General features: G+C 44.2%; 1 protein-coding gene across 2 annotated transcripts; it reads right to left on the reverse strand.

The window, feature by feature from the left end:
- Nucleotides 1–25,257: 25,257 nt before the first annotated feature.
- LOC147634162 (uncharacterized) lies at nucleotides 25,258–96,153 on the reverse strand. Of its 2 annotated transcripts, none has more exons than XM_086805308.1 (6): nucleotides 95,783–96,153; nucleotides 60,237–60,289; nucleotides 60,046–60,110; nucleotides 59,848–59,929; nucleotides 25,777–26,079; nucleotides 25,258–25,601 (listed from the first exon to the last, which is right to left on the reverse strand). In XM_086805308.1, the coding sequence occupies exons 1-6, from the start codon at nucleotides 96,127–96,129 to the stop codon at nucleotides 25,447–25,449; spliced, it is 1,005 nt and encodes a 334-aa protein (XP_086661434.1). In that variant the 5' UTR covers nucleotides 96,130–96,153; the 3' UTR covers nucleotides 25,258–25,446. The 2 variants fall into 2 exon arrangements, with proteins under 2 accessions (XP_086661434.1, XP_086661435.1); XM_086805309.1 differs by having other exon boundaries at nucleotides 59,848–59,926; nucleotides 95,783–96,151.
- Nucleotides 96,154–144,179: the final 48,026 nt, after the last annotated feature.

Here is a 144,179-nt window from a genome sequence, read left to right on the forward strand (position 1 = left end):
AATGGAGAAAATGCTATGAACACCACTACCTTGACATAGACTTTACACATACAAGCTCAATCTTGCCATAGCTCATTCACTCATCATCCCACTCATTCATACATTCAATACAAAAAGAAAGCTAAGCTAATGCACACACAAGCTCACTCATAAGCACACAAGCTCAAAGCACACTTCATTCTCAAGCACTTACTTCCCTAGCATGCACACAAACCTTGAAGCTTAATGGAACTTGAAATAAACATGCATTCTCATTCACTACTCAAGCAATGTCTTGGCCATGGATAAGCTACAAGTTATGGAGAAGCTTAAGCTTGAATCCACTACCACACAAAACCTAATAGAGAATCCATAAGCATCAACAAAGAAGCATGCACACTAGAGAATAGAGATGAGAAGAGAGAAAAACATCATCTCATTACATTGAATTAGAAGAGCATTGCTCATACAACAGTGTAGATGGGGAGAGAGAAGAGCTTGCACCTCTATGAACAAGAGGGAAAGCTAGTCTCAAGAGAGCTCAAGCATGAGTTTAGCCCAATGTGTATGTGAGCTCTCAAATGAGCCACTATTTATACTAAAACTCCTAAAACTCCCAAAACTTCCCATGTGGGATTATTCTCAAGCCCACTCCCACACTCACCTACAACTTGGAACTCTTGTCACCTACAACTTGGAACTCTCTACAAGAGCCCTAAATAAGAATGTCAAGTCTCTTGTTTTCCTGCTTCCATCTTTGTGTTGCATCCTTGCCTTGATCACCACTCGTCATGCAACATTCCCCCCTTCCTATTTTACGCATGTCCTCGAGCGCGTAGATGATGCCAAGGAAGAGTAGAGCGCTGGTTGGTGAAGAATTGTTTGCACTTGATTGTATGACTGTCAGTTGCGGTACTGAAGCGGAAGATGTAGTTTGGTGCTTGTATCTGTTTTATTCCAACAAAACAAACTAAAGAGAAAGAAAATTAAAAAGACAAAAAATAAAAAAACATTGGTTGCTAAACACCGGATTACGTGTTAGGATATTTATTTTGGTTTCATGTCTTCTGTAAGGAAACACCTGACTAATCGTGTCCACTCAACCATCTACTTTTCCCAGTGACAAACCAGTAAACTATAAGGTTTTTCCTAAGTTACTAATCACAATATTTCCACTTGTGCAAGCTATGACATGATTCATTGATTAATTCTTGTGTGAAGAGGTTCCTTTACCCCGTAATGAATACATTCTTTTCAAACAAGACTTGAAAACACATATAAAGAAAGTTTCTTCACTAAAACCATTCATGATTATTACATCATCAATCCCTCGGCGAGCATAGAGTTACATACAATCTAGAGTTGTAGCCTTCATGGGGCAAAAAGTTACTTCGCCTAGCAAAGGAAAGCATCCCCTCACTCACCTTCAATTACAAAATGATCTTTCTAACTTGGGCTTATATAATTGCTATAGAAGGAACCCTATCCTTACCTTGGGGTGGGTTAACCCAACATAGGTAGTTACCCCAACTCTATTATAATTTTGAGAGTTGGTTACCATGAGTAGAGAGTACCCAGGTACCCAAATCGATCATATTAGAACGGTTACCCCAAGAGAACTTATCTCTTGGTTTGTTGAAAAGAGTTAAAACAAGTTACCAACATCATCATAGTTTTCCATTTCCATTCCCATTCCCATTCCCATTCAGTAGTCCATGTAACAAAAATAAATATACACACACAAGAAAATTGAATTTACATTTCTCTATTTACTAGAATTAAATTTGTGTGACTAGATGCATTAGATAGTCCTTCCTAACCAAAGCTCATCAATAATTGATTTAAGTTTGAGAACATATGCGATGAGGAGGAGGCCCAACAATCACAGCACGAGGAAGATAGTAGGTCTGCTACTTCCTTGAGATTGACTTGTCAGCTCTAGGGTTGGCATTTCTATAACATCCTCGCATTATGTGTGACTCCCCCTTGGTGAGACTACGTCCACCTCAAGATATATCTATCGATTGAGGATAGATTTGGAATTTAGATAAGGCTGCAAATCGTTATGTGGAAACGATCCCTTGTTAGCAACCATAAGATGACTAGTCTCCCATGTGAATCCTCTCTTAGTGATGGAGGACCCGAGAATGGAATCTACATTAGGAAGGGGGGCATGTTAACCCTCATTGGACACCTCTCTAGCACCGATGCCATCCATTGGCAAACCATCACTTCATTTGGCCATTGACATTAAAAATGCTAACATTGTATATTTTATGTGTGCGATCGCCGCTTGTAAGGTATACCATGAGATTAATCATGGAGATTGCATTCTTAGATTAAGTGTTTGCACAAGCCTAGGTAGCCTTAGATAGCCATGGACCTTTTTTTAAGTTTGGCCACCCAAGGTGTGAAGGTAGCTCTAATTGAAGTAGGTAAAAAAGCCACACAAGAGAGTAAGAGAGTAGAGAAGAAGAGCACTCTATTAGTTGCATAAGAGAATGAATAGTGAGAATACAAAATGACCCTTATCTTGGCCCCCAACTCGAGCATTGTCATACCCGTCAGCTTTGATAAGCTTAAAGACATCATTACCTCATCACCAATCTTGAAACTTCCTGATTTCACCAGGGAATTTGAGGTGGTTACTAATGTTAGTATTCTAGAACTTGGTGGTGTCTTAGCCTAAGAAGGAAGACTAATGGTTTATACTTATCGTAAGCTGGAGCAATATGAGGCCAACTATACTACCCAATAGACACATAGGCATCATTCTTTCATAAACCTGCACATTGAGACTTATCATCAACATTCATCTAGATACATCTTTGGATGGGGACATGGTAGGTGGAAAGCTTGGCTCATGGTACAACCTATCACCTGGACCTTCCTCAGAGCAAGAACTTTTCGTGGCCTCGTCTTTGACCACACCACCCAACGATCCACATTTCCTCTAATCCCAAATACTTGACAACACCAACTCCATCAAGCCATAGAGGTCACCTGGCTCCATTTTAGATGTGGGCACATCCATGCCCAAAGTTTTCTACTATATCTAAAACAATATAATAATCTCAACTCCCCAAGAAAAAAGATACCAACTAGATGTCGAAGAAAGTAGCAAAGATAGTAAAAGAAAGTAGTTGAATTAGAGAACTTAATCTTGGATAAGTGCACACAAATGGACACACCTTCCACCTGTTTGCCATGCACATCATCTGCATATTAGAGAAGTGCACACACATGGACACACCTTCCGTCCATTTCCCATGCACGTCATTTGCATATTATTTCACTATGAACATTACAAATTTTTCACTTCTCACATCTTACAATTAAAAAACACATGAACTTACAAAACTAACCTCGTTAATACCAACCCTCCATATACATCACTGGATCATCACTGGCCCATCATATGACCCATCACCTACTAGAGAATCCTTGACCTTGTGGGTACCTCCAAACATCTTCAATGTATGTACCCCCTTCTTTGACTCCAATTCACCCACTAACACAACCTCACCCTAGCCAATGTTTTAACCATGAAGAAGCCTCATCTCTTAGTATCATGCTGTGAGATTAGAACATACTCTCATGTCATGCCATGAAGATTCAAAACACAATTTCCCCATTCCAATCATGATTCCATGGTGGTCCTAATGCTTATTCCCCAATCATAGGGTACGGACTGCTTCAAACAACTACCTCCATGACACTCCCATAGGAGGCATAGCATGAATAACCTCTACATCACCTATAACTTTCCATGCTGCCTCAAAATAATGTTGCCTCTACCATTAGGGCTACCTAAAGCTTCCCACCACTTTCCCTTGGATGTAGATCGGTCTTAAGCAATATAAAATCATTCCTTTGCAATAGTTTACTTATGAGCTCTCCTCTTTCGTCTTCTTGGTTTCTTGTAATGCTAATGAATCTAGCTTACTTGATGGATGCATGCTAGATAGGTTTGGTTGTAAATTATCTTCTTGGATTAACTTCCTCTTCATTTCTCTCCTTTTGTGAGAGAGAATCATCATGAATGACCATCTCTTGCTACCTCCATCTAGACATAGAGAGATCTCCCTTCAACCTTTTGGACTTGGTAGACAATCTGTAAGATATGGGTGTAGAAGTCATCCACACCACCCAAACTAAGAGATAGGGGGGCGCATAATCTAAAGCATCAACGCTAGCTAAGGGGATGCCCAACACTAGCTAGGGGACGCATAATCTAAAGCATCAACGCGGCGGCTAAGGGGATGCCCAACCAACACTAGCTACAATCCTAGTCAAGGATATAAGCATGAACGAGTTGGCAAAAAAATCTGCTTGACTGTTTAGGCCTGCTGTGTGGTAGGGCTAGCCCCAAAAGGGGTCCACCCACATTTATTTCCATGGAGGAGAGATATAGTTTGGTGTGATATTTATTGCTAAAACCATACAAGCATGGACAACCTATTTCTAAGGCCTAGACAACGTCATAGAAACCATGATACAATCCATTGTTGGGTATCGGAGAAACTCGACACCATAACCTCTGTACTCAGTACCACAAAAAGCAGCTACTAGCTCTACTGTCGATACCAAATGCTTCTTAACATCGTACAAAAATATGTTTAAATTAATTTGTGTAGGATTTAGCTTAATAGAATGTGCAAGTGAGCAGAAGATTAATATATGTGCAAATGTGCACAGAGTTATTTTATGTAACAAGGCCCATTAGCAATTATATTTGGGCAAAGGTTTTATATGTACAAACCTTAGGGATTTTGATATGATTAAAAATATATAAAGAAATACCCCAAAAGTGAAAAAAGCAAGCCTAATTTGTTCGCTCATCTATTCTTAGCCACCCAATGGAAGATGCGACACGGCTATCAAACGACGTATATAAGAAATCAGAAGAGAAACCCACCAACGCGTAGCGTGAATTTTGAAGAGTAAAAATACAATTTCAATCTCCGTTGCCTACCATTGTCGAAGGGGAGTATAGAAAATTTTGAAGGAATATATATATATATATATATATATATATATATATATATATATATATATATATATATATAGATAAAGCTTGATTATTAAGATTTAATATTTAAAAACTTTGATTATTAAGCTTCAATTAAAGCTTAGATTTGGGCTTCCACCAATTGGAATTAGCGCGCAGCGTTGTGAGAAGACAAAAGAAAGGAGAAAAATTTCAGGTCGCCCTTCACTTGTCACCATCGCCGAATCTCCTGAGATTGGTCGAATAGAGGAGAAGAGGAAAATTTTCTTTTGTGAAAGGAATATATATATATATATTTAAGGATTTAATCCTTTAAATTTACTCAGCACTTTGACCTTCTTTAAGAATGTACATCCATGCTTTGATACCACTGTCACGTGACTCTTTTGTACTTCTTGAAGAATTAATTAAAAATCTCACAAATTACATCATAATTGAAACAAAGACTTGAATTGAAATTGAAAAATAAATAACTTAACATAACACAAGGCAAAAGAATTAGAATAACATCACCCATCGAAAGTAAATGATAGAGAATACCACACAGAAGACCAGATTGGGTGCAATCTACCCCCTCAAGTGTGTAGCTCCACTTCCACGACTTGAGTATTTAGAGAATTTTATTTATAAAAATAGCCTAAGGAGCTGAAGCTAATTAAAGCTAAGCTTTATTTTTAGCTTTACTAAACCTTTGTACCAGATTAATTTAAAATATATATTTTTCTTTTTCCTCTCTCTTCTACGCATAGAGCAGATTCAAAAAAAATTCTTAGCCTTGTTTAGAGGCTTAACCATTAAGCTTTAAAGCCTTGATTAAAGGCTTAATAATCAAGCCTTATATATATATATATATATATATATATATATATATATATATCCATTTTCAATTGTAAATCAATAACCGTCGGTGCATGAGATGCAGTTGAAATTAAAGAGGTTAATAATTAAATATACCTGAGAACTCTATATCCTTTATATATTAGTTGCTTATAACCTTTAGTAGAATTACCTTGAGACCCAAAATTAAATCTTTTAATAGCTTTAATCATCCTTCTAAAAAGCTTAGAGAAAACATAAATATAAACCTAGGATATTACAAAGTTTAAAGTTTCGTAACACCAAAGATATTCATCGACCAAGAGGAAATTAGAAGAAAAGTCTTGTTAAGTGACCATTGTAGAGTTAGACAAGTAATTTAGTAAAGCCTACATTAAACTATCTATCTTATTTCTCTCACGAAGAGAAACATTTATACACCTACCCTTAAAATCCCTCAACTCACCTCATCCCTAATTTAATTATACTGACTGTTCATATAGTATATTTCAAATTTTCGATACCTTCAACAGCAAAGCATAGCCTATAAATAGGGATAGATTAAAAGCATGCTTTTTGTTTAAATCTTCTTTTTGATTAAATATTATGTGGTACTTAAAAGCCGCTTATCTAAAATTTGCTTACAAGTTTCCTTGTCTTGTAAAGTCCGACAACTTTGGTTTGAAATTAACATCAGTAAAATGGCTGGACAACCCTCGATTCGACCACTTTTATGGGTCCTCAGAGAGACTATGGGACCACATATTTACCTTCTAGTTAAGAAACTCATCGACCCCATGAACCTCCCCCCCATGGCCCTTCTACGAAGGATGAACTTCTATAATACTATGGGAACGAGGAATTGGTGGGACTCCACAACAAAAGTCGTGGGCTTCGACATCACGATTGTCATCCATAATACATCCCCTCACGCTTTACACAAGCTATATATTTTATACTTCTTCGAAATGATTTCTAAAATTCGTATCCACGTACTCAGTTATTTGGTAACATTCTCCAGAATAGCTATCTATCACTAATCTTATGAATACCTTTCCCCGACATCTCTAGACTTTTTGAGCATGACTCATGGCATCTTTAGTCCTAGACTAAAGATGTATTTAAATTTATTTTTTTGTTTTGAATTATAAAATTTTAGTAATTGTGTTACTTCTTTTCATTTCTTTAGATTATAATTGCGATACTTCTTTTCATTTCTTTAGATTGTTATTAGTTTTCATTGTATTTAAAATTATAATAGTATATAACCTCAAGACTTCCTCATCACTAAAACCAAAATTAATTGTACAACATAGCACCAACTACATTCAACAAATCCTCATGTCAAATTTTTTTATGATTATAGCGTTATGACTCGGTCATTACCTCATGATCCTCTTACGCCATCAAAACTCATGCGACTCATGACACAATGTACACGCTTAGCATATATATATGAACGAAACCATGCTATTTTTCAACTACTACGGATATTCAACAACCATCAACAAGATGAATGGTCAAGATCTGGACACATGATCACAAGAGACGCTTTGTTTTCATACCTATTGAAAACCCCACAATTTTTACTCCAAACATATGTTTTTGTCACCTTTTGGACGGATGGACATCGTACGTGGATATACTATAGAAGATAATTCATCGATAACGGATGAAGAGTTTATGAATTGATTACGTTACCTTAAAGCTAGATTACTCCCTGAAAAGATACTAATACCTGACCATACTCGCATCATTAGAAGAATGTAAATTTTATTCAAATTTCTTATATTCATTTCTCTTGTTATATTAAAACTTTCTATTTGGGAAGTGGTATTTCATTACCTTTAGACCCGTAACAAATTGATTCTCCATTTTTCATAATTTTTAATATTCGTAGCAAATTAAACTATCACATTTGCTTACGATATTTGTGTCCTTTTAATAATGCATCCTCTATAACTTAGTAAATAATTTTTTCAATGTTTCTATGTAAATTTTATCTTCAAACAGTGATTCGAACACCTTCCAAGTAAGTTTCTCATTTCTATCTTTGAAATAGTCATGCTTAAAATAATTAAATATAATCCTAATTACGTTTGAAAGAGTAATTATATTTCAATCTGTTCGCATTGTTTCTTATTTTTCTCATCGTAGAGCATCATTGCAATTAGATATATATATAAAAGGTACGACTCTCTTGCGCTTCAGTTTCATGTTTATTATTTAAGTTTATTTCAACTACAAATGTAAATTAATCTTTCATAATTTAAACTTGTTCACTTAATCAAAATGTATAAAATCATTACTTGTCATTCGTATTTTATCAAATTCATTCATTCTACATTTATAATCTCACATCTCCTCAAACAACCTTTCTAACTCAAGGTTAATATTTTTCTATCCTTATAACCATAACCAATTTAACTTTCATTCTTATAATATTAGGTTTCTCATGAGATTTTGTTTAATAACTTTATATATCTTATCCATAGAAGCAATAATGACTCACATCTCTTTCGAATATTAATATTATTTTTGATAGATTATTTCAATCACACAACGATGGAGGTATGTATATGTATATGTATGTATGTATGTATATATATATATATACATTTTTATTTATACAACTTTTCATAACTATTTTTACAACCTAAGAACCTAATTAATAAATTATAGATTCAACATTAAGATTAGTTCAAGTTCAGTAACCTAAATAAAAATTTTAAATAGAGAAAAATTGTGTCGAGATTTAAGTTTCAGAGAGAACTCTCCACTTCGCCCCGCAAACTTCTATTCTAAAAGAAGTGATATATGGAATTAATCTGGTGGTATGGGACATCAGATTGATTTCATATATTTACTCTAGACACATTTATGTCTTCTGTCTTTTACCATTCTATGTGCATGTGAAATGTGGTATGGGACACTTAGACTCATCTTACATACATTCATTTGATTGGACTATTTTTATGAATAAAATTCTCTAAATACTCAAGTCAAGGAGGTGGAGCTACACACTTGAGGGGGGAGATTGCACCCAATCTGGTCTTCTATGTGGTATTCTCTATCCTTTACTTTTGATGGCGATGTTATTCTAATTCTTTTGCCTTGAGTTATGTTAAGTTTTATTTTTCACTTTCCATTCAAGTCTTTGTTTCAATTATGATGTAATTTGTGATATTTTTAATTAATTCTTCAAGAAGTACAAAAGAGTCCCGTGACACTAGTGCCCATTTATCATGACCCTATATACCAAGAGGTATGTACATACCACCATAAATGCCATATTCACCCCAACCGATTCCTCCTAGAATTGCATTGGTACAATAATAAATCGATGGCTTTGTCGTCACACTCTTAAGAGTCCAGAACAAGAGACCTAGAAGTCATGATCATAACAATTTATATGGATATCTAGAGAAATCCCCATCCATTGACTATACCTCGTTGTTTGAAGCCATGGTACAATAAAGAGAGAGACTTCAATAACATGTCAGATAGACCACCTCTCTAATGTTTTCTTTGCAAGGACTCGCACCGTGTTGGTGAGTGTCATCATAGAGTCGTCGCACCAAGTGCCCCCACTCCATTTCCAAATTTAGTGACAAGCCCTAATGTCATTACATACGGAGGCACATGTTACAAGTCTGGATTCGAGAACATGCTTTCAAGGATTATCTCAACAAAGTGAAAATCACTAAGAGCATCAGCCACTTCTACGAGCCTTAACTTGTTTAGTGTACAAGAACGACTTATTCATATAGTCCCCATTAATAACATCACAAGACTCCAAACTAAGTCAAGGTAAGTAGCCAAAGTAATATCCAAGGCAATTTGCAAGATAAGGATATAGAAGTCATCCACCCAACCCAAGAGGATAGGGAAGGCATCATCCAAAGCCTTAAACGGCTCAGAGTGCTGCCCAACCAACACCAGCTAGAGTCCTAGTCAAAAAGATAAGCATGGACGAGTTGGCCAAAACTCTACTCAACTGTTTAGGCTACTAACATGGCAAGGCAAGCCCCAAGGGCAACCCCAAGGCCATCCCTAGGTCCACCCACATCTATTTCCATGGAGAGATATGGTTTGGTACAAGGAGAGAGTGTAAGTTGTAGAGGCCTACTCAACAACAATATTGTGCTCATTGCCACCACCATGGGAACCACGATATAACCCATTGTTGGTATTGGGGAAACCTGACACCATAACCTATACTCATGTCACCAAAATGCAACCACTAGCCCTATCGCCCTTGCCAAATTCTTTTTAACCAGCGCATAATCCAGTGCTCCTTTATCAAAACCCTACATAGAGCGATAGTTACCACCCCAACCTGTTCCTCTTAGAATCACAGTCGTACAACACTACTCGTGACTTTGTACAGGACTCTTAGTGTCCAAAACAAGAGAGCTTTAAGTCATATGAGTAATACGATTTATATAGATATCCAGAATAAACCCCATCCATTGACTATTCCTCCTTATTTGAAACCATGATGCAACAAAGAGAGATATATTTCAATAACATGTCGGACAAACCACCTCTCCAATGTTTTCATTTTCATTGCAAGAGCTTGCCCTGTGTTTTTGGGCATCCTCATAGAGCCGTCGCATCACCTCTATCCCTGAAACAAGTGCCAAATCCTAATGCCATTCCATATGGAGGCACACCTTACAAGTGTGGATTCAAACATGCTTTCAAGGATTCTATCAACAGAGTGATAATCATCATAGTGGCAAGAGTATCATCCACTTCACCGAGTCTTAGCTTGTTAAGCATATAAGTAGAACTTATTCGTATACACCCCCTTAATGTCATCACAAGGCTCCAAACCAAGTCAAGGAAGCAATAGCTAAAGAAACATCCAAGGCAAAGAAGCCAAAAGCTCAAGCTTCAAATTCGAAGCCACCAAGGAAAGACCCTGAGAGGCACAGGCCTCAAAGGAGAAAGTACCCCCTCACATGGCTAAAGGACCGAAACCAAAGGTAAAAAAGAAGCAAACCTCAAAGAGCGCGCGAAACACAACACATGAACATTTGTCAAAGACAATGATGTCATGACCATTTAAAGTGGTTCGGACGATATCTTCAAAGCTTCCTTCCCTCGAGAAGACAACGGATAGTCTCTTGCTCAAACCAGCTCTACCATGACCATTGAAAGTGGTTCGGACGATATCTTTAAAGCTTCCTTCCTCGGGAAGACAACAGACAGTCTCTTGCTCAAACGAACTCTACCCAAGGAGAAGAAACCCATTAACTATGCAAACCTTCTAAAGAAATTCAAACAATAACCAAACCCCATTAGACGCACCGCCTCCTAAGGAAAGATCAATGCACATCCCTACACATTAACAAGGGTAAATCGAGAAGGGACTATGGTGAATTCAGAAGCCCAGAAGTCCAAGCCCACCTAGAGTGTGTACAAGAAAAGTGAACGTGAATATCACATGAGGGACACAACCTTCGTATCCTCAAAAGAAAAAATTTCATGCTGATAAGTTCTCTTTTAGAAAGAAATTCTCAACTTTGGAGAGACTTATCCGACTAGATGTCTAGTAACTTAAGAGCCAACATTCCTGAACATAAGATAAAAGGACAGTCAAAAGTTCCCATGAACAAGCTGGGACACTACTTTGAAAGCAACGATAAGAAAAGACACGTTGGTCTCTACAATCTTGGATGCTGGTGCTGGTGTTAGCACAATCACCAAGCACTACTAAGAGACCTAGGGAAGCCCACCATTCGTAGGCATAAGCCTCGTGTGGTGAAGCTTGCCCATGGGAACACAACTAAACCGTTCGGCATCCTTCAAGATGCAAACATTAAGACCTTCAGGCTAATCTTCCACCACACATTCATGGTGATCAATTTTTAGAGAAGGTCATACACCATGATCCTCGAAAGGCCTTACATGAGAGATGCAAGGTTGGTTCATGATCGGGAAACCAATCACATTTATATATGTAAAAGGATAACGATCCTTGAAAATAGAGAAGACTCATCTCATGGGTTGAGACATTCTCGCCTATGAGCCTGAGACAACCAATCGGACCATGTTAATTAATATCTATAGAGCTTATAATAAGACGTTGGATGGTGAAGATGAGGACTAAGAATATAATCCCGTCTCAGAGCTTATCGACTCTGAGGATTGGATTCACATTTTGGCGACCATGGACAAGGTTTGCACGATTGTGTGGTGCTGAAATCAAATCCTTGTTCGTACTTGATGCATTTAAAACGAAACTAGTGGTGGAAGTCGCTCGATTTGAGTAACCTAGCTGCATGGCCCTCCATGGTTGACACGGAGGCTAGCCATATCCTAACCTCATTAGGCCACCCACCCCTCACACTAACCACAACGACCATTACCACGATAAAACAACTCCTAATCAACGACCGTCAGTTATTTTGAAGCTGAATTTCATATTGGAACTAAACCTACCTCTTCCAAGCTTTATGTGACCTCCGCATGTACAATGAAAACGAGCATCATCCTCCTCAGGGCATGGATTGCAAGCACCACCACTAATTGTGTAGTCAATTGTTTGGCGAAAAATAACCACAACACTCAAGCTTCCCCATGGAATGGTTGGCGTACCCTTAGTGGGTGAGGACACCTTGCACCATCTAGTCTATCATGGGAGATGCATCTCATATGGTGATACTTGGCTCTAGCAATGTAGTCCTACATTGTTTCACTTTCCTCTTGCTTGAGGTTATAGATAAGTGCAATGGTACTCCATCTTGCTCCACTCGATGAGAATCCCATAATAAATGTGCAGCTAACCTTTTCATGTGGGTTTAAAGAACTAAACCACTGGCCCATTTTACCTCAAGGCAAAGTCCGAATGAACATATCTTTGTGGGATCATCAATCCTTCCCATGACCTTACAAAATTCGATCGAACTTCTCTAGACATTAAATGGGATCTCCAATTTTATCGAATTTAGTCATCATCCTTAAGATGTGAATTGACTTTGTTTTGCCCAACTCTAAGCCTCTTTGTGATAACCCGTCATACCATTTCAAACGCCATCCAAAGCATGTCTTTTGTATATTCACATAACGATGGAACATAAGAGAGTGGTTGTACATTTCAAGGATAGGGGTTTCTTGTCCCATGGGTTTGGGTTAAGTGGTTTCCAATGGCACTTATCCTCCGTCGGCCTAGCTTTGAGGCAACAGGTTCGCTACACAGCTAGAGACACATTATGTGAACCTTGTGGATCCCTTTGGTTCGAGGTAGTCCCAGATTGGCTCTTTACCTTTCCTCGTGTTTCTTATTCCTCGTCCAAAGGAAAAGACCAAGAACTTGGTTGCATAGTGAAGACACTTCTACAATGAGCTCTTGTAAAAAATGGAACTATTGCTTGCATTGTGTGTGCTTATTGTTGTGAGTTTTGAGGAACAAATGTCCCTAATAAAGGCATTGCCGTCAACTGTGACTATTAGGCTGCTTATTGTTGGTCGTGGTCAACATGGTCAACATGTCTCCTTTGTTCTACCAATCTCAAACTTGGAGGACTAAAGCAGCTCTAGTTTCCAAGTGTTCCATTGCTCCTGCACTCACATTTGTGTTCATTTGACTCATTTTTTCCCAGATCTCTTTGCTAGAGGTGGATCCAAATGAGTTTTGGCTTCTTAACATGCAAGTGCTATATTGAGTGACGAATGTTATTGGGACCAAAGACTAGGTGCATTTGAGGAAGTGTCGTTTGATACACTATAGTCGACGGTATTATTAGTTCAACAATTACTTGCAAATTCGATTTACTTCAAGGATTTTACTCTAGCTAAACGTTCTATAATACAAAGTGTGAAACTTACTTCAAACATGTCTGCTCTCCTTAAGGTACCAAATTTAAAAAAAAAAGAGATTTTTTATACATAAAAATAGCTTTTTCAATTTTTGGTTTTTTGGTTTTTTTAAACCCTTTGTATGACAAGAAAATCCTTAAAGAACATGAGTAGGTGTGTTCTTATAAGTCTTTTAAGCACTAATACTGGATTTGTACAATATTAGATATACCTATCTCTAAACTCACGCTTACACGCTCACATGTTCAAGCTCATGTCTCCAAGTTCACGCCTCCAATACACTCGCATATCCAAATTCACATCTTTTTTCGCGAGACTGAACTCACATTCTCTAACCCAAGAGCTGGTTTGGCCTACTTCTTAAAAGTCTTTAATATTTTTTGTTGATAAGGGATATTTCAAGATTCTAATCCTAGCTAATGATGATTATGTAAGTAATTAAGTATTTTTTTAAATTATTTTTTGTTAAATTTGCATGCTTCCAAGCTACTAATTCAAATAATGCATGGAAATTTTATGAAATACATTAATACAATTAGCTATTTCACTCTAATCCACACCTAATAGAGCTTCATGCTTATGTTTTCAAAGTGAATGCCACTCCTAATCACAATTGCTAATCTGTTTCTTGGCTCCATGCAATAAGATCAAAGCCTTGTGAACTTCAAAATCATGCAAATCACCAAGAAACCTTCCAAGACATAAAAATAAAAAGCCCTAATATGTTCAAATCAAAATTCAATAGCATACAAGCAAGCAAGAGTAGAGAAGAAGAGGAGCTCACAAGTATTCAATTAGAAGCAAATGAATGTGTATTGCTTATTGTCAAAAATGACTTATATGCAGGTGACTAGTTTTCACACTAGACCGACCAAACTTCAAAATAGTTCTACCTCTAGTACTATTCTTAACACTAGTTCTGTAATTGGACACTAAAGTGTCCTGAGGACACTAAAGTGTCCTGAAAAGTTAGCATTTTTCTTGAATTTTTGTGGACAATCTATTAAGAGTTTTGAAATGCTTAACATCCACAGATGTTCCTCAAGATCCAAAAAATCCTTGAGATTTTTTAAATTGCACTTTTCTTAGCTTTTGCAAGACAACATTTTAATTTTCTTAGACACATGTTGATAAAACGCATGATTTTTGCTGTTTTCAAAATAGTAGTAATTTGGACATAACTTTTAGAAGGGATATAGTTTGATCATGAAACTTAGCTTGATGGAAAGCCCATGATATAAACTAAATCCTAGAATCATTAAACGACAATTATTGGATAAATTTTTGACTCGCTAAGACGTTTTTTATACAGGTGGAGCATGAATTTTTCTCCTTCCATATACAAGCTAATAATGTAAAACTTGAGGTGCACCCATGTTATATAAGGTAAATACTACTTTGTTTTGAATTTTCCAAAACTTTAGAGCCACTTTTTGGGCCTCTTCTCATACATGGCCTTTTGCGCAACCTGTTTTTAATACATAAAATGTCTAATTATGAGCCTAATTTTGATTTTCATCAAAAGAAAAAGCTGTGTAAGTGCATTATTTGTTGTAACTATAGGTGTAGACTACTTGTGCAAGCATAGTTATGATTAGTTTTCGATAAAAGATGATCAAATTTTACATTTTTATTTTTCACAGTTTTTTTAAAACTAGGCGATAAGAACCTACTTAAGTGGAGGCTAAGTTAGTGTCATATACATCAAATTATGGCTTATTTATCTCATCTCAAGCATGAAAACCAATAATCAACATTCTCATTGATAAGGCTACATTATTTTTTAGTGGCGTGATTGAGTTTTGATAATACGCGTTACTTTTGCTGATTTTATGTAACTTTTTTGAAAAAAATTCTAGGAAAGGAAAATGATTTTTTTGGTGAACTTCTACCTCCTTGGCCTGATGTATGCTATCAAAATATCTTGGGAAAAATGCTACTGATATCATTGGAATTTTTTTTTAGAGAATGATGCTTGCATATTTGAAAAAATCCTTAAAAAATGTTCATTTTCAAGACATATGCTACTTTGTTGCTTATGTACTTCCAAATAAAAAGGCATTTTTTATGTTTAGTAGCATTTTTTACATAAGCATAGGGTTATGTTCTACATGCCCAATGAAGCATTTTGGTTTTTAAAGCCTACATTAGGAGTTTGATTTTTTTTCGCAAACCCCAAAAAAGGACACTCAAGTGTCCTGTTTTGGTACCAAACTAGTGTTAAGCAAGTATGTACACGAAATCCTAAGAGTTGATCTATTTGACATTAAGCAGAAGGTCCGCTTTACATATTTCAACGCAATCTTACAAAAGATAAGTACTCGTTCGAGCAGGTAAGATGACAAAGCACCTTACCATAGGTCAGGCAGGTGGAACCATGTTAACCAATGGACTCTCATTTGCCATTAAAGCAAGAGCCTACTGTACTTCATCTCATGGCTATGTCTAACAGACTATGTCTTTCATTCATGGATAAAGTGGATGGAGCCTTCTCCTCCACCTCTCATGGAATTATTCCATGAACACACATCACGACTAACCCGATCTTGCTTGCCTCACAGTCATAAAGTCTATAACCCATGTGAAGGACAACATACATACTTACACCAACTAGCAACATGTTCTTCAACTTGGACTCACAATATGCTCAAACAATAACTTAATGGTGTACTCATGCACATATGTTGGACCTTGGCAAGATAAAATGTTATCTTTTCGAGATAGCATAGAAGGATCACATCCACAAGAATTAAGACACCCCCTCCCCCCTCCCTCTAATATATATATCACACTCTAATCTAGAGGGACAGAGACCATGTGTGCCCTCAAGTCTAGGACCATTGTGGCATCTTTTCTAAGGCCTTAACTAACCTAAATCCTAACGAGGATGAGACTGCTAGGAGCCCGATGATGGCACCCCATCAACCTTGTAGATAAACCGTACAAAACCTTGAGAAAAACTATCAACCGTACCTCTTAAATATCATCCATGGCACTTCGACTTGGCACACGAGTATCATGGAAAACATGTCCACCTTGGTAAAAGATGTAGCAAAACATACAATACATGGTAAGATTTCTCCTCGCCAACTACATTCTCCTCACCACAATATAGCACATCACATTTCGCTCGTCCTTCTCGAGCTCCTATATCAATCAAATCCATATGCTAATTTGGATCATCTTGCCCTCAACATCATCAACCCAAAGATTTAAAGCAAATTGTCACTCTACAAATCAATCATCCACGGCCTCAAGCCTAAAGAAGGAAGGTTACTCTAACACCCTCAATGTAGATTTTTTTTTTCCATGAAAAGATCCTTTCATTAGTTATAAAAAGAAAAAAGCCCAATGGGCTACAAACCCTCTCCTGCTCATAAGAAGGCAGAGCAGAGATCCAATCAATGCAGCTAGGGAGACTCTCCCTAGGTGCAGAAAAGTACAAATAACTGAGAGGCTATATCATACAATAGGAGGGGGGAAATCCAAACAGGTGGCCTTTAGTGCCAGCGGGGTACCCGCGTGTAGAGTATAGAAAGGGCCGCTGCGCCAAGTGGTGTGGAAGGTCTGGCATCGCAAGATCGCTCGATCCGAGTCGCCCCGGATGCAGTCATACTAGCCTCGCAGGGTGTGAATCAACTCCTGTCAGATAGCCCGAACAGTCTCTGTTGGTGGCTCCAGTCTCCCCTCAAAGGCCCTGAAACAACAGGCTCTCTAGGTGAACCATATGGTGAGGCTGCTGAGGAGCTCCCATTGTAAATCCCTCTCCTGTGTCCAGCCAGCTGTCGAGAAATCTGGTGAAGCAACAAGGCAAGGCTGGCCCCCAATGAATCTGATGGCTTGGCTGGCTTGCTCCGTCTCGTATCCCAGAGCTAGCCCTGACGAAGTCGACCAAGCAGCGGCTCCCCACGTATACATTCCCTCTGGAGAGAGGGGGGCCAAAATGCGCAGAATCCTCAGCCAAATCTGCTACGCCTGTGGACAGTCCCATACGCAATGTCGCTGTGTCTCCAATGGGTGGCCGCATTGGACGCAGGCCGGCGAAAGGCCACTATAGACAAGCCAGGTGCCAACTGCAGAGCCCCTGTGGGCAACCAGCCACCACTGGAAAGCCGAGATCCTGTGTGCCTGTCTACTAGCCCAGAGCCTGGTCCAAAAATCCTCCAAGAACTCCTGTGAGAGTCCCTGTAGCCGCCAATGCTCCGATGCAGCTGGAGAGACCGTCCTCGCAGCAGTCAAAATATGCCTCCCCAACCGAACAGTGTACTGGAAAAAGGTAATCTATGTGGCCTCGGGGGACGCATAAGGATCGTGCCACTCGTACTCACCAAGGTCCCACTGGAGCCGGGCCAAGGGACGCACAGCATATGCCCATATGCACCAATCAGAGTCCACATCTGCAGGGTCTGGATCAATATGCCACTTTCGAGAAGCGGCGGCCACTACCCGTATCCTCTGAAAGATGCACTTTGCAACCAAAGGCGACTCCGCCTCCACTCTCTGAAGTCTGCCCTCATCCTATATCTCATAGTAGAGGCATCTACCATACTCAATGCAAGCTCTGACAGCAATCAGGATCTCCAACAGTGTAAAGGCTCCCATCCACCATGGGGCCGCTGGCTCAAAAGGCGTGAACCACTCCTCAGTGAGAGCCTCCTAAATGTCATCCCTCATAATCAGCCCCCCTCTGAAGTGACTCAGCCTCTCCGCCTGGATCTCCTCCGGGAGACTGCAAAAGGCCTGCCAATCTCCAAAACTGCGTGCTGGGCCTGCCGCCAATGGTCCCCAGGCTAGACGAGGCCGAGAACCCAGCATATGACCCTGCTCTGTGCGTACCGCGGGGCTCCAGATGAGCGGCTGTCTGGCCCGCTTCTCATCACAAGTGGGAGGTCTCTGAGAAAGCCCCGGTCTCAGCAACTCCCAAGCTCGCAGGATACTCAAGGCAAATCTGTCCTCCCATCCTCTATTGAGGCCTGTCCTCCTCATCTCTGTGAAGATCCACCGTATCTCTGGTGCCCAAGTGCCCCCTGCTAGGGGAGCTCTAGCCTGCAGCCGCTGAAAAAGAAGCTCCTTCCAAGGCTCAGCGCCTGGAAGCAGCCCCCGAACAATAAGCTTCCCCAACAAGGCTCTACTCTGATCAGCTGGATCTATAATGCCCAAGCCCCCCGGGCCAGCAGAAGAGTAACAACTGCCCAAGCAACCTTAGCCCGGGCCGGCTGACCATCCCACCTAGACCAAAGAAAGTTCCTGATCAGCCTCTGTACCTGGCTGATGCAAGAGCTCGAGAAAATCCAACAAGACGTGATATACCACATAGTCACTAAAAGCACCTGATTTGTCACCACCACCCTCCCAGCCAAGGAAAGTCGAGCTGTACTTCAATATAAAAGCTTCTTCCGAATGCTCAGAAGAAGCGGGGCGGTCTGCTGCTCAGGTGACAAATCAAGTCCAATCTGGCTTCCCAGATACCGCACTGTTGTGCCAGGAGGAATCCATCTAAAACCCGAGTCTGGGCTCCATGCCAGAGCGGGGGCACTATTGATCCAAAAAGCCACTATCTTGCGCCAATTGATCAATGCTCCCGAAGCCACACCAAAAACCTGTAGAGATTGCTCTGCCCTTTGTAGATTGGCCTCCTGGCCATGCAAAAACAATCCCGTGTCATCAGCAAACTCAGAATCAAGCAAGTCCTCACCCCGGACTAGAAGCTGGAGTCCTCTCAAACCAACCTCCTCTGCTGTCAGATACATGCTCATACCTCTGCAAAGAAAAGAAAAAGGAACGGAGCGAGAGGGCATCCCTCATGGACTGATCTTGTCAACTCAAAACTCGGCCCCCGTCCTCCTGCCATCAACACCTGCCTACGAGATGTGGAATATAGAGCCGCCACCCCTCAAATCCAATCTGGCTCAAAACCCAGGCGAAGCATAGTGCCCTCCCGAAAAACCCAGTCAACTCTATCGTATGCCTTCTCAAAATCGAGAAGCATGACGACCAAGTCCTCGCCGAGAAATCTAGCTCGGGCCGTTGCCTCCCAAAAGGTGAAAATGTTGTCAAGGATACTGGGCTCCTTGACAAATCCTGTCTGGGTAGCATGAATCAAATCCCCAAGGAAGGGCTGGATCCTCAAACTCAAGGCCTTGGCTAGGAACTTGTAGATAGTATTGAGGATCGTAATAGGCCTCCATTGCCGAATATCATCTGACACTCCCTCCCCCTTGGGGATAAGAAAGATCAAGCCCTCTGAAAAACTCTGTGGCATCACCCCAGTGTCCAAAACATGCTGAAAACCCCTGCGGAGGCCTGGCCCCAAAAGGTCCCAATAGCGCATAAAAAAGGCAGGCGTCAATCCATCCTCCCCAGGGCAACTATGACGCGGGAGGGCCCTCAAAGCCTCACCAAGCTCATCCTCTGAAAGGGGCTCACCCAAAGCTGTGCGCATACGATCTATGACCCTCCTCTGCACATGGGCCCACACAGTCTGCCTCCGTGGTTGGCTCCGCTGGAAGTAGGTCTCTATAGAACTCAGTGGCAATAGCTCTAATCTCCTCGGGCTCAGTGGCTAACGATCCGTCCTGCCTCCTGAGCTGGCGTACTCCTGCTCGAGCATGGCGGGGTCCGGTGATCTCAAAAAACCCCCCAGTCACTCTATGACCAAGCTGAGTCCACTGAGAGGCCTGGCGATGATAGTAAAACTCGTATCTCTGCTCCTCTGCCTCTCTAACCTCCTGGCGTGCCTGGCTCAGCTGACTCACATGTAGGCTGCTGTTCCTGAAGGCGCTGGAGTGAAGCAAGGCTACGTCTCAAGCGACGCTCCCGCTCTCGTGTCTCTCCCAGCCGTGTCAAGGCTGTAGCGTGCAAAAAAGAGCTGAGCTTGATGAGCCCCTGGGCACACTGGCCTGCTGCATCCAGGTCAGAGCTCTAGCTATCCTGCATATCCTCTCAATGTCCTCAAAAAGACTGGGGTCTGTAAGTATCCTCTTTGGGATCCTCAACTGCAAGGTGTTCTCCCGTGTCCTCTCCTCAAGAGTCAAAATAACTGGCGCATGGTCTGAGAAAGAGGTGCCAGCGAGAATGCCAACGGAGCCACCACGCTCCCCGAACCCGTCGCCCACATAGAAGCGATCAATCCGTGATAGATTAGTCCCTCCCTGCCGGCGATCCGACCGAGAAAAACTAAGACTGTCATGAGAACGGGAGAAAGCCTCATGCTGCCATGCATCAGTGATCCGCAGTGTCATACAAAATCGCTCCTAAGCTGCAAGCTCCGTGCCGTGCACTGTAACATGACTGCCTCCCACCCTATCGGCCGGGTCCTCTAGCATGTTGAAGTCTCCCCCAACACACCAATGTGCAGCCTCGGGCAATGCATTTGTAACAAGGGTACAAAACTCTGCTCTTGCACTAGCATGATTGGGCGCATAGACATTGAGCACACCAATGTGCTCATCGTGCATCCTCAGAATAACATACTGCGCTCTACCAGGCACAATGACCCCGCGATCCACAATGGCCTGCCGCCATGCATCCGCAATGACCATACATACTCCTCCCCTGCCCACCCAAGGGGCCAAAACTTGCAGACCAAAAAGTGTCCCATCTACCAGGCATCACCAAACCATATCTCCAAATCCTGCTCACTCAAATGGTGCTCTTGCATCATCAGAATATCAATATTGTCCCCAACCATGCATCTCTGAAGCTCTTGCCTCAAGCAACCACGATAACGTACATAGTGTGCACCGCCAAGGCCCTGTACATTCCATGAGATGATCCTCATGGATGACCTGCTGAGGTGGAGGCTATCTCAGCCATACGGCGGGCCTTCACAAGCGGCTTGGATGGAGAGTAATCCCCATCCGAGCGACTACGAATCTGCCCACCCGGTGTGCTACAAGAGTCTCGGACCAGGCGCCAGTGGCTGTGTCCCATAACGACTGCCTCCCGCTCGGAGAAAGAATCCTCATGTATGCATACATAGCCAGGGTCTCGCGCTAGGTCTGCCACTATGCGAACCACCAAGTGTCGATTCCCGGAGGCATCCGCACTCCCGGTATCAAAGAAATGTGCCGACTCCCAGAGTCGGCCTACCATGTCTGTAATCTCCAAGTCGCTCACATGGTGAGAAAACTCAACTGCCTGTGTCTGCAAAATACTAAGAGCAAGATCTAGAGTCCACTCTCAGTCGCGAGTGCCGCAAAGAGGGAAGGAGAAGGCCACCGCTGAATCAAGTGTCTCCTCCCCTCGGGCCGGAAGTATCACCACATGAACTCTGATATAGGTGCTGGCTCATGGGGGCCCTCCGCTCCAAATAGGCGTGTAAAGAGTAGTCGAAAGCCTCCGAGCGCTGTCTAGTGTCGAGCCTACTCAGCCGACTGCGGATAGAGGATATCCATGAAGCAGGAATCGGCATGTAGGTCTCCTCTGCGGTACACGAGAAAGGTCGGTGCTCAGTCCCCGCCGGACTACAGGTGAGCGCCAAGGCACTGCCAGTGCCTCCCGGGGAGCTGAGACGAGCGGAGGGGGAGGAGGGGGGGGAGAAGGGAGTGGGGAAGGAGACGCTGAAAATGCGGGAGCGGGAACCGGAGGAGGCAAGGGTGGAAGCGAGGCGGGAGGGGGGAGGGAGGAGGGAGGTGAAGGGGGGGCGCTGGCATCTCCTGATCCTCAGTCTGCGCTGGGGTCTCCTCCAGGAGGGGAGCAAAGTTGTTCCTCACTGGAACCCAATGATGCTGAGGCTGTGTCTGCTTCTGCGTCGGTCTCTGGGCATGCTGGTGTGGTTGTCTCCCTCTACGGCGCCCCTGTCCAGGCTGCCAATCAGACGTCTCTGTGGGCTGAGCAGGTGCCCTGGAGGCTGCCTGCCGAGCCGCATCTATGGACGGGCCATCGGAGGTCTGCTGCTGCGCTGAAGGTCGGGGTCTCCTGCAAGGGCAGGCCTTGGCCAGGTGGCCGACCTGCCTGCATATAAAACACTGGTTCGAGAGCCCCGAAAACTCCACTCTCTGATCGATCCATCCCCCCCCCCCCCCCTATCCTAGGTAACTGAATGACCTTCGGAAGGGAGGAGATGTCAGGGACCAAAACTCTGACTGAAGGAAGGCCAGCTACTCTAGCCACCACTAAAGCTGCTGTGGGGCCAGTCTCAAGCACCGAGCCCACCAATGATACTACCCTGGAAAGGAGCGGAAGGTACTCGCGGCGAAGTCCAGGAAAGCAAACTGTGACATGGAATAGGCGCTCTCCCTGCTCGGCCGCTGCTGGGTCGAAACCATGCTGCCAATGTCTGAAGAAGGCCCGAGCGCCCCTGATGTCAAGGGGACTCATGGCTAGGACCTGGGCCACGCTCTGGGCTGTCTCGAACTCAATCTGGTAGTGTCCGCGGCCCAGTAACAGAACGTCCAGGATCTTGTCCACATCTGCAAGAAGGCACGCCTGGAGAAGATCCCGGATCTCCCCTCTACTGATCTCCCCTCTGCTGGGGCGGGTGCCAACTATACGGCAGATGGTGGAATGTACCTGGAGGCGTTCCACCTCTGCGGCGAGGCTCGCTTCCTCTTCTGGCGAAAGAGAAAGCCTGATGGGGGTATCCTCAGGCGGGCGAGGGGGCTGCAGAAGAGTCCCTCTCAGGTGAGGCGGAAGGGGCCTCCATCAGAATCTGAAGCTGAGTCAATGGCGAAGTGGAGACGGAGGATCCTGCAAGAACCAAGCTGCACGAAAACGGGGGGAAGCGCAGAGCCCGGAGGGAAAGACCGAAAGCGAGGGGGGGAGGGGCAGATGACAGAGGAGAGAAAAAGGGGGGGGGGGGGGGGGGGGGGGGGGGGGGGGGAGGCGGGGGAAAGCGGGGAGGGAGCGGGGGCGGGCAGCGGGAAGGGCGCGATAGGGGGTGGGAAGGGCGCGAAAGGGGGGGCCAAAAAAGGGGGTGAGAAGGGCGCGAAAGGGGGGCGGAGGCAGGCGGGCAGGCGGGCGCGAAAAGGGGGCGGGAAGGGCGCGAAGGGAAGAGGGGGCAGGAGGGCAGGGGCAGGACGCGGGGGGGGGGGGGGGGGGGGGGGGGGGGGGGGGGGGGGCGAGCAGGTGGGGACGAAGGAGAGGGCGAGTAGATTGAACCCCCATTCTTCATAATCCAGAGAGGCATTGGAGAAGTTAACCACCCACAAATGTGGCAGTGGAGCCTAACTGCTTCCCAGGGATCAAGAGCAACAATGGTGGTGGGTGATTCACAACTTGGCTATGTAAAAAGGACTTGAAGAAGCCATGGAATGTCCCTACGAACTTATCAGCCAGGGGAGTCAAAGCTGAAGGTTCTTATCCAACCACATCGAGTCCACAATGAAATTTGAGCTTTGAAAGTCTGTGGACAATGTTGATAAGGACCATACAAGCAATGGCATGACAAAACATAGGGCGTGGATAAACTGTTTGGATTCTTTGAGCTTGAAACTTGGAAGAAATTACAGCTTCTGATGCAATTTGTGACCACTGCTCTTGATCCCAGGGAAGCAGTTAAGAGTCCACTGCCACCTTTGTGGGCGGCTAACTGTTCCCCATGAAGCACCCTCCCAGCCTCTGCTAACGACTCACCAAAACTAATCTTCTGTGAAGCTGGGGGACAGATTGCTTCCTAAGCTTGAGGCCACAACGGATCATCTCTACACCCCCAGTTCAAAGAGAGAACGTGATTGGGACTGCAGATGGACCACAACCCCTGGATTAGACCAGCTCACCTCAATTACCTTCCTTTGCCTACTCACAATTTCCAGACTGCAAATGGGCCACAACCCCTCGGTTAGACCCGCTCACGTCAATTACCCTTCTTTGCCTATACACAATTCTGGGGTCAAATCCAACTTTAACAGTGTGGCCACACCCCAATACACTCACTCTCTTTGGAAGATACAGAGTATGATAAGACATATCCTTATCAAAGTCTGCAAGCCCCTCTCAAGAAAAAAAATTGCCCCTACAAAGTCACCTTGGGTCAAGCTTATTGTGGCCTTGCAGCGAGTCCACATGGGTAGGCCAAGACACAGTAACGTAGGCCATGGGGAGACAGCATCATACTCCTGGATCTTCATGGAATAACTGAAAAACCATCAAAGTCTGTCATCACTGAGAGGGTGGCTTCATGATAGCTCTTGGGGCAGCTTTCCAAAGTTTGATGGTGTTATAGGATCCCATTTCAAATTCCCCTAACATGTAACCTCCCTCCCATTGTGGCCAGCCCCCAATGAGAAGGATGTCCAAAGAATCATGAGGAGTCAAACCAGCAAGCAGCTATAAGAACACACCAAACCATAATGTGCTCTGTAGTATAACTTCTCCCAGGACTCTTCCTTATCTCTTGTCAGAAATAATGGCCATCTAAGATTTTATTTTCACTGTAGTGCAGCATTGTTGGATATTCGAAAAGTCTAGTAGGTGGGAATGTCCTCTTAGGTGTGAACACCCTCTATATGTGTACCATGTGAACACTCCCTATGAGTCATAGGATAAGTGTGTCATGTGTCAATACTGTGTGTGTGTGTGTGTCTCTCTCTCTCTCTCCAGTATGTGGCATGTGTCCAGCTATGTGTCAACAGAAGGCTACTCCCTAGCCTACAAAAGCTTTGTACTTTGTGAAGGCTTCGATGCAATCAATTAACCATCATTGAGTCGTGCACTTATGCTCTCTCTCTAACTCTGTTTCTCTCTCCATATTTGCAATAACTCTGTAGCTCATGATCTCCATGTAGTTGACAAGTAACCCCTCGATTTACCAGGGGAAACCTCAAGAAAATCAACAAACCTAGCAGGTATGATGAGAACTTTTTTCTTTCCGTTCAAAATTTGGATGCATCCATGCGGCTCTTGTGCAGCTGAAAAGCAGGCACTACCCAAGCTCCACAGCTGCATTGCACACCTGCCCAATTGAAACTACCCAACCTTGCCCCACAAGTGGCACACGAGAGCTTCCCCATCACACCACCTTCTTGCACTGCAAAATACAACATAGTCAAAATGTCCAGTATTTAACAAGAAGATTATGATCATAGGCCAATCTAAATGTCTAAATACAATCTCACTGGGAAGTAATGTCTAAACACAATCTCACTGGGAAGTCGCATCCTATTTCTCACTACTTTCAAAAGCATTCACGATTTGTCACACACCTGTGGTCATCCACTGCAATGGCTCCACAAAAACAGAAGTACAATCCACGGTCCTTATTTCATCCCAAAGGCAGGCTTTATCTTTTTTGTTGGAAGATGTATTTCCATTTCCTTGATTGTGAGTTAAGACATTCTCCTGACATGCCACTATTCGCCTACATTTTTTGCAACGATAAAGTAGGACAGAGCTCAACTCTAGCTGTTTCTGAGCATCAAGATCTTGTGAGCTTGAAGAAGGTTTTAAGGCTGGGTCTACTGCAAAACATGAACTCTCAATTTTCTTTCCTTCACCATATGCTTCTCCTATATCAAACATAAGATGCTTAGAACATAACAGGTCAAAGACATCAGAGTTCACCCCCATAGTTCCCACTGCCCTCTCTCTCTCTCTCTCTCTCTCTCTCTTCTTTTCCAGACAGTGTATCAGATGTCACATGGTTGTAACTTTGATCTCATAGGTCACTCTAGCCTTTTGAAGACGTTAATATAACATTTCATTTCTCTCTCTCTCTCTCTCTCTCTCTCTCTCGCCATCTTGCTCTAGGATTTTCAGTACCACATGTGCATGGGAGGCCTGTGTAGTACATGGGTCTTCTTTTCATTTCATTTTCAGTACTTTTTGTTTCCATTTTCAAAGTTTACACATGGAACCTTTGTCACACATGTTGATCTCATAGACCCATTGCGTCTTTCATGGACATTAATAAATTCTTTCCTCTCTCTCTCTCTCTCTCTCTCTCTCTCTCTCTTCATTGACAGATCACACCCTGACACATCCAGTGCTTCTGCATCACAACACAGACTCCCAAACTATCTCCCAAAAGAGAACTCGCATCACAGCACAGCATACCATACAATTGACACACTTGTACCAACCCTCTCTACCTTCCAAGGGTATCTCTGTCATGGATTCCCTCTCCCCTGTCCAATCAGTAGCAAGGCTGTACCAAACATGTGTCCATTCCTGTATCTTATGCCTACATGTGACCTATCTCCTAAAGAACCATAAACATGTTTCCTCGAGAAACCTACAACCTGTTTCCACGTGAAACCCTTAGGCCTGTTTCCCTTTGAAACCTTTGTCCTATTTCCACACAGAACCATTCACAACACCATTCAACAACAGTGCCAACAACGGCATACATCTAGTTACATGTTCAGTCATGAAACATCTGGAAACATAGAGATGCCCATAACTGTAGGTCCGTCTGTTCCTTTCTAGCAGGAAGAAAACAATCTGCCCCATGAGCATGCAGCCATGCGAGCTTGCATCACTCCCATGCCAAGAAACACATTCAAGTGACCTGACTTGCAGCCGGAAATCCAAGCACATAGCTGAATTTGCTGCCAAACAAAAACAGCCCATAAACAGCCTCAAAACAGCCTCGGAATTGCTCATGTTCGTAGCCACATGCACTGCCACGAAACAGTCCATAAACCCTTTCCAAAACACTCCTGAACCAAAGCAAAGAGAAGCTGAAAGTTCCATCAGTTGAACGCCATCGACATGATGTCTATGTTCATGAGGAACCAGGCCCTAGCCGCCTGTATGTCCAAAGAAACCAGTCCCCCTGGCCACATGCAAAAACATGCCTCCTCCAAAAAGCACCAGTGATGCTGGGCATTTCATAGCAAGCAAGAGAGGGAAAGAGAAAGTACATCCTCCTGGCTGCCTCAGCCCCGACCAGGAAGAACACACACACACTTCTCTGCTTCAGCCCGACTCCTGCTGTTCAGCCAATAGAGAAGCGCATCCAGCCCTCTGCTTTCTGCAGTCCAGCTGTCCCACGTGTAAGTGCTGTCTAGCCATCAAGAGGCGCTTTGTTTTCTGCAGTCTAGCGCTCTGCTTTTTCACCAATCATAAGGCGCCTAACTGCCATGCCATCTGCTTGCCCTTCACCAAGTGAGAGAGAGAGAGAAAAAGCCCAAGCGCCTGTGTACCAATAGAGAGGCGCCTCCTTTCTACCCACCAGCCCCTCTTTTTTGAAAAAGCACACACGTGGCCCCAATAATAGCATATGGGCCACGTTTACTATCATAAAGGTATTATCAAGTTTTTAAAGGCTTTTAAAATCTTTTGTCTCCTCCCCCCACATGGGGTTGTCCACACATGGGTTTCCTTTTTAACTCCAAACTGATGCCATTCACACTATCCACCATGTCCCCGTGCACACCTGCATACTGTCCAGAGAAAAACACAGGGTCGTGACAGTCCCAATGACATAACTTATAAGAGACCACATTGAATTCATTTCAATAAAAACAAAATACGATGATATCACAAATTACGATTGATCATTGCCAATTGGGCCACTTCCCACTATGAAGAAAAAGCTTCATACTTCATTAATAGTGATCACTAAACAAAAATCAAAAGGATCACCACGTGGGTGATGACTCATGACTCAAAATCCAAGATCAAAATAAATAACATGTCCAAACTAAATAACATGTCCAAATAAAATGATGCTGGCAGCAGGTAGCTGCTACCTGCATCCTTATCCTCATCCTCATCCTCATCTGCATCCTCTAACTCTGCAGCCTCACTCTTATGGTCATTGCCAGTAGCTGAGTCCTCAAATGCCTCATCCTCTAGAGATCCGGGTGCACTACTAGTACTAGCCTCTCAACAAGATCGTGTAGTGCAAGCTGGAGCCTTGATCTCCTCATAGAGCATGGAAAAGATGTCTCTCTCCTCCTGAGGAATGTCGGGAATCTCCTTACACTTCATGATATCAATCTTATCTGGATTCACTTGGCGAGGCTCAATGGGATGACCCTTCTGCTCTAGCAATCGGAGATTGCAATGGCAAAAGACAAGCCTCTCCAATTGTGCTATGGAGAGTCTGTTTCTCTTTTTCGTGTGAAAAAGAGCCCATGTACTCCAGTTCCTCTCACAAGGCCCTGAACTGCAATCTTGGGAGAGAATTCTCAATGCAATCCGTCTGTACATTGTACAAAAAAGAATGTAAAGTTAGAGTCAAAGAGAGAGTAGCATTTGAATGTAGATTTTGAAAGAATAGGAGACAAAGATACAAGATTCAACCAAGTTGGGTGTACCAATACCGTATTTCTCCCACTAAGACACTGGCTCCAATTGTGTCTCCCTGAGCAATCTACCACTGCAATAAATAAGAAGCTCATCCTCAAGTTTCCTCATAAGCTGTATATCACCTCCCAATCCCACCAACTTGGTAATATACTCGGTTCATCTTGACTCTAGCTCCTCATTGAGGTATTGCTCCTCATTTCTCCAAAGGGGATGCAAAATATGAGCAACAACATGGATTGGTCTATGAAACCAATCCCAATGCCGATTCCAGATCTCCTTAATATCTTGAACTCTACATGTGACATACGTAAGAGATCAAGATTTAGGTAATAGGAAGCACCAAGAAAGCTACAAGTCTAGACTCTATACATTTATAAAATAACTTATAGGAAGACTCAAGATAAAGAGCTAAAGCCCAAGGGTGAGCACTTGTTAGGCGACAAGGTAGTGCAACCATTGAGAGCTTCACCAATTCTGTCCATGAACTCATAAAGCAGCCCAATGGTACTCCCCTCCATGTCTGTGATCCGAAGGACACTATACATGGGCTGAAGTGCCTTCACAAGCCCGTCTACATCCTGCCACCAAGTATCTCTCATGACCATACGAGAGAATGCTATAGACTTGGGCTCGTCCTTGTCCTCCCATGCTGGCCACTCACGACACACAACAGTGCACAATAAGCCATGTCGCACTCTCACTAGTCTCTCCACCACAATAAACATATATGCAAACTGAGTTTTGGACGGCTTTAGAAGCTCAAGATCACTATTGGCCCTCTACATGCTAAAAACCTTTGTCCTCTTTGTGACAAAGTTCACCATGCTAGCTGCAACTGAAAATACATGGCTCACCCAATCAAGCTTCCCCACATCCTCAATCATCAAGTCAAGGCTATGTGCTGCACAAGGTGTCCACACAATCTTGGTGAACTCCTCCTCTAACATCCTGCCCATGGATACACAATTGGACCCATTGTCCATGATCACCCACACAATGTTATCAAGGCTAATTTCATTGATTGCCTGGCACATGTGAGACATAATGAACTCCCCCGTAACCACTGTCCTTGCCACCGATGCATCTATGGCACGAATGAACATTGTGCCTTTGCAGGAGGACACAAGAATGTTGTACACATTTCTCTTCCGCACATCTGTCCATCCATCACAAAGTAAAGTACAACCATACTTTGCCCAAGTGGCCTTGAGAGGCTCCATCTCCATCTCCACAGCCAGTTGCTCCTTGCGAAGCTCAGTAGTGCGGAATGTTTCATAGGAGGGGCCATCCCACTCACACCCAATGCAGGAGATAGCTCTCATTGCGTTCTTCCATCGAGGAGTCCTGACAATGTGGAAGGACAATCCACATTGAATAAACAGCTTCATCAACTCCCTCATTGCCTCTTTCATGGCAGCCTTCTGCAACCCTGCCTGCACATGTCCTTTCCTGAACACTGGAAGACTGGTTCTTTTGGCTCAAGGTGCTGAGCTAAAACAACCTGCAACATCACCACTAGTATCTTCCTCTCCGATAGTGCAAGTCCTCTTGGAGACACTTTGACGTGCTTCAAGCTCTCCCAGATTAGGGATATCCTCAAGGGGGATACCTAGTTGCATGGCCTTCCAAGCCTTTAGGTTATCATAGATTTCTTGTGGCACATGCAAACATGGCCCAAAGCCAAAACCCTTTGTTTGTGACAAATGTGCCTTCAGCTTGGTGACACTGCCATGGTGCTGATCTGCCACCATATCTAGACTCGAAGGTGACATTGTTCCAAAGAGAATCACCTGTTCGAGGCATCCTACAAGGCGGGGATAAATATAGACTGTTGGCCCTGCAAGTGTGACAACACAAAGTAATCTCATTTTATGAATTTAACTGTCATCTTGGCAAAATTGTAAAAACACTCCAAATTCACCCTATATTGCCCAAGGCAGGTACAGGTAGCCTTATGCCTCAATAGAGCAAGGGAAGGAAGATACGCAATAAATATTGATGGAAGAGAAAAAAACATGCTGCTTTGTGAGTTGTGCAGAGAAAACAAACATAAAGCAAAACAAAACATTACCCCTTGAAAAGACCTCCATAGGGCCCAAGGACACCAAGGAGCACAAGGACTGACACGGGCGCTGATTTGTTGGCGTGCTGGTACACAAAACGGCGATCAACGTCTACGCGGCCGCCACTCGAAAACGCGCACGCAAAACAAGGCACGAAACGATGTGACAGGTTCTAGGGCATTATAATATTCGGGCCGTTAAAAAACGTGTTTCGTACAACATGAAACGTTTCGTACGTTTCGAACTGGTACGAAACGCGTTTCTATGCAACTGTGGGCATATGCCAAGCATATTCCACCCACATCGACAAGCTCTCTAACATCTCGGCAAATCTTACAAATCTGGGTGTCAAAACCAGAAGGTAGCGGATTCGAATGACTCCACAAGCTTTGAAGGCATTCAAGAACCTCAAGGTGGCCTTGTCAGAGGCTCCTTGTCTAGCATTGAGTCGTTCCAAGTAATCACCAATGCGAGTAACATCATAATTGGAGCTGTTTTACAATAGAATGACCATCCAGTAACTTACATGTCTCGTAAGCTGCTACCCACAGAAAAGAATTACTCGGTCTATGATCGTGAACTCCTCGCAATGATTTAAGCCCTGAATCATTGGAAGCATTTCCTTTATGGGCGAGACTTTGAGGTTCGCACTAACCATCAAGCATTGCGCTAGCTGACCATTAGACAATGCCAAGTGCACAGTGGAGTGACCGTCAGCACCATTGGAGCCAAATTTTCTAGCAATTTGGTGGCATCATCAAAGGAAAGGCCAATCCAGTGGCCATGCTTTGAGCACAAAGCGAACAATGACTATGATTCAGCCCACTAAACTAGACCTTGCTGGTACGAGACTAGATGATGTCAAGCACACATACACAAGCATTGGATGCCACAGGACCATGCCACTTTTCGATACAGGATGGTTGACTTTTTTACAAAAGCCGCCTTTGGGTCACCCATGACGTCCATGATGCCATCACCAGTGCCACAGGGCCATGAATTCGACTTTGGAGAAGATAGAAAGGCAATACTATTGGCCAAAGATGAGGCGAGACATGTTCACTCATGTGCAACACTGTGAGGTTTGTTAGAAAGTGAAAGCTCCTCAGGGAAAGAAGATAGGGTTGTTACAGACTTTACCCATTCCCAAAGGACATTTCAATGGATTTTGTGACAAACTTGCCTACCAATCCAGGTAAGCGTAACACGCAATGTTTGACTATTGTTGATAGATTTAGCAAATTTGTTATGCTTATTCCATGCAAGGCCAATGTGACCGCCGAGGACGTTGCCCACTTGTTCATTCGTCATTGGTGCCTAATTGGTAGGATTCCTAGGACCATAATGTCAGACCGTGATGCCAAGTTTACCAATCATTTCTGGAGGGTGTTCTTTGATAATTTTGGTACTAAATTGAACTTTTCCAGTGCGTTTCACCCACAGGAAGACCGCCAGACAGAAATTTGTTGGGTTTTACGCTGTGTATGCACCCAGAGGAGTTCTAGTGATCATCAGTAGATTACTGGGGCACTTTTTACTTCAGTTAGTGGAGGTTTTTTCCCCCAGTTTAGCCTAGTTTCACTTATATTCAGTTTATAGGTGTTTTGGTCCACCCGGCACATTTTATGGCCGGACATGTGAACACTTATCTTTAGGGTCACTATTATGTGGCTATTGTACTTCACTTTGATCATCAAGCACATACAGAAGTCGTGTTCTCTCTCTCTCTTGGTTTCCACGCCTGCTTGAAGCTTCTGTAAACCCTAACCCTAACACTTCATTGCCTTCATTTGTTGGGTTTTACACTGTGCATGCACCCAGAGGAGTGCTAGTGATCATCAGTAGATTACTGGGGCACTTTTTACTTCAGTTAGTGGAGGTATTTTCCCCCAGTTTAGCCTAGTTTCACTTATATTCAGTTTATAGGTGTTTTGGTCCACCCGGCACATTTTATGGCCGGACATGTGAACACTTATCTTTAGGGTCACTATTATGTGGCTATTGTACTTCACTTTGATCATCAAGCACATACAGAAGTCGTGTTCTCTCTCTCTCTTGGTTTCCACGCCTGCTTGAAGCTTCTGTAAACCCTAACCCTAACACTTCATTGCCTTCATTTGGTATCAGAGCATTGAAGGCTTGCCTTGCCCTGCCCGTACACAACCAAGTTTTTGTTGCTGCTGCCCGTACAGCACCCGTACATCACTGCCCGTACACCTGAGCGCCGCCTGCAGTATTCGTACAGCTGCTCGCCTGCAGCAACTTCCGTACCAGTTCGTCGCCGTCAACACCCGTACCTGTTCCGTACAGTCAGCACCGCCCTCCGCTTCTGTTCCTATCAGCGCACGTGTATCAGCTTCGAAAGACTGCGCCTGTCAGCGCCGCTGTACCTGCTACGTACGTCCGTGCCTGTAAGCGCCAACTGTCACCTGCGCAGAGAGCCGTGCAGCATTCAGTGCTGCGTACATTCTGCTGTACCAGTCGACTGTACTTTCTGTACATTCGACTGAAGTTTCAACACTGTACCTGCTTCGACTGTGCTTGCTGTGCCCAATACGACTTCCAGACCTGCAAATACCTGTTCGCATTGTTCAATACAGTGCTTCGTGAGAGTACATCCACTGTACTTCAACTGTACCTGCAGTCTGCTCAGTACAGTAAACTGTACCTGCAAAGTACAACAATCATTCGCATTGAAGTCAACTTGTACCTGCTAACATCACACTGTGGTAAGCATTGCAAGTTTTGAATATTGGGCATTTTTATTCTCTCTGTGAAATTCTACAGGCACAACAGGCAGATTTTCTAGCAAAGAACTATACAGGTTTTCTGCACAGTTTGGGTGCAGTAAATTTGGGCATTTTTGGGGCATTTTGGCATTGTGTACGCCATTTGCTGCTCTAGTCAGTCATTGGTGCATTGAGCTGCACATTCAGAGGATTGAGAGTGCAGGCATATTTGGGTGAACTGTATTCAGTGGAGTACAGTTATTTTCAGGCTTTCTGCTATTGGGTTTTTTTGATAAACAGGTACAACATTGTGCGTAAGCATAATGGCAAATCAAAAGCAAAGTGATGTATTCACATATTTGTCTAAGGAAGACAAATTGGATGGCACGAACTACTCCTTGTGGAGTTTTATGCTGAAAAATGTGCTTGTGGCAAAAGGTCTTTGGGATTTTGTTAGTGGTGATGAACCACGTCCAGGTCCATTGGCTCCAGAGACTCCTCCCCAAGGGGGTGCTCGTGGACGAGGACAACAGGTACAGGCTCCAGGACAGCCATTGCCTGTTCAAAGAACAAATGCTCAAAAGACATGGGATGCCAGGGATGCACAAGCTTTGTCACTCATTGCATTGTCAGTACAGAGGTCCATTATACCTCATATTCGTTCAGCTGGCTCTTCACAGAATGCATGGGTGACTTTGGAGCAAATGTATGCTGCTCGTAATGAGGCTAGGATCTCATTTTTGAAAAGAGAGCTGGAAAATCAGAAAATGAATGAAGGAGATGATATGTCTAGCCACTTAAACAAGCTGCAGGATTTCAGAGAGCAACTCATCAATGTGGATGAGATTATTCCCGAGTCCACCATCTTGCACTCTTTGCCAAGATCTTACTTGAATTTTCATACCTCTTTGAACCTCAGCATGAGGAATGCTGTTACACCCCTCAAGTATCAGGAACTTGTTGCTCTCTCACTACAAGAGGAGCAAATGAGGAAGAATATGAATATGAACACAAATGCTGAACAAGCATTTACTACAGGTCAAAAGGGGAAAGGAAAAACTCAGCCAAAGAGTTCAAATCAAAATTCAGGTGATGGTGGTTCTTCACAGGATACCAAGAAAGGTGATGGACAGCCCAAGAAGAAGGGCAAATGTCATTACTGTAAGAAGCCAGGTCACTACATCACTGAATGTAGGAAGAGGATTGCCAAAGAGAAGGCAAAGGAAGCTGGGATGTCTGTTAATGATGCTTCTAAAGCTCCTCCAGAGACTGCTTCTTTTGTTGAGGACAGGGATTACTGTTTTTATACATGCAGCTATGATGCCTCTTGGTCTTCACAGGCACTCAGTATGACAGAGCATGCATGTACTTGGTATTTTGATAGTGGTGCCTCAAAGCATATCACATCTCGCAGGGATTTGTTTAGTCATGTTGGCCCTGCCCGTGTTGGCAAAACTGTTCAGTGTGCCAACAATGCTTCATATCCAGTTCGAGGCATTGGGGAGATTCAGCTCACAGCCATTGATGGCTCCATTCTCCGCCTTACAGATGCCTTATATGTACCAGGGATAAAGAAGAATTTGTTGTCCATTTCTTCTTTAGCACATTGTGGTATGCAAGTCCACTTTGATGATGATAAATGCATGGTCAGAGACAAAGCTAATGCCTTGACCTTGATGCTTACTGGTACATTATGTCATGGACTTTATCAGTTGGATGCATTTCAGCCAGTGGATCAGTCTGCTTATCATGCATTCACTCTTACTCCAGCTATGGTTGATGCGGAGTTATGGCATGCTCGCATGGGGCATGTAAATTTTGGTAGTCTTATGCTTATGCAGCGACATAACATGTTTACAGATCTACCTCTCATGGAGAAGCCTCCAGATCACATTTGTGAAGGATGTATTTTGGGAAAAATGCACAGGTTTTCCTTTCCACGTGATCAGGCTCTAAGAGCAACTGCAAAGTTGCAACTTATACACAGTGATCTTTGTGGTCCCATGCAAACGAAGTCATTAGGTGGTTGCTTCTATTTTGCAACATTTATTGATGACTTCTCTCGTATATGCTGGGTCTATCCTTTGACACAGAAATCACAGGTATATGATGCATTTTTGGCCTTTGTAGCACTTGCTGAGACAGAGTCAGGATGCAAGGTCAAGACTCTCCGTTCTGACCGAGGGGGGGAATATATGTCACATATGCTGAATTCCTTTCTTGGGAGTAGAGGTATAAAACATCAGTATACTACTCCTTACACTCCACAGCAGAATGGGGTTGCAGAAAGGAAGAATCGGTCACTCATGGAGATGGCCAGATGTATGCTAAAGGCAAAAAGGCTACCACATATCTTTTGGGTGGAAGCAGTCATGTGTGCTTGTCATATTTTGAATCGATGTCCCACAAAGGCATTGGTTTCTATTACTCCTTTTGAGGCTTGGCATGGCCGTAAGCCTTCTGTATCGCATTTTCGTATCTTTGGGTGTCTTGCATATGCACACATACCCAAAGAGTTGAGGAGGAAGCTGGATGATAAAGCCACAAAATGCATTTTTGTTGGGTATAGCCGTGAGAGCAAGGGCTACAGGTTATATGACCCACTATCCAGGAAGATATTCACTAGTCGGGATGTGATTTTTGATGAAAAATCAGAAATATCCATGGCTGGTTATGAGGCAAATCAGGCTGAAAATGATGTGTTTGAAGGTCTACTACCTATGGAATTTCATTCCACAGTTGGTGATCCAACTAATGAGGGTACAGGACAGCCAGCAAATGATGTAGGTGGTGCAGAAATTCAGCAGCAAAATGAGCCAGAAGCTGAACCAAATATGAAGCAGCAGGCACCACAGGTCAGACACAAACCTAGATGGTATTTAAGGACATTACAGGACAGCCATTTAGAGGGTCCTCTTGCTGGTCGTACTCGTAGGGAGACAAGGACCAATGAGCATGCACACATCATGGATTTGAATCTGGTTATGGCAGCCAGTTTACAGGATGATGATGAGCCTGATTCATTTGTGGATGCACGAGATAATGTGCATTGGAACAAAGCCATGCAGGATGAGCTTGATTCTATTAAAAGGAATCAAACATGGGATTTGGTTGATCTGCCCAAAGGCAAGAAAGCAATTGGTACAAAATGGGTCTATAAGTTGAAAAGACATGCAGATGGATCCATTGACAGGTACAAAGCCCATCTAGTTGCAAAGGGCTATGCACAGAAGAAGGGCATTGATTATGAGGAGACATTTGCTCCTACATCCCGTATGTCGACACTTAGGTGTGTCATTGCATTGGCTGCACATCGTGGTTGGGTTGTTCACCAGTTGGACATAAAGACTGCATTCCTACATGGGGGACCTCGAGGAGGAAGTTTATGTATTTCAGCCCATGGGATTTGCAGAACATGGTCATGAGGGGAAAGTTTGCAGGCTGAAAAAGGCCTTGTATGGTTTGAAACAAGCTCCACGAGCTTGGTATGCAAAAATAGATGCTTTTCTACTCACTCAGGGATTTGTGAACAGTCCATCAGAAGCCACTCTGTATGTAAAGAAAGAAGAGACAGATCTGCTGGTCATTAGTCTTTATGTGGATGATCTCTTGCTCATGGGATCAAATGATGACAAAATTGCAGCTTTTAAGGAGATACTGCAACAGACATTTGACATGTCTGACTTGGGGCTTGTACTTTGGGCATACAGTTTGTGCAGGATAACAGAGGCATTGGGTTGTTGCAATCACGTTATGTTGCTAAACTTCTGGAGAAGTTTAAATTTCAGGATTGCAAGCCTATTAGTACTCCTATGGAGCCTGGGATGAAACTGTCACTACAAGATGACAGTGTCTCCTTTGATGCCACTACATATGCTCAGGCTGTTGGGTGCCTTATTTACTTGTGTAATACAAGGCCAGATATTCAGTATGCAGTCTCTCAGTTGAGCAAATTTATGCACAGCCCGCGGTTGTCACATTGGCAAGCTGTGAAGCGTGTATTCCGTTATTTGCAGGGTACCTTGTCTCTTGGATTGCTTTATCCTGAGGGGGGTGACATGCAGTTATACGCTTACAGTGATTTAGATTGGGCTGGTGATTTTGATACCAGACATTCCACTAGTGGAAATTGTTTCTTTCTTGGCTCTTCATGCATTTCTTGGCTAAGCAAGAAACAGACCACAGTGGCCACTTCGTCTTGTGAGGCAGAGTACAGAGCAGCCTACACTACTACTGTTGAGTGTGTTTGGCTGCGTCGTCTCATGACTGATATGGATATTTCAGTGGAGGAGCCTACACCTATCTATACTGATAGTCAGAGTGCCATTGCTGTGGCCAGGAATCCTATGTTTCATGCTCGCACGAAACACATTGAGATTCACTATCATTTTGTTCGGGAGAGACTCCAGGCACGAGATATCAGTCTGATCTACTGTCCTACAGATCAGAATGTGGCAGACATCTTCACCAAAGCATTACCACGTCCGAAATTTGAAGCATTCCGCAGTGCTTTGAATTTGTTTCCTTTTGGTGGATGATGTACAGTGATCACATATCACTCCAGGGGGGTTTGTTGGGTTTTACGTTGTGTATGCACCCAGAGGAGTGCTAGTGATCATCAGTAGATTACTGGGGCACTTTTACTTCAGTTAGTGGAGGTTTTTTCCCCCAGTTTAGCCTAGTTTCACTTATATTCAGTTTATAGGTGTTTTGGTCCACCCGGCACATTTTATGGCCGGACATGTGAACACTTATCTCTAGGGTCACTATTATGTGGCTATTGTACTTCACTTTGATCATCAAGCACATACAGAAGTCGTGTTCTCTCTCTCTCTTGGTTTCCACGCCTGCTTGAAGCTTCTGTAAACCCTAACCCTAACACTTCATTGCCTTCAAAATTTACAACCAATTGGCCTGGCCTTTGACATGCTGAAATGTTATGTCCATGATCAGCAACGTAAGTGGAAATCTTGAACGCTTATGATAGAGTGGATTGGGACTTCCTTGAGAGTACTCTTAGCCATATGGGTTCTCTAAGAGATGGATTAGGGGAGTTTCATGCATGTATCGTGATGCCTAGACTAGTGTGCTCGCTTGCGGTGATGGAGAAGAGCGGTTTTAGATCTCTCGCTCAATACGGCACGGATGCCCTTTAGCGGCCCCCATTATTATATATCCTAGTCGCACAGGCCATGAGCATCTTCCTCTGCTCCACTATCGGTATTTCTGGATTGAGGTTGCCTCTTCGTAGTCAGGAGGAGCTGGTTGACTCTGAGTTAGCTGATGACACAGCCATGTTCTTGGAAGCGCCACACATGTTTATGTTCCGTCCGCTAGCATTGAAAGAATTTTGTTTGGCAACAGGAGCCCTCATTAATTGGCACATATCTGTTGGTTTTTGGATTAGTGACTCGCCGAGAGTTGCTTGGGGTGTTTTACTTGGATCAACAAAGAATGCACTGCTACATACTTGGGATCCCCGTTGCCAGGTTGGGATTGATATTTCTCTTGCCCAGCTGTTTGCTCCGGTACTTATGAATATTCGAAAGAAGCTTCTTCATTGGAGCTCCACGAGATTGGATTTAGCCTCCAGAGCATTGGTGGCTAGTCACGTATTGCTTGCCTCAGCTTGGTTTATTGCCTCTTGTTGGTGCGTCTCTCGTGCGTGCATTGGTCATTTGTAGAGGTTGATCCGTAATTTTCTTTGGTTGGGTTTGGATGGCACCATGCCAAGGTAGCTACATTTATTCAGCCCAAACGAGAGGGGGAGCTGAATATTATTGATCCGGATGTTCAATGCAAGGCTGAGCTTGTGGTTGTTTCGAGGAAAGCCATTGCTGAAAATTTCAGCAAGATGTCAGACTCTGAAGATGACTATGTTTATGATGATGAGGAAGACAGGAGACCACTCCTGAGAGAAATGAATCTGCCCAGTTTAAAGCTCATTTGGCAGGGGCAGTGGATGTGTTTATGCAGCTCACACAAAGTGAGAAGTTTGCTGAATTTATGAGAGCCCCTTCTGAGCCTAAGAAGAAGAAGAAGAAAGAGCGTTCTAGGAACCCACCTAATAGTGGTGCCTTCCCACAGGATCCTGCTTTTGGACCGTTTCCTAACATGCAAAACACTTATCGTGCAAACCCACAGAGTTCCTTTTTCGAACAGCCACCTATTCCGCAGCAGTCTATGCATCGAGGCTAGTTTGGCGGTGGTTCCATGTTCCAATCTATGACTGGGGATTACCATCAACAAGGAGGCATGGGAATGCAAGGGAATATTGGAGCTAATTTTCAGCCTGGTATGCAGGGTAATATGTATGGTGGTATGCAGTCCGGAATGCAAGGGAATATGTATGGGGGCATGCAACCCGGAATGCAAGGAAACATGTATGGGGGCATGCAGCCCGGTATGCATAGTGGTTTTGGAAACATGGGGGGATCAGCAGGAATACATGGTATGCCAGGTGTGGGAACTCGCAATGTTGACCCTATGATGGGCATGAATGCAGGGGGTAGCAATCTTGTGAGGCCACTTCTTTACGATAATCTAACGCCTATGGGTAAGGCGAAGGATTATAAGAAAGGGGGAGCTGCAGTAAAATTTGACACATTCAGTGGGGCCAAAGACAAGCTCAAGGCACTTACCTTTTTATCAGATACGCATTAGGCCTAAGGATGTGCATAAGACAGCATTTCGGACCACTTTTGGGCTATATGAGTTCTTGGTCATGCCCTTTGGCTTGACAAATGCTCCTGCCACCTTTAACAAGATGATGGATAGGATTTTCCAGCCTCATAGAGCGTTTGTGGACACATTCTTTGATGATATGATTGTGCATTCACGCTCAGAGGAGGAGCATAAGAAGCATTTGGCCATTGTGTTTGAAGAACTCCAGAAGCATAGGTTGGTCATTACTGGCAAGAAGAGTGAGTTCTTCTTGGAAGAGATACACTTCTTGGGACATATCGTGCCTAAAGATGGAGTCCGTATGGATCCTTCGAAAGTGGAAGCAATTCTCAATTGGCCAGATTTGAGGACCGTGCATGATATACGCAACTTTTTGGGCTTGTGTTCCTATTATAGGCAGTGTTGGGTTTTATGCTGTGTATGCACCCAGAGGAGTGCTAGTGATCATCAGTAGATTACTGGGGCACTTTTTACTTCAGTTAGTGGAGGTTTTTTTTCTCCAGTTTAGCTTAGTTTCACTTATAAGCAGTTTATAGGTGTTTTGGTCCACCCGGCACATTATATGGCCGGACATGTGAACACATCTCTTTAGGTCACTTATTATGTGGCTATTGTACTTCACATTTTATCATCTGAATACACAGAAGTCGTGTTCTCTCTCTGTTGCTCTCCACGCCTGTTTGCAGCATCTCTAAACCCTAACCCTAATAGTGCATAGGCCTTCATTTGGTATCAAAGCCAAGTAGGCCTGCCTTTGCCCAGCCAGTACACAGTCGCCTTCAGTTTCTGTCCAACCCGTACATCAGTACTTGTCCGTACCAGTTCGCCGACAGCAGCCATCAGTACCGTACTACAGCTTCCGTACCTGTCAGCGCCGCCGTACTGCAGCTTCCGTACCTGTCAACGCCGCCGTACTCTGGTATTGTACTGTACCAGCCCGTACACCGTCTGGCCGACTGTACCTGTCATCAGCGCCGACTGTACCTCTCAGCGCCCTTCGTACTGTACCTGCCTGCCTGAATACAGTCGACTGCTCCAACTGTACCTGGTCGCCCTGTTCCGTATTGTGCTCAGTACAGTAAACGTACCTGCACAGTACCTGCCACACGAATATCTGCCTGTAGTCGCCTTCTGTTCTGTACAGTACAAGTCGACTGTACCTGCACAGTACAGTCAACTGTACTTGTTCTTTTGGACTGTACCTGCATATGTTCATTTGGTACCACAACCTACTCAGTCAACTTGTGGTAAGCATTACAAATTTTGCTTTTTGGGCAATTCTATTTTCTTTGTGAAAATCTACAGGCACTACAGGCAAACTTTCTAGCAAAGAAGTCTACATGCTTTTTGCACAGTTTTGGGTGCAGTAATTTAAGGCATTTTTGGGGCATTTTGGCATTGTGTACGCCATTTTTGCTGCTCTACTCGGTCATTGGTGCATTGAGCTGCACATTCAGAGGATTGAGAGTGCAGGCATATTTGGGTGAACTGTATTCAGTGGAGTACAGTTGTTTTCAGGGTTCTTGCTATTGGGTTTTTTGATACACAGGTACAACATTGTGCATAGGCATAATGGCAAATCAACAGCAGAGTGATGTATTCACGTATTTGTCTAAGGAAGACAAATTGGATGGCACGAACTACTCCTTGTGGAGTTTTATGCTGAAAAATGTGCTTGTGGCAAAAGGTCTTTGGGATTTTGTTAGTGGTGATGAACCACGTCCAGGTCCATTGGCTCCAGAGACTCCTCCCCAAGGGGGTGCTCGTGGACGAGGACAACAGGTACAGGCTCCAGGACAGCCATTGCCTGTTCAAAGAACAAATGCTCAAAAGACATGGGATGCCAGGGATGCACAAGCTTTGTCACTCATTGCATTGTCAGTACAGAGGTCCATTATACCTCATATTCGTTCAGCTGGCTCTTCACAGAATGCATGGGTGACTTTGGAGCAAATGTATGCTGCTCGTAATGAGGCTAGGATCTCATTTTTGAAAAGAGAGCTGGAAAATCAGAAAATGAATGAAGGAGATGATATGTCTAGCCACTTAAACAAGCTGCAGGATTTCAGAGAGCAACTCATCAATGTGGATGAGATTATTCCCGAGTCCACCATCTTGCACTCTTTGCCAAGATCTTACTTGAATTTTCATACCTCTTTGAACCTCAGCATGAGGAATGCTGTTACACCCCTCAAGTATCAGGAACTTGTTGCTCTCTCACTACAAGAGGAGCAAATGAGGAAGAATATGAATATGAACACAAATGCTGAACAAGCATTTACTACAGGTCAAAAGGGGAAAGGAAAAACTCAGCCAAAGAGTTCAAATCAAAATTCAGGTGATGGTGGTTCTTCACAGGATACCAAGAAAGGTGATGGACAGCCCAAGAAGAAGGGCAAATGTCATTACTGTAAGAAGCCAGGTCACTACATCACTGAATGTAGGAAGAGGATTGCCAAAGAGAAGGCAAAGGAAGCTGGGATGTCTGTTAATGATGCTTCTAAAGCTCCTCCAGAGACTGCTTCTTTTGTTGAGGACAGGGATTACTGTTTTTATACATGCAGCTATGATGCCTCTTGGTCTTCACAGGCACTCAGTATGACAGAGCATGCATGTACTTGGTATTTTGATAGTGGTGCCTCAAAGCATATCACATCTCGCAGGGATTTGTTTAGTCATGTTGGCCCTGCCCGTGTTGGCAAAACTGTTCAGTGTGCCAACAATGCTTCATATCCAGTTCGAGGCATTGGGGAGATTCAGCTCACAGCCATTGATGGCTCCATTCTCCGCCTTACAGATGCCTTATATGTACCAGGGATAAAGAAGAATTTGTTGTCCATTTCTTCTTTAGCACATTGTGGTATGCAAGTCCACTTTGATGATGATAAATGCATGGTCAGAGACAAAGCTAATGCCTTGACCTTGATGCTTACTGGTACATTATGTCATGGACTTTATCAGTTGGATGCATTCAGCCAGTGGATCAGTCTGCTTATAATGCATTCACTCTTACTCCAGCTATGGTTGATGCGGAGTTATGGCATGCTCGCATGGGGCATGTAAATTTTGGTAGTCTTATGCTTTTGCAGCGACATAACATGTTTACAGATCTACCTCTCATGGAGAAGCCTCCAGATCACATTTGTGAAGGATGTATTTTGGGAAAAATCATAGTGACATGGGACAGGGGGAACGGACCCTAGGGACGGGGAACGCGTGGGACGGAAGCAGGACATCCGCGAGACGGAGGGACGGGGACGGCTTCCTGACGACGGGACGGGGACGCCGGGAACGCGTTCCGGGAACGTTCCCTGTCCGTACGGGGACGGTCAAACTGACCGTTGGCGGCATTTTTTGACCGTTGGCGGGGTGCCAACGGCTATCTGTCCTGGCCGTTTGGTGATGCGCAACTCCTCCAAGGCTCCAAGGCTTCTTCCTTGAGTCTCTCTCTCCCACATGGCTCCCCTCTTCTTCTATATAAGAGACCTCTACCTCCTTGCTCTCCTCAAGCCATCTCCTCTCCAAGCTCTCCCTCTCCAAGACCCAAGGCTCAAGCTCTCCCTCTCCAAGCTCTCCTTCTCCAAGCTCACCCTCTCCAACCTCTCCAAGCTCACCCTCTCCAAGCTCTCCTTCTCCAACATCCAAGCTCTCCCTCTCCAAGCTCACCCTCTTCAAGCTCTCCTTCTCCAACATCCAAGCTCTCCCTCTCCAAGCTCACCCTCTCCATTGTCCAAGCTCTCCTTCTCCAACATCTCCATCCCGATTCTCCGTCTTGACTCTTTCTCAAGCTCTACCATCCATCTCAAGCTCTACTCTATCACTATGGCAACCTCTTCTCAAACCCCTTCCTCTCCTCAACCCGGGTCCGCCGCCGCCTCCACCACTTCAACACCCGCTCCATCACGAAGAAGGAGGCCCGCCGTACATCGATGGAGTTGGTGGGATGAGGTAGAGTGCTCGCAATACGGTCAAGGGGGTGGTTCAAGACCATGGGTATGTAAGCTTTGCAGCTACAAGCGAACCGGCGGTGCCCACAAAGTGCGTGCTCACTTCTTGCATGAGCCCGGCAACGAAGTGCAATTTTGCAAGGAGGTTTCAGCCGAGAAGAAGAAGGAGCTCTTTGAAAAGCTTGTGGTTTATGAGGCGGCCGAGTTGGCAAAACGCAATCCTCAAGTGGCCGTCGACCCCACATCCTTTGTGAGGACATCAACGCCGCATGTACCTCGTTCATCAAGAGAGGCATCCGCTTCCCGGGGACGCCAAAGTACTCTTGATGAGAATTGGAACCCTCAATTGAAAGAGGAGGTGGACATGGCGGTGGCACGATTCTTCTTTCATGACCACATAGCATTTCGGGCGGCACGGTAAGTCCTTGGCACTATGCTCATGTACTATTCAAATATCATGCTCTAAAGACTAAAACTTAAAAGACTAAATGATGGTAAAAATCTGAATTTTGTTTGTGTTTTGCATATGGTGTTTTGGATAGATCTCCATACTTTCGGGCCATGTGCAAATTGATAGCGGAGTACGGACCCTCTTTATGTTCCCCCCTCTTCGGAGACCATCCGCACCTCTCTCTCCTTGAGAAGGAGAAGGCAAGCGTGGAGGTGGCGACCAACCACATGAAAGAGCAATGGGCTGAAAATGGTGTTACCCTCGTTGTTGATGGGTGGAGTGACACTAGAAAGCGCTCCATCCATGGAGTTGTTGCCTACTCACGAGGGGAGACATACTTTGTCGACTCCCATGATGCTTCCGGGACGGGGAAGAGTGCCGAGATACTTGCTGCGGAGTGGGCAACAACACTAGAGACGGTGGGGGCGGAGAATGTCATTGCCATATGTGCGGATGGAGAACCGGCAAATAGGGCGGCGAGGACAATTCTCCAAGCAACTTATCCTCGCATCACCGTGTGCTTTTGCATGGCCCATTGCCTCAACAACCTTATCAAAGACATAGGGGCCTTGGATTGGGTTGCACCTGTCATTGAGGGTGCCAACAAAATAGTGACCTTTGTCCTCAACCATCAAAAGGTGCAGCACGAGTTTTCCAAGAAGTCAAGCCTCTCTCTTCTTAAGTATTCCGAGACGAGGTTTGCATTCAACTTTCTCATGCTAGGCCGCTTGTGTACATGTAGCGGGACATTGATCCTCAGTGATGAGCTTGCACGCACTTCAGAGGCTTCCACGACGGTCGACAAATTTTGCAGGGAAAGGGCGGACGATGTGGCATGGTGGGAGGAGGCCAAGGCGCTTGTGGAGATGGTGCAACCGATTATTGATCTCCTTAGGGTAGTGGATTCCACTCAACCCTGCATTGGCAAAGTGTACGAGGCAATGGATCGCATGACAGAGAAGCTAAAAGCAATGTTCAAAGTCAAGCCTCACTATAAACAGGTCAAATCCCTATGTTTGAAAAGGTGGCAAGCCTACCACTCTCCCCTCCATGCTACTACCTACATTGTTGATCCTGAGTTTCAAGGCAAAGGGCAACACAAGGACAAAGAGGTGAGCAAAGGCCTTCGACAAACCTTGGATCGCCTTTACACTAGTGAGGAGGATCGCCGCACAATCAAGGACCAATTGCAGATTTATAGAGAGAAGCGGGGGGCTTTTGGTTTGGCAGATGCACAGCGGACCGCTTCAAGGTAGGGTCCGCACTTTGGTGGGAGGATTATGGTGCGGAAACTCCAAAGTTGCAGGAATTTGCCGTGCGCGTACTCTCACAAGCTTGCAGTAGCAGTTGCCTAGAGCAACTCTGGTCAGTTTATAGCCACATTGCCTCTAAGAAGAGGAACCGCCTTGGTGTACAGCGTGCAAATGATTTGGTATTTGTCAGTGCCAACTCGCGAATGTTTTGCAAGGGCTTGACAAAGAAGGCAGATCCTTTCACCGAATGAGAGCAGGCACAGCAGGACCCACATCTCTCTGATCAGCAGAGGGCCGAGATTTTAGAGGAGCTTGAGGTTGTGCCCGAGGCATTGTCCCCCCCACCTCCCCCTCCCCTCCCACTTGAGGACCAGCCTATGGAGGACTTCACTGAGGAGGTCACGATTGATCTTCACCCTTTTCAGCCTCTTGCCTAGTCTCTTGAGTCTAGAGTCTCGAGTCTCGACTCTTGCCCCACTTTTTTGCTAGCAATCTTGTATCTTGGCACTTAGTCATTTTGCCTTGAGTGTACACCCTCCTTGGGCCTTTCATTATGCCATTTGGCATTTTTGTTTAGATTGTACACTCACTTTTGTTTATCACGCCATCGGCGCCCCATTATAGTTTTTTGCTAATACGACTATGCATTTCTCCTCATTTTGGTGCAATTCTGTGCTTTATGTCTTGGTTTCTAAGTGTAAATCAAGTGTGTTAAAAAAATTTGCAAAAAAACAATCGTTTTCAGATTGCCGTTTTTTCCACCGTCCCCGAGACGGCCTTTTGCCCCGTCCCCGTCCCCGTTCCCGTTCCCCGTCCCATGTTTCTATGGGAAAAATGCATAGGTTTTCCTTCCCACGTGATCAGGCTCTAAGAGCAACTGCAAAGTTGCAGCTTATACACAGTGATCTTTGTGGCCCATGCAGACGAAGTCATTAGGTGGTTGCTTCTATTTTGCAACATTTATTGATGACTTCTCTCGTATATGCTGGGTCTATCCTTTGACACAGAAATCACAGGTATATGATGCATTTTTGGCCTTTGTAGCACTTGCTGAGATAGAGTCAGGATGCAAGGTTAAGACTCTCCGTTCTGACCGAGGGGGGAAATATATGTCACACATGCTGAATTCCTTTCTTGGGAGTAGAGGTATAAAACATCAATATACTACTCCTTATACTCCACAGCAGAATGGGGTTGCAGAAAGGAAGAATCGGTCACTCATGGAGATGGCCAGATGTATGCTAAAGGCAAAAAGGCTACCACATATCTTTTGGGTGGAAGCTGTCATGTGTGCTTGTCATATTTTGAATCGATGTCCCACAAAGGCATTGGTTTCCATTACTCCTTTTGAGGCTTGGCATGGTCGTAAGCCTTCTCTATCACATTTTCGTATCTTTGGGTGGCTTGCATATGCACACATACCCAAAGAGTTGAGGAGGAAGTTGGATGATAAAGCCACAAAATGCATTTCTGTTGGGTATAGCCGTGAGAGCAAGGGCTACCGGTTATATGACCCACTATCCAGGAAGATATTCACTAGTCGGGATGTGATATTTGATGAAAAATCAGAAATATCCATGGCTGGTTATGATGCAAATCAGGCTGAAAGTGATGTGTTTGAAGGTCTACTACCTATGGAGTTTCATTCCACAATTGGTGATCCAACTCATGAGGGTACAGGACAGCCAGCAAATGATGAAGGTGGTGCAGAAATTCAGCAACAAATTGAGCCAGAAGCTGAACCAAATATGGGGCAGCAGGCACCACAGGTCAGACACATACCTAGATGGTATTTGAGGACATTACAGGACAGCCATTTAGAGGGTCCTCTTGCTGGTCGTCGGCCTCGTAGCAACCATGGCATACATGAGACTGCCACAAGCTGAAGCATACGGAATCTTGGCCATATCAGCCCTGTCTCTATCTGACTGTGGGCTGTCCATAGCACTGAGTTTCACATATGGAGGCAAAGGAGTACTAGTCTTCTTCCTCCCGTCCATATTGAACCTCTGCAAGACTTTGCCAATGTATTCCTTCTGAGACAAATACAACACATGCTGATTTCTGTCCCGAAGTATCCGCATACCCAAGATGTGATTTGCATCACCCAAATCCTTCATATCAAAGGTTTGATGCAGCCTCTGCTTCAAGGCATCCATCTCTTTACGAGATTTCCCGGCTATCAACATATCATCAACATACAAGATGAGGATCAATAGACTGCCATCCAAAGCTTTCTTGGTGTACAAGCAGTGATCTATGTCACTTCTCCTGAATTTCTGGGATTTCATGAATGTATCAAATTTATGATACCATTCCCTTGGTGCCTGTTTGAGCCCATAAAGACTCTTTTTCAGCTTACATACAAGCTTCTCCTTTCCACTTATTGCATAACCCTCTGGCTGTTGCATATATATCTCCTCATGGAGATCACCGTGAAGAAAAGCAGTCTTCACATCCATCTGAATCAAGTCCAGATCATCATGCGCAACCAAAGCCAACACAGCTCTAAGTGTGGTCATTTTGACCACTGGAGAGAAGATCTCATCAAAGTCCACACCATATTCCTGCTTGAAGCCCTTAGCCACTAACCTGGCTTTGTATCTTGGCTTTGCATCTGGTGCAACTTTGAGCCTATAAAACACTTGCATGGCAAAACTTTCTTGCCTGCAGGCAAATGCACCAACTTCCAAGTTCCATTTTTATGCAGAGAATCCATCTCTGACTTCATGGCACGCTCCCAAAGAGCCTTGTCTGCCCTCTGTAAAGCCTCTTTATAACATGAGGGCTCCCCACAGTCAGTAAGCATCAAGAAGTCAACCCCTGGAACAAACCTGTCAGGGGCTCTGGAGGGTCTTGTGGACCTCCGTACCCAATGACCATCATTTGCAGGTTGCTGTCCAGCCTGCATATCACCTATTGGTGGCTCCTGTTCCATGCCATAAGGCTGAAAAATCATGCCCGGTATCTCCTCTAACTGTGGTATATCCATAGGGATATCTTCTGCCATGTCTGGCTGTCCATTTGGACCATTTTCAGCACCATTTAAGGGCTGGTTTTCCTGCTGTAATGGCTGATTTACAGACCTTGGTTGTTGTCCATGATGTCCATCATCATCAAAGATGACTCTGCCAGGCTCCTGTTGCCTTGCAGGCTCTTTATACATGCATGTTTCATCAAAAATGACATCATTGCTGCGTATGATCTTTCTATTCATGGGATCCCAAAGTCTATACCCCATTTCACCTCTGTCACCATATCCTAGGAATATGCATTTGTGAGACTTAGGATCAAGTTTGGTGCGCATTTCCCTGCGTATGTGCACGTACGCAACGCAACCAAACACTCTCAAGTGCTTGTATGACGGAGGCTTCCCTGTCCATACTTCTTCTGGCACTTTCCCACCAAGCCTCGTGTTAGGTGACCTGTTTATAAGGTGAACGGCTGTCATAACAGCTTCAGCCCAAAAACCATGAGGTAATGCAGCATGTGACAACATAGAACGGACCTTCTCCTGTATGGTCCTGTTCATCCTCTCTGCTGTCCCGTTTTGTGGAGGATCATAAGGAGTAGAGAGCTCCCTCTTGATGCCTTTAGCATCACAAAAGTCCTGAAACTGTTTGGACATATACTCTCCACCATTGTCGGAACGCAAAGCCTTCAATGTTTTGCCAGTTTGATTCTCAACAAGAGCAACAAACTTCTCAAACACTGAGAATGTATCACTCTTCAAACGAAGAGGATAGACCCACACCTTGCGTGTGGCATCATCAATAAAAGACACAAAATATTTTGCCCCTCCCAAAGAAAGCTGAGGCATCTCACATACATCTGTATGCACAAGCTCTAACTGAGCATCTTTCTGTCCAAGAGCTTTCTTGTGGGGGCACTGTAGTTGCCTACCATATATACAATGCTCACAAAACTGAAAACTTGAAAACTTTAGAGAAGGCAAGTAACCCAAACGAGACAATTGCTCCATTCCCTTGACACTCATGTGTCCCAACCGGCTATGCCACAGAGATTTCCGGCAGCTCGGTTGCATTTACATTAGCATGGTGACAAACACCTGCATGCATGAAATAAAGAGTGTCCACCTTAGAGCCTCTGGCAACAACCAGTGAGCCCTTACTAATTTTCCACTTTCCACGACCAAATGTGGTAACATAATCAGCATCATCAAGCTGTCCAGTAGAAAGCAGGTTCTTCTTGATCTCAGGCACATGCCTGACATCATGGAGCAGAAGCTGTGAGCCATCTGAAAACACAAGCCTCACATCACCTCTGCCAAGAATCTTGCATGCATGGTTATCACCCAAATAAACCACTCCTTCATTGCCAGCAGTATACCTGACAAACAAGTCTCTGCAACCTGTGACATGAAAGGAGGCACCTGAATCAATGATCCATGAGTGCATACCATGACCACCTGTAAGAAGTGAATGGGCATCAAGTGAAGACGTAAATAGGACCTCATCCTCACTGCCACCTGCATGTGACACATTGATTTCTTCAATCTTGACTCCACTTTTGCCCTTTGGCTTCATCTTTCTCTTTGTCTTTGCCTTTTCCCTTTTCCTTTTGATCATTTTTCCATTTGTAGCATTGCTTTTTAATGTGTCCCTTCTTGCCACAATAATGGCATTCCAAATCCTTTTTCGAGCGAGACTTGCTCCTTCCCCTTTCTTGGCTTTTTCCCCTTTGCTGGGATCTCCCACGTGCATTCATTGCATTGGACTTTCCAACAGAGTTGTTTTTCCTGTTCATCTCTTCTTGAAGAAGAGCACCCTCAACATCTGCATATGACAGCATAGCATGCGAATTGCTAGTGGCTGTCCTGAATGTGTCCCAACTCTCTGGCAAAGTGCATAACAGAAAAGTGGCTTTGAACTCATCGTCCATTGCCAACTTTTGATTAATAGCCTGGCTGACAATACCATTAAACTCATTTAGATGGGCTGTCATAGACGCCCCTTCCTTCATCTGAAGACCTATGAGTTTCTTCAACCAATACACTTTGCTTGAGGCACTTTGCTGGGCATACAAGTCCTGCAATCTCTGCCACATTCCCCAAGCTGTCTTCTCTTCACGAATGCTGAAAAGTAATGAGTCTGACACAGACAACATGATAGTAGATCTTGCTAGCTCATCCATATCTTCCCACTCTTCAGCAGTAAGAGAAGCAGGCATTACACCCCTTTCTTTGATAGGCTTGTGCTGCTTTTTCTGGAGCAACACATTGTAGCACTGGGTTTGCCAAATATCATAATTATGCGAGCCTTCAAGCTTCTTGATGTGAAGCAATGAAGAGCTCTCACCTGTGGTTGCCATAGCAATATGCAACCTGTCAATGCCTGACTCCCTGCAAGTGTGCAAACACTGCACCAAAAGCACACAAAGTGCTCACAGTTGTTCTCCCAAGCTTTATCTCCCACTGCGGAAGCAAGAATGCAACTTTTCTCCCACTGTTTGTGATGAAATCACCAAAATCTGGTTGCTGCAGATTTAGGACAGCACCTTAAATGTGCTCTGTTGCCCTTCCAAAGTACTGTACAGCAGTACCAAGTGCTCTCTTGTGATGTACCAAACCTGTACCGGCAAGTACAGTAGCTGAAATTGAACCTTTTCTTCACTCAAATCAGTGTACAGCCATGCCAAAACTTGCACAAAGCTGTGCCAAATCTGTACCAGCAGGTACAATAGCAATAAATGCTTTCCTGGCTGTCCAAATGAGTGAAAATCAGACTTTTACAGTCCCGAACACTGCATACAACAGTTCCGAACAGAAATTGGGCAAAAGCCCCTTGACTGCAAGCTGTTCACTGAGGATTCAAGGCATAAATGTCTTGCCTGCTGCTTTGCCAAGCTTAACAAGCATAAAATCTTGAAAAGCCCCTTGATTTAAGATCAATTGCTGATCATACATGGTACATTGACGCACATGAAGGCATCCAAAGTCTTCGCGATGCTTCCCCCTGGCCACATATACATCCAACACATGAAAGCCCCTTGATTTACAGGCACATTGAGTGCTTGTAAGGCATCAACACATTATCCACAGCATCAAATGCAATTGCCTGCATGCAAATCAACCAAATCGGCACAAAAGCCCCTTGATTTGCACTGCAATTTGCTGCAATTTTGCCCAAATGTGCGATTTTTCACATCATACAGCATGTATGAGTGCTTAATTGCACAATTACATCAAAAGCCCCAAATTTCGACATCCAATTTCCTGCAAATTGATCCTGATTGTGACCAATTTCCTGCGAATTGATCCTGATTGTGACCAATGTCACCCAATTTTGCCAATTTTGCTCAAAATTTGAGCAATTGGGCACCTGTACCTGCTCAATTGATTACTGTACTTGCTCAATTGCAAATCCCAAAAAAAAATTGAAGCAGAATACATTGTAATTTTTTGATTTTTCTCTGATTTGCAGGCGGGTTTTATTGTTGCAGGAAAAAAAAAAAGGTTGAAGAATTTGGTGCTGCTATTGATGTTGATGCTGATGCTTCTGCAGCTGTAGCTGATGCACGGGCTTATGAATGCTCTCAGTGCCAGCTTCAAACCCAAGAGCTCTCATGGCAACTTGAAGCTCTTTAGCATCAATGGAACCAGATCCATCAGTGTCAAAGAGCTCGAAGGCTTCACGGATTTCCTGTTCCTGCTCGTCGGTGGGCTGCGACCTCGCTTTGTTCTTCTCTGCCCATGAGGGCGCCGCTGCACTCCGACCAAAACCTTCACCTAGCGCCTAGTGGTCAGTTGAACGATTAGCGACCTTGTTGACGTATTCGCCTAGCGCTTGTTGACGTATTCGCTGTCTCCGCCTACTGCTGACGCCCGCCTGTGGTGTGCTACGCTTCTTCGCTCGCCTGCGTTTCGGCTCGCTGCTCACGCTCGACGCCTCCAGCTACGCTGCCTTCGCTTATGTTTCGCCTAGCGCCAGCCGACGACTTCACTACGAATGAATGGTTTTACGCTTTATGTGGCCAGGCGCCTTGCTGCAAGCCTACGTAAGTTGCAGAGAGAGAAGAACTACGCTTTCCTACGTTCAACACAGACAGCTGTAGGCGCCTAGCTCCACCATCATGTTGGAAGTATACTGCACATGCACAGAGCTGCAGACTGGCTCTGATACCAGTTGTGTGGGAGAGACAGGAATTAGGGTTAGGTTAGAGTATTCATGTGGGAGACATACACAGAGAAACAACAAGGGAGAGAGAGAGAGAGTTGTGGGGATAAGTCAACTCATGAGGCATGAGTGTGTGACTCCCCTATCACACATGTATATTGCACTAGTACACATAGTGCACTTAGTACATTAAAAGTACTAAGTGTACTATGTACTATAACTTATGGGCTTGTACACACTATAAGGGTGGGCATAACGCCTTTACCCCAACATCGGGCACCACCTATACAAGTATAAAGAATGCTCACCAGGTTGTCAACCCTTCCATTATACTTCATCAGCATGCCACGAACCCTCACCAGGGTATCCACCCTTCCATGAAGCCCTTCCACATGTACTCAGTCATGCAAGGAACTCACACCAAGATATCAATCCTTCCATGGAGCCCTTCCACATGTAACCAATCATGCCAGGAGCTCACACCAAGATCTCAATCCTCCTTCCATGGAGTCCTTCCAGATGTAACCAATCATGCCAGGAGCTCACACCAAGATGTCAATCCTTCCATGGAGTCCTTCCACATGTAACCAATCATGCCAGGAGCTCAAACCAGGATCTCAATGCTTCCATGGAGTCCTTCCACATGTAACAAACCATGCCTGGAACACACACCAGGGTCTATACCTACCCTTCCATGGTGTTCCTCCACATGTGCATAGTCAGAGATATGACAACATCCATACCCAAATAATTCTTGAACTTGACAAGGTACTTTCTAGTAACCTTGACATGCTATCCCCTTCTTTCCTTATGAAAGACAATTTGCTCTTCCTCTAGCTCTTCAACTTCCAGTGGATCCTCGTTCACTGGTTGCAAAGACTCACATGAAAAGCATTGTGGATCCTCCAATGATCTTTTCCAATATTTTGAAAGATCCATAGTACCTGTTGGACAACTTAGGATAAACATTCTCTTTGCCCTTTTGCTTTCGAACACTTGCTTTCTCAAACTTTAACAATACCCAATCACCTTCCTTGTACTCCACCACCCTTCTATGCTTATCCGCAACCTTTTTTGCTTAGCCCTTGACCTCTCTATGGCTGTCCTATGCAAAAGCAGTATCCAGACGTCTGACATACTCATGTGCTCCAAAGATCTCATCCTTAGTCCTGGTAGGTACAACTTTGCCATAAACAACCTCAAATGGTGCTTTTCCTGTGGAACTATACACTGTATTGTTGTAGACAAACTCTACTAGTGGAAGATACTTCTCCCATTCCGTTTTCTGTTCTGCCACATAGCACTTTAACAAATCCAATATGGCTGAATTTGCTCCATCTGTCTGTGGATGATACAAGGAAGATTCGTCCCCATATTATCAAACACTGCCCTCCAAAACAAACTGGTGGTCCTAGGATCTCGATCACCAACAATAGACTTGGGCATTCCATGATGTTTGAACACCCTTGCCAGAAAAATCCTTGCCATGTGGTCTGCCTTGATGGTCTTCCTCACTCGAATGAAACGAAGCTCTAAACCTGGCCACAATGGTCCAAGTACTATCATTCCCAAACTTTGGCTTTGGCAAGTCAAAAATGAAGTCCATCGCTATACTTTTCCATGGCCTCTCGGGCATGGGTAGAGACATAAGCAGTCCTCGAGTCTTTTGACGATTATACTTGACCTTTTGACGAGTCAAGCATTCGGATACATACTTGACCTTTTGACAAGTCAAGCACTTGGATACATACTTGTCAATATCCTGCGTAGTAGAAGAAATAACTCTATGCCCAACATAAGGTGGTGCATGTGACTCCTCAATCACTTTTTGCCTCAAATTATTGATTACGCATAACCATGTATCCATCATCAAATATCCCTCTTTTAAGGAATAGTGATTAACTCTCTGGCCATTCTCCAGCTTCCGCATAATCCTATCAAAGTCGTCATCATGCACATAGTGATCTCTCATGGAATCCAACTCTCTATGATAGGCAATGGTCACTAAATGTACATGTGGTCTCCTAGATAGAGCATCTGCAATCTCTTTCCAGGTGTTATGGATAATCTAGAAATGAAACATGGACAAAAAGTTTGCCCACCTCATATACTTCTCGAAAAGCTTAGTTTGGGTCAGAAAATGTCTCAAACTTTGATGACCAGTCTTCACCGTGAAATCAGCTCCAAGCAAATAATGCTTCCATGAAGTAAGGGCATAAATCACAGCTAGAAGTTCTTTCTCATAAACCTGCAAGTCTTTCTCGGCATGTTGCAACCTTCGTCTCTCAAGGCATTCTCGCCTTCCGTAGACGTTGATATATCTTTTCTTTCTTCTTTTTTTCTTCTTGTTCAAAACTACCCCTATACAATCCCCACTTGCATCACATTCTACCACAAAAGGTTTCCCTAGGTTTGGAATGACCAATACTGGTCCAGTAGTAAGCTTCGTTTCTCCTTCAATAGGTTGAAGGCATGTCTCTCTGATGCTCACCCCATCTCAACACTACTTTCTTGATTAGATCATGCAATGGAGCGGCAATGGTGGCAAAGTTTCTAATGAACCTATGTAATAGAAGCATAACCCCAAGAAATTGCGCACCTCATGTACAGATTTCAATTTTGGCAACTCGCTCTTCTTTTCATTGATGAACAACTTGTGCTCCCGCAACTCTTGGAATACCTTAGCTAAATGCTTTTTGTGTTCCTCTTCGGTCTTGGAAAACACAATGATGTCATCAAAGAAAGTGCCTGCATACTTCCAATGGGGTCTAAAGATCCGATCCATCATGTGATTGAATGTAGTCGGAGATTTGTGAGTCCAAACGGCATCACCAAATACTCATACAATCCAAAAGTAGTACGGAAGGCAGTCTTGTGAATATCTTGTGGGGCTGGATCCGAATCTGATGTTAGCCACTCTTCAAGTCAATCCGACTAAAGAATGTCGTGCCTTAAACCCAAGGAGATGGAACCGGCCTTGCATGCAGGCAAGTTTTTCATGGTGATGCAGTGGCAGTAACGCCGATCATTGGTAAATTGAGGATTCATGTCCAAGGTTATGTGGACCACGAGGATTTCAATATTTCGCCTTAGAAGCACTTCGATGTCATCTTGGGGATGCCATAATTCCATAGGAAGAGTGCTATTATCCAAATTCCCGAGAGGACCATTTCTTTTAAGCATAAGAATAAGGATATCACTATTGCAGCAAAGAAGAAGGGAGATACCATCCCTATTGTATCCCATGTATCTATTTTCAAAGCAATAAAGTCTTCCATCTTTGCGTATATGATCTTTGTAAAGGATAAGAGTGAAGACTTAGTGAAATATCTGAACTCTCTGGAGAGGGAGAGGCTACAGCTTCTACAGGGATACAAGGATTGCTTCACGAATGTTATTCCAGGAGGATTGCCTCCTGAGCAACCATAGAGTTGATTCCGGGGAGTTCACCCCCGAATCGACCTCCTTACCGTGTGAGTGCGGTACAACAAGAAGAGAATATGACACAAGTACAGGACTTGCTATCAAGGGGGTTGATACGACCTAGTTCTTCACTCTTTTGTTCTCAATTGCTTCTAGTGCAAAAGAAGGATGGCTCATTCCACATGTACGAGGATTGTAGAGCCCTTACGACAATCTGGACATTGGGCCAACATGTGCCCCTCTTTGCCACATCTGAATTCCTTGCAGTAGACCTCATTTTGCTCATTGGTCAAGTTGTGCTTTCCTTTATAGGAGTTTAGAATACCCCTTGGCTTCATATGTTGAAACCTATTCCTAGAGTTCTCATGCTTCTCAAGTACCAAAGACTTTTGAGCTCCAATACTTGTCTTTTGCTTTGGTTCGTCTACCATGTACACCCTGGCAGCAACTGAAGCTGAATGCATCAAATCTTGGATGGTATCATTCGGGCATACATTCACAAAATCTCGAATGTTGTCATGCAAACCCGCCCAATACTTCTTAACTTACACCTCTCAAAAATCTCCTTAAAAGGATTAATCTTGAGATATGCATCCCAAGAGTTCTTATTGTATTAATCAACTCAGGGATCTCCAAGTGATGTAGCAAGATTCTCTCCTCATCCTACCAATCAAGTGTACACTACCAGTCTGCTCCTCTTTCTTCCACGAGGTGGAGAACTCAGTGATCTCTTTGATGAAGACTTTTGATTTTTAGCCACATCCTCCTTTGTTGGTGGCTCATCCCCTTTCTTCATTTACTTGAACTTCTTAGATAGTTGCTTAAACATTCTCATTAAGTCGAGATCTTGTAGAATAGTGTCCAAATTGGTCGTAGTTTCTTTGACCATGTGGGTTCTTGGGTCTTCTTGGGTTTGCTTTCCACTTTGGCTTGGTCCTCTTCTTGGTGGTGAGTGCTTCCAATTGCTTATCCCTTGCACAAGAGAGATATAACGTTTGCTCTAATGCCACTGTAACATGCCTTCGTAAGGGCTGTGGCACGGGTACCTAGCTTATCTTCAAGAAAACAACAGATTCATGCGTAAAACCTTGAGAAAATTTGAAAATCAAAAAAAGAGACAGAGTAAAGAGAGAAGACACCACACTAGGAGTCGGAATAGCCTTGAGCCGACCCCCCCTCCGAGTTATACTAGATAAAACCCCTTAGAGGAGCCTTGAGTACAAGTTCTTAGAGCTAGAGAGCTCTCTTGTCTTTTTACATGTCTCAACAATGAGAGAATAGCTGAATATATAGTTCTTGCCTAAAAGCACTTAAGAAAAGCTCTTTAAAACTCACTTATAGCCCAAAAAGCATCTTTTTAATAATAAAAGCTCTTCTCTTTTTAGTATTTAAAAAGCTTTGAATCTTTTGCTTTCCAAAATCTGGTCGCATCATTCCAAGCCTGTAAGGTTTCCCTATGCTCCTATCCCACCGCGTGGCAGTGCCACGTCAGCATTGCCACGAGGTTTTTTTTTTTTTTGCTGCGTTGAGTTTTTGCATGTTAGCAACCTGTATTTTGATGCTTCAGTAACATGTTGGCTGAGGGAGCGGATGCTGTCTTGGAAAAGACAATGGAATCTCCCTTGGGTCTCATAGTAGGGTGGGCATCTGAACAATAGTGCTCCTCGTTCCATCTCCCCAGTGGTACATACTATGCATATACGAGCATCTCGTGGGGTGTCCTCGGCTCTGCCAAACTCAATCATAAGACGATGAGAAGATACCCTCAACTCGCCAATCGCTATCCACATGGTCGTTGTGAGTTGTCCTCGCCTCTGCCAGACTCAATCATAAGACGATGAGAAAATACCCTCAACTCGCCAATCGGTATCTGCATGGTCATTGTGAGGTGTCCCAAGGCTGGGCTCTACTATCTCTGAGGAGTGAGTCTCTATGCCTACTCATCTCTATCAGGAAAAGTTCCAAGCATTGCTGGTCGGGGAAACCAATGGGCCAAATCCCTCTTGGAGGCATTGTAATCTCCCTTGGAGCTAATAGTATGCTGGGCATCCCCAAATGTAGTGCCCTTCCGTCTCAACCTCCATAGAGCAAAGTCTATATATCCTGTCCTCTCTGTCAATACCCTCTGCTCTCCTTGACTCCACTTTGAGGAAGTGAGATGAATCATGAGACCTGGATCTACCCAATCGCGATCTGCATGGCATGTGGCTTTATGGCAGTTGTTCGATCAAGCATCTTCATTTGGATCCGAGAGGGGGAGTGGATTGAAATTGATAATCCCATGACGAGTTTCCCCTTCTTTGTGTACAGTCATGAATGCTAGGGTCTCCTTGTTTGAATCTATTCTAAGGATTCCTACCCTCGGACCACACTGGGAAAGCTATGACATCACATCGGCTATCCAGAAGAAATTTTTGGCATACACTTTGATACTCTTATATGAGGACACAGATCTCCGTTTTCTTCTTGTTATTTTTTGCATGATGGGCTTCCGGTTGATCAATGGAGAGCAGTTCTTGGTGCAGACCCATCTTGCCCTAGATGCCCAGCTACTACTGAGACAGTTAAGCATTGCATTCAGAGCTGCAAGGCTCTCAATGATTTGGTGTTCGGTGGCCTTCTCATTAGCAGTTTCAAAAGCGGCAAGGTTTTATATCACATGGACGTCTATGCAGTTTCAAAAACGGCAAGGTTTTATATCACATGGGGCTCTATAGCTTAGTTAGCTCAATCTCATCCGCATTTTCTTTGTGAGGCAAGGTATTGTGAACTTTCCTTCATGGCTTAGAGGGGTGGTTCATAAACACATTCCTAACTCGCAGTTTGTAACACCTTGAGGTAGACTGGGCTCTTATTAGGAGATTATTGACAGTGTTAGAGCTTGGCAGATTTGAAGAGCTAGATTAGATGGATACATAGAGCCTATGGACAGCACTCTGACCTTTTACTCTCAGCTGATATACAACATTTGGGCAGATATTATACACACTCATGACCACTTAGGCTCGTGTCCAAGGAACCACACAAGCAAAGTGTAATGCATTTATGAGGGAATGGGATCATGGAATCTTCTTTTCCCATACTCCCTCGCGGCCTCCTTGGAACCATCAATTCCCGGATTTCTTGTGCATGCCTTACATTCTGGGATGGGTTTTTTTTCTTCCAGGCCTACAGTTGTGGATTTGTATTGATTTGTTCATACTTAATAGAAGTCTCTTTTTTTAAGAAACGAATTTGATCTCTTTGCAAGACTTCATGAAATGTACAGAAAAAATTGCTCATTAAAAGTGGTCCAGAAGAACGTTGTTAACTTTTTTCAAAGAAGGCACTCACCTAATTTTTCCACTTGAAATTTTTTGTAAATGAGGCTGCTGCGGTCAACCTTGAATCCCATGTGTTCAAACAGTTTTAGCTGCTAAAAGAACAAAAAGGACGTGAAACTCGCAGGTAAATTTAATATGCAGTCCATTTTTAGCTATGCATAAAGAAAGAACGGATGACATCCATGAATTTATTAAGGAAAAAGCACACCTGCCCTAGAAAGCCAATATTTGGGGAAGCACTTTTGCTCATACTCTGTAATGAGGACAATGCACCTAAAACCGGACATATAAATTAGCCTGCAAATAGACAAATCCTCATGCAATTACATATTCCACAATGCTTGTTTCCTTAGCTTTTGGGAGCTGTACATAGAAAAGGTGTGCTTCATAAATGCCAACCTTCAAGTGACAAATGTTCAGATTTCATCAAATAAGCAGTCACAGCAGCTGCACTGCATGAAAAAAATAGCTACATGCTCTTAGTTGAAAGCTTAAATCAATCTCTCTCTCTCTCTCTCTCTCTCTCTCTCTCTCTCCTAGTAGTAGAGCTCCATCCCCTCCCCCACTCATTGTACTTATTGCACACCCAGATTCAGCTTTTTAGTTCAGTACTTTTTCATTTTGTTGGGATGACAGAGGATACCCCATACAGGTACACCGATTTGTCTCATAGGCCGAGTTCGGTCTTTTGGAAGACGTTAATAAAATCTTTCTTTCTTTCTCATATCCATGAGGGATGTATTAGGGTGATATGAGAGCTCTCTGCTCATGTACCTAGATCAGATTTTAAAGTTCTAGATTTTTGTTATCTTTCTTTATTACTATTTTGTACCCAGGATGATGTACCTCATGGATATGATATAACCTTTTGGTCTCATAGGTCATTTTGGCCTTTTGAAGATGTTAATACAACTTTCTTTCTTTTCTCTCTCTCTCTCTCATAGGTCATTTTGGCCCCACAGCAGCCACCTATACCTCAGCCACAGGAGCCTCGACCTACCACAGCTAGCTTCTTTACCCACTCGATGGTACAGAAAGCTATCCGCCGCCTACAGCATGGACGGGCCGCCGACCATATGGGCCTGCAGGGTGAGCATCTCATATATGCAGTAGATTCTTTAGCTCCTTTTCTTGCACACCTGTTTAACAGGGCACTAGCAGAGGGTTTGCCTGCGGAGTGGACGATGCACACCATTGTGCCGATTCACAAAACAGGGGATATGCTCGATCCGAGCAACTACAGGACGGTTATGGTTGGCCACGTGCTGGCCAAACTCTATGGTGCAGTGCTGGAGCAAGAGCTTAGCTTATATGCTGAGCGAGCAGGTTTACGCTCATCAGGGCAGGCAGGCTTCAGGAGAGCTTTCTCTACCACTGACCATGTATTCACTTTGAGATGTATGATTGATCAGGCCAGAGTGAGGAAGAGAAAGCTCTATTGCTGCTTTGTGGATTTCCGCAAGGCATTTGACACAGTACCACGAGAGAGGCTCTTTCAGCGCCTGCAGTCTCTTGGCATACCAACAGATATGACATGGGGCATCTATGCATTATATGAGCAGGTTTTTGGGCGAGTCAGATGTCCAGGAGGTATGTCCGAGACTATTGCTAGCACCATTGGTGTGAAGCAAGGATGCCCACTTTCCCCCACGATATTTGGGTTATACATTGATGAGGTGCTGACTTCATTACACGGGGAGGCGGAGATGGAGTTGATTTAGCACAGGTACCTCAGTACATATTATGCTCTATGCTGATGATATTGTATTAGTGTCTGAGTCTCCAGGTGGTCTACAGCAGCATCTACATGCACTCGATGATTTCTGCACACAGAGGGGTCTTACTGTGAACCTTGGGAAAACCAAGGTTATGGTCTTTCATACATCGAGACAGGGCAAGAGTCAACTGACATTCACTCTCGCAGGATGCCAGGTGGAGGTGGTGACATCATACGTGTACCTAGGGGTTACCTTCTCTGCAGCAGCCACACGCTTCACCATGGGTTAGCTAGATTGACACGGGGATATGCAGCATTGGCTATGCTAGAGAGACAGTGCCACCAGGCGCATTTTCAGGAGCCCCAGACGAAGGAGTGGCTATTTGACACATTAGTCACACCGGCATTGATGTATGGAGCAGCGGTATGGGCGCCAGGCCTTGCTACCCATTGGTGGACACAGATAGAGAGACCACAGGCCCTCATGATGGCACGCATGATACGCAGCAAACCGTCGGTACCTCATGACATTATCCGCGCAGAGTTTGCTGCGCCTCCTATGATGGTAGAGGCCATATTTCAAACTATATGCCTGCTAGACAGATTCAGAGAGATGCCACAGGACAGATTGTCATACAGAGCTTTTGAGGCATCTAGACAGCTGGCTGAGGCAGGAGACAGAGGATCATGGTATGCACAGGTCACACATTGGTTCTCAATGCATGGCCTAGACATGGATCATCTACCACCATTCCAGTATGACAGGGATGCACCACATATCCGTCTCTCTCATAGTGAGAGGAACAGAGTATTGAGACAAGATCTATGGCAGCTCTATACACGAGAGACATGGATATCGCCTACACAGCCTCTTCCACCGAAGATGCTATACTACAGAGATCACTTCATGAGAGTATCACTGATGATGGATTTATAGAGAGGCCTAGATACATGGAGGGCTTTTTACCACACGGCTCCCGAGTGGCTATTGGTCAGCTCAGAGTTTCATCACACCAATTGGAGATTGAGACTGGCAGAGCAGCACGGATCCCCCGAGAGGAGAGGGTATGCAGATTGTGCAGAGAGGAGGTGGAGAGTGAGGAGCATTATGTATGCAGATGCAGAGCATATACAGCCATCAGAGAGAGATATCCCATTTTATTCAGAGAGCCACATTCCCGACGCCAGATCTTTGAGGCAGCAGACCAGCGCATACTGGGGAGATTCATTCTAGACATACAGCGCCACAGAGAGATATTATTACAGGCTCAGACAGCTCCAGAGGGGGGGCGACAAACACAGATTACATTTTTTCAGAGATCCATCCCCCTCCCAGCCCCTACACGGCAGGGTTGATACAATGCCACGTGATCGCCTACAGATCCTTGGGGTTATATCAAACATGATTTGGGGCATTATTGCTTTATATGAGTCAATGGTTGGGAGGGTGACATGCCCTGGAGGACTCTCAGAGGAGATATCTAGTACTACTGGGGTGAAACAGGGCTGCCTGCTATCCCCCACCGACTTCGGGCTATACATTGATGAGATCTCTGACTTTATTGACAGAGCCGGAGGTGGAGGAACATCCCTAGCAGGCATACTTGAATGCTGATGATATAGTGCTTATTGCAGACTCACATGAGGGACTACAGTTGGGAAGACCAAGGTCATGGTCTTCTATACTTCCCCTAGTGTGATGAAACATTCCGAGATCACCTACATGGGCAGCCAAGTGGAGGTAGCAAACTCATGTCTACTTGGGGGTCACTTTCACAAGCTCTAACAGAAACTTCTCCATGAGACAGGCATCACAAGACAGATTAACTAGGGGATAGGCTGTACTTGCCCTCCTAGAGAGACAGTGCCACCAGACACACTTCCAGGAGCCCAGGACGAAGGGCTGTCTTTTTGACACACTAGTGACTCCGGCGATGATGTATGCATCCCCATTCTGGGCACCAGGCTTATCAGCGGCAAATTGGCAGCGCATAAAGCGTCCACAGATCTTGATGCTATCCAAATTTATACGCATCAAACCATCTGTCCCTGACCATATCATTTGAGCAGAGTTTGCTACAGCACGTAGTGCGGAGGTAGATGCCTTATTCCAGACAGTATCCTCACCTACATACAGAGGATACAAGCCATGGATTCGTCACGATTACCATACCTGGCACTACAATCTTCTCTGCTGATAGTGGAGAGAGGGGTGCATCCTGTGTGAAAATGGCATTTTATCCAGCCCAAAAAGGGGGATTTTTACTGGATTTATTAGATTTTATTCATCTTTTTTGTACCTTACTGCTGGCCGATTGCCCTTTCACTGGTGGTATACTGTGCAGTGCTTCTCTTTTGCAGATTGTCTTGAGCAATGATGTATCTTTAGTGATTATCTGTATTGCAGCTAGTTCATTTTAGTGTTGACGAGCGTATTGTTCAAGGACGTTCACACCTAGTTGGTGTAGTTTCAGTGTCCACCCTGTCATCAAGTTTAGTAGCATAGCCTCTTCATTCAGCAGCTCGTACCACTTCATTGACCCTATCAGGTACCATATGTGCTGTTGCTGCTACTCCTGCCGGCACCTACACTCCATCTGCATCATCACTTCACCTTCCGCTGCCCACTACCACCTCACATGCCTCTGCATCCACTGACACGAGCCTTCGACACCGACCACCTCTCGGAGTGCCTTTGCCTCACATCGACGCGAGCCTTCGTCACCAACCGTGCCTCAGCTCCGACACCGTCTTTGCTTCTGCACTGGTCTTCTTCATAGAGTCTCCTCACATCAGAGGCCCTCTTGTACATATTTTCACTCACTATGATATATACACTCACTCACCCATTTCATGCTGTGATAAGCTGATTCTCCAAACTCTGATCTAGACCACACAGGGAATGGGACTTCTTACTCAGAGGAGAGCCCCGTTCAAGATCTTACTTTGATAGACGATCAACCCATGTACATCTACTCATCTTCACCACCTTTGCCATCACGATCTCCCTCTCTGACTTTATCAGACTTTGCTTCCAGAGGGGGATACATTCCTTCTACCAATGTGTCGGTGGGACCCTGGCATCCTTCATTTTTTCTCATCTTCTATCATGGTCCCCTTTTTGACCTGAGAGGGGGTGTGTGAAAATGGCATTTTATCCAGGCGTAAAAAGGAGATTTTTATTGGATTTATTAGATTTTATTCATCTTTTTTGTGTCTTGCTGCTGTGGCCAACTGCCCTTTCACTGGACCGACCAGCAGCCCCCCTTACTATATATAGCATAGCCTCTTCATTCAGCATCTCGTACCACTTCATTGACCCTATCAGGTACCATATGCGCTGGTGTTGCTGCTGCCGGCGCCTACATGCCATCCGCTTCAACATCACTACACCTTCCGCTGCCCACTACCACCTCATAGTGCCTCTACATCCACTGACGCGAGCCTTCGACACCGACCACCTCTTGGAGTGCCTTTGCCTCACATCGACACAAGCCTTCGTCACCAACCGTGCCTCAACTCCGACATCGTCTTTGCTTCTGCACTAGTCTTCATCATAGAGTCTCCTCACATCAGAGGGACCTCTTGTACATATTTTCACTCACCATCATATATACACACTCTCACCCATTTCATGCTATGTTATCTCTCGTACATCTGGTCCTTTCGTCCTTTTGCCCTTACACATCCGTCCTGGTATGCTTCTATCCTCACAAGGTTCACCACACACGAACTACACGAGCCAACTATCCCCATTTCAGTATGACCCAGACTCCCCCTACACCAGCCTCACACATGTGGACAGGAACCAGGTAATTTTATATGACTTGCTATAGTTACACATTCGAGATACATGGATTACCCCAGGGGAGCCCCTACTACCACCCAAGATGCAGTACTCCAATGACCATTTTCTAAGGCTTACAGAGGATGGATTCATACAGAGGCCAAGGCACCTAGATGCTTTCATGTCACATGCCATGAGGATAGCACTTGGTCAGCTCATGGTCTCACCCCATAGGTTCGAGATTGAGGTTGGTAGAGCAACAAGGATCCCTAGAGAGAGTATGCCTGTAACACGCGGAAGCTCTGGGAGTCTTCTTTCAGCCCTAAACACTCTTGAAAACCTTCTGATGCAAAAACGCACCATCTGATGCAAAAACGCAGGTAGAGAGAGAGTAGAGAGAGAGTAAGAAGTGCTGGAAATTCAGTATATACTATGGTACAAAAAGGTACATATCTTTACAGCCATGGGCTGCCTTCATAAAAAGGTTGTTAACCCTAAAACTGTCCCCTATGGGACCTCTAAGGATCCACTCCCCTAGTGGGAGAGAATGAATAAACCAAGGAGCAAGGATCCCTATTTATATGGGACTTTTGACACTTTATGCTGGCCGACTGCTGGTCGGCCAGTTCCATGTCCAAACAATCCCCTTTTTGCCCTGCCCGACTGCTGCTGGTCCTTGTCTTTGATGCGCATGCTGCCCACCCCTCTGCTGACGTAAGCCGACAGCTCCTCTGGCAGCCAGCATCCACTGCCCTGCAGCCGACAGCCATCTGATCATGCTTTGCTCCATGTCCACCTCAGATGAGTCACCTGAAGCTCCTACCTTCTGGTTCTACTGGTTCATAATCTTTATCTGCTTGCCCCTTCTGGATTTAGCCCTAGAAATGTCCATGGCATTGCTGATGCACATGACATCCCCCTCTGCTAAACTTGATGCCGGGAATCCAACCTGCTCTTGGATGACTGTCATCATCCCAATCCTGTCCTGAAGTCCCTCTGTCATCATCCATCCCTGGCAAACCTTTTTCTCTGAAAATCCGTTCTGTTCTCCAAACCACTCTGTCTCTGATGAAGATCTATGCATCTGGTCTTCCTCTAGTCCACAATCCATTCCTGCCCTGACTCTGAACACCGTCTTGGTCTTCGTTCCTGGAACTGAGTCTGGCACTCTCACATCACCCTTGGAGGATCAACCTCCCTTGGGACCGTTCCCTTAGAACCTATCTGGCTCACGGAACTGCCATCCCTATCTGGCACTGTGGAACACCACCAACAAACCTCCTGGGAGTTCTTCCCGATCTGTGTTCCCGCCTTGGGCTTCGAATCCGTGTACTTTCATGTACCTTGGACCTGTACACCATCATATGGGACTGAATCAGTGTTTAGCTTGGCTGAGCCTGATGCTCTGACACCAATGTAACACGCGGAAGCTCTGGGAGTCTTCTTTCAGCCCTAAACACTCTTGAAAACCTTCTGATGCAAAAACGCACCATCTGATGCAAAAACGCAAGTAGAGAGAGAGTAGAGAGAGAGAGTAAGAAGTGCTGGAAATTCAGTATATACTATGGTACAAAAAGGTACATATCTTTACAGCCATGGGCTGCCTTCATAAAAAGGTTGTTAACCCTAAAACTGTCCCCTATGGGACCTCTAAGGATCCACTCCCCTAGTAGGAGAGAATGAATAAACCAAGGAGCAAGGATCCCTATTTATATGGGACTTTTGACACTTTATGCTGGCCGACTGCTGGTCGGCCAGTTCCATGTCCAAACAATCCCCTTTTTGCCCTGCCCGACTGCTGCTGGTCCTTGTCTTTGATGCGCATGCTGCCCACCCCTCTGCTGACGTAAGCCGACAGCTCCTCTGGCAGCCAGCATCCACTGCCCTGCAGCCGACAGCCATCTGATCATGCTTTGCTCCATGTCCACCTCAGATGAGTCACCTGAAGCTCCTACCTTCTGGTTCTACTGGTTCATAATCTTTATCTGCTTGCCCCTTCTAGATTTAGCCCTAGAAATGTCCATGGCATTGCTGATGCACATGACAATGCCATAGAGAAGTAGAGTCTGAGGAATATTATATTTGTCAATGCCCAGTGTATTATGAGATCAGAGGGAGATCTAACTGCCTATTTAGAGAGGGGTCTAGGCCATTATCTCGGGTTATGGAGTATCCAAATCAACGTTGTCTCGGACTCTTCATGTTGGAGATCTAACGACATACAGAGTTACTATTCAGAGATCCTCGACCCCGACACCCATCACCAATTTTTTATGCCCCCAAGAGGATGCCTCGTGCCCAATGGAGTGACAAACAAGCCAAACGGAGTCAAATCTTCCCGCAGTTTGGAGGTGTGATTGAATACATCAGTGGCAAGAATAACCCCATTGCCAATGCTCTAAGTCACAAAGGTACCATTCAGCCTTTGCAAGAGTCCATTGTGCTTGAAATACAGGGAAAAGATTTAAGCAATATGAAGGCATAGTATGAAGATTCTTTGGAATTTGGGACTCAGTATAGATTGGCCCCTCAATCAGAACCGGGTCACTATACCATCCACGATGATTGGTTGTTTTACAAGAACCGGCTATGCATACTAAGCGGAAAGCGACAGGCACTTCTTCACGATGCCCATGACTCTCGTCAGAGGTCATCGCAGTATCAACAGTACATTGGAGAAGTTAGAGCATTCATTTTACTGGCCAAAGATGAGAAGGGATGTCTATCAACATGTCCAATCATGTCAGATTTGCCAAAAGGTGAAGGTTTCTCATACGAAGCACCCACGGTTGCTACAGCCTTTGCCGATTCTGACTTTTCCAGGTCACCAACATGGATTTTGTAGGACCCCTTCCAACAACATTTGGATCCGGGAACACAATGCATGACGATTGTTGACCGATTCAGTAAGTTTTGCATGTTCATTCTGTGCAAGCAAACGGCTACAGCAAAAGATAGCGCTTGCTTGTTTTTTCACCTCTAGTATCCCATATGTGGTTTGCCAAGGACAATTACATCCGACAAGGATCCAAAGTTTACTTCCAATTTCTGGAGAGCATTATTCAACAACTTTGGAACCAAGTTACAGTTGTCCAATGCATTCCATCCTCAAACAGATGGCCAAACAAATATATATAATCAGCTGCCATTTGATGTTCTCAAGTCATATTGCCATGATACAGTCAAAGTGGGAGCATTATCTTCCTTTGATACCGGCAACCCTGAATGATACTCACTCGTCCAATATTAGCCGTACTCCTTATGAGGCAACATTTGGCCGCCATTTCTTGTCACTTCTTATAAGGATGGTGTCGCCTTTCTTGGAGGCCAACAAGACCGCAAATATTTTCAAAAATCATTGAGTCAGTAAAGTAGTGCCTCGCCAAAGCTTAGGAAGCATACACTAGGCAAGCCAACAAGTCTAGAGGAGATATCAACTACAACGAACGAGATTGGGTGTATCTCAGGATCACGAAAGTAAAGATTGAAGCAAGTGGGCAAGCGTTGTCCCAAGCTTTCGTTTCAAAGCTTTGGCCCTTTTTCGATCATCGAAATGATCAGTGATGTCTCCATGAAGCTAGACAATTGGACTATGCATAATGTCTTCAATGTTTCTTGGTTGAAGCATTGTATCATCAAGGATTCCTGAAGATACAAGCTTCATCGCCATCACATGCCGAATTTCCAATGACATCCATGCAATGAAAACATTTTGCAAACATGTTTTGTCGAAGCTGGGGTTGCTTTTGTCACAAGGACCTCACTCCCCAATCCCCAATGTCTTGCCACAAGTAGCTATGCTCCACTGGCATCCATACACAAGCATGTGTGTACCAGGCCGAGTCATAGAAGACCTTAATGGTCATACATGCGAATGTAGAGTAGGTAAAGAGAACTTGAAGAAACTCTTACCACTGAATTTGCTGAATTCTGAGAGAAGAAATCAGCTTTTGATCAAATTGTTGGTGTAGAAATGCTCCAAAGCCCTATGGTGGACTAGCATTGCAAGTGGTCTTAGATGAGCAACGACCTAAGATGGTTGACGAAAGCTGAAGTCGTCAAGTCAAGCCCGAGCAGATTCTCCTCCGCAGATGGAAGCATGGTTCCGATCACAGACATTGACAGTTCTACACAAAATTAAAGGACCAAGGCACTCATGAAGCCGTATGGCTAGATGAAGAATTCTTCCAAGCACACCCGCAGATATTGTCGGGCTACTTGGAAGCCATGAAGCACAATGGAGAGAGATTACACAACACAATGATGAATGAATTATTATAATACTTCCACCATGTATATTGCTTTTATAGGCATCAAGCCTCATCTTTTGACCTAGACCTTAATAAGGGTGGTTCACACCCTAAGGGAGTGTTCACACCAATGGACATAGTACCCGCAGCTTGCTCAGAGACTCGTGAACATGGCTGAGAGGCTAATAAGCATGGCTCAAAGGCTCATGTATCATGGCTCAAAGGCGAAAGATTGGTCATGTCCTGCCTCAGGAGACAAAAGACAGCCTATATCAATCTACCAAGACAACCCCCCCCCCCCAACCAAAAAAAAAAAAAAAAAAACTCGCTCAAGGTAGGGTAAAAGGGAATGATGGAGCATTACAAAAAAGGAGCCCAAAAGATTCAGATTTTGAGGGACATCCCGAGGAGAGAACTCATGGCTAAAAAATATTCAGATTTTAGGGGACATCCCGGGCAAAGAACAATTGACTCAAATAAAAAAGGACTAGAAGCCGAGGAACTCTCCTCAATGCCAATGAAGATCCTTTTGCATCGTCGTTTCCAAGATTCCGACACTTATTGTCAAGTGTTGGAATCGTACTTGTAAAGAACAGATGCTTCGTGATGATGCTTGCAGTACCGATGGTTGTAATCTTTTTAGGCATGATAGATAGGGAAGAGAACCCGAGGGACCCAATGAGTTCCTCCATGAAACTTTATCTCAAAAGGATATTGATATGGACAATAAGTACCTTGCTGACATATGCAAGCTGTTGCGGAGGAGGTCGGGCGAAGAAGACCAAGAGAAAACCGTCGAGGCCGACGAATCATTGGTGAAGAGGGCTCTTGTAGCACGAAACTAGTTTGATCGTGTAACGCACAGCAAGACCACCTTTATACCTTCATTCTAGTGAGCATGAAGCAATCCACTTTAATCTTTATACACGAGGTAGAGATGAAAGGGGAGAAGAGATGAAGGGGGAGAGAGAGAAAGAAAGAAAGAAAGAAAGATTTTATTAACGTCTTCCAAAAGACCGAACTCGGCCTATGAGACAAATCGGAGTACCTGTATGGGGTATCCTCTGTCATCCCAACAAAATGAAAAAGCACTGAATTAAAAAAAAAGCTGAATCTGGGTGTGGAGGGGATGGAGCTCTACTACTAGGAGAATGCAAAGCTATATGCATGGAGTATACAATCATGATATGCAACCTAGCTAGCTCCATCCTGTACCATACTGGGGGTATAAAATGGTATACATCAGTGAAGGGGGTGTCCACAGCTCCCTGAAGAACATGCCTGGGTGTGCTCTGAAGCGAGCCTGTCGCTCCGCACCCTCTCTGTGAAACTGAGCTCTGATCTCTGTCATCTCTCTCTGGTATAGGCGTGGTGTTCGAAAGCCAGGTGTCCTCTGTCTCCTGCGGGCTCTAAGTGTCTCTGCTCTCTGGAGAGTAATTCCCTGCCGTGTAGGGGCTGGGAGGGGTATGGATCTCTGAAAAAATGTAGTAATCTGTGTCTGCCGCCCCCCCTCTGGAGCTGTCTGAGCCTGTAATAATGTCTCTCTGTGGCGCTGTATGTCTAGAATGTATCTCCCTAGTATGCGCTGGTCTGCTGCCTCAAAGATCTGGCGTAGGGAATGTGGCTCTCTGAATAAAATGGGATATCTCTCTCTGATGGCTGTATATGCTCTGCATCTGCATACATAATGCTCCTCACTCTCCACCTCCTCTCTGCACAATCTACATACCCTCTCCTCTCGGGGGATCCGTGCTGCTCTGCCAGTCTCAATCTCCAATCGGTGTGATGAAACTCTGAGCTGACCAATAGCCACTCGGGAGCCGTGTGGTAAAAAGCCCTCCATGTATCTAGGCCTCTCTATAAATCCATCATCAGTGATACTCATGAAGTGATCTCTGTAGTATAGCATCTTCGGTGGAAGAGGCTGTGTAGGTGATATCCATGTCTCTCGTGTATAGAGCTGCCATAGATCCTGTCTCAATACTCTGTTCCTCTCACTATGAGAGAGACGGATATGTGGTGCATCCCTGTCATACTGGAATGGTGGTAGATGATCCATGTCTAGGCCATGCTGTGAGAACCAATGTGTGACCTGTGCATACCATGATCCTCTGTCTCCTGCCTCAGCCAACTGTCTAGATGCCTGAAAAGCTCTGTATGATAATCTGTCCTGTGGCATCTCTCTGAATCTGTCTAGCAGGCATATAGTCTGAAATATGGCCTCTACCATCATAGGAGGCGCAGCAAACTCTGCTCGGATAATGTCATGAGGTACTGACGGTTTGCTGCGTATCATGCGTGCCATCATGAGGGCCTGTGGTCTCTCTATCTGTGTCCACCAATGGGTAGCAAGGCCTAGTGCCCATACTGCTGCTCCATACATCAATGCCGGTGTGACTAATGTGTCAAATAGCCACCCCTTCGTCCGGGGCTCCTGAAAATGCGCCTAGTGGCACTGTCTCTCTAGCATAGCCAATGCTGCATATCCCCGTGTCAATCTAGCTCTGGCTGCTGAACCCATGGTAAAGCGTGTGGCTGCTGCAGAGAAGGTAACCCCTAGGTACACGTATGATGTCACCACCTCCACCTGGCATCCGGCGAGAGTGAATGTCAGCTGACTCCTGCCCTGTCTCGATGTATGAAAGACCATAACCTTGGTTTTCCCAAGGTTCACAGTAAGACCCCTCTGTGTGCAGAAATCATGGAGTGCATGTAGATGCTGCTGTAGACCACCTGGGGACTCAGACACTAATACAATATCATCAGCATAGAGCATAATATGTACTGAGGTACCTGCTAAATCAACTCCATCTCCGCCTCCCCGTGTAATGAAGTCAGCTACCTAGAGCTTTCTCTTCCTCACTCTGGCCTGATCAATCATACATCTCAAAGTGAATACATGGTCAGTGGTAGAGAAAGCTCTCCTGAAGCCTGCCTGCCCTGATGAGCGTAAACCTGCTCGCTCAGCATATAAGCTAAGCTCCTGCTCCAGCACTGCACCATAGAGTTTGGCCAGCACGTGGCCAACCATAACCGTCCTGTAGTTGCTCGGATCGAGCATATCCCCTGTTTTGTGAATCGGCACAATGGTGTGCATCGTCCACTCCGCAGGCAAACCCTCTGCTAGTGCCCTGTTAAACAGGTGTGCAAGAAAAGGAGCTAAAGAATCTACTGCATATATGAGATGCTCACTCTGTAGGCCCATATGGTCGGCGGCCCGTCCATGCTGTAGGCGGCGGATAGCTTCCTGTACCATCGAGTGGGTAAAGAAGCTAGCTGTGGTAGGTCGAGGCTCCTGTGGCTGAGGTATAGGTGGCTGCTGTGGGGCATGGTATAGACCCTCTGCATATGTGTGCCATGTCTGTGGGTCTACAATAGGTGTCGGGGTCCGGGGCTCTCTGAAGTGCCGCCATGAGACAGGGCTATCTCTACTCATGAAGAAATGAAAGATCTCTAGCTCCTGTATCTCTGCGAAGGCCCGCCTTTTGCGGCGAGTAAGTCTCCTCATCTCTCTCCTCGACTCCTGCTCTGTGATGGCTCCCAAGGCTCTCTGTATGCGGAGTCGTGAGTATAGGGCTCTGCACTCGTCATCATACCATCTGTTCTGGGGCATAGTCCCAGGTCTCGCAGGCTCTCCTGAGTGTACACGATGTGGGAAGCTCTGTAATGCAGCCGTGTGTAAGAGTGATGCGAGCTGGGCTGTAATGGTATCCATAGATGCCAGGGGATCCATGAGTAGGAGCCCATCCTCTACTCTGCCAGTGTATATGTCTGCCATGTCATGTGTGAAGTAGATGGTAGTGTGTGGCGTCGGTATGTGGGGGGCTGGTGATACTGGTGATCCGGCTATTGAAAATGCCAAGTATGTATGATCTGCCCCAATAGGACGAGGTGGAATGGAGAATGAGGTGACAAGCTGTGATGCCTCCAAAGACCCCATAATGTAGTCTACCACCGTGCCTCCGGTCCGTGTATGACCCCCATGTGGGAAGCATGTCAGCCCTCCTGATCCCGGCCACTGTAGCATCCCGTTATAAATAACGAGACGATGCCTGGCTCCCAACTCTAGTAAGTGGTCCCCATAATGTCCTCTGTCTGGTCCAGTGTCCTCTGATGCCCGACTAGCCCCTATCTCCTCTGGATCCACAGGGTGGAGGATCTCCATGTCATCATAGTCATACACCTCACACTGTCTGCTCTGTGTGTGGGCATTGAAGTCACCCGTAAGAAATACTTCCCCTAGTGTAGAATAATGCATAATCTCCTCTGACAGACAAGTGTACGGCGAGGCTCCTATCTCCTCCTCCTGTGGCATGTCCTCTGTAATGACATAGGAGGATCCTGATGGAGAAAAGTAACATAGAGCTATGTATATAACCCTGTCCTGTGAGAGCTGTAAGCTGATCCACATGTATCTGGCCTCTGGATCCTGTGCTACCACTCTCAGTCTCCCCTGTAGCTCCCGTCTGAATAGGACTGCTACTCCCCCCGACCCTCTCGAGGTACCCTGGCGTGTGGTCCTCCTGTATGCTGACTCCCACTGGAATCCCTCTACTCGAGGTAGCCCTCTCTCTGGGCTCTGATGTGTCTCTGTCAGAAGTATGATGTCTCTCCCCACCATAACATGCTCCAGTCGTCCAGGCTGCACCCATAGTGAACCATTACAGTTCCATACTGCTATGTGTATCTCTGTCAGTGGCCTGGTTTGTGTCCCATAGGCCCCAAACCGCTAATCCATGGGCCGGCCATCAATGATGACCCGACCATCTCGATAGAAGGCCTTCTTGCCTTCTCTCCTCGCGTGTAAGACTCGTGGCATGCAAGTTCTCCTATGCTCAAGCTGCATCCTCGTGAGATCATCATCCAAGAAAATAGGAGCTCCCTCTAAACCCCGTAGTATGACCCTCTTCCTCATGAATGTGACCCTCTCCGTCTCTCCTGCAAACTGTAGGATGAGGGCTCGCTTGCGTGTTGAGTCTTTCCCGGCTCTCCATGCTTTGGTGAAGGGGAGAGGGTGCTCTTCCTTGTAGCCGAGCTTCATGCATAGAAGCTGTCCATCTTTCTCGGGAGTGGAGTCGGGTGTCTCGGCTATACCTGTGACTCGAATGTTGAGGCGGCGGGCATGCCTCATCTTCTCCTCCTCAATGGTGGTGTGAATGATTTGGTTTTCTTCCCTTTGAGTTTCCTCCCTCACTTCTTTACGGATGTTCTTCTTCACCACCTCGACCCATCCTGACTGCTTGGCTTCGAGCTTTCCCTCCATGTCCTTTGTGATCTCCTTGGAGATCTCTTCTTTGATGGCCGTGAGAGTGTTGTCATTGATCTCCCCTTCTTCCTTCTCAGCATTCTTGATGGCTACCATTTCCACTTTCAATGCACTCACCTCCTCCTTGAGTGCCGTGTTCTCTTGTTCGAGGTTCGTGACCCGTGCTTCGAGAGCTATGATGTGCTTGTGTAGTTTGTTTTCCACCTCATTGAGAGAGAGAGAGAGAGAGAGAGAGAGAGCAGAGAATAACACCGCATAGGATCCCCATATAACCACTAAAGGGGCCCCTCCCACAAGCAAGAGTAATTGCTTATTACTTTGGACAATTGTTATGATGCAGAGAACTTACTGAGTATGACTGACCGAGACTGCCAAATGCAAGGACGTTGTAGACCAGAGGTCTACTAAACCATCAAGCTGGTTGAAAGCAACTTTGAAGCCACTTCGGATAGCCTTATGCACACCCAGATCTGCTGAGGGAGATGCACTAATAAAGGTTGAATGCTGAAGCAAACTTTGGGGCTTGCTATGGACTGAAGCACTAGGTGCTTGGCTGAGATTTATGCATGCATAAGACCAAGGTCTTTAAGCACACATATTCTTCTCTGTATCTATCGTTGAAAGAATGATTTATGAGATAATTTATGCAATGGATTATGGGCTGCTTTTATCGTGTCTGCAGGCTGCTGGTCAGTGGCTGCAACTGCTGTAGGCCAATACTAAATGGCCACGACTAGATAAAAACAAGCATTAAATGCTTGCGATTTTCTCGTGTGTGTTGTGAGCGTTGCTGTGAGTGTTGCCTAGGGTGGCGAGGTAGCCAAATGAGATTGCCACCTTCATGGTACCTTGAGCTACTAATAACTGGCTTTCTACCCATCTTTTGACACCATGAAGATATCTTGACACTTATGTGATTTCTTTTGTGGAACTGAAGTCTTGTAATATGCGGAAGCTTCGGAGAAGGATCGGTACTTCAAAACTCAGAAATCAGCACTCTTTTCGCGACGGAATTAACGCACAAACTGAAAGACGATGTGCAGAAAATAGAGAGAGAAGGGGGAGATGGAGAGGACACAGTATTGGGTCCCAATTACCCTCTGTAGGGCCCCCACCACGGATGGTGTATTTGCTTTATTAGAATGATGTAAATCTGAAAACAAATACAAAGTACTTGACCTTTTCTTGGCTGGAAAACCTGCCCTTGACCTTCAGTCCTTCACCCCTTTGCTTTAGCAAGTTCTTGGCTGTCCTGGCCCTTGTTTGCTTGGAGCACTTGGTGAATTATGAGATGGATTCATGGATTGTGGACTGGGGTATTTATACTCTACATAGCATCCAGTCGGCCAGTTAATAAAAGCTCCACGACTGGGTATTTTCCAATAAAGTGTTTTCACACTATATTCCATGCTGTCCAGCCTGCGCATGCTTCTGGGGCAGCATCCTGGCTGCTGGGCACCATGCGCATGGGTGTGGGACTGCCCCCTACACCTGGCCGACTAGCTGGGTAGGGTATTAGACCCAGTCGGCTGCCTGTCCAGCAGCAGTACAGCTGGCCGACAGCCCCTCCAGCCCATGCCTTGGCTGGTGGGCAAAGCTTGGGCCCTCCTGGCCCCTTGGGGGTGGTTCTACACCTCCCCCATGCCCATACTAAGAGTGCAAGTGCAATTCTTCTCACTGGGGTAGCCCTATGGGCTGGCCCCATCTCTACATGCAAACCTACATGCCTACAGAGGCCTGGCATCCAGTTGCAAACCAGATACACAGAACATCTGACATCATTCCAGAGGGAGACTCACAGCGCGGACTGGCACTGCTTCATGTGCAGGACAGTGCACATCTGACCTTGGACGCATGTGCAGGACAATGCACACCTGACCTCGGACAACTGAGATGGATCCCTGGCTGACTCGTCCCGGACTGGGCTCACATGGGACCAGTTCACCATCCCAGGTCCTGCACCTTCTGTACAGAAATGTCTACGTGGCATCCAAGTGCGGGATGCACGTGACATCCCCTTCTGCTTAACTTGACGGAAGCTGCATAGCCTCCAAATAATCCGTCAATAATGCCGGATAGTCTTCGAAAAATTCTTTGTCGAGCCATACCGCTTCATGAGTTCCTCAGTCCTGAAACTTCGTGAGGAACTGTCGTAGTCTTCGGCCTGAGCCATGCTTGAAACGGTGCAGAAGGATCTGTTCTGGAACCATTACTTCTGCTTCATCAATGATGTCTGGTTCCGCTTCGTCTTTGACCTCTGAAGGGGGTGGACCTGCATATGGCTTTAACCAACTGACATGAAATACATCGTGCATAGTCCAACTCGGAGGTAGCTTTAACTGCATAGACACCTCATTAATCTTTTTCCGGATGGGAAATGGTCCGAAGCTCCTGAAAGACAACTTTGGGCATCGCTTGCCCACCTGCTTCAATCTTTGCTTCATAATCCGAAGATACACCCAATCTCCTTCCGAAAACTTCATGTCCCTTCGGTCTTTATTGGCCTGTCGAGTGTAGGCCTCTTGCGCTTTTGCCAATCTGTCTTTAACGGACTCTAGGATCTCCTGGTAAGACTCCGTCACTCTGTTCGCCTCCGGTACTGAAGACGAAGTCCTGGTTAACAACGACTGGAAAGGCCTTCCAAACGCTGCCTCATATGGAGTCCTGCCAATAGCTGAAGAAAAAGAGTCATTCAAAACAGCTTGAACTAAAGGCAAAAACGATTCCCACTTACCTTGCTGATCGTGGACATAACACTTAAGCACATCGGTTGTATATCTCTGTCTGGCCATCTGTCTGTGGGTGGAATGCACTGGAAAAATTCAACTTAGCACCAAAATTATCAAACAATGCCCTCCAAAAATGACTGGTAAACTTGGCATCTCGGTCTGACACTATGGTCCTAGGAATCCCACCAATCGGGTACCAATGCCGAATGAATAGCTGGGCAACATCCTCGGCGGTCACATCTGCAAGGAATAAGCATAACAAATTTGCTGAACCTATCAACAATCGTTAAACACTGCGTATTACGCTTACTCGGACTGGGAGGCAGATTTGTGACAAAGTCCATTGAAATGTCTTGGAAAGGACCCTCAGGAATTGGCAAAGGCTGTAACAACCCTATCTTCTTTCCACGAGGAGCTTTCACCTTTTGACAAATGTCACAGTGTTGTACATATGTAAACACATCACGCCTCATCTTTGGCCAATAGTATTGCGGTTGCCGTTCTAATTTCTCCAGAGTCGAATTCATGCCCCTATGACCACCTGTAATGGCGTCATGGGCATCATGGAGAAGAGCTGCCCGAAATGATTTCATGACACACAGTCGGCCTTTGTAGAAAAGCCAACCATCGCGTATCAGAAAATGGCATGGTCCTGTGGCATCCAATGCCTGTTCCCACTGCGTACCGAATTCCTCGGAATCCGCGTACGTGTGCTTCATGTCTTCTAGTCTTGTACCAACAAGGTCAAGTCTAGTGGTCTGAATCGCAGATACTTGTCCCTTCCTGCTCAAAGCATCAGCCACTGGATTGGCCTTTCCTGGAAGGTACTCAATCATGCCACCGAACTGCTGGAATATCTGACTCCAGCGGTGTTGTCGATCACTCCACTGTGCACTTGGCATCGTCTGAATCCAGCGCAATGCCTGATGGTCAGTGCGGACCTCGAAGTCACGGCCATACAGGAAATGTTTCCAATGTTTCAAGGCCTGAATAACTGCTAGGAGTTCACGATCATAGACTGAGTAGTTCTTTTCGGCGGGCAGTAACTTACGAGACATGTAAGCTACTGGATGACCATTCTGTTGCAATACACCTCCAATTGCGATGTTACTCGCATCGGTGATCACCTGAAATGGTTCGTCCCACAAGGCAAGGGCTAAACAAGGCGCTTCTGACAAAGCCACCTTGAGGTTCTGGAATGCCTCCAACGCTCGTGGAGTCATTCGAATCTTTTGCCTCCTTGTTTTCACTCCCTTTAGCAGATCGGTGAGGTCTGCCGAGAGATCAGAAAACTTGTCAATGTGGGTGGAATATGCCTGGCATATACCCACAAATGATCTAATGTCATAAGCAGTCTGAGGTACTTCCCAGTTAACAATCTCGACCACTTTAGCCGGATCAAGTCGAATGCCTTCGGCACTGATTATATATATCCCAAGTAATGTACCTGAAACAGATAAAATTCTGACTTCTTTTCATTGACATAGAGCTCGTTGCTTTCCAGCAACTTAAGGACTTTCTCCACATCAATGTCATGCTGCTCAACTGTAGCTGAAAATATGAGTATGTCATCCAGAAATATGAACACACACACTCCAATCAACTCCCGGAAAATACGCATCATCATGCGGTTAAATGTAGCTGGGGCGTTCGTCAATCCAAATGGCATAACCACAAATTCATAGTGGGCCCGTTCTGTACGGAAAGCTGTCTTGGGGATGTCGATTCGAGGCATCGGGAATTGCTCTTGATAGTTAGCTTGTTGAGTGCACGATAATCGACACACAACCGAGAAGACCCATCTTTCTTCTTGACAAATAAGATCGGTGCTGCAAATGGCGACACGCTGGGGCGGATGAAGCCGGCTTGCAACAATTTGATGGGAGAATTAGGGTTAGGTCATGTGGGAGACATACACAGAGAAGCAAGGGAGAGAGAGAGAGAGAGAGTTGTGGGGATAAGTCAACTCATGAGGCATGAGTGTGTGACTCCCCTATCACACATGTATATTGCACTAGTACACATAGTGCACTTAGTACATTAAAAGTACTAAGTGTACTATGTACTATAACTTATGGGCTTGTACACACTATAAGGGTGGGCATAACGCCTTTACCCCAACAACCTCCCACTTAAAGGCAAAGTGCCCTTAAGTAAAGGAAAAGAAAAATCAGCATGTACATGATAATATACAAGGCCATATCAAGGCTGAAACTGGCCTCATCCAATGCCCATCAAGTGTCTGCAATGAGCAAACCGCTCCGGAGGCAAACTCTTCGTCAGTAGATCAGCCGGGTTGTCATCCGTATGAATCTTAACAAGCTGAATTTGCTTGTTCTCTATCACCTCTCTGATGAAGTGATACTTCACATCCACATGCTTCGTCTTTGCATGAAAAACAGGGTTCTTTGCCAACTGAATGGCACTCTGACTGTCACAATGCAACAATGGAATATCCCCTGTATAGCCCAAATCAACCACTAACCGAGATAGCCATAATGCCTCCTTGCAAGCCTCTGTGGCTGCAATATACTCGGCCTCTGTAGTAGATAAGGCTGTGCACTTCTGCATCCTGGATATCCATGACACAGCACCTCCTGTGAATGTAAATACATAACCGGTAGTAGACTTCCGGTTATCTGGATGACCGGCATAATCCGAATCCGTGTAACCATGCACTAATGCATCCTGTTTGCCAAAGCAAATGCACATATCCTGTGTGCCCTTCAGGTATCTCATGACACCTTTCACTCCTTCCCAATGCTTCTTGCCAGGGTTGGCCATGTATCTAGAAACCACTCCCACTACAAATGCAATGTCCGGCCTAGTAGCAACCATGGCATACATGAGACTGCCACAAGCTGAAGCATACGGAATCTTGGCCATATCAGCCCTGTCTCTATCTGACTGTGGGCTGTCCATAGCACTGAGTTTCACATATGGAGGCAAAGGAGTACTAGTCTTCTTCCCCCCGTCCATATTGAACCTCTGCAAGACTTTGCCAATGTATTCCTTCTGAGACAAATACAACACATGCTGATTTCTGTCCCGAAGTATCCGCATACCCAAGATGTGATTTGCATCACCCAAATCCTTCATATCAAAGGTTTGATGCAACCTCTGCTTCAAGGCATCCATCTCTTTACGAGATTTCCCGGCAATCAACATATCATCAACATACAAGATGAGGATCAATAGACTGCCATCCAAAGCTTTCTTGGTGTACAAGCAGTGATCTATGTCACTTCTCCTGAATTTCTGGGATTTCATGAATGTATCAAATTTATGATACCATTCCCTTGGTGCCTGTTTGAGCCCATAAAGACTCTTTTTCAGCTTGCATACAAGCTTCTCCTTTCCACTTATTGCATAACCCTCTGGCTGTTGCATATATATCTCCTCATGGAGATCACCGTGAAGAAAAGCAGTCTTCACATCCATCTGAATCAAGTCCAGATCATCATGCGCAACCAAAGCCAACACAGCTCTAAGTGTGGTCATTTTGACCACTGGAGAGAAGATCTCATCAAAGTCCACACCATATTCCTGCTTGAAGCCCTTAGCCACTAACCTGGCTTTGTATCTTGGCTTTGCATCTGGTGTAACTTTGAGCCTGTATACCCACTTGCATGGCAAAACTTTCTTGCCTGCAGGCAAATGCACCAACTTCCAAGTTCCATTTTTATGCAGAGAATCCATCTCTGACTTCATGGCACGCTCCCAGAGAGCCTTGTCTGCCCTCTGTAAAGCCTCTTTATAACATGAGGGCTCCCCACAGTCAGTAAGCATCAAGTAGTCAACCCCTGGAACAAACCTGTCAGGGGCTCTGGAGGGTCTTGTGGACCTCCGTACCCAATGACCATCATTTGCAGGTTGCTGTCCAGCCTGCATATCACCTATTGGTGGCTCCTGTTCCATGCCATAAGGCTGAAAAATCATGCCCGGTATCTCCTCTAACTGTGGTATATCCATAGGGATATCTTCTGCCATGTCTGGCTGTCCATTTGGACCATTTTCAGCACCATTTAAGGGCTGGTTTTCCTGCTGTAATGGCTGATTTACAGCCCTTGGTTGTTGTCCATGATGTCCATCATCATCAAAGATGACTCTGCCAGGCTCCTGTTGCCTTGCAGGCTCTTTATACATGCATGTTTCATCAAAAATGACATCATTGCTGCGTATGATCTTTCTATTCATGGGATCCCAAAGTCTATACCCCATTTCACCTCTGTCACCATATCCTAGGAATATGCATTTGTGAGACTTAGGATCAAGTTTGGTGCGCATTTCCCTGCGTATGTGCACGTACGCAACGCAACCAAACACTCTCAAGTGCTTGTATGACGGAGGCTTCCCTGTCCATACTTCTTCTGGCACTTTCCCACCAAGCCTCGTGTTAGGTGACCTGTTTATAAGGTGAACGGCTGTCATAACAGCTTCAGCCCAAAAACCATGAGGTAATGCAGCATGTGGCAACATAGAACGGACCTTCTCCTGTATGGTCCTGTTCATCCTCTCTGCTGTCCCGTTTTGTGGAGGATCATAAGGAGTAGAGAGCTCCCTCTTGATGCCTTTAGCATCACAAAGTCCTGAAACTGTTTGGACATATACTCTCCACCATTGTCGGAACGCAAAGCCTTCAATGTTTTGCCAGTTTGATTCTCAACAAGAGCAACAAACTTCTCAAACACTGAGAATGTATCACTCTTCAAACGAAGAGGATAGACCCACACCTTGCGTGTGGCATCATCAATAAAAGACACAAAATATTTTGCCCCTCCCAAAGAAAGCTGAGGCATCTCACATACATCTGTATGCACAAGCTCTAACTGAGCATCTTTCTGTCCAAGAGCTTTCTTGTGGGGGCACTGTAGTTGCCTACCATATATACAATGCTCACAAAACTGAAAACTTGAAAACTTTAGAGAAGGCAAGTAACCCAAACGAGACAATTGCTCCATTCCCTTGACACTCATGTGTCCCAACCGGCTATGCCACAGAGATTTCCGGCAGCTCGGTTGCATTTACATTAGCATGGTGACAAACACCTGCATGCATGAAATAAAGAGTGTCCACCTTAGAGCCTCTGGCAACAACCAGTGAGCCCTTACTAATTTTCCACTTTCCACGACCAAATGTGGTAACATAATCAGCATCATCAAGCTGTCCAGTAGAAAGCAGGTTCTTCTTGATCTCAGGCACATGCCTGACATCATGGAGCAGAAGCTGTGAGCCATCTGAAAACACAAGCCTCACATCACCTCTGCCAAGAATCTTGCATGCATGGTTATCACCCAAATAAACCACTCCTTCATTGCCAGCAGTATACCTGACAAACAAGTCTCTGCAACCTGTGACATGAAAGGAGGCACCTGAATCAATGATCCATGAGTGCATACCATGACCACCTGTAAGAAGTGAATGGGCATCAAGTGAAGACGTAAATAGGACCTCATCCTCACTGCCACCTGCATGTGACACATTGATTTCTTCAATCTTGACTCCACTTTTGCCCTTTGGCTTCATCTTTCTCTTTGTCTTTGCCTTTTCCCTTTTCCTTTTGATCATTTTTCCATTTGTAGCATTGCTTTTTAATGTGTCCCTTCTTGCCACAATAATGGCATTCCAAATCCTTTTTCGAGCGAGACTTGCTCCTTCCCCTTTCTTGGCTTTTTCCCCTTTGCTGGGATCTCCCAAGTGCATTCATTGCATTGGACTTTCCAACAGAGTTGTTTTTCCTGTTCATCTCTTCTTGAAGAAGAGCACCCTCAACATCTGCATATGACAGCATAGCATGCGAATTGCTAGTGGCTGTCCTGAATGTGTCCCAACTCTCTGGCAAAGTGCATAACAGAAAAGTGGCTTTGAACTCATCGTCCATTGCCAACTTTTGATTAATAGCCTGGCTGACAATACCATTAAACTCATTTAGATGGGCTGTCATAGACGCCCCTTCCTTCATCTGAAGACCTATGAGTTTCTTCAACCAATACACTTTGCTTGAGGCACTTTGCTGGGCATACAAGTCCTGCAATCTCTGCCACATTCCCCAAGCTGTCTTCTCTTCACGAATGCTGAAAAGTAATGAGTCTGACACAGACAACATGATAGTAGATCTTGCCAGCTCATCCATATCTTCCCACTCTTCAGCAGTAAGAGAAGCAGGCATTACACCCCTTTCTTTGATAGGCTTGTGCTGCTTTTTCTGGAGCAACACATTGTAGCACTGGGTTTGCCAAATATCATAATTATGCGAGCCTTCAAGCTTCTTGATGTGAAGCAATGAAGAGCTCTCACCTGTGGTTGCCATAGCAATATGCAACCTGTCAATGCCTGACTCCCTGCAAGTGTGCAAACACTGCACCAAAAGCACACAAAGTGCTCACAAAGTGCTCACACTTTGGCCATGTATCTAGAAACCACTCCCACTGCAAATGCAATGTCCGGCCTAGTAGCAACCATGGCATACATGAGACTGCCACAAGCTGAAGCATACGGAATCTTGGCCATATCAGCCCTGTCTCTATCTGACTGTGGGCTGTCCATAGCACTGAGTTTCACATATGGAGGCAAAGGAGTACTAGTCTTCTTCCCCCCGTCCATATTGAACCTCTGCAAGACTTTGCCAGTGTATTCCTTCTGAGACAAATACAACACATGCTGATTTCTGTCCCGAAGTATGCGCATACCCGAAATGTGATTTGCATCACCCAAATCCTTCATATCAAAGGTCTCATGCAGCCTCTTCTTCAAGGCATCCATCTCCTTACGAGATTTCCCGGCAATCAACATATCATCAACATACAAGATGAGGATCAATAGACTGCCATCCAAAGCTTTCTTGGTGTACAAGCAATGATCTATGTCACTTCTCCTGAATTTCTGAGATTTCATGAATGTATCAAATTTATGATACCATTCCCTTGGTGCCTGTTTGAGCCCATAAAGACTCTTTTTCAGCTTGCATACAAGCTTCTCCTTTCCACTCACTACATAACCCTCTGGCTGCTGCATATATATCTCCTCATGGAGATCACCGTGAAGAAAAGCAGTCTTCACATCCATCTGAATCAAGTCCAGATCATCATGTGCAACCAAAGCTAACACAGCTCTAAGTGTGGTCATTTTGACCACTGGAGAGAAGATCTCATCAAAGTCCACACCATATTCCTGCTTGAAGCCTTTAGCCACTAACCTGGCTTTGTATCTTGGCTTTGCATTTGACGCAACTTTGAGCCTGTATACCCACTTGCATGGCAAAACCTTCTTGCCTGCAAGCAAAGGCACCAACTTCCAAGTTCCATTTTTATGCAGAGAATCCATCTCTGACTTCATGGCACGCTCCCATAGAGCCTTGTCTGCCCTCTGTAAAGCCTCCTTATAACATGAGGGCTCCCCACAGTCAGTGAGCATCAAGTAGTCAACCCCTGGAACAAACCTGTCAGGGGCTCTGGAGGGTCTAGTGGACCTCCGTACCCAATGACCATCATTTGTAGGTTGCTGTTCAGCCTGCATATCACCCATTGGTGGCTCCTGTTCCATGCCATAAGGCTCAAATATCATGCCCGGTATTTCCTCCACCTGTGGTATATCCATAGGGATATCTTCTGCCATCTCTGGCTGTCCATTTGGACCATTTTCAGCACCATTTAAGGGCTGGTTTTCCTGCTGTAATGGCTGATTTACAGCCCTTTGTTGTTGTCCATGATGTCCATCATCATCAAAGATGACTCTGCCAGGCTCCTGTTGCCTTGCAGGCTCCTTATACATGCATGTTTCATGAAAAATGACATCATTGCTGCGTATGATCTTTCTATTCATGGGATCCCAAAGTCTATACCCCATTTCACCTCTGTCACCATATCCTAGGAATATGCATTTGTGAGACTTAGGATCAAGTTTGGTGCGCATTTCCCTGCGTATGTGCACGTACGCAACGCAACCAAACACTCTCAAGTGCTTGTATGACGGAGGCTTCCCTGTCCATACTTCTTCTGGCACTTTCCCACCAAGCCTCGTGTTAGGTGACCTGTTTATAAGGTGAACGGCTGTCATAACAGCTTCAGCCCAAAAACCATGAGGTAATGCAGCATGTGACAACATAGAACGGACCTTCTCCTGAATGGTCCTGTTCATCCTCTCTACTGCCCGTTTTGTGGAGGATCATAAGGAGTAGAGAGCTCCCTCTTGATGCCTTTAGCATCACAAAAGTCCTGAAACTGTTTGGACATATACTCTCCACCATTGTCGGAACCCAAAGCCTTCAGTGTTTTGCCAGTTTGATTCTCAACATGAGCAACAAACTTCTCAAACACTGAGAATGTATCACTCTTCAAACGAAGAGGATAAACCCACACCTTGCGTGTGGCATCATCAATAAAAGACACAAAATATTTTGCCCCTCCCAAAGAAAGCTGAGGCATCTCACATACATCTGTATGCACAAGCTCTAACTGAGCATCTTTCTGTCCAAGAGCTTTCTTGTGGGGGCACTGTAGTTGCCTACCATATATACAATGCTCACAAAACTGAAAACTTGAAAACTTTAGAGAAGGCAAGTAACCCAAACGAGACAATTGCTCCATTCCCTTGACACTCATGTGTCCCAACCGGCTATGCCACATAGAAATTTCCGGCAGCTCGGTTGCATTTACATTAGCATGGTGACAAACACCTGCATGCATGAAATAAAGAGTGTCCACCTTAGAGCCTCTGGCAACAACCAGTGAGCCCTTACTAATTTTCCACTTTCCACTACCAAATGTGGTAACATAATCAGCATCATCAAGCTGTCCAGTAGAAAGCAGATTCTTCTTGATCTCAGGCACATGCCTGACATCATGGAGCATAAGCTGTGAGCCATCTGAAAATACAAGCCTCACATTACCTCTGCCAAGAATCTTGCATGCATGGTTATCACCCAAATAAACCACTCCTTCATTGCCAGCAGTATACCTGACAAACAAGTCTCTGCAACCTGTGACATGAAAGGAGGCACCTGAATCAATGATCCATGAGTGCATACCATGACCACCTGTAAGAAGTGAATGGGCATCAAGTGAAGAAGTAAATAGGACCTCATCCTCACTGCCACCTGCATGTGACACATTGATTTCTTCAATCTTGACTCCACTTTTGCCCTTTGGCTTTACATCTTTGGCTTCATCCTTCTCTTTGTCTTTGCCTTTTCCCTTTTCTTTTTGATCATTTTTCCATTTGTAGCATTGCTTTTTAATGTGTCCCTTCTTGCCACAATAATGGCATTCCAAATCCTTTTTGGAGCGAGACTTGCTCCTTCCCCTTTCTTGGCTTTTCCCCCTTTGCTGGGATCTCCCACGTGCATTCATTGCATTGGACTTTCCAACAGAGTTGTTTTTCCTGTTCATCTCTTCTTGAAGAAGAGCACCCTCAACATCTGCATATGACAGCATAGCATTCGAATTGCTAGTGGCTGTCCTGAATGTGTCCCAACTCTCTGGCAAAGTGCATAACAAAAAAGTGGCTTTGAACTCATCGTCCATTGCCAACTTTTGATTGATGACCTGGCTGACAATACCATTAAACTCATTTAGATGGGCTGTCATAGACGCCCCTTCCTTCATCTGAAGACCTATGAGTTTCTTCAACCAATACACTTTGCTTGAGGCACTTTGTTGGGCATACAAGTCCTGCAATCTCTGCCACATTCCCCAAGCTGTCTTCTCTTCACGAATGCTGAAAAGTAATGAGTCTGACACAGACAACATGATAGTAGATCTTGCCAGCTCATCCATATCTTCCCACTCTTCAGCAGTAAGAGAAGCGGGCATCACACCCCTTTCTTTGATAGGCTTGTGCTGCTTTTTCTGGAGCAACACATTGTAGCACTGTGTTTGCCAAATATCATAATTATGCGAGCCTTCAAGCTTTTTCATGTGAAGCAATGAAGAGCTCTCACCTGTGGTTGCCATAGCAATATGCAACCTTTAATGCCTGACTCCCTGCAAATGTGCAAACACTGCACCAAAAGCACACAAAGTGCTCACAGTTTTTCTCCCAAAGTTTATCTCCCACTGCGGAAGCACAAATGCAACTTTTCTCCCACTTTATGTGATGAAAACACCAAAATCTGGTTGCTGCAGATTTTGGACAGCACCTCAAATGTGCTCTTTTGCCCTTCCAAAGTACTGTACAGCAGTACCAAGTGCTCACCAATGATGTACCAAACCTGTCCCGGCAAGTACAGCAGCTGAAATTGAACCTTTTGGTCACTCAAAACAGTGTACAGCCATGCGAAAACTTGCACAAAGCTGTGCCAAATCTGTACCAACAGGTACAATAGCAATAAATGCTCTCTTGGCTGTCCAAATGAGTGAAAATCAGACTTTTACAGTCCCGAACACTGCATACAACAGTCCCAAACAGAAATTGGGCAAAAGCCCCTTGACTGCAAGCTGATTTTTGAGGATTCAAGGCATAAATGTCTTGCCTGCTGCTTTGCCAAGCTCAACAAGCATACGAACTTGAAAAGCCCCTTGATTTAAGATCAATTTCTGATCATACATGGTACATTGACGTACATGAAGGCATCCAGAGTGTTCACGATGCTTCCCCCTGGCCACATATACATCCAATACATGAAAGCCCCTTGATTTACAGGCACATTGAGTGCTTGTAAGGCATCAACACATTTTCCACAGCATCAAATGCGATTGCCTGCATGCAAATCAACCAAATCGGCACAAAAGCCCCTTGATTTGCACTACAATTTGCTGCAATTTTGCCCAAATGTGTGATTTCTCACATCATACAGCATGTATGAGTGCTTAATTGCACAATTACATCAAAAGCCCCAAATTTCGACATCCAATTTCCTGCAAATTGATCCTGATTGTGACCAATGTCACCCAATTTTGCCAATTTTGCTCAAAATTGAGCAATTTGACACCTGTATCTGCTCAATTGTTGATTGTACTTGCTCAATTGCAAATCCCAAAAAAAAATTGAGGAAAATACCTTGTAATTTCTGATTTTTCTTCAATTTGCAGGCTGTTGCAGGAGATGGGGGCAATTCTTGCTGCTGCAGATTGTTGGTGCAGAAAGAGTGCTCTTGTGATTTGCTACGGGGGGATCATCCTCCATAAACTGCCCAATCAGCCGCTCAAAGGGTCCGGCCATGGCTTCCACAGCTCGAGACAGTGCCGTGAGACCACCTCCTCCTCCAGGGTAGCTAGCCGTCCCCTCAACAACGCTTTCTTTGGCACAGGTCTCGGGTTTGGAGCGGCTCTGCCCAAGAAGATCGCTGCCAGGCCAGTTGCTATCCGCGCTCAGGAGAAGTACCAAGTGATCGAGCCTCTGAATGGAGACCCCTTCGTCGGTGGACTAGAGACGCCAATCACGTCGATGGGCTCCCTTCGCTACTGGCCAGGCGTCGCCTTGTATTCGCCTTTGCTCAAGCCTTGTGCTTCGTATTGCTGCTGTGCGCTTCGCTCGCCTAGTGCCAAGCTACAAGACGGGCTCCGCCCAACGATTCTTCGCTCGTGTGCCTTCGCCTAGCTGTCGCCGACTCAAGTTGTTCGCTCCGTTGCTGCGATGCCGCCTGTTTCGCCTAGTACTAAGACTAGTACTCGATGGACGCCCCGCTATGCTGCTTTGGCTGCTGCGACTGTTGGGCAGCGTAGACTACCTGCTGCGCAGCCTGTGTGGTGCTCTTGTCGTGTCCTTGCGCTTCAGTTGTTGTAGGCGCCTGACTACTCCGACTGCCTTTGCTTGTGTTCGCTGGCTGATGAACGCCTCACCACATTCACACGAGCAAGCCTGCTTGCACTTCACTTCTTTGCTGCAAGCCTACAACTGGCTGTTGGCTACCTTTTGCCACCACGACCAATTGAATGGGAGAGTCGAGCTGCTGTCTGCACAGAGATTCGAAGGGCACCGGCTCTGATACCAGTTGATGGGAGAATTAGGGTTAGGTCATGTGGGAGACATACACAGAGAAGCAAGGGAGAGAGAGAGAGAGAGAGTTGTGGGGATAAGTCAACTCATGAGGCATGAGTGTGTGACTCCCCTATCACACATGTATATTGCACTAGTACACATAGTGCACTTAGTACATTAAAAGTACTAAGTGTACTATGTACTATAACTTATGGGCTTGTACACACTATAAGGGTGGGCATAACGCCTTTACCCCAACACAATTCTTGGAGTTGGCGGTCCAACTCCGATTCCATTGCCTTAGACAGGCGATACGGAAACTTGCTCGGGGGTTCCGAGCCTGGGAGGAGGTCAATCTTGTGATCCTCCGGTCTGGACGGGGGGAGCTGGGGAGGGAGACTATCCCGAAGAAAAATCTTCTGGAACTTTTCATGGAGAACCGAGTACTTCTCGGAAGCACTGGCCACCGTTTGGGCTGTCTGGATGTAAATCATCGCACACTGTGCGCCTTTCCTGACTGCTCGCTTAGCCTGCAAGTGGCTTATGAGCGGAAAGTTTGGAATACCTGGCTCACACTTAATGGTCACACGGGTGTTTGACACATTCCGATCGATCTGGAACGTGTGCTTGTCCCACTTGACATTAGGAAGAAACTTGTGAAACCACTGGATACCCAAAATTATGTCTGCTCCTACAAGAGGGGCAACCATAAAGTCACGCACAAACTCTATGCCCTGAATCACTAACTTAGCACCTACAGCTTCATACTTGACGCTCGTTGTCATACATGTGCTAAATCCCTCAACCTGTTTGTCCACCGGAGTCAGCTCGAAACGGGCACGCCTAGCGGCCTGTTCCGTGACCACATCCTCCGTGCTGCCGCTGTCAAACAAGACAACGACTCTCTGGCCACCTATGTAGCCAAAGGACTTGAGCAATTCGTTGCGCTCATACTCCTGGTCATGGGCGCCCTTCTGCTTATCTTCGAGCTTCCGGCTAATAATTGCTCCAACTGAAGCACCGGGGGTTGAAGAACTAGGGGTAGCCGCTGGGGTCTGTGTGGGAGCTGTGCTCACCACTGAAGCTGTGGAGGCAGCGGCGGCCTTTGGAGGCTTCTTCGGACAATCCCGAGAAGTATGTCCTTTTGTGTGACAAAAGTAACATCTTCCTGTACTGAGAAAGCTCCTCAGCACTCAACTTGCCACCTGTCTTGCCTGCCTCCGCTTTCTGGTCTGGAGTAAGCTTAGACGCATTGTTCGAGTTCTTGGAGCCAGAGGCTCCCGGGCTCTGTCCTGGGAAGACCCCGTCTGGTTCTGGCTTTTGCCCCCCGAGGCGTTAGCCTTGGGAGAAGCCGGCTGGGAAGTCTTGGGCTTGCCACCATTGTGTTTCATTTCTACACTCTGCGCAAGCGAGAGTGCGTCCTCAAAGGTGGCTGGCCTAAACATACGCACCTCCCATTGGATTTGCGTGTCCAGGCCATACAAAAACTGCCCTTTCTTTTCCGTATCAGATAAGCCTAATTGCAGACACAAGGTCGAAATTCTATTGGCAAACTGAAGGACTGGTTACGCGTTCTGACGCGCTTTCCTGAACTCGTCTTCGAGTCGCTCAAGGTAGTGGGGCGGTAGAAACCGCTGCTTAAGGTCACGGACGAAATCGTCCCACACATAAGCTGCCATACCTGCTCTGGTGTGGGCATGAGCCCACTGAGTCCACCAAGGAATGGCCTCACCTTCCAAATACCAACTAGCTAATATCACTTTGTCAATATCTGTTTTCCTAACTGCGGCAAAGTAAGCTTCAAATTGATGTAACCATGAATACAGAGTAGTGGGATCGAGTTTACCATTATACTTACTGAAATTCATTTTCTCGGGAAAATGATTCGAGGGCGCCGCCGGTGTCAATCTAGCGTCCAAAGCTCTGAGGTAACGCTCGTGTTCCACTCGTCGCATGGCATCGTCTTCGCGTTGTCGAATCTCCAATGCACGCATCTGCATCTCAAGCAAGGAGCTTGGCTGCGGCTGTGACCCCTCGAGAGGGTCCCTGTGACGAGGATCTGGTATCTGGGGTACGGAAGGAGAGGGAGGAGGAGATGGGAAACGCGACGCTGGAGAGCGAGAACGCTCCTCCAGAGCCAAAATCCGCGCCTTCTGCTCATCCAACTTGGTTGTCTGGTCTGCGATTGCTCGCATCATCTGCTGGAACATGTCTTGTACACTCAAGCCGGGTGCCCTAGCTGGGCTGCCTGGTGCACTCTGGTCCCATGGTTCTGGTTCTCTCTCGTCGCCAAAGCTCGCCATAGCGGGAAAATGCAATTCCTTTCCGGAACGCAATCTGACCATCCACTATATGTGTGGGAGACTTCCGGAGGCTTCCGCAGGCTAAAAACCAACCGTCCTTCGAGGGACAGGAGTCACTCCGAAAGGGGTAGTCCACCGGCGTCTAAAAACCAACCACACGAGCGAAAAATTTTCTGGTTTTCTTTGCTGAATCTTTGTCCTTGAAGTAGGCTCTGATACCACTGTAATATGCGGAAGCTTCGGAGAAGGATCGGTACTTCAAAACTCAGAAATCAGCACTCTTTTCGCGACGGAATTAACGCACAAACTGAAAGACGATGTGCAGAAAATAGAGAGAGAAGGGGGAGATGGAGAGGACACAGTATTGGGTCCCAATTACCCTCTGTAGGGCCCCCACCACGGATGGTGTATTTGCTTTATTAGAATGATGTAAATCTGAAAACAAATACAAAGTACTTGACCTTTTCTTGGCTGGAAAACCTGCCCTTGACCTTCAGTCCTTCACCCCTTTGCTTTAGCAAGTTCTTGGCTGTCCTGGCCCTTGTTTGCTTGGAGCACTTGGTGAATTATGAGATGGATTCATGGATTATGGACTGGGGTATTTATACTCTACATAGCATCCAGTCGGCCAGTTAATAAAAGCTCCACGACTGGGTATTTTCCAATAAAGTGTTTTCACACTATATTCCATGCTGTCCAGCCTGCGCATGCTTCTGGGGCAGCATCCTGGCTGCTGGGCACCATGCGCATGGGTGTGGGACTGCCCCCTACACCTGGCCGACTAGCTGGGTAGGGTATTAGACCCAGTTGGCTGCCTGTCCAGCAGCAGTACAGCTGGCCGACAGCCCCTCCAGCCCATGCCTTGGCTGGTGGGCAAAGCTTGGGCCCTCCTGGCCCCTTGGGGGTGGTTCTACACCTCCCCCATACCCATACTAAGAGTGCAAGTGCAATTCTTCTCACTGGGGTAGCCCTATGGGCTGGCCCCATCTCTACATGCAAACCTACATGCCTACAGAGGCCTGGCATCCAGTTGCAAACCAGATACACTGAACATCTGACATCATTCCAGAGGGAGACTCACAGCGCGGACTGGCACTGCTTCATGTGCAGGACAGTGCACATCTGACCTTGGACGCATGTGCAGGACGATGCACACCTGACCTCGGACAACTGAGATGGATCCCTGGCTGACTCGTCCCGGACTGGGCTCACATGGGACCAGTTCACCATCCCAAGTCCTGCACCTTCTGTACAGAAATGTCTACGTGGCATCCAAGTGCGGGATGCACGTGACAAGTCTAGTACCTCTCTTGGCATTTGCTTGCAATGGAGTAGTGACATTTGTTGGTTTGGGCACTCTCACTCACTCAGAAAGCACGGGTGGGCGTGCAACACTTCTTGACCATCAACAAGATGAAACATTTATAAATAGCACCATAGCCATAAAACATATCCATAATGATGAAAATGAAAATTGTGCACATGACATCACGTTGGGACCGGAATGGGCCGATTCCCCCTTCGGAGTATTTTATTCTTGAAAGAAAGATCATCATGTGCAAGCTTTGGGGGTCTTCTTTCTCCTTTTTGCGGAGACAACACACCATGGATAGTTGAACTTGAATTATGTTGATATTTCCAAAGGCTTTAAATCCTACATCAATCTTGGAAGATATAGAGTAGGGCCTAGTTCAAATACTAGGGTTTCAAGTTCCATGGGTTTAGTTGGTAAAGGTTCCATTTCTAGCAATGACTCCTCTTCTCTTAAGGATACTTACTAGGTGTTCCAATGTGACAGTTTGCATTGATTGGTCAATAGCGTACTGAGAACTACTTATCCAAAAGCCACCCAAGATGATCTCGTCAAGGTCATGAAAAGTATCTTGGAACTCCCATTCTATGTCAACCCCCTCGACGAGAATAGTGAAATAACCCCGTATTTCCATGTATTCTCCATTAGCACCTTTCACATTCATGTGTCTAGAGGTGTTTGCAGGTTTTCCCAAGAACACCCAAGTTTCCCAAATAAGATGTTGTGACTGGCTTTAAGACTAATCACTGCTCTTTTCCGTTCTTCATTCTTTCCCATAGGAAAATCTAGCCAAACTTTCATAGGCTCCTCAAATGTAATCATGGATGTCTTGGATTCACCATCAGTTTCGTTTATGAAACTAGCACTCCCCCTTGCTCCTAACATTTACCCAACATCACTTGCTATTTTCAACACCCGGTCCGTGGCAGCCTTCCTAAAGATCCTTTGTAACCAGTCCCAAAGCTTCTATATGGCCTCCACAAATGTTCATCAATCTATCTACCTATCTCCAAACGAAAGCTTTTTCCAAGACTCTAGGAGTCAAATGATTTTAATGGAAATGGCCGTGAATAAGCATGTGGTAGGTCCATTTAGTGACACAAGGGTGTCCTTTGGAATTCTGCCTGTTGATTTTCTGCATCTTCCCTCGAAGTTGCAACTTTACAGGGAGCTGCCTTCTACAGATTTGTGCAAACGGTGCTTGGAGATGCTAAGATATCTACATTGACTTACATTATTCAGAAAGAGAATTGTCATTGGACATATCAAAGACTGGTCAACTTGCTTGTAATTCACACATGCGACGATCTCATACTGTCTGTTTGCTTTGTGAGATCAATGAGGTGGAAAGTAGCAGAGCACTATCTCTTCAAGTGCTCCATCTAATATAAGATCCAAAAATGGTTACATATTTAAAGATGGTTTTGGACTGCAATAACAGTTCATAGCCTACCCTAACACAAATGTGTGGGCCTCTCTGTAAAAGACTACTCGGTACTGAGGGAATGTCAAGCATTCATCCCAGGTCAACCGAAAGAGCACAAGGAAAGTTCCTACTTGATACACAGACTTCCTTAGAATTTCCCATGATACAATGTGGTTGCGTCCAATAGAGACCATTACCGCTGTCCAACATCCAGTGTTGGGATTAGGCTGGATAATGCTGCCAAAGTGATTGAGACCAAGTGTCCCAGACCTTGCATCAGAAGAATGCCGAAAGCCAAAGAGAGGCCTACACCTCAAATTGTTCCAGACCAATACTCATCACCAAGGTGCATCAGCAAAGGATTTAGGAGCACATTTAGACAGTCGTTCTGGATCCATGGACCCTATGTTGCAAAGAGAACAGTATAACTTTGATGTTACTATTTAACAAATGCAAGATGATGCTTCAACGAGTACCGTTTCTTTACTTTACTGTAGATGACACACAGAATATCATGTGCGCTTTGTCTTGTCTTGGCCCTTGTGGTTTAGATGCTTTGTTGGGGGTGCTATACAATCATGCACTGTAGATGACACACAGAATATCATGTGTGCTTTGCCTTGTTGTCTTGGCCCTTGTGGTTTAGATGCTTTGTTGTGGGCGCCATACAATGCTATGGCACTTCCTCTCAAGCTGAAGTGTGAGGTTAGGACACCTTGTAGAAAGGTGGAAGGTGTCATTTTGAAATGCCATTACTTGTGAATTACTCTAGTACTCAACAAGAAGCTAGAATACCCATGCAGATATGTCCAAGTCGCCATGGCCATTCACTTTCAGTACAATGCCAGCGACATTGACCTGTAAACCTGCAGGAGGTATAACCATTCTATCCTTTTACTGTGCTGATGCATCCTCCAATGATTTCAGAATCAGTATACTCATGTTTAGAGAATCAAAACTATGGAGCCCGACAGCCCATGACGTAAAAGCATGGTTATCGGTCGAGCCGGACAGCCCGTGTGACATAAAAGAATGGATACCGGACAGCCCGTGTGACATAAAAGAATGGAGCAGAAATGGGACCCCAACTCCTCAGATCACCCATCACATTGCAGAATTGCTCTCTCGAGAGGAATTCTGAAATGCGTGCACAAATATGGATGAGAGGACCGGAACTTTAAAAACAACATAATGCTCATATGGAAAGCAAGGAAGCATACTCAAGGGATAGCATGGTACCTTCGGGAGACACCAGCCAGGCAGTGCACTAGCACGCTGCCCTTCTGTCGTCCCTGCTCTATGAAATCGAGGCAATGCTCCAGACTATCCAGAATGTTCTGGTCCTCGGTGTCCTTCCATGGCACCCACAATCTTGTGATCTGCAGATGATCGGGCCCAGCCAGCTGCAGCTCCATGCCGTACTCTTCTGCGAGGCAATCCGCCATGGGCTTGCCATGACGAGGTGAGAGCGCAGCGCTGGAGACGAGCAGTGAGAGGACGTGCGTGATGGCGTGGTTTGAAGTGGAAAGCACCGCATCAGCATCCTTCACGTCTCCGATGAAAAGTCCCCTTCTCACCTCTTTCATCTTCCCATAACTTGGCAATTATGTAGGTCTCAGCATATATAACACACCACTGATCTTCAGAAAATAATAAATAAACATGTTTACGTTACATTAAATGATATTAAAAATACTTAAATTATTGAAAAACTATAATGTCTGGACCGTTGCCTGGACTATAAAAGCATGGTGCATTAAAGAAGCCAGGAGCATGGCATCGACGGCACGGACGTCAAGCGGGTATCTCGAGGCATTTTTAAATCGGCCCGAGTTTATCACAGCGTGCTCGAGTTCAACGCCAGGTTGGGTTTTGAACCCGCGCCCCCACGTAGCCACGTGAACACTCTTCCGCTCTACAATCTGCATATATTCAGAACAAGCTTATTGAGATCTTCACATGCTTGATGTCATCTCGATGTGATCTACACAGTGCATGTGATTTGCATATATTCAGAAAAACAAGCTTATTGAGATCTTTACATGCTCGTTGTTACGTTAGTGTGGCTTGTATGGTGGGTATGGCATGTATGTGGTCAAGAATGGGATGTTCGAGGTCTTTACATGCTTAGTATGGTCCATATGGCCTTGGATGGTCCATATGGTCTGTACATGTGTGGAATGGGTTGTAATGTCTATAGATCATGGCCTTGGATGGTCCATACAATCCGTACATCATTTGTGCAATGGGTTGTGTGGGATCTTTACATGTCTGGTCTTCTCTCGATGTGCTCTACTGTTTGGTCCATGTGGTGTCTGTACATGGTCAGAAGGGGTTCCTGAGGTCTTTACTTGCTCACTATTATTATCTTGGTGTGTTTTATACAGTCTATATGTCATGTACATGGTTGGAAGGGGCCTTCTGAGGTCTTTACTTGCTCACTATTATTGTCTTGGTGTGGTTTATACGGTCTATATGTCCCGTACATGGTTGGAAGGGGCCTTCTGAGGTCTTTACTTGCTCACTATTATTGTCTTGGTTAAGATGGTTGGTCATCTCCAGGTGTGCTTTGTATAGTTCCATGTGGTCTGTATAGGTTGGAATGGTCTCTATGTAATCTTTATATACTTGGTCTTCTCATGGTGTGCTCTGCATGTTCTATGTGGTCTGCACATGATCGGAATATTATGCTCTATATGTTCCATGTCATCCTGCACATGGTCGGAATGGGATGATTAAGATATTTACGTGCTCCGTGTCCCGTTGGTGTAGTCTATATGGTCCGTACATGGTCAGAACAAGACTCTTGAGGTCTTTACATGCTTGGTGCATCTGGTGTGGTTTGTATAGTTTATATGGCCTGTGTACATAGCCAAATGAGATCTTTACATGCTCCGTATTGTCTCGGTGTGGCTTACAAGGTTAGAAAGGGATCCATTTTTATGGTCTAAATGGTTTGTATGAGTCAAAATATACATGCTTTGTATCTGGTTGATGTACATACTATGAATGGATTATTTATTTGCTTCTATGTTTATTAGTATAGTATTGTTTATTGGCTTCTGTGCCTGTGCTTTTATTTTCCTATAGAGTGAGTGTGTGCTTCTGTGTCTGTACTTTTGTTTTCCTACAGAGTGAGTGTGTGCTTCTGTGTATGTGCTTTTGTTTCCTACAGAGTGAGTGTGTGGATATTTGGTCATGTCTCATACTGGATTTGTAACATTGGTTTCAGAGCAGAGTCTGCCTATCTTTGTCTCGGGATTGTCTTGGATTGCATGGAATGTATTACTTATGCATAGATTGCTCTCTCTCTTAGTATGCACAAATGCATGAACTGAACATTGTTAATGGAATGTGTAGGTATGTATTTTTGACATTGTGCAGGCATGTATTTTTGTCATGATGTATGCATGCATGTGTGTGTGAATATATAAAAACATATAAAAATTTCTTGCGTATTAGCAATGTGCATGCATGCATGTGTGACTTTGAGATTGTTTGCCTTTCATGGCATATTGGCAAAAGAGCCACCAACAAACCATGCTGAATTGGCAAGGCATTCCATAGGAGAGCGATGGTATTGCTGACCATAGGCAAAGCACATAGGAAAGCACACTTGAAGGTCAAACCACAACGCAAGTCACATCTCGTAGGCAATAGGCATTGCATAGGAGACATAGATGGTATTGCTGACAGTAGGCAAAGCACATTAGAAACTTAGGAAAGCACACTTAAGGTCAAACCACAACGCAAGTCACAACTCATAAAGGCTTTTCATCAAACACCTCCCATGATCACTCACATAGGCATTTAGCAGTACAAGAAATTCACACTACGACATATCAACAATACCTAGAATTTTCAAACCTTTATTTTAATTATTTAAATGTATGTCTCTATACAATTTTTAAAGAACTGAGATTAACCTTAGACCTTAGCTTAAGTATTTGACAAAATAATCATAGATGGACCATACATAGTCCCTTTAGTTGATTTTTAAGCCCTATAGGATGAATCCAACCCAAGGATGAGAAAATAATACGTTTTAAAATAATTCATTAATTTTTAGAGTTAAAGAAGAAGCATATTAATTAATTAGATTCTACAGAGAGAATGCATGGATTTATATGATTTAAATTAAAACTTAATCCTATTTTTGAACCTAGATTTATGATTATTATACACATTACCAAGTTGTGAAATAGGGCAGGTGAGATTTTAGAGAGAGAAATTAGCTTTAGGCCCAGATGTTTAGAGAGAGAATCTAACTAATGAGACTAATTTATGGGCATAAATGATTAATGGCTTCTCTAAATTAATTTTAATTGACTTAAATAATCTAGTGATAAAGTTATTCAAAAATTTTGGACCATAGAGAGAGTGATAAAGTTATGTTGGGTTAGAGAGAAAATTAATGAAAAGTGACCTAGATTCATGTAAAACAAGTGAGAATAGTTAATAGATGATGAAGTCAAGAAGAATTAAGTTTATCTAATCAATAATCAACCTAGCACTTAATTCTCTAAAGACAAATTAGAGAGAGGTTGATCTTTTTTCTAAGGGTTGGTGATCTTACTTGTATAAGAATAGGTCTGAATAATGATTCAGTTAAGTCTAGATGAAAGGAAGTATAAAGGAAAATAGAATGGGAAACTAGTAAAGTAAATTAGTGAAAAATTGATCTACTCTCTTTCGTGATATTAGAGGCCAGGTTGCAGCTCTCATTAGGGTTTGTGAGAAAGAGGGAAGAAGAAGCTGCAAAGGAGCAAGACGCTGTGTGAAGAGAAGCTGGAAGCTCTGGAGCACACCAAATCAATCAAATTTGAGAGCTTGGCCCTATTTGTGAGTGGTACTATCTCTCCTTTGTAGATTGCATGTGATTTGAAGAAGATTGGAGCCAAGAGGTGGTTGCCCCATGTAAGGAAAAAATTAAAATTTTGAAGCTTTCCATGGAAGCTGTGAAGATGCAAAAGTGAATGTATGGCAGTGTGAGCTTGGTGTTGGGATGCATATTTCATTAACAATTTCTTGAGGACTATTTGTGGAAAGAGAAAATTAGGAAATTGAAGCTCAATAAGAAGGTAATAGCACCATGGCTATGCATGCATTCGAGCCGTTGGTGGCAACATTAGGAAGCTCTAAGCAACACTCTTTGAAGCTAGTAAGTAGGTGTGGGTCTTATATCATCAAAACATCACAACCGACAGCCAAAAGGCTAGCACAAATCCCTGCATAAGTTAATGTGCAGCAGAGCTTAGATGAGCTGAATACACTCATTAGACATCATTATTAGAGACTTAAGATCATTGCTAAAGTGCCTTTGGAGCTGGCTCAAGGTTGTGGAAGCTGCAAATAACAAAAAATAACTAGATGGAAGCACTTACATCCAGCACAAATTTCTACAGAGTACCATTAAGTGTGACTAAGCTCACATGAGTTGATTTGACCATCAAATTGCCATAGTTAATAGCTAATCTCAGTGCCAAAGTAAGGAGAAGGTGTATATGAGCTATATTTATCCACAGTAAGCAAAAACAATTGGATTTGAAGCTGTTTGTAATCTATGTAGAATAGGATTAGTATTAATTACCTGATATTATCAAGATATTAGCCAAAATTAGCATGTTTGGACTTTATTGGTCAAAGGTAGATGTGATTTGAGATGCATTGATGCATATGGGAGCTGTTACAATCAAGTTGGACACTAGTTATGCCTATAAATGATGTGTAAAGTGGGATTTGTGAAGTTTATGTAAGTCTATTTAATTAGGTTTTGCCTACAGATTGATGCAAGTGTTGTATGTATGCACTTATGAAGTGTTTTGGAAAGTGTAGGACTATTTTAAATGTATTTCTCAAAATTAGTGGTGCCAAGTGTGTTTAAGCTTGAGCAAATAGTGTTTTTGAGTCTCAGATTCAATCGCCCATAAAAATTGTGGAATGTGTGGACAACATTGGTGATCAAGCATTTGTATATATGAGTGTTTGAGTTGATTGGTTGGTATACTCAATGAACATTATGCATAGCAAGATGAGTGGGGGTCTAAATGATATTGTTGGGGGAAAGCTTGATAGAAACAACTTTCAGATTTGGAAGTATCACACCATTACATTAAATGGTCTAGGCAAAGACTACAAGGCATTTGAAACCTCTATTAGGGTTAGAGGTGATTCCCTAGATTTTGATGAGTTGGTCTCTTTGCTTATTGTGGAGGAAATGAAACTTGTTTTGGTACTTCATCTAGTACCAATGGGCATGCAAGGGACCATGCATTTTACACTCAAAGAGGTGCTAGAGGCAAGGGGAGATCTAGTTCGAGAGGACATACATGTGGATGTGGTTGGCATGATAGGTCAACACAATAACAATAGAATTCACAGCCATCATTTGGTACACATGGTGGTAGAGGTTTTTACCCTCATGCTAGAGGGAGATATGGATCTCGTGGTAGAGGTCGTGGCAAACAGAACAACATAATATGCATGGCATTGAGTGTCATTATTGTGGTAAACTTGGACATATGGCTAGAGATTACTACAAAAAGTAGAATGATCTTCGTGGTGGTAAAGTGCAACATGGTAACTATACATCATCTAGCAATGAGGAACAAATATATCTCAAACCACATGACATGCCATGGAGAGTGGTTTGATAACATTATGCCTACACAAACTTAAGGATATGTTGCTACATGTGATGATACGCAGCATCCTATTACACATGTTGGTAGTGCACCATTGAGGATGCATGATGGCAAAGTGAAAACCATGTCTGAGGTGTTGTATGTGCCATCTATTACGAAGAATTTAGCATATGTTTGGAAAGATGGTAGAACAAGGATTGCAAGTGAGATTCAATGATCATGGATGCTTTGTTGAGGACTTTAAGAATGATTGCCAAAGGTCAAAAAGAAGGGAGATTATTCAAGCTAGATACAAGCATACCAGAATTGAAGACATGCATTTGATGGGTTCTTGAGGGAACATGGTATCAGCTCACTTGCAGGTACACTCCTTAGTAGAATGGGGTTGCTGAGAGAAAGAATAGAGTAATAGGTGAAGTGGCAAGAGCATTGATGAATGAGAAGAGCATACCTTTGTGTTATATTGGGCAGAAACATGTGCTACAGTGGTGTCCATCTTGAATAAGACACCTATAGCTGCCATACATGAGAGTACTGCTGCTAAGATGAGGATGATAGGACATTGGACATTTGGAAGTTTTTGGATGCATTGCTTATGTGCATGTGCTAGATGAGAAGAGGATGAAGTTAGATCCAAAAGCAGAAAAATGTGTGTTCATTGAGTATGCACAAGAGAGAAAAACATATAAATGCTACAACCTAGGCAGGTTCTCATTAGTAGAGATGTGATATTTGATGAGCCAGTTGGTATAAGCAAAGTGAGAGTGTCACGTAGGCTGTAATGCCTGTGACTGACGGCAGACCGGATGGCCATGTCCGGGGTTCAGTGGAAGAGGACGCCTATGTGGAGTCATGGGCGGCCAGGCTAGTGTGGACGGCAGGCCACACACTATATAGCCTGGGGGATGAGGGGCAATCCTCATTCTTCCTATGGCTGGGTGGTGAGCCAGAGGCCGTCCCCTCCTATGGTAATGCCCGTAGCGACGTTACGGGAATGTAACACTGGTATCAGAGCATGGTTCGAGGGGATCGTGAGAGTCCACGCGTGAACGGGGGACCGGAGCCCACTCGATGGTTTTCATCCACAATCTTCTCACCCTTATCTCGAATGGAGGGTGTGGAGGGAGGCGGCCATGGAAGAATGGAGGGGAAGAACTCTCTCTCTCTCTCTCTCTCCCCGTCACACACAGCAAGCAATGGAAGTAAGCAATTTTCGTTTTTTTCTATACGATTGAAATTTTCTGCGTTGAATGTCTGCCAAAGATGCGTTGAAGCTGTGTGGAAAAGGGGGGGGGGGCGCAGAGCCCATGGAGACTTGCACTGACTGGGGAACCCGCCTTGAAGGGGCTGACTGGGGAACCCGCCTTGAAGGGGCGAAGAGCAGCCCCCAGAAAGGCAGGCGCGCGCAGACCAGCCCCATAATGGCATGCGTAGCGTGGGTGGGCGAAGACCAGCCCACGAAAGTCTGCGTGAACATGTGGACACGCCGTGTCTTGTCGCTGGATGGAGGGCGTCGGTGTTGTCCATGCCTGAGCAGACACCTTGGAAGGGCGTGCAATGCCGTCAAACCAGGGCCAGGCCAGCCTTAGGCGCCCAAATGGCGGCCGGCCAGCCAGGCGGTGGCGGCGGCGGCGGCGGCCAGCCAAGGGCGGCCGGCCAGGCGGCGGCGGCGGCCAGCCAGCGACAGCCAGCCAAACACGGCCGGCCAGGGGCGGCGGCGGCCAAAGCAGCCCAGCCACCAGCGCTGCAGGCGGCGAGAAAAGAAAGAAAGAAAAAAAAAGGGGTTAAAAAAATCATTTATTTTTTTAAATATATTTTCATTATTTATTTTTATGAATAATGAAAATAACGGGCGGCCAGCCCTTGATCCCACATATGGGCATGCCCAGCGCACAGCTGGCATCGGGAGGCCAGCCACCACAATCGTGTGGACACTCCCCACGGGCGGGCGGCCACGCCCGAAGCGGCGAGGGCCGGCCCGGCTCGTTATTTTATTTTATTTTATTTATTATTATTTAAAAAAAACACAAAACAACGGTACACCCCACGAAACAAACCCAACACGACCGTCATACTGTGTGGCCGTAGTGCCCGTTTTCCACGAAAGAGACCCACCGCACGTAGCCGTAGTGCCGCGTGCTAAGAGAGAGACAAATCCCACGGCCGTAGTGCCGAGTCCTTCGAGAGAGAGCCGTTCTATGGCCGTTGTGCCTAGTGAACACGTCTATGGCTGTAGCGCCGCGAGAATAGCACATGTGGTGATCACACATTTGGTTCAGAGAGACTAAAAGTAAGCTGAGCATAGACTTAGTATTGACCATCAAAGTCACGTAGTTTGGCTATAATGTAAATCTAAAACTGCGGTGTGCTTTACTTGGGCTAAGAGGACCGGCAATGGCGTCAGTTGTGCCCAATTTAGACGAAGTGCTTATCACGAGAAATCAAGGTAAGCCTAATTGAGCCGTAGTGCTCATAACCCTTCACAATATTTTAACAGATGCTAGAAGATTGTGATAAACTTTGGCAAATGAGAACCATGTACAAGCGTAGTCTTGATGTGGTTATGCCTTGTGTCCAAACAAGTTGCTTACTATTTGTAGCAACAAGAGAGCCTTGGCGCGTAAAGGCAAGCTGGCCCTTGTTGGTAGTAACAAAATACTATCACTACTTGGGCCTAGAGAGTAGTGACTAGTTTGATTTAGTCACGTGATTGCCTAGTAAAAGTAATCCCTAAGTTGTGTATTACTTGGAATAAAGGCGCTAGCAGTGCTGCTAGCAGTACTCAATTTGGTTTATCTAGGAGTACTAATCTGAAGGATTAGATAATAATAGCAGATTTAGGATTGATTTGTAGAAATCAAAGGTAAATCTGAAGGGGTATAGTCTTGAGATGTAATGCTCAATGCCCTTATAAAAGTTGATCGAAGAGAACTGTTCTTAAACTTACTAGCATGGTTTTCTCTTCTTTTTATTGCCATGCGTCGACATCCCACTGCTCGAGAGTTTGTGGGGGGGGGAAAGACCCTTTTTATATGTCACATCAATTGGTTTGGTGGTAATTTGATGGTATGGGACATCAAATTCTCATGGAATCGATTGTAGTCTTGGTGGAATGGGACGCCAAGGCTTGTGCATGTAACTTGACTCTTTGGCAGGTCTGTATTGTATGTACACTTGTCTGTAGTGATAAAGTGTGCAAGATAAAATTTGAACTTTGCAAATTACCAAATATAGCCATAAGTTGGGATAAAACCCAGTTTTACAGAGTTCGGAGAAGCTCTAGGTAGCAAGACCATGATTGTGTACTAGTGCTAACAGAGTGATTTAGTTCCGGAGTGATCTAAATCTAGAGGTTAGCAGTAAGACTAGTTTGGTTGGACAGTTTCATACATGGGGGACGCCCTATAGCATTTTGCAAGCGTAGTCTTGCCTATGTTCAACATAAGTGTGCGATTGTGAGCACATTTTAGTTGCTACCATATGAATTTGGAAAATATATTACTTTCCTACATAAGCAATTGTAATATTGCATGACAGGCTATTTTGCTTACAAAGTTCATGTGCGTGTAAACCCTATAAGTCGTATGACCCTTGGAAATGAGTGGAGCATTTCTAGGATTTAATAAGGTTTTACATGGCAATAGTGAGTAGTATCTCACTCCAGATGAGCCTGGTTGTTGTTAGTATCGGATCCGACATATGTAGCGTACATAAATTCGGGCTGAGTTAGGATAGAAGGCTAAGCCGGAGAGCTTAGTGGTAAATCCTACTGTATCTGGTGAGTTTTGACTTAACCGGAGTGTTAAGAAGTAAGTCTGGGGCTGAACTGTAGTGTTCGGAGGCAGACATATCTTTTGTTAAATCGGAGAATTTAGCAAAAGATGAGCTTGGGGTGAACCATGGTACCCAGGAAAAAAGCTCTTCACACTAAAATAGTGCACAATAATTTTAGGGTGATAAAAATCCATCGCAGCAGGAATGTTTTATAACTTTCCATAGATGATAGATGAAGACCATGTACTTTACGGAGTTAAAGTACATAGGTGGTGACTTCGGCGCCACATTTTTTGTAGGAAGTCACCAGTGGTGTGGTTAGGTCAGCCGAGACTCCACAAGACCTATGCACTAGTTTTTAAGTTGACCTCTATGATAAGGACGTCCAAAAATTCGTGTTGTAATACCAGAAATTGTACTGCAATGTGCAATGGAGGGGTCAATTTGTGTAGTCACTTCTTAGCAGCAAGTGATTTAATCATCTTGTTATAGATGGTTATATATGGTACTCCCACTCGGGGGAGGTACGCCATTGGGTACGGAGTTACTCACAGACTAGTATGGAGCTACTAGTGTGATGATAGTGCGTACGTAGTTACTCACTACTAATACATAGCTGCTAATTAAATTAAGATCCTCGAGTGAAAGATACTCTAGATCAACATTTTAAATTATCGAACCACAATCCATGAGTATCGAGGTACTCATAAATATGTTGCAATGCTCAAATCGAGGGACCGATTTGTTCGATGGTATGGAATAAGCAAGGAGAGTGCAGTAACTTAAAAGTTACACATCACTAGTCCTAGTGAGTTGTCAAGGTCATCCGTAGTTTGATGATCCCCTCTACCTATCAGATAACATTCAATTTTGCAAGCCCTGTCATTTAATCCATAGTGATTATGAGTTTGGTGTGAGATATGGTTATGAAGTTCTTACAAGAGTACTCATTTATTTGCTTGTCATTGGTTATAGCTTGGTAGAGATTGCCACCTGTGATGGGTAGGTAGCTTTGCCGCTATAATGAGGAGGCAGCAAATAATGTTCTCATAGTTATACTTCATACCAACACCAAACAGGGATAGGATGAAATTCCTAAGTTCATCATCACGAAGTACTGTGATGTTTGCATTTATATTGAATGTATGATGTAATGAGACATTGAACTTGTGTAATTACCATCAATTATCTAGCAACCTATGGCTTCGCAGCAAGCTCAGTCATTATCTGTGGATTGATAATGTGGTTATTAGTAATTTGGAATTTCTCTTGATAGATGGTACGACCCACCCATATAATTCATAAGTGTGTAACCACTTATGAAGGGTAATAATATGCAACAATGAAGCACTTTGTTACAAGTGTGAAACCACTGATCTGTTGCAAAGCAGTTTATCAATAGTACCACCATATGTGCGTAGACACTATACCACATCTTCGTTGCAAGATGTTTAAAAGTTTCTTGGAAGGACTCAAGAATATAACATATGATATTAAACACGGTCTAGATTTGTTCTTGGACCTATGACACTAGCGCGTAGTCCGCTTGAGAGTAGAGTTTTTGAGGACAAAAACCTTTCTTGAGGGAAAGAGGGATATCCTCAAATATCACATAAACTCGAATAGTTATGTGAGTCCAGACAATACTTGAAGGGATGTGTCTGGTAATAGTGAGAACAACCTTATCAACTCCTTTTACTAGATATGAGGAGTTGTTTACACATGTGACTATTCCTACTGGAGGAGAAGACTCAAGGGAGGAAAATAAATCCCATTGAGAAGTAATAGCACCACTACCAAAGTACCAGACATGTTGATCTCTCATTAACATCATGGATAGACATATCATACCTATAGTGCATAATGAATGCCCAATCATTTTGTGCATATTTTAATGACTTCTTCTTTCTAGCACTTGGTGCTAAATGCATCAACCACGACATCCATGCCTAAATCTTTCTTCTTCTCCTTCTCTAGCCCTTTTTTGCATTCATTGATATAATGGCTTGGCTTGGCTTTCAACAGTAGTTGCATTTGCCTTTCTCCTAAGCTTATCATTCCTCTTCTCGGCATTCTTTTTAGAAGACTCAGTTGATTCTATATTTGACCTTTAGCCACTATGAGAAAGGCTTTGTATTTACCTTTTTGATTGGGTGAATGCCTGATCTTCCATTTGCATACTAGTTTGGTTTTGCATATAAAGCCTTTACCTTCTTGACTAGTAGGCGAATGCTTGATCTTCCATATCCATACTAGTTTGGTTTTGCATACCAGTCAAAAAGGTAAAGGCTTTACCTTTACCTTTTTGATTGGAAGGTGAATGCTTGATTTTCCATATGCATATTAGTCTAGAACGCTCACCACCTGTCCCTCAAGGGCCTTTTCGATATTCCTAGCTCATAGTACCCGACAATATAATATTGCTCTTGTTGTAAGAGCACTATAACCAACTCATAAAATGTAAGGGCATTGGGGTTATACTTCATCGTGAGTGGACGTGTGGATGTAAAACCCTGATATGAATCTTATAAAGTTGTGATGAGAACAGTAGACACCAATGAATTATCAGGATAGGCCTTATGAATACATGCAAACTACTCCTCGAGATCTTTAGTCCTTGTGTGAAACTCATTCATTAAATCTCCCTCATTTATATGCTCAGTCAGACTCTAACTGCTTGCATACTCATGCCTTGTTATGCACATGGTAAAGCACAATAAGCGTATCTCCCAAGACTTCTTGGTAGCTTTACATGAGCGAATATGAGGAATAATGCTCCTCTTCATAGAGAGTGCCACCAATGCATATGCCTTTGTATCCTTGCCATCCCACCTAGATTGTTTCACAATGGGAGGTGCTAAGGAGATGCCACTAGTGTCACTATCCAAAGTACTTGTACTAGCTTGTGTGTTGTCAAGATAGGGCATGTCTCAATGCCAATGACATTCCAAAGCCCTTTGACAACCAATATATGATGCCTCATATATGAGAACAATGGTTAGTTGGTCTCATCAAGCTTATGTTTAGTGGAAAGCATCCTAAATACATCAGTGATGACTACCTTTTAGCTTGCAAATATCCCAACTACTTGTAGTAGGTACTATTAATTCCCCCATTGAATACAACTAAGATGGTTGCCATTATATCACTGATGACGATGAAGGAAACCTACAAAGTGTATGAAAAGTTACAGAGTGTAGAGTGTGGAAATGATATTTAGCAAAGAATTTAAAAATTGATGATAATGTTAATGTTATAGTTGTTAGAATCTATTGAAGATAAGCTCAAAGATGAAATGTCAAAGATGGCGATGACCATGTCTGCACAACAAATGCTGTTATTGTGGTGTGTAGAAATTTCAAAGTTGAACAAAAAAGCAGTTCGAAAATTGATACTCCCCTGAATGTCTATAGAAACCTTACAACATGTGAATGAGCCTCGAAATACACCCAAAACACTCCAAAATGCGATTAAAAATCATGTTAATATTATTAATAACATTAACATAATTAACAACACACTATAGGGTATACCTTCTCAACCTAAGATGATAGCTCACTCTGAGATAATCAAAAGAGCACCTTAAGGAGCAGATGATAAGGGGGCGAGAGACAAGAGAAACCTCTTCTAATACCACTTGTTGGAGTGGAGATCAAGGTAGCAACATACACATAGATGCAACAAGAAAGGAGAGATAGATGGAAAGATTGTTCTTAACTTCTTGTACTTCTTCAAAGATATAGAGCTTCTTTTAGGATGTACCCTTAGAAAGACCATTTCTCCTTCTTGGAAGATTCGTTTATTTCTCCTCGTATCAACGTAGTGATTTTGTCTATCTTGGGTAGCCTTAATCTCCTTTTGAATAGCTTTCATTTGTTGCTCCATATCATCTAGCATTTGTTTAGATGCTTCAACTCTATTCATTAGGTTAGACTAATTTAAAGGAGTTATATAATCTTGACCATACAAACCTTTGAATGGAGACAAACCTATACTTTTGTGATAAGCTAAATCATAGGCAAATTCTACCAATGGTAGATAATGCAACCATAGCTTTTGTTCATGACTATAGTAAGCCCTGAGGATGTTTTCAATCACTTGATTCACCCTTTTTGTTTGTCCATCTCATTATGTGTTATAAGTAGTGCTAAAGTTTAGCCCATTTAATGTATCCTTTTAGGTAGCCCATGTAATTTGAATATATCTTGGACAAAGATTCTTGTAATGTGTGTTGCCTTGAAAGCCTTCTTGTGAGCTACTTTGGTCAACCTATCTCCTACAACCATGATAGAGTCATAACCTCCCTGGACTAAAGGAAGACTAGTGATAGAATCCATACTAGTACATTCCCATTTCATCTGAGGGATATCATCAAGTGGGTATAATTTACCAGGATTTTTGCCTCTTTTAATCTTATTTTTTTGATAGGATAAGCATTGAGTAACATACATGAGTACATCTTTCTTTAGTCTTAGCCAAAAAAAAACTCTTTTACATAGCGTTTAGCATCTTTACATACCCTAGATGTCTAGCTGATGGTGCATCATGAGCTTCATATAGAATTTGATGTTTTAGTTCCTTGACATTCGGAATACAAATCCTTAGTTAATAGAACAACCAATCATCATTGAGAGAGTAATATTTGATTATCCTCCTTTCCTTCTTGGAATGAGTCGCTTTGGCCATTAACTATATAATGCACCCAAAGTACTCATTTGAAGTTAACTTATCCTTCACTTCTGTGAGTAAAGGGTTTCCTAGCATAAAGATTATAACCACAAAAGATTTCCTGCTCAAAGTATATTCGACTACATTATCCTTGCCTTGTCTAAACTTGATTTCAAAATCAAATTTTGATAAGTCTTCCATCCAATACCTTTGGCTCATGTTGAGATTGAGTTGGGTGAATATCCACTTGAGACTCTTATGATTTAAAGTAAGCATAAATTTCCTACCTAACAGGTAGTATCTCCATAGTTTAAGAGCATGGATCATCACAGCTAAAAGTTCAAGGTAATGAGTGGCATAGTTCTTCTCATAATCCTTGAACTTCCTTGAAGTGTAAGCTATTGGCTTCCCATCTTGTAGGAATACTCTGCTGATAGAGCCAATCCACTAGCATCAGTGAGATTACCTCAAAGTCTACATTAAAATTTTATAGAGCTAAAGAATGGGTGTAGTTGTACTTAATCTTGTCAAAGCTTTGTTGTTTCTCTTCATTAAAAACTACCTTTGCATTCTTCTTTAGTAGCTTCATATAGTGTAGCTATCTTTGCATAATCTTGAATAAAAATACGATACCACCACACATGATACCAAGAAATCCCCAAACTTCCTTGACATTTTGAGGTTGTGGCCAATCCACTATATCTTGGGCTTTTATTGGATCAAATAAAATCCCATATTTGGAGACAATAAATCCCAAGTATTCAATTTTATCTGCAAACAAAGTACACACTCTTCTTAACAAAGTGTTGGTGATCCCTTAAGATTTGTAGAACTTCTCTAACCTAGCTTTCATGCTCCTTTTGTCCTTTTGAGTAGAATAAGATATCATCAATAAAGAACACCAAGACATGATTGTCAAGCTATTTCTTGAGTATATCCTGCATGAGCCTATTGAAAATGGCTGGGGCATTGTTCAATCCAAATGGCATAACAATATATTCAAAAAGTTTATACCTGGAGTTGAATGTTGTATTTGGGATATCTTCCTCGTTCACTTTGATTTGATAAGAGCCTGACTTTAGATCAATTTTTGAAGACTTTGACTCCATGAAAATCCTAGGAATAGGATATTTTTCTTCACAATAATGAAATAATTTGGGCCTCTATAGTTAATACATAGCCTAGGGTCCCATCTTTCTTCTTCTAGAATAAGATTAGAGCTCCCCAAGGTAACATATTTGGTCTGACAAACCCTTGCTCCAACATTTATCGAAGTTGTTCCTTGAGTTCAATGCACTCAAGAACTAGCATCTTATATACTCATTTGGCCAATGGTTATTCTCCTTGAATAAGCTCAATCTCATGATCGATTTCCTTAGGCAGAGGCTTCTGAGTGAGCTCCTTTGGAAAGAGATCTTTGTATTCCTATAGCCAATTTGGGTCTTTCCTTGTAACCTTCCCATCAACCTTGTTTAGTTTTACTACAAACATACCCTTTAGCAATTTGTTTGCTTTCACTAACTATAAGGAAGGCCTAACAGTTCTCCCTAAGACCACTACTTCTTGATCCTCAAAATTCCTAAATGAAAATTTCATGGTTTTGTAATAGATGTTGGCGTTATTTGATTTTAGCCAATCCATGCCAAGAATACCATCATAGACCCCTAATAACATCACATGAAAGTAACATTGGGTTGGTTTTCCCCATATAGCTCAAATTCTAGGTTTCCTACCACATGTTGCAAGACTACCTATTTTACCACTTGCCAACTCATCTTGATAATCATTTTCTTTGATCGACTTTGATAAAGGTTAAGTTATCTGGTGCATCTAGGTGATAAAAAAGAATACTTCTATAATCAACCAACAATTGAAAATTGTTACCATGATGAGATACTGGAGCCTAAATCATGAAGAATTGCCAATTTTCTCCTTGATGTTTAATTGTAGCATGGATGTGGGCATGTTCATCTTCTTCTTCTTTAGGAGACACTTCTTCACCTTGGATCATGGAAGCTCTTTCCTATCCATGTCCACGTCCATGAATTCTATGTTAGGAGTATGAGTACTGCCTCAATCTTGATTTGGTCTTTGAATGAAGGCAACTCTACCCTTAGGGTTGTCGTGAGTAGAGTTTTGGCAAGATTTACAGAAGCAATGGCCATCCTTGGAGGGTTAAGGACCTTTGGTGGGTGAGGACAATCAGCACGATGGTCGACCAGGTTGGTGTGGCAATTGTAGCATAGACCTTTTTGTAATGCCATGTCCTTCTGTAGGAACTCTGATCAAGGTAACAAACGACAAGGGTTATTTTGAGGTTGATGGAATGGGGCCCTTAAGGATTAGCCTTGACCAATCGATTCAAGGTAAGGTTGTTTCCTAAAAGTGCTAGGGTTTCTTTCCCATAGTTCCTCCTCAAGAGGCTTTGCATGAAAGACAATATCCTGAAGACTTGTTGGGCACATAGATTCTAATTGATGATTTAAAGGAGGGTTCAAATCTTAAGTAAACCTACTATGTTTTGATTTATTTACATGAGAGGAGAATACTTCTTCGATTTGACAAATTGTGAGTAGCATGCATCCACCACTGTCAAACTCTTTTGAGTTGATAAATAGAATTTGTTTATTTTCAAGGTTTCAAAATCTAGTGGTAAATATCCCTCTTTTATAGCTCCTTTGTTTTGATCCTAAGTGATGGTAGCCTCTTGGATATCTTTCTTTCTACACCATTCCTTCCATCATAGTTTAGCAAGCATCACCACTAGTTAGACAGAAACGAGCCACCATGGATTGATTGGCCTCGTTCATTTTGACAAGAGAGAAATAATCATTCATGGATTCAATCCATGTCGCGGCATCCTTAGCAAATTTTTTCCTTCACCAAAGAAGGAAGAGGATTGCATCTATTTGAGTAAGAGTTTCCTCTCGGCCTCATCATCCTGCTAAGGAGAAAAAGGAAACATAATTTAAGGCTAGTTTTTGAGTTAAAACTCTGAGAAGTGTAAAAGATAAAATTTTCATTTATTACATCTTGAGAATAAGGAGATTATTTATTCCTATGATAGATTTTAGGAGGTTGCTGGGTAAGATCTAGAGCATATATTCTAGTATAGTCTGTAATTTTGGTAAATCCTAAATGGAATATATCACTACAATAGATACTACACTTAGGGATAAATTGGGTAATTTGGTCGTAAATGTGCTGGGATGCAAAGCATTTCTCTCCATTTACTTCCAAGGATTCATCCACTATGAGAGTTCCAAAAAATATGAAATATTTGAAGATCCTAAGTTTTCTAAGATTTGGAGCATACATAGTTCAGCATCTAGGTGTAGGTTACAAATATGCATTAACGAGTAGATGGGAATTGTAACAAAATCATCCTAGTCACTAGTGGGTGACGATCGATAATAATCTAAGAAGTAGCTCTCCCAAGCTCTTCATTCGTCAATCAATTTGATGGCCAAATGGTCGAAGGTCACCCTTAAGCACTTCCTCAGAACGGTCAACACTAGTACAAGATCGTACATATCAATGAGACTTATAATTTTTAGATCCCTTATTGTCACTAGCCTCGTTTTGATACCATCTGTGTAAGATACCTCACTTACTTGTCATCCACGGATAGGGAAGTATCCCACACAGTAAGATTTATCCCAATCTTTTGCAAGGGTTGTCTCATCACGGTGCCACTCCTAGAAATCCAGATTTACGAGTGGTTTTGAAAGATTATGGATCCTACCTAATAATCTAACTTACATGTTAGGATATTTATTTTGGTTTCATGTCTTCTGTAAGGAAACACCTGACTAATCGTGTCCACTCAACCACCTACTTTTTCCAGTGACAACAAACCAGTAAACTATAAGGTTTTTCCTAAGTTACTAATCACAATATTTCCACTTGTGTAAGCTATGACATGATTCATTGATTAACTCTTGTGAAGAGGTTCCTTTACCCCGTAATGAATCAATTCTTTTCAAACAAGACTTGAAAACACATATAAAGAAAGTTTCTTCACTAAAACCATTCATGATTATTACATCATCAGCGAGCATAGAGTTACATACAATCTAGAGTTGTAGCCTTCATGGCAAAAAGTTACTTCACATAGCAAAGAAAAGCATCCCCTCACTCACCTTCAATTACAAAATGATCTTTCTAACTTGGGCTCATATAATTGCTAGAAGGAACCCTATCCTTACCTTGGGGTGGGTTAACCCAACATAGGTAGTTACCCCAACTCTATTATAATTTTGAGAGTTGGTTACCCTGAGTAGAGAGTACCCAGGTACCCAAATCGATCATATTAGAACGGTTACCCCAAGAGAACTTATCTCTTGGTTTGTTGAAAAGAGTCAAAACAAGTTACCAACATCATCATAGTTTTCCATTTCCATTCCCATTCCCATTTAGTAGTCCATGTAACAAAAATAAATATACACACACAAGAAAATTGAAGTTACATTTCTCTATTTACTGGAATTAAATTTGTGTGACTAGATGCATATCTATCGATTGAGGATAGATTTGGAATTTAGATAGGGCTGCAAATCTTTATGTGGAAACGATCCCTTGTTAGCAACCATAAGATGACTAGTCTCCCATGTGAATCCTCTCTTAGTGATGGAGGACCCGAGAATGGAATCTGCATTAGGAAGGGGGGCATGTTAACCCTCATTGGACACCTCTCTAGCACTGATGCCATCCATTGGCAAACCATCACTTCATTTGGCCACTGACATTAAAAATGCTAACATTGTATATTTTATGTGTGCGATCGCCACTTGTAAGGTACATCACAAGATTAATCATGGAGATTGCATTCTTAGATTAAGTGTTTGCACAAGCCTAGGTAGCCCTAGATAGCCATGGACCTATTTTTTAAGTATGGCCACCCAAGGTGTGAAGGTAGCTCTAATTGAAGCAGGTAAGAAAGCCACACAAGAGAGTAAGAGAGTAGAGAAGAAGAGCACTCTATTAGTTGCATAAGAGAATGAATAGTGAGAATACAAAATGACCCTTATCTTGGCCCCCAACTCGAGCATTGTCATACCCGTCAGCTTTGATAAGCTTAAAGCCATCATTACCTCATCACCAGTCTTGAAACTTCCTGATTTCACCAGGGAATTTGAGGTGGTTACTAATGTCAGTAGTCTAGCACTTGGTTACTAATGTCAGTAGTCTAGCACTTGGTGGTGTCTTAGCCTAAGGAAGACCAATGGTTTATACTTATCACAAGCTGAAGCAATATGAGGCCAACTATAATACCCATGATTTGGAACTCTTATTATCAGTGGTTCGTTGCCTCAAGTTATGGAGGGATTACCTCTTGGGGCACAAGTTCTAGCTTGTAACCAACCACAAGAGTCTAAAGTGGATCATCACCCAGCCTAACCTCAATATGAGGCAAAGAAGATGGGTTGATATGAGGCAAAAAAGATGGGTTGAAAACCTACAAGAATATGACTTCGACATCAAATTCGACCCTGGGAAGAATAATGTGGTAGCACATGCACTTAGCTGAAAATCTTTCTTGAGTGGAATTTATATGCCAAATGATCCCATATTGGTCAAGGTGAAAGAAGTCTCATTTCATGATCTTGACTACCAAAGGATGGTAAACTTAGTCAAAGAAGGTAGAACTTTAGAGAAAGAGAAAAGTCTAATCAAGGGTTACTTTACCCATGAAGGGTGCCTCTACTTCATAGGCTATGTATTCCTAAGGACCCTTCCCTAAAGAAGCTAATCCTCCATGAAGCACATCCAGGCTATGCAAAGACCTTGAATGCTCTAAGGAGGAGCTATCATTAGGTAGGCTTGAAAAATGATGTCCTTCAATATTAGAAGTAATGTTTCTCATGTCAAAGGATCAAAGATGAAAGAGTCAAGACTCTTGGAAAGCTCCAACCCTTGGATATTCCTTAAATGAAGTGGAAATGTATTAGTATGGATTTTGTCACGTCTCCCCACTGTACAAGGAGGATATGATTCCATTTTTGTAGTGGTGGACTTGCTCACTAAAGTAGCTCATATTATACCAGCAAAGAAAACCTTCAAAGCTTTTTGATGTTACCTGATTATTTAAGATGTCTTGAAGCTTCATGGTTTACCAAAAAGGATAGTCAGCGATCGGGACTCTAACTTCACTTCAAAGTTCTGGAAGTCCTTATTTCAGGCCTTGGGTACTCAGCTTTACTTGAGTACACATCTTACCATCTAGAGATTGATGGCAAGACTGAGAGAGTTAACCAAGTAATTGAGGATATTCTTAGAGCATATTGCGGGTGGGAGCCAAAAAGATGGATTTAATACCTTTTTTTTACTAGAATTTACCCATAATACATCTTATCACCAAAGCATAGGGATGTCACCATTTAAGGCACTCTATGGGAAGGGATTCTTATCTCCTCTAAATTTCTTTGATCTAACCTTAAGAATTGAAGGCTTTAGAAAAATGCTCGAGGAGATGGAAGACCTTACCAAGGCTATCCATAAAGATAATAAAGCTCATCAAGATCAGCAGAAACATTACGTCGACACAAGGAGGTCTGAAAGGATTTTGAAGAAGGAGAGAAAGCTCTTCTGCGGCAGCAGGTACAACCTAAACGTAACTCTCTATCACTTGGAAAATATAAGAAACTTAGCCTAAGATATTGTGGGCCCTATACAATCATCAAGTATTTGGGGAGAAGTGTCTATAAGCTACAACTCCCAACCCATGTCAAGGTCCACAATGTATTTCATGTAAGCTTGTTGAAGCCTTATGTACCCAACCTCTCATATTCTTGATGATGAGAAAGTTGTAATCCCAAAAGGAGTCCTTGAGTTGCACCCTAGTAGAATCATAGACTCTAGAGAAAGGCAGCTTCATAATCAAACCTGTGAGATCCCTGTCCCCACCGCGCAACGGATTCATGGTGCTAGCAGCGGAAGTAGCATTTCTCGCGCGGGGCAGAGTCCCACACTCGGGGCCTCGTCCACGGATATCCGGATAAGAGACTAATCCGTCGGTTTTTCCAAAACCGAACCCGGAAAAACTTCCTTTATCCGAAAAGCACGGGCGATTCCACCAGGATAATTTTTTACTCTAACGTAGTCAAGACCATTACTGATCAAACTGATCCGACTGCACCTCTAAAGGTACTCGGTCAGTTCGAGGAAGAAACTTGCACTTGGATCATTGGAATCAACGCTTTTTTCCCCATCAAGAGGCACAGCCGTTGATTCCTATCCATAGAACAATTACTATCCGGGATTTACTTCATCTATCGTAATAACAGAATTTGAGTCTCGATTTATAGATCCATCAGTCCAGCCTAACCCCATCCAGTCCCATGGGTTAGCCAACCACCCAACCACTGTAGTGATGCGATCCAATTAGGAATTTGGTTAGGTTTTGTCCCGGGTACCAAGGAAAAGAGTTCCAAGGCCCCCTAGCCGGAAGTTCATGCAAACATAAAACTAGTCACACCACTTACACACCCAATATGAAATTGCCTTTTTCTCAGCATCAGCTAACTTTAAAACAATCCTTTAATGAAACCATTATGTCACTGATGACAATCCTCAAAGTCTCTAGTTGAATCCTTATTTCCAGTCATTCATTCATCGGTGTACTTATGGCATCATTGGCAACCAGAACGCTCACCACCTGTTCACTCAGGGGCCTTTTCCATAGTTCCTAGCTCATAGTAACCAGCAATATATTCATATAACAGAATGGAATCTCCGTGGAAGATCAGCAAGATTGACCCACAGATCCATATAAATGAGCCATGGACTCATCAGTTGAGGACCAGCAAGGTCAATCAACCAGATCCATGCCCGGTTTCAGAAAACAACTCTTATTCCTTGTTCCAATATCTTCCACGATGCACGTGTGGGTATCTTCGGCGACCCAGAGCCCGAGCACCGTATGGTCAGCACCCTCTAGGATCCTCGCAGGTCACCTAGCGCTTCACTCATAGGCCGCTTCCTTGGTCCCTCATCCACCGTACCGGAAGTTCACCATTTAAATCGAACCGAGGCTGGTCAAGACCTCGGTCGACCTTGCTACGTGAGACGTCCTCCATTGACTCTCCGTCAGCAGTTGCAACTTTATCAGTTAGGTCTACCTTAATCCATAAGACGGTCAAAATGCTTCCCCAGCATTCTTGACATAAAACAGTCATTTACAAATAGTTCATAAAATACAGTTTCTATATCAAACTCTCGTCTTTCCACATTATCCCTCCTCAGTTCACATTACTTATTCCACATTCCATTCATATGTGTACTCATTCTCATCCATTCACTCATGTCGACGACACATTATTTCACATACACATTCACATTCATTATTCTACATACACATCCATGTACGTACATCCACATCATACATCCAATCCATATCTGCATTGATACATACACATCCACATTCCACATCCATACATCCACATCCACATTCATATCCATACATCCACATCTACATGCATACATCCATTTTCACATCCTCATTCATACATCCACATTCATATCCATACATCCACATCTACTTGCATACATCCATTTTCACATCCTCATTCATACATCCACATTCACATACATATATCCACATCCGTATCTACATCCATACTTCCACATCCACATTCACATTCACATCCATACATCCACATCTACATGCATACAGCCATTTTCACATCCTCATTCATACATCCACATCCACATACATACATACATCCACATCCACATTCATACATCCACATCTACATCCACATTCACATCCATACATCCATTTTCACATTCCCATTCATATAACCCCATACGCCTTCATTTCTATTCTTTTACATCACATCCATTCTTACCCTATCACAACCCATATACATCTTATCCCATCACATACACTTCTTACCTCATCCCATACACATCTTATCACATCTTGACTCATCTTATCACATCCTAACTCATCTCATATGCATCTTATCACATCTTATCACATCTCATACACCTCTTATCACATCCTATCACATCTCATACACATCTTATCACATCCTATCACATCTCATATGCGTCCCATACACATCTTATCACATCTTATCACATCTCATACACCTCTTATCACATCCTATCACTTCAAATATCTATTTATAAAATACAAGAGAATTCTTATATTTGATATAAGATTTCTCTATACATTTATTTATGCATAAATTCCATTTAAGGAGACTAACACTTTCGAAATAAAAATCAATCTTTTATGCATCTTCCTATGCATAAATTCATTTTAAATGAAAATGACACTTTTGAATTAAAATTCAATCTTTTATGCATCTTCCTATGCATAAACTCAATTTAGATGAGAATTGATACTTTTGAACTAAAAATCCATCTTTTATGCATCTTCCTATGCATAAATTCAATTTGGATGAGAATAACACTTTTGAATTGAAATTCCATTCTTTTATACATCTTCCTATACATAAATTCAATTTAGATGAGAATGACACTTTAAATTAAAAATCAATCTTTTATGCATCTTCTTATGCATAAATTCAATTTGGTAGGAATTACACTTTTAGAGCTTGTTCCCATACACACCCTATTCACTTGTATTTTCAACAGGAATCTTACATTCTCTCCCATTTGAAAAACGCGAGATGTCCTCATCTCGCAAACTGGGAGTAATTTCGCAAGATGCACGTATATGAGACTAAGAGAAAATTTAATTAAGATTAACCACCAAGAAAAGTCTCAAAGAGAACAAGACTCAAGACAAGAACAAAGGTTTCAACTTTATTCACTCTTGGAACATATACAACAAAGATAGAAGGACTTTTTACAGTTCCATAAGCCCGTCCATCATATGGTCACAAATGCAGCACTCACAAGCTGCACACGTATAAGGTAACTCATCCATGGGAATAATTCGGCCGGTTATTGCAGCACCTACCTCAGTGGTATGAGGTGATCTAACAAAAGGACCTCTAAGAGGCAAGCCGAAAACGGGATAAAGGCATATCTTCTGGTGAGGAAGAAAGCACGCTAGTAAGAAGACCTGCTCAGAAAATCCACCATGCCTTGATCTCATCACGCAGTAGTATCGGGGACCCAAACCCAAAGCTTCAATAACCATAGCCAAGCGGACATTGTTACGGAAGTGCTGTCGCCCCCACGGTGTTACCCTAGTTATATCTCGATAGGTCCGCCATTTGGTCTGAGCTACAGAAGTTCCCAAGTGAGGGAAAAGTGAGCGCTCATACAGTTCTATAAAATCCTTCTTCACAGACTCGCTTGCGTCTTGAAGGTGAGAAATCATCATGGATAAAACCAATTCCTGCTGCCAAGCCATAAAGGAGATTAGAAGAAAGGAGATTGATGGAAGTAAGATTACTGCGAGCGACAAGTAAGAGTTACGACTTATATAAAGAAGGAACTAGCGTAACCTAGAAGCCACCGGGGTATCTTGCCACTGAAGTTTTACCGTCTCTCCATGATTTGGGTTTGGCACAAATTTCTATAGAAGGCATTAAGAACTTTGAGCTGAGGAGATAAAAGAAGTTCGTAGGCTAAGTCACCTACTTTCTTTGGTCCACAATATCTGGGGGATAACTACTTATACTCTCCAAGAGATAAAGAACTTCTTTTGGTCCGTACTCAAATGAAGTCCATATCTGCTTCTTTGAATTCTCTGATTGTCCTCTTCTTATCTGTATACTGTTTCTGTCGATCCTGGGCAGCTTTTATATCTTTATGAATTGTGTGCATCTGCTGCTCCATGTCGTCAAGCATTTGATTGGTCATCTCGACCCTAATCAATGGGCCGGACCTAGTTAATGGAGTTAAGCAATCTTGTCCGAGAGACGGACCCTGATTAGGTTGGTATGAAGGAATTGGTCTCTGAATTTGGGTTCTTGACTTCCCTGTGCCCTTGTCAAGGCAGGAGTCGGGCAGTCTTTTAACTGATGACCAAAACCTTGGCATCCAAAACACCGGTTCTCACTTCTGAACTCATTGTTCTGAATCCTTAAAACAGGTGGGCTCCTGATAAGGTATTCTGGGGAAAGTGTCTTCCCTTTTTAAACAGAATCTTTCTTTTATTTTAGAGAGGGAATAATTTTAAGATCACAAAGGGAGATTCTTACTCCTGTATACCTTGAAGGTTGGGGGAAGAATCTTACATTCTACCCCACTTAAAAAGGTGCGAGATATCCTCATCTCGCAAGGTAGAGGACAACTCTTTTTCTTAAGATCCAATTTTATTCTGGGGTTCCTTATGTTCTGGTCAACCCAACAGAATATTGGGATAAATATCCCTTATATAGAACTCATCATTAAATAACAATTCATTCAGATCATATCATTCATATCTTTAACATGATAATGGTCCATTAGACCGAAAAATTTCCTTCTGAACATTCCTCCACGGGAATTTCAGTCAAGCAAGTTCTCAATTTGTCATCCCTTAATTTGATATACCGTGACAAGTGTTAACAGTAGCAATTTGGCAGCACAATCCACTAATCTCATAGTGATTTGCTGAAATCATTATCATCATTCTAGATATGAATATCATCACAGGGACTCGTCCCATTCATCCTCATTGTGGTTTCGCTCAGGTTATTATATTTCAACTAAATTTCAGAAATCATCATTTTTCAATCAGAATCCAATTCAATTCATCAGTTCTCAAACAGAATTAAAAATCATATCAACCACATTCGAATTCATCAACTGGATAGCATTAATGCTTATAATTTTAAGTCTTAGATTTACTCGTATATACTGTCGGTAAAGAGCTGCAGTTATACCCTCGGTATATACGGGTCATGGTACTTGGAACTATAAGGTAAATACCATCATGTCTAGGCCTTAAGCAAGTCCGGGATTCCATATAATTGTGGTACTTCCATTTACAGACCCAATTACTAATTTACGAATTTTTAGTTTGAATATCAATTTGTATGAATTATATCACACAATTACAACCTTTTTGTGATTCTTGATAAATTTTTGACATATTTGGCTTCTCGGTTGATCCTCATTAACCAAATGCTCTGATACCAACTGTGAGATCCCTGTCCCCACCGCGCAACGGATTCGTGGTGCTAGCAGCGAAAGTAGCATTTCTTGCGCGGGGCAGAGTCCCACACTCGGGGCCTCGTCCACGGATATACGGATAAGAGACTAATCCGTCGGTTTTTCCAAAACCGAACCCGGAAAAACTTCCTTTATCCGAAAAGCACGGGCGATTCCACCAGGATAACTTTTTACTCTAACGTAGTCAAGACCATTACTGATCAAACTGATCCGACTGCACCTCTAAAGGTACTCGGTCAGTTCGAGGAAGAAACTTGCACTTGGATCATTGGAATCAACGCTTTTTTTCCCATCAAGAGGCACAACCGTTGATTCCTATCCATAGAACAATTACTATCCGGGATTTACTTCATCTATCGTAATAACAGAATTTGAGCCTCGATTTACAGATCCATCAGTCCAGCCTAACCCCATCCAGTCCCATGGGTTAGCCAACCACCCAACCACTGTAGTGATGCGATCCAATTAGGAATTTGGTTAGGTTTTGTCCCGGGTACCAAGGAAAAGAGTTCCAAGGCCCCCTAGTCGGAAGTTCATGCAAACATAAAACTAGTCACACCACTTACACACCTAATATGAAATTGCCTTTTTCTCAGCATCAGCTAACTTTAAAACAATCCTTTAATGAAACCATTATGTCACTGATGACAATCCTCAAAGTCTCTAGTTGAATCCTTATTTCCAGTCATTCATTCATCGGTGTACTTATGACATCATTGGCAACCAGAACGCTCACCACCTGTTCACTCAGGGGCCTTTTCCATAGTTCCTAGCTCATAGTAACCAGCAATATATTCATATAACAGAATGGAATCTCCGTGGAAGATCAGCAAGATCGACCCACAGATCCATATAAATGAGCCATGGACTCATCCGTTGGACCAGCAAGGTCAATCAACCAGATCCATGCCCGGTTTCAGAAAACAACTCTTATTCCTTGTTTCAATATCTCCCACGACGCATGTGTGGATATCTTCGGCGACCCAGAGCCCGAGCACCGTATGGTCAGCACCCTCTAGGATCCTTCGCAGGTCACCTAGCGCTTCACTCATTCCTTGGTCCCTCATCCACCGTACCGGAAGCTCACCATTTAAATCGAATCGAGGTTGGTCAAGACTTCGGTCGACCTTGCTACGCGAGACGTCCTCCATTGACTCTCTGTCAGCAGTTGCAACTTTATCAGTTAGGTCTACCTTAATCCATAAGACGATCAAAATGCTTCCCCAGCATTCTTGACATAAAACAGTCATTTACAAATAGTTCATAAAATACAGTTTCTATATCAAACTCTCGTCTTTCCACATTATCCCTCCTCAGTTCACATTACTTATTCCACATTCCATTCATATGTGTACTCATTCTCATCCATTCACTCATGTCGACGACACATTATTTCACATACACATTCACATTCATTATTCTACATACACATCCATGTACGTACATCCACATCATACATCCAATCCATATCTGCATTGATACATACACATCCACATTCCACATCCATACATCCACATCCACATCCACATCCACATTCATATCCATACATCCACATCTACATGCATACATCCATTTTCACATCCTCATTCATACATCCACATTCATATCCATACATCCACATCTACATGCATACATCCATTTTTACATCCTCATTCATACATCCACATTCACATACATACATCCACATCCGTATCTACATCCATACTTCCACATCCACATTCACATTCACATCCATACATCCACATCTACATGCATACAGCCATTTTCACATCCTCATTCATACATCCACATCCACATACATACATACATCCACATCCACATCCATATTCATACATCCACATCTACATCCACATTCACATCCATACATCCATTTTCACATTCCCATTCATATAACCCCATACGCCTTCACATCTATTCTTTTACATCACATCCATTCTTACCCTATCACAACCCATATACATCTTATCCCATCACATACACTTCTTACCTCATCCCATACACATCTTATCACATCTTGACTCATCTTATCACATCCTAACTCATCTCATATGCATCTTATCACATCTTATCACATCTCATACACCTCTTATCACATCCTATCACATCTCATACACATCTTATCACATCCTATCACATCTCATATGCATCCCATACACATCTTATCACATCTTATCACATCTCATACACCTCTTATCACATCCTATCACTTCAAATATCTATTTATAAAATACAAGAGAATTCTTATATTTGATATAAGATTTCTCTATACATTTATTTATGCATAAATTCCATTTAAGGAGACTAACACTTTCGAAATAAAAATCAATCTTTTATGCATCTTCCTATGCATAAATTCATTTTAAATGAAAATGACACTTTTGAATTAAAATTCAATCTTTTATGCATCTTCCTATGCATAAACTCAATTTAGATGAGAATTGATACTTTTGAATTAAAAATCCATCTTTTATGCATCTTCCTATGCATAAATTCAATTTGGATGAGAATAACACTTTTGAATTGAAATTCCATTCTTTTATGCATCTTCCTATACATAAATTCAATTTAGATGAGAATGACACTTTGAATTAAAAATCAATCTTTTATGCATCTTCTTATGCATAAATTCAATTTGGTAGGAATTACACTTTTAGAATAAAAGAATTTCTCTTATGCATCTAAGTTTGCATAAAATTCATTTATGATGAAAATCACACTTTTAGTATAAAAAGAATATCTTTTATGCATACCTCTTTGCATGAAATCCAATATGATAAAAGTAACACTTTTACAATAAAATAATCAACTTTTATGCATATCTCTATGCATGAAATCCAATTATGATAAAAGTAACACTTTTATAATAAAATAATCAACTTTTATGCATACCTCTATGCATGAAATCCAAATATGATAAAAGTAACACTTTTATAATAAAATAATCAACTTTTATGCATACCTCTATGCATGAAATCCAAATATGATAAAAGTAACACTTTTATAATAAAATAATCAACTTTTATGCATACCTCTATGCATGAAATCCAATTATGATAAAAGTAACACTTTTATATTAAAATAATCAACTTTTATGCATACCTCTATGCATGAAATCCAATTATGATAAAAGTAACACTTTTACATTAAAGTAATAATCTTTTATGTATACCTCTATGTATGAAATCCAATTATGATAAAAGTAACACTTTTACATTAAAATAATAATCTTTTATGCATACCTCTATGCATGAAATCTAATTATGATAAAAGTAACACTTTTATATTAAAATAATAATCTTTTATGCATACCTCTATGCATGAAATCCAAATATGATAAAAGTAACACTTTTATATTAAAATAATAATCTTTCATGCATACCTCTATGCATGAAATCCAATATGATAAAAGTAACACTTTTACATTAGTATAATAATCTTTTATGCATACCTCTATGCATGAAATCCAAATATGATAAAAGTAACACTTTTACAATAAAATAATCATTAATTATGCATAACATAAAAATCAATTTCTCCATGATTACAATAAAATTCTTTCAATTAATCTAGGATGATAATTCCTAGAATATGGTAGGAAGTCCTCTTTTCATGCTTTGAATGAAATTATTTTATGTGTAATTTTTATAAAAATTTTGCCATAGCTCCGCTACTATGACTGATAAATCTCAATATTGAAGGATAAATCTTATCATTAAGAAAATGATTAGAATGATCCCTAATTGGATCATTAACCCAATAATGGATTGAATCATAAATATTCATGAAATACATAAACTAAAAGCATAGAAGAATAGAGAAGAGTTTACACGTTCGTGGAATGACTGACGACTTCGCCTGCGAGCTCCGCCTTTCCCCCCCCGCTGCTTCTCGCCGTCGCGCCCCCCTCTCCCCCCCCGCCAGTCCCCCGCATTCTCCTCCGTCCTCTCCCCTGCCTCCTTCATTGCGCCCTTCCTCGCCATCTCTCCCCCGCCTTCTGCCTCGCATCCTCCCTCGCCATCGCTCCCCCGCCTCCTTCCTCGTTTCCTCCCCCGCCTTCTTCCCCCCCCGCCTTCTCCTCCTCCACCTCCTTCCACGCTGCCTCCCCCGCCATTCCTCCCCCCGCTTGCTTCCTTCCCCCGACATCTCTTCCCCTGCCTCTCTACCCCCCTCGCCCCTTCTGCTCCGCCTCTCTTCTCTCCCCCGCCACCTCTCCCCCCTCCGCCTTCTCCTCCGCTGCGCGTCTCTTCCCCTCTGCCTTCTCCCTCTCCTCCCCTTCCGTCTCGCCCCTCCCCCCACCGCTAGCTCCCCCCCGCCTCAGCTCCCCCCTCCCCCCCCGCCCCGCCCCCCCGCTATCCTGTAGCCCTCCGCCTCTCCTTTTCCTCGCAGGGCCGTGTCCCTCCCGTTGGTGACCCCGGTTTCTGGCCTTTTCCCTCTGGAGGACTCCATGGAAGCCGCTCTGACTACCCCTGTCGATTCCGGTCTCCGTCTGGAGTTCACAGCTGAAGATCTTCAGTTGTTTGTTTCCACAGTATCCGCTCTTGAGGCCTCCTCCTTGGTCTGCAAGATAGTGGGTAGCCGTCCGAGAGCTTCGCGACCTTCTGCAAGGCAGCCTTGTTGGCGTGCCCGCCAAGATCGTCAGCGTAGATTTTTTGGGACGTGGCTACTACCAGGTGGATTTCGAGTCCCCCCAGGCAGCTCAGATGGTGCTGGCTCGGAGCCCCATTGCCCTCCGCTCATCCCGAGCGTTCCTGGCGCGATGGACTCATGGTTTCGACCCCGCTTCTGACCCGCTAGCAGGCGCGACAGGTTTCCCCGTCACTATCTGCTTTCCTGGACTCCGTAGGGAGTACTTGCCCCTCTTGTCATCCATTGGCAAGGCGTTCGGGCAGGTGGTGGAGACGCCTCAGACAGCGGCTTCAGTGATTGCTCGGGCAGCAGGACTCCGGGCCATTCGTGTTGTGGTTCCGTCACCGGAGTCCCTCCCGAAGACGATCCTCCTCCCTTGTCTTTCTGGAGGACATCTGATACAGCGCGTGGAGTATTCGGGCCTCCCCGGCCAGTGTTACACATGTCGGGAGATGGGCCATCTCGCACGTGCCTGTCCCCGCAAGGGGGTTCATCCTTCACGCTATGCCGCCTCTGGACCCCCTGCAGGAGACCCGAGTGGTGGCCATCCACCTCCGAGACCGGACATCCCTGGCTCGCCATAGCAGGCGCCATTATCTGACGAGCAGGCCCCGACGGAGGATGCCGCGCAGACCCAGGAGGCTGGCGGATGGCAGGAGGTTCGTCGGCGAAAACGCCCGGCCCGCAGGGACCGTCGCAGACGCCAGGCTGGCGGACAGGCGACTCCGGCTGGCGTACAGGCACCTACCCGCACTTATGCTCCAATCAGGGATAGGCGGCCAGCAGGTCCCACCCCGATGGACAAGGATTCAGACTCAGTGCTCGTTGAGGCCGCTGGTGGAGCCTCCCACGTGGAGACCCCACTCCCGCCTCCCCCTGCGGGGGGCCCCGACCCCTCCTTGGAGCAGATTCCTGAGGATCCCGGGCCGCACTCTGCGACCCCCGGCTCCCCTTCCCCTCACCCGGCCGGAGAGCACTCCTTCCACCCCCCCTCTCCCCCCACAGCCCCCCCCTCCCGCCTCCCCCGGCGGCCCCCCCTGACACCTATCCTTTGGCAGATGCCTCTCCATCCTCTCCTCGCTCTCCCCCCTCCTCGCCGCGAGCCCCCATCCCTCCCTCGGCCTCTCCAGGATACTTCGCCAGACCACCCACTGCCCCGGGGCAGCGCAGCTGGGTAGGCCAGAGTTCAGTCCAGCGGCTGTTCCATCGCCACTCCGGGCCGGTGGAGATGGCGATCCTAGCTTCGCCCGCCACAGTCCCTGGGGGGCCCCCGCAACAAGTGATGGGGCTACCAGTGGATTACGATTTTTTCAGGTGCCTCCAGCTGGATGCTGGCCCGTTGTTCGAGACACTGGTCGCGCCCTTGCGAGTTTGCGTGGTGTGCCATCCCTCTCGTTCTCCTTCAGTGTGGTGAGCAGCATGGTGGCCTTCTCCTTTCCTCTCAGTGTTTCCCCAGACACAGCATGGGATTGCCACTCTGTAGAGGAAGTTTTGCGTGATCAGATATTGGAGTTTTCTCACCACTTCAGTGACTTGGGGCTCACGGACCTATTGCAGACCCGATTACACTCAGCTTGCATGAGCTTGTTTGGTATAGGAGATTGGCGGGCGGATCCAGTCCACACCTCAGTTGAGGCGGTGCTACTGATTCTCCTCCATGCCGCCCCGAGGGTGCAGCCTACCTTTAGATACATATATGCAGAGGATTGGTCTCACGCCTATGCCCTGGACAGGGCGAAGGCGGAGTGGGGCTGGACACAGAGACAGGTCACCCTCTTTTTGGAGAGACTCTGCACCCGGACAGACAGTGACTATTCTCCCTCCAAGCTGGCGCCCAAGACTCACAAAGTGGAGGGCAGATCATCCGGGCCGGCTGAGAGGGGTGAGCCAGTGGCGACTGCTTCACTTGCCATAGCTCATCCATGAGGATCCTCTCATGGAACATCCAGGGTCTCGGTGGACATCGCTGCTACATTGGTCGAGGCAGACTTCGCCAGGAGATCCAGAGGGCTCTCGTTGGAGGACCCATAGATATCCTTTTCATCCAGGAGCACCACCTTTCTGTCGGGCGTACCCGCACCTGCGGGAAGATCTTGCCAGGGAGGAGTCACACTTTTTGGTCACCGGCATATGGCTCCCAGGGGAACCAAGGTGGAGTATGCATCCGAGCAGCTTCTATCTGAGGTTGTGGACTCTGGCACTCTGGTCCAGGGTCGAGCGCAGTGGATCATCCTTCGGGTTGGGGAAGACCGCATTGGCTTCCTCAACTTCTACGCCCCTAATGGGGCGACCGGGAAAGCCGAGTTCTGGAGCACCATTAGGCAGTCCCTCCCCTTGGCAGACCACTGGTGCCTAGGAGGGGATTGCAACATGCTGGAGGATGCAGCCAGGAGACCATTCATGGGCCGGAGCTCACTGCCTGGGAGGAACTAGTGCTGCAGGTGAGAGGCCAAGATCCGTGGACTCTCCCGGAGTTTGGCAGGTTGCAGGGGAGTCTATCTTTTTCGCGCTCGGATAGACGGGCCACAGGATTTAACCTTTCCCGCATCGACAGGTTTTTCATTGATGAGTGGGCTTGTGATAGAGGTGACACTGTGGGCATACTTGCAGGCTCCTCGGTTTCAGACCACTTTCCAGTGCTTCTCCAGATCGAGGACCCTACGAGAGGAGAGCGGGGCCAGAGCGTCCGGAGTCCAGATTGTCTCATAGAGGAGCCCGAGATTGCGATCAGAGTTGAGCAGGTCTGGCAGGAGCTGCAGTTCAGGAGAGGATCGGTAGCCAGCGATCTTGCCAGTGGCTTGCAGGAGATCAGTCGGATGCTTAGACAGGCTGCCTTGGACCGTCTGGAGGCCTTCAGAGAGCAGGAGAGGAGCCTACGGAGGAGTCCAGAGACTCCAGGAGAGGGATCCTACGAGCCCTTGGATCTCAGAGCAGATGGAGTCAGCTCGCACTGAGATCAGATCCATCGAGGAGAGGAGGGTGGAGTTTCGATTCCATGCTCTGGCTTCTTTTTGGACACAGGCTGGAGACAGAGTGACTCGAGATTTCTTTGAGGCGATAGGGCCTCGCTTCAGACGAGAGGGTCTCAGGCGTCTTCGGCAGGCTGATGGCCAGGTTGTGGTGGATCCCCCCAGGGTTCGGGTGATAGCCACAGATTTTTACAGGGATCTTCTCTCTGCTCAGCCAACAGATGACAGGGTGAGAGAGGCTCGGGAGGCAGTCTGGAGCTTCACAAGACCGGTTGTGCCGGCCCATTTGCAGCACTCCCTTCTCTCCCCCTTCTCGGATACGGAACTGGAGGAGGCTCTTCAGGCATTACCTCGGGGCAAATGCCCAGGAGAGGACGGTCTCTCAGTGGCTGGAGCCTCTTACATAGGGGCTTCAGATTGGCATTCCGGGAGATTATGGAGTCGGGAGTCATGTCGGACAGCATGGCAGAGGGGTTGATTCACTTGATCCCCAAAGAGGGAGGAGACAGATTGGAGATTAGACAGTGGAGACCGATCACATGCTATGAAGAGAAACCTGTTTCCTTTAAGGAAGCACAAGAAAATTCATTAAATGTGCAAGCCATTTGGGATGAGTACGACTTAATCCTAAAAAATGACATATGGTATTTAGCGTATTTGCCTCATGGTAAAAGGACCATTGGTATGAAGTGGATTTATAAACTTAAGCATAAAGTTGATGGTAGCGTTGACAAGGCAAGGCTTATTGCATAAGGTTATGTTCAAGAGAAGGGCATAGATTATGATGAGACCTTTGCACCCATGTATCATATGAATACAATTATGTGTATTATCTTGGATAGTAGTTTCCCACCTCTATCTTCAGTAATAGCTAGAGTGCATTGCTCTTGGCAAGGAACCCAGTGTTTCATGCTCACACAAATCACATTGAGGTTCATTATCATTATGTTAGAGAGAAGCGCATTGTAGGAGAGATTATCCTATCTTATGTGTCTACACATGAGGTAGATATGCTCACCAAGGCTCTCTCATGAGAGAAGTTTAAAGATTTTTGCAAAGCTTTGGGATTGATCAGCCACATGATCCTTGTACATGTGCGCATGTACATCATCACTACAAGGGGGGGATTTTTTGTTGTTTATATGGTAATGATGTGTGGAAGTAGACTAATAATGGGCTAGGGAACTTTTTCTCTCTTTAGGAGGTTTGTACCCCCTAAGCATATGTATGCACTCTTATGAGTGTGTATAAGTGGCTTACTTGCTACATCTATGTGTGTGTTGCTACCTTGATCTCTACCTTTATCTTTCCTTACTTGCTACATCTATGTGTGTGTTGCTACCTTGATCTCTACCTTTATCTTTCCTTACTTGCTACATCTATGTGGGTGTTACTACCTTGATCTCTACTCCAAAAATTGAGTCTACAACATCTACTAAAGAGCGTCAACATCCTCATGCAAGCTCAAAGGAAAAAGAAGCTGTTGAAATAGAAAATCATCTTACCAGCATACCACTAGTTTTTAAACTTTATGTAATTTACTTTAGATGTATAAGTTCCATAAGACTTAGTTTTTATGATGCTACTTGAGCTCTAAATTTGTAAACGACAATCATTAACAACATAGAATTCCTCTAAACATATCTTAAATCTTCATGTGAATCGTTAGGAGTAGACTTTAATACCTTTTGCTCATACCTAATTTCTATTCTTATGTACTACCATTGAACAAGTTGCCTCATTGGATTACATAATGTATCCACCTTGATGTTCCCTTTTGAAAACCATATTGGGCTTGCCAATGAGATCGTTCCATGCCTTGAGTAGACCATATGGCTAAACTTCCCTCTTTGGCAAAGTAAGGTCCATAAGCATATAAAATGTGCTGTAAAGTAAGGTCCATATCATAAGTACTTTAATACTTTAAGAAAACCAAAAGTACTTTGATATATAATTTAATACAAATTTAAAAAAACTCTTACCATATAGTGGGTGATGACACTACTATGACCCCAAGATTCTACCATTGAAAAAGTTTTATCAATGCTATTAAAATTTAGTGCATCATCCATTGTAAATGTCATCTTCTTACAAAAGAATTACCAACTAGTCAAGTGTAACCCATATGTTTGGCTTTACCAACCGAGTCTTTCCTCCATTGCTTTTGTGTAGGAACAACTATATGCAACTTTTTCCATACATTGTACTTCCCTAGTTGCTTCATTAGTAAATCTCCATTTCTATTTTGTGGTGGAGAAATACATTTTCTCACCTTTGCACCACCAAAGCATGATTTTCAAGGTAAGTTTCCACTTGCCCCTTACATCTTTTGATCCTTTTTAACTTCCACTTTTGAACTCTGTGTAACCCAATGTTTGACCAAACCTCTTCTACATTCTTGCATGTCTTTTGTCTGGTTGTATCTTACATGAAAAACACATGTACTCATATACCAACTTTTCAAGCATCCTTACCATGGCATGTAAAGTGCAAAAGTGAACCCCTTGTTATAGGTATCTTTAGAATATGATTCCATGTTGGATCCAAGTAGACTGTTTTTACCTCGCATATTATAAGTTGGTCTCATGAGTTAGGGAACCCCCCTTTCATGTCTTTGCAATGTTTTCTTTCCATCCTTTGACTTTTTTCTAGATTTTATGTAATAGAGGCATGCAAATTCTGCATTGGATCCATACGACACACCAAACATGCATTTGATTTTTTAAATCTCGTGCAACATGCCATTATACATTTATTCATTAAATTTTTACACTTGTAGAACTTCTCTCCTTGTTTAATATTCAACCACATCTGGTATACTTGTCAAGTTAAAGTAAACCTTTAATATTTCATGGTCTTCTTTTGGGACTTCGAAAGCAGCAAGCCACCATATCTCATTTTTTGATTAAACACTGAAATAATTAGGGTGCTCTTTTGTTATGTTTAGACTTAAGGCTCTATTCATCAGGGTCAAACTTGCCCTCTCTCTCTAACTTCTTTCCTTTGACAATCTCACATTCATCAAGTTTAAATATAAACTGTAGTGTATCACCACATTCTTGAACTGCCATGTTATAGAACTTGACCATTGCACTTTACAGATTACATACATCTAACACAAAATTGTTGAATTTAACCAATAATACTTGGTTGCACATGGATGAAGGCTACTAGATGTATGATTGACTGGTCCTCAACGGGGCGTGTCTTTGTGGGTGAAGCCACGACGCGGTTGAACATTCTACTCATCATAAGCCCCTACCACCTATCACTCTTGTCGAGAGTCACACAACGAAGAGGAAGCTACAAAATTGACAAAATCTAAGGAAACCCCCTCCACTTCATTGTCCATTGTTCAAGAAACTCTCGATTCTTTTACCTCCACACGGCAAAACACCTCCATGTCAGAAGGATGAAAATATATGACGAGATAAAAAGCGGCAACCCACATCTACCTTGTAATGGGTTCCCAAGATTTTTCCATCTGTACCACCTCAACTAACCAAGCAAAGAAGGCCTCAACATAATAATCGATGTAGGAAGTCCAAACTATAGGTTACTCCAAAATGGATACCTAAATGCTTATTGAAAGCTTTGTTGAAATATGGTTGCCCGTCATGTCATGTATGGGGCACATACATGTGGGAGCAAGGTAGATGAAACCTAAAATGATATGAAATAGGAATGGATGAAGAATAAGGTTTTTCGAGGATATGAATGGATGAATGTAAAAGGGAGTCAATGGTCAAAAAGTAGGCACATGGAAAGTGCAAGGGTGCACAAGGCATGTGGGCAATTATGAACACATGGATGGTGCATGGAGCATGTGGATGAGAGCTCTGTGAGAGCTATATAAGCATGTACTTGAATCAAGCTAGGTAGTAAGATTATGTGGTTTTTGGTGTTCATCTTATGCCTTCCTCTTGTTCTTGATCATTTGTTAATTACTTATTAATTAATGTGTTAATCAAATAATCATGACTATGATTAGCTATAAGCCACCATAGACTGGCCTAAATCCATGTTATTCATCTTCAATTAAGTCTTCATTAATAGAGGAGAGAGCAACCAACACAGACTGTCACAACAGTAATCTGAGCAAAGGAGAAGACAAGCAAGCTTAAAAGAGCTCTTTGCTAGCAAAGAGAGAGAGAGAGAGATTATCCTAGGAGCTGTAAAAAAAAGGCTAGGTGACAGCAACAAAGGAAGAAGCTCCAGGCAATCGCCATTGCAAACAACAACACACTAATCAGAAGAGCTAGTGACGTAGGAAGAGAAAGCCATCAAGGCACTGTGCTGGTCCTCCACGACTTCACAGGAGACAGCAGTTGGAGCATCCAACTCACACCCATCAATATGAGAGAGAGAGAGAGAGAGAGAGGTTTCTATGTTTACAGGCTGTAGCAAAACACCGCCCATGACCTGCTGCAGACAGAAATTGAACGGTGCTCAATAGCGAGCAAGCACATAACATCTTCCTTTAATAATAATAATAATAATAGTAATTTTAAAAAAATCAAGTATCCTATCTTTTTGTTCAAAAGAGCCCTAACAAGAGGCTGTTCAAAGGGGGGCTAGAAGCTGTATAGGCCTTGTACTACATGTCATTATCATTGGGCCATGCATATTGATGCTACATGACACTATGCAGTTTTTAATGACATGCTGCTATTTTCAGTATATCGTTATATTGATGAGATGCCATATCAAGATGCTTCCATTATGCTGCTATGCTATAATGCCATATCAAGATGCTTCCATTATGCTGCTATGCTACAATGCTATGCAGTATCCCATGTATGAGATTCATGAATACTCATGGGTCAAGATGCTTCCATTATGCTATGCTACAATGCTATGCATTATCCCATGTATGAGATTCATGAATACTCATGGGTCAAGATGATGGATGGGATCATGATGATGGAGGCGCGTGAGAGAGATGAAGACCAAGATGAAGATTATGATGTTAAAGCATTCATGGAGATGGAGCTCAAGATAAAGACAAAGATGAAGCTTGACATGAAGATAAAGATGAAGGCCATGAAACCAATGGTGGCTATATTCAACCATGTTATGTGATGACATGCTCTCATGTATGTTATGTGTATGGTCACCCCATTATGAGGTGTCGATGTTCGGTCAAGATTCGACACTTTCATGGTTCCGGACCACCTAGTTGGCTCTGTGGAGGAGACGCGGCTAATTCAATGTGCCAATGAGATAAGCTAACGTTAATGCATTTGCTACACCGATCTGCCTAGGCTAAGAGAGTTCGTCATGCCAGCACACAGGTCGGTTCCTGCATCTGTCAAGATCCCTAATGTGGCTCTTGATCCTGTTTCCAGATAGGAGTCACATCCAAATAGGAATAACTTTGAGTGAAAATCCCGACGAGAAGGCATATCTTAACAAGAAAGTGCTCGACATAGACAAGGTATCAAATAGACTTACACATCATAGAAAAAGGAGAATTGCATAGGCAAATGACTTGTATCACTAGATCAAAGGCTTAGCCCAAAGTATGATGCTGTATCACACTCTCAGTTATTTTCTTTACTCTCTCCATCTCGTATTTGGATAGTTCCCCTTACTACCAGTTGGCAAGATTCAGCTACAAGGTTGTTACAAGAAAGAAGATTCATGTCTTGAGAGTTTGTTACCAATGGATATATTGGGTGGCGAAGTTGGCGGGCAAGGCTGGATGCTGGGGCCAATGGTGGTTAGATGACCCCCAACACTTAGTGATCATGGTATACGCTGCCCAGCAGCAAAGCCCACTTGATTCCTTGTTGTTGCCCTCTAGACTACTTCAGTTCTTTGAAAATCAAAACAAAAATTTCATCTGGGTCTGAACCTTAAGGCCTATTCTAGCCCCCTTCATCCAATCCTTCCTCCATGGCGAGGCCTCCAGCAACAAACTTTATTGGCTTGTCCTGGGTGTACCTGGGCTCGTAAGCCCTCTTCTTGATGCTCACCCTTGCATGTCCGACTCCCGTCCTTTCATGTGCCCATCTGGAACTGCACGTCAATGGGCTTGGCATAGGGGTACTTTTTCCTGGCGCTTTCCATCACATCAATGGACATCCCTGCTGTAATGGCATGTGGCTCTGTCTGCTCTGGGATGATGGCTGCGTTTTCGAACACAGTTTGCTCGGGCTCTCTTGCTCTCCTTTTTCCCCCTTGACTCCACTTCCACCCATATGGTGCTTTTCCTGTTGGTTCTGATCTAGCATGTGCCCTTTCTTCTTCTACTAGGTGACTTTGTTTGGCGAGGGGCAATGGCAGTCCTACCTTGTGCACGGGATGTTGCCTCCTCACTCGGATCTTTGCATCAGAAGATTTCGCCGCTTCCTAGCACTGCTTGGGATCCGGATGAGGGGCTTTTTCTTGGCGTTGTTCTGCCGCCTGGGAGCTGCTCTGCCCTTGTTTTTATGTCTGTGGTGACACATCTAATTGGGTCATAAATTTGGCAATCGCATCCCAGTTAGACGGTTGCACCACTTCTGCCTACTTGGCAACCTGAATCAGACTTTTCATGTGCGTAAGGGCCGTTTCCTTCCAAACAGTTATGTTCTTTTGTGTTCTCTCTTCTTGGAGCCTTTGCTACAAGGCTTCTTTTTCCTTCTTCTCCCTTTTTGCCCACCCTTGGAAATCTTCAATGATTTTATCTTTGTTTTGCATTTCGGCAATGTGGGCCTTCCTTATGGTCTCCACCCGCTCTTGTCTTTTCTTGAGTTTAGATCTGGATGCCTGCAGCTCTTCCATGTGTGTTCTCCTTGTGGCATCCATAGCTGATCATGTCTTTTCTTTAGATCGACATGGGCTATCACATCAGGGCGATGTTTAGCTCATTGATCATCATTTTTCCTCGTTTTCCTCTTGTGTTCTTGGCAGGGGTTGTGGACTCAATCTCCTTCTTGAGGGCTTTTTATTGTTAACCCATCCCGCCTTTGTTGCTCCTTGTACTCTGCCACCAGACCGTCCAAATTTTCAATCTGTGCTCTGAGAGTGGCCTCATCTCGAGCTCTTTCTTCCAGATTTTTTGTGGTTCCTAGGCATGTTCTCACAGCTCATCATCGGGGATTATATCCATTGACAATCCTTTGTATAACACTAGCTCCTTTCCCTTCCCCTCAGGTTGCTCCTATGTCCTCTTCCCATCACCTTTTAGCTGGGTGAATCTTTTCTTCCATGTCTCTACTTCTAGTCTAAGCTGGTCATTTTGAGCTTGCAGCTCCTTTTCCTTGCTGGTGTCTGCTCCACTGGGTCTTGCCTCCTTGTTTCCTTGGTTGTGGGTAGCATTCTCCATGACTCTTGTAGGGACAGCTCCTGTCAGCTTTCCTGTGTCTAGATTTCTAGATCTTCCCTCTGGATTTTTGTCTTACCTCTCTAGAACGGAACTATCTACCTGCTGTGCAGGTAGGTGTGGGGGACTTCATTGCCATTGTTAGTTTTTCCGGATATCCACCCCACACCTCCTTTTTAGGTCCTCCATGGCGCGGCTTTCCCATTGCTCCATTTTTCTTCTTCTAGTTCATAAACTTCTAGGAACTCATTGGCGTCCAGGACTGCTAGTCGGGCTTCTGCCTTGACTAGCTCCACTTTGTCTCTACCCCTTCTCCTTCAGCCGGTAGTCAGAAGACCTTTGCCACGTATAGGGGGTTGAACATCCTTTTCTCCCCCGCCGATGGAAGCGTAATGGTGTTGGATTTCTGCAAGTTGCTCTATGGCCTTGCAATTTGCCCCAGCTGCTCTGCGGCGGCCTTGTAGTCTTGTTGTAGCTCCTCCCAGAGTAGCTCAATGAAGTCCTTTAATCCTAACCTCTCGAGCCATTCAGAATGCCTATCCACCTCCTTGTAGACAATATGGAGGATAGGGGCTTGAATTCCAGCACCATGTTGCTTGTTTTAGGTGTGCAGGGGTTAAGCATGAGAAAACTGTTGGAATTAGGGTTGCAGGAATGCACACACAACTTCAAGAAGATGAGGAAGCTTGAGCACAACACAGTAGTGTATTATGAGTGCCAAAAATGAAAGATAACTAGCCCTAGAAGATAATGGGCGTATATACAATGCACGGGGGAAAAAACCTCCTAGTGAGGGAAAAAGTGCCCCGGCGGTCCTAAGTGTGTTCACACACATCACTACTATAATATGGTAACAAATCCCCCTTGGAGTGATGCGGTGAACAAGAGCTAGCACTCATGTATAGGGAAGTGTCTAGCTATGTGGACGAATCCACAAAAGGGAGTAAGCCCAAAGCTTTGCGAAAAGCTTCGAACTTCTCACGAGGCAGAGCCTTTGTGAAAAGGTCTGCAAGGTTATCCTGTGTTGGCACATAAGCCAAACTGATCTCTCCTGCAGAGAGTCTCTCCCTGACATAATGGTAGTGCACCTCAATGTGCTTCGTACGAGCATGGAACACTGGATTCCGCGCAACTGCCAATGCGCTCTGACTGTCAGTGAAGATGGTGGTGGCAGATGGCTGCCCAACACCCAAATCAGCCATAAGGCGTCTGAGCCACACACACTCAACCGTAGCTGTGAAAGCTGCCCTGTACTCAGCTTCACAACTAGAAGTGGCCACAGTAGGCTGCTTCTTGCTCAACCATGATATGCATGAGCTTCCAAGCATGAAGCAAAAACCACTCGTGGACACGCGTGTGTCATAACAACCAGCCCAGTCAGAATCTGAAAAAACATGTAGATCTGGCGGCAATGATCCCCCCTTGGGATAAAACAACCCAAGATGCCGAGTACCACTCAAATAGCGAAAGATACGCTTCACTGCCTGCCAATGCTTAATGCCTGGGCTATGCAAAAATCTGCTCACCTGTGAGACTGCAAACTGAATGTCTGGCCTCGTAATGCATACATAAATGAGGCAACCAACAGCTGTCTGATAGAGTGTGACATCAAAGTGATCTCCAGCATCATGAAGACTCAACTTCAAACCTGTCTCCATTGGAGTAGCAATAGGCTTGCAGTCTTCAAGGCCAAATCTCCGCAACAATGTTTCAATATACTTTGTCTGACACAAAGCAATACCTCCATCACACTGCTTAAATTGTATCCCCAAATAATGATGCAAATGCCCCAAATCTGACATCTCAAAAGAGGCATTCAAATCAGCCTTAAAATCAGCAATATGACTCTCATTTGGTCCTGTGAGCAGCATGTCATCGACATAGAGAGCAATGATTAGATGTACACCATCCACACGTTTAACATACAAAGTGCTTTCTGTTGGACTATTCTGAAACCCATGTGCAGTCAAATATGCATGTATTTTTTCATACCAAGCTCGTGGAGCTTGCTTTAAACCATATAAAGCCTTTTTTAACCTGCACACTTTGTTTTCCTGCCCTCTTTGAACAAAACCACGAGGCTGCGATACATACACCTCCTCATGCAAATCTCCATTTAAGAACGCAGTCTTTATGTCCAGCTGATGTACATTCCAACCATTATGAGCTGCTAATGCACAGATGCTACGAACAGTGGTCATACGACATGTGGGAGCAAAAGTCTCATCAAAATCAATGCCCTTCTCTTGAGCATAACCTTTTGCAACAAGCCTAGCCTTATGGCGATCCACTGTGCCATCAGGCTTACGCTTCAATTTGTATACCCACTTAGTGCCAATGGCCTTCTTGCCAGGGGGCAAGTCACATAAAGACCATGTACTATTCTTCATAATAGCATCGTATTCTGCTTGCATAGCAGCCATCCAATTTTCTGAACTTTGTGCCTCATCAAATGAAACAGGCTCACTTTCATCGCACATACTAGAAACAGCCAATGCATAACAATCTGACGCATAAGAGGCACCATGAGAGCCAGAACGAGTGCGACTAGACAAAGGGGCATCCAACTTGCTGTCACGCAAAGTCTGCACCAGCCATCTAGGCATGTTCCTAGAGCCCTCAATCTCTTGTCTCTCATCCTCAAGTGCATCATGCACATCTGCATCAGATATAGGCTGATCTGTGCCATCATTTAAAACCTGCATAGGCTGAAAAACTGCCTCATGAGGTATTGCACTTGACTGTGCACCACTGAAAAGAGGCAACAATGTATCATAGACATCACGTGAGCTGATATCTGTCTCCTTAGTACATGAAACCAAGGGCTGAACTGCATCTTCCACAAATACAACATCACGGCTAACCAAAATGCGCTTTGTCTGTGGATGATACAAACGATAGCCTTTGCTCTCAGCACTATATCCAACAAAAATACATTTGACAGCTTTGTCATCCAATTTTCTGCGATGTTGCACAGGCACTAATGCATATGCCAGGCAACCAAAAACACGTAAATGGCCAACAGATGGCTTGCGGCTATGCCAAGCCTCATATGGAGTGACAACCTGTAATGCTTTGGTGGGACACCTGTTTAGTACATAAGTGGCACACATGACAGCCTCAAGCCAAAAACCATGTGGTAGACTTTGACTCTTAACCATACATCTTGCCATTTCCATGAGAGACCTGTTTTTTCTCTCAGCCACACCATTTTGCTGTGGTGTATACGGCACTGTACATTGGTGTTTTATCCCACGCTCAGCCAGAAATGCATTAAATTCTGAAGACATATACTCCCCCCCTCGATCTGAACGGAGGGTGCCCATCTTACTTTCTGACACATTTTCAGCCATAACCAAAAACTGTTTGAAGCACAAAAACACTTCGGACTTTGCCTTCAAAGGATATACCCATGCATGCCTGGTAAAATCATCAATGAAAGTCACGAAGTAAAGGTAGTTTCCAAATGATGGAGTTTGCATGGGACCACAAACATCACTGTGAACAAGCTGCAATCTGCGTTCAGCTCTCACTGATCCATCTTTGGGAAAGGAAGCACGCTGCATTTTACCCAATATGCAGCCCTCACAAACATGCTTGACAGGTGCCTCAAGCTTAGGCAAAGAAGACACCATTTCAGATTTCTGCAGGCGCAGCAAACTTGCAAAATTCAGATGACCAAAACGTGCATGCCACAGTTTTGCATTTGAAATAGCCTGCGTATCCATAATAGCACATGCTGAATCCTCTACACATTTGCCATCCATATTGAGCTTATACAGCCCTCGACATAGTGAACCAGATGCTACAATGATGTCACCACAAGAGAGATCATGAACAGTACATCTGTCATCCACAAATTTTACAACCAAACCTGTTTTGGCAAATGCGGAGACTGACAGCAGATTCTTTTTGATCCCTGGCACATACAATGCATCAAAAAGTGTAAAGGTGTTGCAATTTGCAACATTCAGCACAATCTGTCCAACTCCTTTAACGGGATAAGAGGAGTTATTGGCACAAGTGACAGTATTCCCTGTGGGAGCAGACTCAAGGAAAGTGAATAAACTGCGCTGCGAGGTGATATGCTTAGTGGCACCACTGTCAAAGTACCATACATCTGAATCTACTGCAGACATACATGTGTCATGCAAAGATGGGTCATAACTGCACTGCGCATTGAATGCCCATTCTGTATCTTGAACAACATTAGCAGATTCATTGTTAGAAGGAGAGGCATCTGCAACAGCCATACCAGCCTCTTTCTTCTTAGCCTCTTTCGCAGCCAGCTTAGGACACGCTTTGATGACATGATCATTTCCCTTACAGTACTTGCAAAATGTCTTCTGTTTGTCACCCTTCTTCTCATCTTTGTCTTCCTTCTTTGGTTGCGCAGCATTTGCAGATTTCTGCTTACTAGAAGAAAAGCCAGCTTTACCTTTCCCGCTTCTCTGACTAGCAACGAAAGCTTGATCTGCGACACGCATAATATTCCTGTTTTGCCTTGACTGGTCTTCTTGCAGCAAAACAGAAACTAACTCCTCAAATGATAAGGCATTGGGATTGCCTTTCATCATCAAGCGAAGAGTGGAAGCAAAACCCTGATAAGAATCTGGTAGACCATTCAAAACAGTCTGCACAAGTGAACTGTCTGACAGGATTTCATCTGCAGAAATGAGCTGCTCTTTGAAATCCTTGATCTTTGTCAAAAAGCTATCCATAGAATCACCTTCGTTCATATGCTCACTCTCCAACTGTTTTCGGAGGTAAGCAACACGAGCCTCATTTCTTGCCTGATACAATGTGGCAAGTACATCCCAAGCATCCTTAGAAGTCCTGCAGGAGCGAATATGTGGGATAATGGTACGTTTGACAGACAGCGCAATCAAGGCATGAGCCTGCGCATCTCTACCATCCCAACGAATCTGCTCTGCTGAAAGTGGTGGTTCTCGAACAGCTGCTACAGCACTTGTGCCTGCACCATCATCAACAGTACCTGTTTCTGATGTGTTTGCAGCATTCCCAGCCACAATAGGACGTGCATCAATACCCTGCACAATGTTCCATAACCCCTTTGCTACCAATACATGTCGCATCATATATGCCCACAATGGATAGTTGGTGCCATCCAACTTATCCTCAGCAGCCAACATGCGGAATACATCATTGTTGTCAGCCATGGCCAATGACTGTACTACTAGATGTAAATGCTGTCTGTAAGAGGTAAACCTGTATAAAATCGACCTGTGCTATATAGCACAGCCTAAAACAGACGAATGGGCACCTGTCCTGCAGATTTTAATCTTGACAGAAAATCTGCACAGTAGGACGATTTTGCCTGCGCAGTACTTGGAATGCAAAAACGGAGGGCGAAATGACTTCAGATCAAAATTCTGAAACGAACAAGCCCTACGGGCTATCCCACGGCATATACTAACCTGAAGACGCTCGTGAAACCTCGTCGCAATCGGAGGAGATGAAGCGACAGGTGCCGGTGATGCTGCCCGGGAGGAGGAAGCCTGCTCTGATACCAATTGTTGGAATTAGGGTTGCAGGAATGCACACACAACTTCAAGAAGATGAGGAAGCTTGAGCACAACACAGTAGTGTATTATGAGTGCCAAAAATGAAAGATAACTAGCCCTAGAAGATAATGGGCGTATATACAATGCACGGGGGAAAAAACCTCCTAGTGAGGGAAAAAGTGCCCCGGCGGTCCTAAGTGTGTTCACACACATCACTACTATAATATGGTAACAAAAACTAGGAAAGGAGCAGAGTTTAGCAGAGAGGGAATCTAGAGTGCGTAGAGAATTTTCAAAAGGCGATATGGAAACTAAGCATTCGATGGAGAAGCATTTGGCTATTGTTTGCGCTTTTCCCAAGGGTGGCCATTTTCCATGATTGGCCCTGATCCTCCTCACTATCCAACCATCAATGCACACTATTTACAAGGTTATTAATGGTCGGGCCGAGAATAGGTGATGGTGATGTGACAAGTTCCTTTTCCTTTCCATGCACCCCTTTTTGTGGCGACAACCTTGACTTCCCATCTGTGCCATGCTGCTCTGCCACCTCGCTCCTCTATATCTGTACATATCATTATCATATTTACACATGCGGAGTGTAATTTTGCGCTATTTTCTTTACCATTTTTAATTTCTTCGGAATCCTGTCCTACTTTCTGCTCCTGGCTGGATCCGGATTTTGGTTCCTGAATCATCTCTGGAACAGGATTCTGCTTCCTTTCTGGACACCTTTTCCCTTCATCTGGCATCTTTCCATAATAGCGCTTCAGTCTGTACCCATTTACCAACTTCTTGAGTCGTTCACCACCATGTAGACTAGCTATCTCAAAAGTTCATGTTCCTAGCTTTATGACAATCCTGTATGGGCCCGTCCATCTTATTTTCAATTTTCTCGAGTGGGGTCCCATTCTTGATGTGAACAACAGGAAAAAATCTCCTTCCTCGAAGATCTTGAACTTTGCGTTCTTGTCCACTTGTAGCTTTCTTCTCCTTTGCACAGTCTCCACTGTCCAGGCACTGTACAGGCTTCAGGAGTTGTCCAATCTTGTGTACCTTTGACTCTTTCGAAGAGAGCCTTTCAGCCACCACTGCTATCCTGAGACTTTGTGTCAGGAACTCCATGGGCACTATTGCTTCCAGACCAGACACCATGCTGAAGGGTGTAAGTGCTGTTACATTCTTATAAGCTTTCTGGAATGCCCATAATGCTGAGTGCAGCATCATGTCACAGTTGTTCCTGTTCTCATTTATTGTCTTGATCAGGATTCCCTTGAAAATCTTTTTAGTTGACTCTACTTGCCCATTGGCTTGTGGGTAGTAGATTATTGACTTCTTGTGTATTATCATGTGCTGCTCTATCAATTTCCTGATTACTTCATTGATGAAGTGAGTTGCTTGGTCACTGACTATCTTTATAGGGCATTCGAATCTTGTCATTATGGTTTCATAAAGAAACTTTGCTACGGATGACACCTTGAAGTCTGTAAGGGCCTTGGCCTCTACCCATTTTATGCAATAATCATCGGCCACACTAAGATGTATTTGTGACTTGTCCTTTGAGTAGGTGGTTTGTCCCACGTTTGGAATGGCTTGAGTGGCAGGACTCGGTTATGGGGCATTCTGTCAGCATCACTTGGTTGCTCCAGCCTCTTGCACATGTCACATTGTTTTGCAAACTTGTGTGCATCTTTTAGTGTAGTTGGCCACCATAGACCTACCTGCTGGAACACCTTCCGTCCTGTGACCTCTCTGGAAAAATGCCCACCGCTTATACCTTGATGCCCTTCTTCTAGCATAGCCTGTTGCTCGTGCTCGGGGACACATCTCCTCAGCATCTGGTCGATGCCCATCTTGTAGAGCTACCCTACCACCACTATGAATGACTTGCTCCGAAGAGTCATCTTCTTTCTCTAATCTCTCGTCATGTACTCTGGAAAGGACAAGTCAGACAAGAATTGTAGCATTTCGTCATACCACATGGGACTCTCTCCTTCTGTGAGGAAAAGCTACGCATTCGGGAAATCGTCTTCCACCCCT

Source organism: Cibotium barometz, chromosome 11, assembly GCF_041138505.1.
Source record: "Cibotium barometz isolate CiBa-2024 chromosome 11, ASM4113850v1, whole genome shotgun sequence".
NCBI classification, from domain to species: domain Eukaryota; kingdom Viridiplantae; phylum Streptophyta; class Polypodiopsida; order Cyatheales; family Cibotiaceae; genus Cibotium; species Cibotium barometz.

Excerpts from the sequence above, each read along its gene's own strand:
- LOC147634162 (XM_086805308.1), bottom strand. The coding sequence starts at position 96,129 with ATGAAAGAGGTGAGAAGGGGACTTTTCATCGGAGACGTGAAGGATGCT. Across the intron at positions 60,111-60,236 it reads TGAACATTTGTCACTTGAAG|GTGCATTGTCCTCATTACAG; the intron begins GTTGGCATTTAT and ends GTCCGGTTTTAG. Across the intron at positions 26,080-59,847 it reads ATTTCAAGTGGAAAAATTAG|GAGAAGCATATGGTGAAGGA; the intron begins GTGAGTGCCTTC and ends TGTTTGATATAG.